Here is a 144,179-nt window from a genome sequence, read left to right on the forward strand (position 1 = left end):
TATCGTGTACAGGGCGATAAACACAATGCACATAATACTTTGCATAGAAATACAGTTATTAGCACGAAACACGCAGTGGACCCCAGGAGGGGCTCAAACCATATACTAAGAAAGTGGCAAAAGAACCACGACTCGGGTCAAGACAGTGTCAAGGGGGTAGAAGTGCCAGGGACCCAAGGAACCACCTCAAGATCAAAAACCTCTATGACAACTCAATTGACCATCCACCAGGTGCCACAGACGGCCCACGCCCCCCAGAAACACCAGCCAGCCCATCATCTCCAACTGGACACCGATCACGGCCGAAGACACTGCCTCAACCATGAAAAGCATGCTCTCGGGCCCCCACTGACCTCTGCCCCCCTCACATCTACACAGAGCCGCGCCTGCCATTACACCCGAACTAAAATGCACCATCAACACCACCTTCAAAACAGGCACCTTCCCAGACGACTGGAAGCGTGCAGAAGTCAGACCCCTGCTCAAGAAGCCCACAGCTGACCCCACTGACCTCAAGCCCTATCAGCCCATCTCGCTCCTTTCCTTCGCTGCCAAAGTTGCAGAGAAAACAGTCAACAGGAAACTGACCTGATTCATTGAAGAGAACGCCGTCCTCGACTCATCCCAATCCAGATTCTGACGCAACCACAGCACAGAGACCACCCTACTTGCGGCCACAGGCAACATCCATACCCTCCTGGACCAAGGATACTCGGCAGCCCTCATCCTACCTGACCTAGCAGCGGCCTTCGACACCGTCTCCCACCTCAAACTAGTTGCCAGACTACACAACGCAGGCATACAAGGAACAGCCCTGGACTGGATCTGATCATTCCTCACCAGAAGAAGCCAAAAGATTAGACTTCCACCCTTCCTCTCCGACCCCACGAAAATCACCTGCGGAGTCCCACAAGGTTCATCACTGAACCCCACCCTCTTCAACATCTACACGGCCCCCCTCAGAGCCATCATCTAACAACATTGCCTCAACATCCTATCCTACGCCGACGACACCCAGCTCATCCTCTCCCTCACCAAAGACCCCACCACTGCCGAACTCACCTTCCAGAAAGGAATGCAAGACGTCGCAGTCTGGATGACCAACAGCTGCCTGAAGCTCAATGCCAAGAAGACAGAAGACTTTGTTCTTGGTACCACCCCTTCTGCATGGGACAGCACCTGGTGGCCGACTGCCCTTGGAAGCCCACCTACGCCTTCAGACCACGCCAAGAACCTCGACATTGTACTCGACTCATCACTCACCATGAACCGACAGGTCAACGCCTTCACTTCCAGCTGCTTCAACACCCTCTGCATCCTCCGCAAGACCTTCAAGTGGATCCCCGAGTCAAGGAAGACAGTCACCCTCGCACTCATCACCAGTAGACTGGACTATGGAAACGCACTCTACGCCGGCATCAACAAGTCCCTACTCCGCAAACTTCAGACAATACAGAACACCGTCGCTAGACTTTTCCTCAGCATCCCCGACACGAACACATCAGCCAACACCTACGATGTTTCCACTGGCTCCCCGTGGAGAAAAGAGTCACTTTCAAAATCCTCACTCACGCCTACAAATGCCTACACAACAACGGACCCTAATACCTCAACGACAGAATCAACTTCCACGTACCCAAAAGAAACCTCCGATCTTCCAACCTCGCACTGGCCGAAACCCTGCACATCCACAGAGCCAGAGCAGGTGGAATATCCTTCTCTCACTTTACAGCCAAGTCCTGGAACGAGCTACCGGCAGACATCAGACGCACCCCCTCCCTGAACACCTTCAGGAAGACCCACTGTACGCAAGTTTCATCAACCTTACAGTGGCCTTCGACAAAGTCTCGAGAGCCACGCTATGGGCAAAAATGCACATTTCCAGCTAAATTGCTGGAGGCCATAATAAACTTGTACTCTCAGATGTGGGTGAAGATCAGGAAAGGAGACGGGCACAGTATAACTAACAAGATCACAACTCTTAATGGACTAAAACAAGGGTGTGTGCTGGTGCCCTGCCTTTTTAACATTTCATCGCTGACCTGGATAAGCACCTTTGGTCAATTCAAGCCGACCCTCCAAAACTTGGCAAAATACCTACACCTAGTCTCCAATACGCGGACAATATCATTCTACTAGCCCAAACACCAGTAGGTTTGCAACTACTAATCACCAAACTAGGAGCTTATATCACCTCGGCTCAATTAACCATCAACCACCAAAAAAATGAAGGTGATGCGCTTTGCCAAACAACTCAATGCAGTCAAAGATCGCAAATTCATCTGGACCTTGGTTAAGCAACTCCTGACCCAGGTGGACTCTTACAAATAACTGGGCTTTCAAATTGACTGCAACCTCAACTTCAAGATTCATCTGGACCAAGGTTGCACGAAAGCCAAACAGCTACAGTTCACTTTCAAAATCTTAAAACACAAGCTCACAGGCTGTTCCACAGTCACTTCCTCAAAGTTATCGCAGCAAAATTCCTTCCCTCCATCTCATATGGCACAGAAATCTTGAACGTCAAAGACGCCACAGGTTTAAACCTAGCACAATCAATCTCTTCAAGAACCTGTTTGCAATCCTCCGCCATATTCCACAAGCCCAAATTTGACTAGGGGGACATTTGCTGATTCGGAGGGGGGAGGAGAGGAGGCCCCCACTGCAGCCGCCACCGCCAGGAGTCACACTCTCGTTGCCTACTGCGCCGCCGCCCCGGGACTACATCTCCCGGCAGCCTCAGCGGCGGCACTGCCTTTTGACACCGGGACAGCGCCAGGAGGCGCCTTAAAGCAGCGCTCCGCTCGGCGGAGCGCGGGGACATTTGCTGATTCGGAGGGGGGAGGAGAGGAGGCCCCCACTGCAGCCGCCACCGCCAGGAGTCACACTCTCGTTGCCTACAGCGCCGCCGCCCCGGGACTACATCTCCCGGCAGCCTCAGCGGCGGCGCTGCCTTTTGACACCGGGACAGCGCCAGGAGGCGCCTTAAAGCAGCGCTCCGCTCGGCGGAGCGCGGGGACATTTGCTGATTCGGAGGGGGGAGGAGAGGAGGCCCCCACTGCAGCCGCCACCGCCAGGAGTCACACTCTCGTTGCCTACAGCGCCGCCGCCCCGGGACTACATCTCTCGGCAGCCTCAGCGGCGGCGCTGCCTTTTGACACCGGGACAGCGCCAGGAGGCGCCTTAAAGCAGCGCTCTGCTCCGCTCCGCGGGACGCCGGGCGAAGCCCGGGCAAAGGGCGGGCCCTCTAAGGCCCTCAGAGGTCCGAGGAGGATGGGACGGGCCACCCCCCTTGGCGTTGCAACCTGTGGCAGTACTTTGTTTGATATATACTCCAAATAATTATTGTTTAGTGTGTCTGTTTCCATCGCAGGTTGCATTATGTCATTTAAGCGGATTAATAAGAAATCTTCTCTAACACCTGACTCAGGACTGGGGACCCTAAACTTCACGGTGACTAATGGACCACTGCCCACTCTTCGTGAAGAAGCTAATGAGCCGCTGCAATTGATAGACATTAGGCAATCTTCCCCATTAAACCATGTTAGCTCACAGAATTTATCCTTTTGGGAGGAAATGAATTCTCTATGTGGCACTAAGTATGCCCTAGTGGCATCCCCATTCCATGTTAAACGCACTAGCAGTTCTTCCCCAATTAGGAAACCATGTCATCTACTTCTACCACCTCTAATAGACAATACCCAAAGTGTTGACTCACCACAGGGAATAAATGACGAAAGGAAGCATGATGAGATTATTGGAAGTGGGAATCATCTAAACACACCAAAATCGTGCGATGGTCCTATAGCGCCAGTCACCAACCCCCCCTTAACTACGGCGGAGAGTGGCACTTATGTAGACCAAGTACTTTTACTTTCTCAGATAGAGTTATTATTTAATTCCATCGTATCACCATTGGTAGGAAAAATCAACGCCCTGGGTGATAGGATAACGGGGATTGAGAGAATTGTTTTAGCCAATCTCAAACCTCCTAATAATGATCAATCTAACGGGGGAAGACCCCTTACGGCCATCTCCATAACAAAAGAGATAAATACTACTATTAATTCCCCTTCCACCCTCAAGAAGGCAATACCCAATGGCTCTGATTTGTCCACCTCAACTAAAGTTCCTTTGTCTACCAATCTAACTAAATACTCCCAAACTTCCCCACAGCTCCTTAAAAAACCTGCAAACCCAGAGCTGCTATTAAACCAGGGTATAATAGGCATATTGCCGCCAGAGAGGACCCAACTCCAAGTAGTTTAGAATCGATACACTTGCCCCCTGAAGCTGCCCCATTTGTTCTTGTTTTATCAGGAACACCTGCACCTTGTCGTGGGAAATTGGAAAGCCGTCAGGAACTTTTAAATAAAGTCATATTCTGGCTTTCCAAAAACAGACCACTTGTACATGATCATGACGGAGGTATCCTGAATGTTAGAAGGGTAGGCTGGCTAGGGTCTCAAACTAAAGATATTAGTGGGGATTTGGTCCTAGTAAAATTTACAGATAGGAACATAGTCCCCCTTTTACGAGCTTACCCACCCCAAAAAAGAGATGGCCCTATATCCGTTTGGGATTTACACGACTTTTATCCAAAGTAAACCATTCATAAATGTTTTTATCTGCCGCCCTGTTGATAAATCAACTTAAGGTTATTTTTAACGTACTGTAAATTTTAAATATGAACATATGTATTGCGGTTTTATGATATTAATGTATACTTTTATGACTCCTCTGTGGAATCGAATAAAGTTATTTGATTTGATTTGATTTGACTAGAATACGGTCTAAGAAACCAGATCCCCGACAGACGAGGTGCACTAGTCAATTTCTATTGGAAGATGAGGGACGCAGAGGACAACACCCCCCACATTACTGCTGGGTAGAGATCGAAAACCAAGCCAGGCTTAATAATTCAATCTTCACAGTTTTGAAGGCTTCTCTCTCTGTACTGAAGCTAGAGGAGGCCTGGCTCACTATCCCTACCTACTCTGGTTTTAAATCCGTGGTCAACAAAGCTATTAAACGGAATTATTCATTAATAGACAAAACAGCTCTAGCAAAAAAATCTCACACCTGGACAGTGATACAGGCATACCAGAGGCTGCAACCTCAACCTTATTTGTTAGATCACTTCCCTCACCAGAAAAAGCAATTTTTCACACTACTGAGGCTTGGGTCATTTCCATCAAAGGACCTAACCCCCAAATGGAAATACATGTGGCAATCAAAGGAATGCGACCTATGCGGAATAGTGGATGAGTCTTTACTGCATCTAATATGTATCTGCCTCTTCCTAGCAGAAACATGAAAAACGGTCCTTCTGGAAGTCTTTAGGAAGGAACAAATAAGAACTTGCAGAGCAGCAGTTTTCCATTGTCTCGGAGGCTCATCACTTCATTTGCCCTGTAGTGCCATAAACTTTTTGAAAATTGCGGCAAAAGAACTGGACAGAATAGAAACTGCCAACCAACTCAAGTAGTTTTAGAACAATCAGCTTCGAAACTCCTCTAGTGTACTGCTTGCATGTTTTAATACTTTTTGACTCGACCGGAACTAACCTCGCATGTAAATTGTAATGCTTGGATCGAACATTATACAAATATTTTTAACTCAGATAGGATCGATAGCATTTTGTTTCTCCATTCTACTTGGCCCATCTTACCCCTATTGATAAATATTAAAGAAGTCTATGAAGGGCTAGTGGACAGTAAAGGGGGTAAGGCTCCGGGGCCCGATGGGGTGCCTATTGATTTATATAATAGCGAAATGGATTTATGGGCCCCGATTTTAGTTAGGATTTTTAATGCCGCTGTAGAAGGCTATTTTCCGCCATCTTGGGGCCAGTCATTAATTATTCCCCTTTTTAAAAAAAGGCTCTAAATCAGAAGCCTGTAATTATCGACCCATATTGTTAATGGATTCGTCCATTAAGGTAATGAGTAGGATTATGTTGAAAAGGCTCGAAACATGGGCCTTAGATAACAAAATCCTCTCACAAGCACAATATGGGTTTAGGAAGGGATTAGGCACTTTGGGACAGTTTGTCAACCTTGACCTTCTTATCAGCAAATATACATTAGCGAAAGGGAGTAATTTGTTTTTATGTTTCGCCGACCTTAGCAGCACCTTTGATCTCATGGACCATTCCATACTGTGGCATATATTACTGGATGCTGGTGCCCCAAAAGAAATTGTATATTTTTTGGCAAGAGTCTACGAGAGACTATCTAGTAAAGTGCGCTATGGGCCCGCAGGTGAAGGTACCCCCCTTTTTAACGTTAAAAGGGGCATCCGACAGGGCTGCGTCCTGGCTCCACTTTTGTTTTCATTATTCATTAACCAAGTTGACGCAACACTGAGACAGATACCCGCCGATGCCCCCCTGATAGATGGCCAGGCTGTCCCAATTGTATTATATGCAGATGATGCGGTTTTACTTTCACGTACCTTCAGCGTCTTATTAATAATTTTATATTGTTTATTAATGGCAGGAAACTTTGAATTAATAAATCCAAGACATTTGCTATGACATGTGGGAAAAAACCATCTAAATCCAGTAAGGCTTTTTTCTTGGAGAGAACAAAAAACGCATTCGCTTAAATCATTTTGCTATCTTGGTGTAACATTCGCAGGAAACGGGAAATGGATATGCGAATATGATAACATACAACACAAAATGAATTGGAATACCAACAGTATTTTCAGATTCTCAGCAAAAGTGGGAGGCCGAAGAGTTAAAGATATGGTGGCCATTTATAATGCCAGGTGTGTATCCTCTGCACTTTATGGTGCAGGAATCTGGGGCCACCACTTTGAAAAGTCACTACAACAAGACGAAAACACCTTTCTTAAACGCTTGTTGTGTTTTCCACCATGGGCCTCTACAGATTTGATACACCAGGAAGTGGGACTTGACTATATCTCAGACTTAGCGGCATTCCGACCTCTTTTACTATGGCACTCTATTTGGTCGAAATAGGAAACCGTACTCACACAACATATTATCAAAGATTGCCTAAAGCTTGACCACTGTTTACGTATCCCTTGGTTAAGTTCTATTCACCACTGGTTTAGTCTTTTGTTTAATTGCAACATCTTTACAGAACCAGAGTATGCAGCCTTAATTGCAAAAAAGGAGCTTAAAGATACCTTTTTAGCCTACAAAAGGGAGACACGAGGAAAATAATTAGGCACCAACCTACCCTTGTATTTTACCAGCAATTAAATCTTAAAGCTGGCTTTCAGGCACATTTGGCTGATGTAACAAAAACCTCTCATCGCTTTGTACTGACATGTTTAAGGCTAGGGATTGTTCATCATCTCGTGGCCTTCCCGATTATGAAAAAAAGTACCAGCTCTGTATGCCCATGCGATAAGATGTCTAAGTAAAGTTGCTGCCATTTTTTAATGTTTTGTAAATTTTATTACTCTTTAAGGAAATTTTATCTGAAAACTTTGTTTTTAAAATATCATGTTCAATCCACTAAAAATGCTATGAGGCTAGTTTCTACTCTGGAAAGCCCGGATGTTTGCTTTTATGTGGCACCTCATATTTTAAAATGCATTGCTGCTAGGAAATCTATTATATTCTCAATCAATCAATCATCAAAATTTGTAGAGCGCGCTACTCACCCGTAAGGGTCTCAAGGCACTGAGGGGGGGTAGCTACTGCTCGAACAACCAGGTCTTGAGTTGTTTCCTGAAGGTCCAGGGTCAGCCGTAGGTGAGTGGGGAGGGAGTTCCATGTCTTGGCTGCCAGGTAGGAGAAGGAGCGTCCTCCGATGGTGGATTTTCAGAATCGTGGGACGGAGGCGAGGGCGAGGCTGGCGGATCGGAGCTGGCGGGTGGTTGTGTAGAATGTGAGGCGGCTGTTGAGGTACTTTGGCCCCGTGTCGTGGAGAGCCTTGTGTGCGTTGGTGAGGAGTTTGAACGTGATCCTCTTGTTGACGGGGAGCCAGTGCAGGTCTTTCAGGTGGGCAGAGATGTGGCTGCGGCAAGGTATGTCCAGGATGAGTCATGCTGAGGTATTCTGAATGCGCTGGAGTCTTTTCTGGAGTTTGGCTGTGGTTCCAGCATAGAGGGTGTTCCCGTAGTCCAGACGGCTGGTGACGAGGGCCTGGGTGACCGTCTTCCTGGTTTCGGTGGGGATCCACCGGAAGATCTTTCGGAGCATGCGCAGGGTGTTGAAGCAGGATGACGAGACGGCATTCACTTGCTTGGTCATCAAGAGGGAGGAGTCCAAGATGAAGCCCAGGTTGCGTGCGTGGTCCGTTGGTTTGGGTGCGATGCCCAGGGCAGGGGGCCACCAGGAGTCGTCCCAGGCAGAGGGAGATGGTCCGAGGATGAGGACTTCCGTCTTGTCTGAGTTCAGTGTTAGACGGCTGATCTTCACCCATTCTGCGACTTCTTTCATTCCTTCTTGGAGGTTGGCTTTGGCGGTGGCGGGGTCGTTGGTGAGGGAGAGGATCAGCTGGGTGTCGTCGGCGTAGGAGATGATGTTGAGGTTGTGTTGGCGAGCGATGGTTGCGAGAGGGCTCATGTAGACGTTGAAGAGTGTGGGGCTGAGTGAGGATCCCTGCGGGACGCCGCAGATGACTTTGGTGGCCGCGGAATGGAATGGGGGGAGGCGGACTCTCTGGGTTCTTCCGGCGAGGAACGAGATGATCCACTCCAGTGCCGCTCCTTGGATTCCGGTGTTGCCGAGGTGCTGAATCAGCGTGCGGTGGCATACGGTGTCGAAGGCTGCTGAGAGGTCTAGGAGGATGAGGGCAGCAGTTTCCCTGTTGTCGAGTAGTGGTCTGATGTCGTCGGTAGCTGCGATGAGGGCGGTCTCGGTGCTGTGGTTTGCTCGGAAGCCGGACTGTGAAGGGTCGAGGGATCCGTTGGTCTCGAGGAAGGCGGAGAGTTGTCTGTTGACGGTCTTCTCGATGACTTTGGCTGTAAAGGGGAGGAGCGAGATGGGGCAGAAGTTCTTGAGGTCCGTGGAGTCCGCTGTGGGTTTCTTCAGGAGGGCGCTCAGCTCGGCATGTTTCCAGCTCTCCGGGAAGGTGGCGGATGCGAAGGAGCTGTTGATGATGTTCCAGAGTTGTGGTGCGATGATGGAGTCGGCTTTGTTGAAGATGTGGTGTGGGCAGGGATCGGAAGGTGAGCCGGATAGGATGGTGTTCATCAGGCGGGTGGTGTCTTCGGTGCTGACAGGGGTCCAGGTCCGGAGGGTGGTGGTGGGGGGCGCTGGTTCGGTGGTAGGGTGCGTGGTCTGTGCGCTGAAGCTGTTGTGTATGTCGGCGATCTTGCGGTGAAAGAACGAGGCGAGTGAGTCGCAGAGATCTTGCGAGGGCGTGATGTCGTTGTTGCAGGCGCTGGGGTTGGAGAGCTCTTTGACGATGTTGAAGAGTTCCTTGCTGTTGTGGGTGTTGTTGTCCAGTCGTTCTTTGAATGATGTCCTCTTGGTGGTGCAGATCATCTGGTGGTGTTTGCGGGTGGCGTTCTTGAGGGCTGTCATGTTTTCTGCTGTCTGGTCGTGGCGCCAGGCTTTCTCGAGGTTGCGGCAGGTTTTCTTGGAGGTTTTGAGGTCGTTGGTGAACCACGAGGCTTTCCTGCTGCCGGGTCTGCTGGGAGGGGTCTTCAGAGGTGCGAGGTCATCGGCGCAGTTGGTGAGCGACTGTGTGAGGTTGCGGGCTGCTTCGTTGCGGTCCGTTGTGTTGGTGGGTGGGTTCTGGCTGAGGGCGGTGGTGAGCTGGTCGACGGTGATCTTGCTCCAGCTTCTACGGGGAACCTGTTGCGGGTGATGGTGGGTCGTGGTTCTCCTGAAGTTGAAGTGGACGCAGCTGTGACCTGTCCAGTGTAGTCCGGTAGAGTGGCTGAAGGAGATGTGCTTGCTGGAGGAGAAGACGGGGTCAAGCGTGTGGTCGGCGTAGTGGGTGGGGGTGTTCACCAGTTGCTTGAGTCCGAGGTTGGCGAGGTTGTCCAGCAGGGCGGTGGTGTTGTAGTCCTTGTTGTTCTCCAGGTGGAAGTTGAGGTCCCCTAGGAGGATGTAGTCTGAGAAGGTCAGGGCGTGTGGACTGACGAAGTCTGCGATGGCTTCACTGAATTGCGTGCGTGGTCCCGGGGGTCTGTAGATGAGGGTGCCTCTGAGGGTGGTCTTGGGGTCGGTGTGTATCTGGAAGTGAAGGTGCTCGGCGGCGGTGAGGGTGTCGTCAGAGTTGGTCGTGATGCTGATGGTGTTCCTGTGGACGATGGTGATGCCTCCTCCGGTCTGGTTGACGCGATCCCTCCGGGTGATCTTGTATCCGTCCGGGATGGCTATGATGATGTCGGGGGCTGAGGAGGCGTATATCCAGGTTTCCGTGAGGAAGGCGACGTCTGGTGATGTTGTGTCGAGCAGGTGGTTGTTGCTGGTGCTCGGCTTAGCGGGTGCGGTGTAGGATCGGAGGCAGGTGAATTGGCAAGCTTGGCAGGTGAAGGGTCTGTGGGTGCGTTTCGAGGTGGCTCGGTAGCAGGCGAGGTTTCGTCTGGCGTTGAGTGAGTGGAGGGTGGTGGTGTCGTAGGTTCGTCGGGGGGGCAGGCATCGTCGGGGGCCAGGGGTCCTGGCGCTGGGCACGGTCCAGGCGTGGACAGGCGCAGACGGGCTTGCCTTTGGCACGCCTTTGGCGTGCAATCGGCGCACCTGCTGCGCGCACGCGTGGGCTCCATATGAGGCAAAGTGGGAGGGATGAGCAGCTGGGAGGCGGGAGCGGGGCAGCCAATGGGGTTTACAGAAGAAAAAGGGGGTGGGGCCATGAGGGAGCAGCGGCGGGGAGCGGGGAGGGGGCACACCAGGGGTTACAGTACTCACAAAGGCACAAAAAAACTATTACAGAATGAGAATGAAGAAGTACAGTCAGTAAAACACACAATGAGGGCAATACACACAATGAGGGCAACAGCGGGGAAGAAGAAACGAGCAGCAGCGGGGGCACCGAGGCCAGGGACGAACCTGTGGCGCTGGGGCAGAGACGCGCGACAGCTGGCGAGCCGTGCGGCATGGGGGGTTCCTCGATCAGGTCACACTCGCCTGCGCCGCGCGGGCTCAATATGAGGCCAAGTGGGAGGGAGGAGCAGCTGGGAGGCGGGAGCGGGGCGGCCAATGGGGTTTACAGAAGAAAAAGGGGGCGGGCTGCGAGGGAGCAGTGGTGGGAAGCGGGGAGCGGGGAGGGGGCACACCAGGGGTTACAGTACTCACAAAGGCACAAAAAAACTATTACAGAATGAGAATGAAGAAGTACAGTCAGTAAAACACACAATGAGGGCAATACACAAGTAAAGTTTGTTTATGATATGATATGGTACAATGAATTTAGTATCCAAGACATTTTGCACTTTTTGCATTATTTGCAAAAAAAGGAAGTCTAGCTGGCACGTGACACTTTATAGCGTAATTTGTACATAATGTACAATGTTAGTACTTGTCACTTTCGGTTATATCTGTACTACATGAATATAATTTACAGAAGGTATCTCATTGCGTAATTTATATATTAGGCAAGACCTAATATACCAGGGTGGTCATTGTCTGTTACGTATATTAGAAGCACTAGCCACTTTACTGCAAAACTTGCACATTTTGCATAAAACACTTTAGCACAAGTCACTTTCTTTTTAGAATGGTGTTGTGTATATATAAAGGATATTTTATATAAATTGTAGTTTTGGATACTGTCATCTTGCGAATTTTTGCACATATGTATAATGCCTATATTGCATAAATAGTTGCCTATGCTAAGTATTACCTACTTTGAGAATGTTACGAGGCTGTGATTATGTATTTGTTATGTTTGCTTATATGGTTGTTATCACAAACCGAATAAAGCTTTTTGAACTGAACTGACTCAAATTACTGCTACTTGTCTTTCGACTATCTTCTTTGTGCCTTTCCATATTTTGAAAGTTTTTAAAATATACATTTCATGTATTCCTTACATTTGGTGGTTTATCCACCCTTTTATGATTTTTTAAATGAAGTCAAATAAAAAAATAAAAGTATATTTGACTTGACACCTTCAGGAAGACCCTCAAGACCTGGCTCTTCTGCTAAACAGATCTGCGGATCCCTCCCTCAGCGCCTTGAGGTCCTCACGGGTGAGTAGCACGCTTACAACTCCCTGATTGATTGATTGAAGATGAGTGAGTAGGAACCCCACAGAGAGCATGTGCAGTGTGGAAACACGACCCTGTGCTCTGTACAAGTCTATGTGTAAGTCGAGGTTGGAATTTTAAAGATTAAGGACCCTTCTAAGTGGACCCTGAAGGAACCCTGTGACAGAAGGTTGGATAGCCACCCCACCTGCGGATACCCTAGTATCCACATTACCTACACCAGGGAAGCCGGCTGCATACATGTGAAGTGGTGTCGGAAACAGCTGTGAGACCCAATGGAGGACGTCAGGAAAGTGCAGCTGCTGTAGAAGGAGAAAGTGTCTGGTGAAATCCAAAGGTGGATTTTAGATGAGAGGTACCTGCAAGCAGAGGAGACAGAGTCTATGTCACTCAGGGGTGACCGGGAGACTTGGAAGACGAATGCCCTCCGATGTTGGATGTTGCAGGATGGGTGACGATGACCTTGACTCTGCGGCTGTGAGGACCAGGTGATGCTGAAGAAGACCAAGACCCATCCACAAGCTGTCCCACGAAGGATGTTGTGTGCTGAGGGGTCGGTGTCTGGCGGGAGCACCAACAAGCCTTGGCAAATGCAACCAATGCAGGAATTAAAGAAGGAGCAAAGTCAGGAGCAGCACGGTCCAGGGGACTCACCACAAGCAGCGGAGTCAGCGGAGTCAGGGCAGGCCCAAAGCAATCAGGTAAGCCCAACAGAAACAATGGTGACCCTCAAAAAGACCCACAGGCCGGAGGCACTGCAGTTGCAAGAGGACCTCAAGCAGCTCACCAAAAGATGCAGGCCACGGTGCACACCATGCGGTGCGGCAGAAGATTCTTGTCACTGGAGGTGCTTGAGGTTTGGGCTACTTGGAGCCTGAAGAATTTCTTGGAAGGAAGCCAACACGCCTTTGCAACTGCAAGTTGATGTGATGCACAGGAGTTTGGGTATTGCAGGTCCCACAAGGAATACTGTCCTCAAACCTAGTAAGAGGGCAGGGCAGGGAAGGCCTCAAGAGCTTGGGAAAACCACCACCTGTGTTGCAGAACCTTTCAGTGTCCGGAGGAGCTCAGGATCAGCAGACCGGTTGACTTAGTTGACGTGTATGCGAATGCAGGGGAGTGACTCCTTCACTCCAAGGGAGATTCCTTCAGGTGTCTTTGATGCCCACAGGCCTTGGAAGGTTCCTGTATGGTGCACAGGCACAGACGATAGAGTAAACTGAAAGGGGAATGAAGCAGAGCCCAAATGAAGTCCAGCGAAATCCAGAGTTCCCAGATGCTAGTAGAAGAAGTGGTGTCAGATCTGAATCTTGTCCCACTACGAATCTAGCCACATGCACCCAGGTAAGTCCTTAAGTACCCTAAGGAGAGGGTTGGGACAATTTAGGGGACCCTCCCAAGGGAGGGCCTGGACATCGGGGAGTTTACTCCCATGTCCAGTTTTGCACCAGAGCGGAAGTCAACAGCTCCCAGGACTGGTTTGAAGTGGTCTATGCATGGGGACACAAAATGTGCCCCTCATGCAGACTGAGTGGCACTGGCAAGTGCACCCACCCGACCTAAAACACTAAATCCTGTCTGGGAGGTGTCCACACCTCCCTGTGACAGGATGCCTATGGAGATATTTCAGTTATATTATAAATAATGATATTCCCAGGATTCTGTATTTCAAGACCAGATTGAGCAATACTTGCTACATTTTGATCTACCTAAGGTGGGGCTCCCTGTGAGAGAGGAACTAGAGGCCCCAATATCTATGTCAGAATTGCAGACAGCACTTGATGACTTGGCGCTTGGGAAAGCAGCTGGGCCGGATAAACTTTCTCTTGAGGTTTACCGAATACTTTTTCCTATTATCAAGGATGATATGTTAGCCACTTTTATAGCTGCTCAGATTGGGAACCCCCCTCCATTGTGGGATGATGCAAATATTGTGGTTTTTAAGAAGAAGGATAAGCCCCCTACACTCCCTGGGTCATATAGACCTATATCATTAATAAATGCAGATGCCAAGATATATTCTAAAATACTCGCAACTCGATTAGTTCAAATTATTCCATCATTGGTATCTCGTCATCAACATGGGTTCCTTCCCGGTAGAAGTACTGTTAACCATTTGCTTAGGGTTATAGCGTTGCTGGACTATGCTTCTGTATTTCATAAAAATATCGGTATAATATTTTTAGATGCGGAAAAAGCTTTTGACCGTTTAGCATGGGCATTTCTTTGGTCTGTAATGTGTAAAATGGGGTTTGGGCCCCAGTTCTTGCTTGCTTTACAGACCATGTACAAGGGACCTAGGGCCAAGATTTGTGCGATGGGGCAAGAATCAGCTTTTGTTTATATTACTTGGGGTACAAGGCAACGATGCCCATGCTCACCGTTATTATTTGCCATCTATATTAAACCATCGTTGCGAATGCTTGAAACTACACAGGGTATACAATCAATGGTTGTGGATGAATATTATGTGCGTGTCTTAGCCTATGCTGATGACATCGCGGTGGTAACATCTGATCCGGAGCAAGCACTACGGGAAATAGAGTATTTGACTCAAGAGTTCGGGAAGTCTTCTGGGTATAAGTTAAATATTTCTAAAACTCAGGTCATCTGCACCGCAGGACTTTGCCCTGATGAACCACGAGTGACGCATGAAGCTAGATATCTGGGGATTAAAATCAGGATGTCGCTCCAGGAGATAGTAACTGTAAATTGGGCGGATATAATAGGATCTGTAAAGAGACAGCTAGAACAGGTGAAATGTCTTCACTTATCGATGGTAGGGCGACAAAATATTTTAAAGATGTGTATATTACCCAGGGTGCTTTATTATTTTCGGATGGTGCCGTTGGAGTTGATACGGGCACAATTAATGCAGTTACAATCTGTTACAGATAGATTTATTTGGGGCTGGAAGAAGGCCTGGAGGGCTTCCAAATATATGACGCTACCACTGTCAAGAGGTGGATAGGGTGTGCCGAACTTTGCTTTTTATTATTTAGTTTGTCTTCTTCAAAATATGAAAATGCTAGTGACTGGGGGAGAGACACTGCCCTTTGAAACCCCGAATATCTACTTGATGTTATCGGGAGTCCAGTCTCGTCAAGTATGGCTTAGATTTGAGGGAGACCTCCGCCTTCTCCTGTGGGACGGCGGCTCCCCCCGCATCGCTCTTCTTGCGCTTACGCAGGGGTGGGACGATGGTGGTATCGCCTTGCCAAATATTAGACTCTACTATTGGGCATCTCAATTGACAGCCACCAACTCTTGGCTATATGGTCTACCAACGAACCCTGCTTTCCATCTTGAACGATACCAGACCAGATACCAGACCGTGAGGGCTACCTTGGGGCCTTATATGGTAAACCTTCCCGCACTCGATACATAGGCCCGATGTCACACACGCTGGCGATCTGGCACCGAGCAAATAGACGTCTTGGTTGGTCTGATGCTCTCACGCTGGCCACTCCGCTCTGGGACTCACATACACTGGGCTCCCTCTGTCACTACCAGGGCTTTGATAAGTGGGACACGATTGGCATTTCCACCCTGGGTGACATGAATCATAAGGGAAAACTGCTGACTTTCGAAGAGCTCCAGAAAAAATATGACCTAGCCCACTCTGAGGCCTTCCGCTACCTCCAAATCAAGCATGCCATACTCACTAATGTCCCTGATCTCTCTTCCCTTCCACAACCCTCACCTCTTGAAGATAGATTATTATCAGAATCCCTTCAGGCCAAGGCGGTCTCCAGCACCTACCGTAAACTCTGCAACAACATGCCTAACACCTGCCAACTCCTAAGAGGCAAATGGCAGGGCGACATCGGGTCCATGGAGGACGCTGCATGGCAGGCGGCACTGATGTCCCCGCGCGAATCGGCTATCAATCACAGATTCAGGCTCATACAATTGAAGATATTGCATAGAACTTATATGTCCGCTCCCCTCTTAGCCAAAATTGGTAGGCGCACAAATGATCTTTGTCTTCCTAATTGTGGGCTTGTTGGTACGTTTTATCATATTATCTGGGACTGCCCAGTGATCCAGGACATTTGGAAGCGAGCGGTCCGTAAGATGTCTGATGCGCTAGGGAAACATATCTCTCTGTCTCCAAAAAGCGGACTCCTTAATGTATGGGACCCCACAGATCTCACTACACTGGAACAACAATGGGCGGCTCTGGGCTTCCTTTTATTGAAACGTGAAATAGCAATGCAATGGGGCTCGCCAAACAAACCGCTCCTGATCAGATGGGTCGCTGCAATGGATACATGTATGTTGTCTGAAAAAACTGTATATAAGATCAGGGGTTGTCCTAAAACTTGGGATAAGAAATGGGGGCACTGGAATGTCTTTAGAGTTGAACTTTGCAGTTCCCCTACAACTGAAATGGCGATGGCCAGGACTGGTCCTCCCCGAACTCGCTCTTGTAATGCACCGCTGTAATACATGCTCTTTATGTCGAATTTTGTACTTAATGATTGTCAACTGATCACTTACTCTGCTTTGTTTAATACATTTTTATTTTTTAGTATGGCTTAGATTTCTGGAACCAAGCTACTACAATAAAACAAGATTCAAAACTGTATCTGCTGCATTTAAAGGGTGGAGATGGATGCGTAAAATTATTTCTCTTGATCGAATTAATTATTATACTCCTTTTGACTCTATAGAATTATTCCCTTCAATATTCTGGGACACTAAGATGAGGACATGGGGAGCCAAAGGGATTCGCTCTCTAGGGGATGTCTTCAATTCTGGGGTTATTGTTTCATTCGCAGAGCTAACTGAAAAATATGTAATTTCCCAGAATCATTTTTTTTAAATATCTACAGCTACGGGATTTTATTTTTAAGCACCGCAGTACTATCGCTATAGTAACTAATGACCTTCTTGAAGCATTGACTAAACGGGCCAAGATTGGGACATTGTATGATATCTTGTTGGCCATGCAGCGAGACGATATAGAGGTTCAAGATTTGAAATGGAGTACTAGATTAGTAATCCTGGCATGTTTGTTCAAGAATCAATTGACATGGCTAGCAAAGTTATCTTGACTGCTAACTTACGGGCTCAACATTATAAAACTTTGTTTATTTTATACCATATACCGGCTAAAATGATGAAGTGGGGTGGTATTTACGATGGGCAATGCTTCAGGTGCCAAACCCCGGTGGCGGACATTGTACATATATTTTTTGATTAATTCTTGTCTCAAGCAACCAGTGTTCAGGTTACGATATCCAGAGAGATGATGTTATTTGGGCTGTGTAAAGATAGAGATACTCTTCACCTTTATTATCCATATAGATTTTTTTTCTTTATGGCCATGTCTGTCGCCCGATTATGTATTGCAACTATGTGGCTGAAATCTGAGGCCCCATCGTATGAAATGTGGCGCGCAAAATTTTATAATGTATTTCATTTAGAATGTAACCTTTACCGTATTAAATCATTGAAGAAAAAACAATTAGGGATCAAGATTTGGCAGCCCATGATACAGCATATGGAGTGCTCGCTCTCTGATTAATGTTCGTGCTATTGTTTTGGTTGTTTCTTGACTATTGTTCAACCATCTTACTTGTAATGTGTGTTTTTTTTTTAATTCTTTCTATTCACAGTACATTGAATATTGTCTTATTTGTGTATGATTTTTTCCTGTTATATATGCTATGAACTGAATAAAAAAAAAAGAATATATCTTCCATTCATCAGCATACTCATAGTCATTATTAAAGCTAGCCAAAGCAGAAAGAAAATTATTCCAGAAACAATCCATAGTTCAATCCATGGTGAAAACCAGATAAGTCTTTTTCAGGAGATGAAAAAAATCTGTTGCTTGTTCTTTGAAAGTTCTTTGTGCTGGTGTCGTTTCAGTTTCGCTGGGATCCTCAGAAAACATATCAAAGTTAATGAAATAGCCAGAGGTAGTTCTGTCAATGGTTGGAATTGCATCAGGATTCGTTAAAATCACTAGAACCAGTTGATCACGTGTTACATTGGTGTAGACAGGTGTATCAGGATGAACTGTTATTTGGGTTTCAAGAGGAATAAGTTCCATAGCATTGCTGCTTAGTCCTTAATTTCTCACTTCTGACTCTTCGAAGGTGATAAGTCTTTCAGTTTGAACCTCTTGGAGAGTATCTAGAGGAGTGCGTCTGCTACTTGGTCGGCGTCAACATGGCCAACTGCTTAGTATCGGCCACATAGTGTGGTTTATGAGGTAAATGGACACAAATCTTTTCTCCTTTTTTTCCAGCAAGGGGCGGCAAAAGTACTGTTCTTGATCCGTGGATGGATAGGACAGGTACTGGTTGTCTGTAAGAAGTCCCCAAATTCCTTCTTATCCGCGATCTTCTCTCTGACTAGATACCCAAGCTTTGGGATCCAGACAGGCCTTGCTGGGATGGCAGGATTTTCCCAAGTGGTGGTTGGCTTTAGGAACACGTTGCTTTGTTTCAATCTTAGTTCATTTAAGTCCTGTAAAACAGCCTAATGATCTTTGATGTCAAAAGGTTTATTTTCCACCACTGTGCCTTTGTAATCCAGATCTGAGACCCAAATTCTTGTCCCAAACAGGACCTCACATGGAGTGACACCCCCTAAAGAACTTCTTGGCAAATTGTTTAATGAGCGTTGGACCCCATAAAGATGTTTGACCCACCCATCACCCGAACCTAATACCCTAGCTGTTATAGACCGCTTTATGTCCTGTTTTTTTCTTTCCACAACAGAATTTCCCTCAGGATGGAATGGAGAGGAGTATCACAATGCTATGCCCAAACTGGCCATGGCTTCTTTGTAAGCTCGAGAGCTAAACGCAGGACACTGGTCAAAATGTAGTGTGCCTATTGCGTATGTGCTGATAAAGACTAGCAAATCTTTCATAACTGTTTGAGCGTCAGCCGAGCGCTGAGGCCACATCCATAGGAACCTTGAACATGAATCCACTGCAACCATGATATATTTATAGTTACCATCCCTTTGCAAGGGACCGCAGTGGTCCAGGTAAACACCCGCTAATGGTTTATCTGAAATTAACAGGGGCGTCTGCGCAGGTCGTTTCACTGTAGAGACTTTCATCTTCTGGCATATTTCACATTCCAAAACATAATTTTTTGTCTGTTTCCTAATGCCGGGCCACCAATATCTTTGTTTAAATAATAATATTATGGCGTAAACACCTACATGGGCAGAGGCTATCCCTTCATGTGCTGCTAGGATTAGTCCTAATCTATGTTCCATGATTGGAATTACCTTATCCCCCACTCCAGGAATTCGAGCAAACGGAACTTTGTTTGCATCAATTATATACGAATATTTGAGTAAAAGCTTTTTAGGTAAGGATGCACCGCTGCCTTTGCTTGAAGCATTGACAGCCAATAATATCTCACTGTCTATTCTCTTTTTTTAACGAGTGATCGCAGCTACGGAATCCGTTTGCACAGCCCCGTTCGCGGCTTCGTCAGCCAATGAATTCCCTGCAACGTGAACGCCATCACGTTGCTGACTCAGCGTGTGTATCACATGAGTGTTTTGTAGTCCGTTTCGCAACTGATCTACTTGTTCCCAAAGCATTTTATGCTTGATTGTGCCACCTTTTGAATCTTTGAAACCATTTTGAAGCCAACTCTGTAAATATTCATTATATGATTGAACACAGTAAAAAGAATCACACACAATAAGTGTGGGAAATTTGCAAACTGTATTTTCAAGTGCTGATTTGAATGCTTGTAGTTCAGTTGTACAATCTCCTAGAGATTGTTTTTTGTGACCATCGATCGGAATTTACCATTGAGCAAACAACCTTTAACGATCATGCATGCTGGACTGTAAGCTTGCTTACTTTCTGTAGCGGGTTGTGCTGATCCGTCAGTATGAATTATAAATTCGTACTGGTCAAGAGACAGAATTTTTGAGGGCAGAGGACATTCATGTTCATAATGCAGGAATGCTTGTGTTTTTAAATAAGGATCAAAAATATATTCAACATCTGTTGCAGCAAGAGAATTAACCCACTGTATCCATCTTGGATGTAAGCTTTTGTATTCGGAATGCTCGCTTTTGTAACTGCCTCTAAGGCTGGTACTGGAGTCACGACTATTATGTGTTTCCCCTGAGCTAAAGCTCTTTCTTTTGCTACAGCGGTTTGAACTGCTGTCAGAATTTTTTCTGTTGATGTAAAGGGCATTTTCGCTTGTGTATACAAATGTGATTTGTATGCAATTGGTACTTTTGCACCTTCATTAAAAGTTAAGTAGGTGAATCCGCATTGACCCGAAATGATTCAGATCACTAAATTGCGTAGGTGTACGCCTGTTTGCAAGTGATTTGTTGCTGACATGTCAGCTTGTAGTGAACGCAGGATATCTGGGTGTTCCTGTGTCCAATTTATGATTTTGAAATCGGGTTTGAATATTTCGTAGAGAGGTATAACCCTTTCTGCGTAATTTAGAATGTAAGTTCTTCCAAAATTTAGGAAACCTAGACTTGACTGTCAGTTTTTCAGCGTTTTTGGAGGTTGGAGCAGCGCACTCTTTTATAAAGGGTTAGCTGCCAGTCTTTTACCTTCACTTGAAAGCTCATATCCTAGGAAAAGGACATTTAGGTGGGCAATTCTTGATTTCTTGAAATTGAATTTGTAGCACTCAGAGGCGAAGCCCAATATAATGGTATTCACCCTGTTCAAGTGCCTATCCAGGTCATCGTCTGTCAGATAGATGTCATCAACATATGACAATGCCTCATCATCATAAATTTGTAGTAACTCTGTTACTCTTGCTGAGAATAATCCCGGTCTGTTTTTGAACCCTTGTGGGAGTCAACAAAAGTTACGGTGGGTCCCCATTATTGTAAAAGCTGTTAAGTACCTACTTTTAGGTGCTATGTTTTGACAAAAGAAACCGTTAGAAATGTCTAATGTGGTTTTATATTTTTTACGCACAATGTTATTCAAGTCAAGTCAAGTCAATAAGTCTTTATTTCAAATTTTCATCATAAAAGACATACTATACAAAAAACCAGCATTACATCCAATTCATACGTAGAAAAGTTGATAGCACAGTATAATAAAAATATAAATATATAGAAATGCTAAAACCAGGATTAAAAAAATTATTAAATGTGCAAAATGGCAAAAGACTTTGACATCACGATGATAATTAAAAAAAAAGACTAAAAAAGAGGTATACTCCAATCAGACCAAACCCCACAAGAGTTACCTCTAACACCAAAGCCAATCGATTATATTATATCCACCACTAAGTTAGGGGCTAATCTTACGCATCCGGAGTATCCATGCCCAGCTCATAAATTTGGCTACACCAACAACCACCAAAGTGGAGGTATCTGATTTCAAGATTCTACTTGCAGCCAATGCAGATCTGGTGCCCAGTACCCGGCAAACAGGTCTTAACCACCGCCGTCTGGGCTGTTGGTACTCCGGACAGACAAAAAGGAAGTGCTCAATCATTTCAACCTGATCCACACAAAATGGACATTTGTCACTACCGATGATGTTCTATCTGCTTGTTAGCCCCCGTAACGGAAGGGTACCTACCCTATATTGGTGATACAGTTTACGGTCTAGAGGTTTCGTTATTGTGTCCCAGTGTTCTTCCAAGTAGGAATCATCCTTAATGACAAGAAAGGCTGCAGTCATAGAACTACCTATCAGGGATTCATGCCTCTTGGCTTTAATTCTGGCCCAGTTTATATCCCTGAAAATCTTTTTGGGTGGAAATACAGCAGTGTCAGGGTTTGCCCATAGCTCCCCATCCCCATATCAGTTAATAATGATTTGATTTCAGTCAACCAAGGGATCATGTGGGCTCCCCCAGTTCCCTTAACTTCAAAAAGAGCCTTGGCATATAAGGAGGGGTATTCATTAATGCTGTGTTTTGGAACAAGTGTTCAAATGTCTGTAATCCAAAACTAGACGATATGTGTTGTCTGGTTTGGATATAGGAAACAAAGGATTGTTCATTGAGAAGGTGCATGTTTCAATCACCCCCTGGTATTCAATAATTCATGCTTTGGGAACAAGTAGATCTAAGGTCTCCCTGACCTGTTTTGTAGCTTCTTGCTTAATTGGATACTGCCTTTGTGCCGTAGGTTGATTTTTTAACTGGATCTTGTGGTGAGGCGAGTCCTCATCCCATCCTACATTATTTTTATATAATGCTGGGGCTTGAGCAACTGCCCTTTTCCTGGCATAAGTATATTTTAAATGTACTGAAACATGGTTGGAGAAGGCTGGCATAATGATGTCTTCGCCATGTGGGCACTCCCTGCCAAATTCTGGTGGCCAGTCCTGTTCTGCTAGATGTATATCATAACCCTTGAAAGTCTCTCCCAAAAGAGTGCTTTCACTTTTCTTGGTATGTCTCCCTCCACCCGGAGTGTTATTTTATATAACATTTGTGAAAAACTAACCCTGATGTCTACAGTCTCTACTTGTATGTACTCATTCAAGTCCACTGTCTCCAGAAGTTACCTCAGGTTCTGGCGAGCTATTGTCACTTCTGATGCACTGTCTGATCTTCAGACCTGCTACCTTCTTCTTAGAGAATTAAGGTTTTGGTTTGTGTTTCTGAACGTGTTGATCATCTTTGGACTTCACGCTTTCTTCTCTTTGATCTGACCATCCTCTTCTTTTGGACGTCTGTGATGATATCGGACAGATACGAGAGGAACTTGTAGCACTATCTTGATACCTGTCAGGTTTTTTTAAATTATCCCTATTCCTGAGGTTATACCTCCTTTCAAAGGGCTCCTTTTGAGGAGAACTACCTCAGGATTCAGAACGTTTCTCTTTTGAATGTTGTTTATTAGTTTCCCACTTCTTTTTAGAAGATGTAGGATTGTGTTTAATAGAGTCCTTTTCAGGAACTCCAGACAGTTGCCGTTTCAAAGATTTTCCACCCAACCTGTCTCTGCCTAATTCTTCATAGGATTTTTCAATTATTCTGGGTAATTCCTGTTGATGTTCTGTTACATCAAATTCCCTTAAGCGTTGGCGGATCGCCACTGATGCTGCCTCCCCTTTAATATTAGATAATATTATTGTTGAGACCTGGTCGAAGTTTTCAGTAATTTCATACCTACATTTAGAGCAGGCTTTGCCCCGTATTCGTTTTGAATTTGATTCAGGACATCGGGTATTACCGCAATAGACGGAACACCATGTGTTTTAGTATAGATTGCAGCAAAGACTGTGCCCCAAGTGGTGCAGTCTTCCAGATGTGGTATGATCGCTATCGGTAAACAGATTGTTCGAATTCTGTGTTTCTCATAAGGGCTAGTATTAGGAAATACTGCTTTGATTTGAGTAATTTTTTGAGCTATCCAGAATGGAATTTGTTCACGTTTTGTGGGTATTTTAGCCATGACTGTGTGTTAAGTCTGTGGAGTAATTTTTAGAGTATTACCTTGTTGAGGGGTTTGATTAGGAAAGGTTAATGGTGGTTGGACTGTAAAAGTCTGCATGACATATTTGATTAATTGTCTGTAATTTTTTATTAACTCCTTTAGTTGAGTAAGTAATTCATCATCTGACATCTCTTCGATGTCAGGATGAGGTGTGTAGCCGGCTAAAATCGGCCATGTTGCTCCTGTTCTACCTAGTGGACCGAGCCTGTTAATGTTTTTTTGACGCTTTAGTGCACCTTTAAACTAGAGATCATGCTCCTGCTATGTGAGTGGAATTTCAATATCCTCGAAAGGAATATATTTCTCAGGTAATTCATCTTCTTTAAAGAAGTGAAACACTTTTGATACTGGATTTGATTCTGGGAATACTATCCATGAATAGAATACCTCTGTCTGAAAAGATTCATGTGCCTCTATCACGAAAACTAGGTGTTAAGCCGTGTTTTATAACTTTTAGAGTGATGGCTCTCCTTATATGTGGATGGATAGGAATCGCATCCTCGTCGGTTTCATTAAAACCTGTATAATTTACAGCGGGATGCAGCTCTCAGCATTATCCCCGAAATTGGACATTGTTTTTTGAAAAATGTAGAACAAGTTTCAAGGAAACAAAGATAATGTGCAATATATTTTGGAACACTGTATCCTTCAACGTTGAACAAACCAAAGAGCTAATACATAGTATTTTCATCCTACTCAGCTATGGCACATATTATCCCTACCCACTCCAGACGTCTTATGGAGTATTATGAGTAGGTGTCTCTGAGAAAAGCACGACTGAGTTACTTCAGTATCTAGCGTTAAATTAGTGCCTTACCAAACCATTGGGGGGCGCCATGTAGTGTAGTTCCTATTTCCCTTATAGGCTCTGCGCATTGGAATAATATACACTATAATTTTCGCACAGGACTTAGGTCAGTATGCCTCTGTCGAGTATATTAAACATAATTACTGTGTGTGCCATCTAACTCAGAGGTCACTATAAACTTCTCGAATAAACAAGAAGGGAGTAGTTTCTGACAATCGCATAAACATGACAACTTTGTTTCCCTGAGAATCGGAACAGTTCTCAGAATCGTTGAAACAATGGATAACAGTTTCACCTAGTCAATCATGCAGGCTTAGTTTCTTCAGAGTTACACAGAAATAGATAAACGGGTATTTCAATAAAAGGATTTATTGAACAGTCTTATTTCTCATGCAAGAGATGTGAACTGTTACAATATCAAGACACTATGCAAGATATAAAATGCACAGCGTGAGCAGTAAGAAGAAATAATACTGCAATAGCATGGTCTTTTAGCTATGACATATATAAACATACATAAATAACACAGGCTAAAATGTGAATACTCAAACGATCCGTTCTCTAACTAGTTCTACCCCAGTGTACCTAACCTAAGTGTAGTACAAGGTAAGAAGTAGGAGCTGTTTTCTATAGTATGGAAAGCTATAGTTGGTATTGCGTTTGTATGCCAAGAGTCCCTCTAGGTTTTAGTCTGCTCCATACCTTAGTATGAGAGAGGTGGGAATCTCTTTACGGATCTCAATCCCGAACACCCCGCGAAGGGAGTCAGGACACTGGAAGCTGGATTCTGTGCAAGCAGGATCACAGTGTCTGGTCAGTGCATCAGGCAGGGACTCAAATTCCTTCCGAACTTGTCGTGGCGAGCCGTATCGAGCTGTGTAGCCGAGCGAAGCTATGCCGAGCCGAGCTGTGCCGTGGTTTGCCATGGTGTGAAGGAAGGTACTTAGGAATGCTAGCATTGACGTAAATTCGGGCAGAGGAAGACGTCATGAATGAACCCCTAGGGTATGGTAGTTCATGCATAATAAATGAGTTCTTGGAGAAATCAATAATCCAAGCAGAGAAAGTATCAATGGCTTAAGGGTCTGGTTTCTAAAAACTCGTTGTTACGTGGGATAGATGGATGTGGGTGACCATGCCTGTATTTGGATAGCATGGCTGATGCCTAAATAAGGACTGGGATACTATGCCTAAATAAGGGAAATGTGAGTTGTGCCTATATAAGGGCATGATTCAGGAAACCTATGTACGGGTATCTAAATCAAAACACAACAGGATGAACAAGCATTCTCCACTGCGGTACATATCATTGTTGCCAACACACCAGAAACGCATGGCCGCACTGTCCAGCTTCAAAAAGAGTTTCTTTTGCCCACAATCCCAGCGCTATCCAGTACCAGATAGAAATATGATCTTAGATATACATGCTCTTGAAATCACATCCACATATGGGGCATTCCTGGCAATTGTTGATAACGCCCACACCTGGGCCTGCGTCATTTTCATTGAGCCTGGACAATTGCTGAGACATATTTCAAATGTCCAACTCTTTGGCAATCCTGAAGAGTACTCGAAAACAGAGATTGTTTATCAAAATCCAATCCCCCTATTGATGACTGTTGAAATGAAAACACCAACTACACCCACCACACCTGATCCTGCATGTGATTCAGACTTAGAAAAAGTACCAAGCTTCCTTTGGATGACCGGACCTAATGATGTAGGCCTCATTCGATCAGCTGCACCATTCAAAGTGAAATTGAAACAGGGCACCATACTCCCCAGAGGGCGCCAGTACACTCTGTCCAAGGAAGCAGAAGAGGGAATTGGACCCACCAAATACGCATTACTAGATCAGGGAGTGATATACCCCTGTGTCTCGCCTTGCAACACCTGTCTGTTTCCGGTGAGGAAAGGTAAGATTAATCAATGGAGGCTGATTTATGACCTGCGTCCATTGAACAACATTGTTATCCCAGAATTCCTAATCGTCCCAGACCCTTCAGTGATCCTTACCAACACCCCACCGGATACGGAATACTTCTTCGTCATTGACCTGACAAATGCCTTTTTTAGTGTCCCATTGCACCCGGACAGTCAGTACCTCTTTGCATTCTCATTTAGAAAGGTCCAGTTTTCATACCGAAGGTTAGCTCAGGGGTACTGGGAGTCCCCCAGTGTCTTTAACAGAGTTGTGAGGGAAGATTTGGCAAACATCCAATGTGACAGCACACTGTTGCAGTATGTCAATGACATATTGCTCTGCAGCACCACTGATCAGCAGTGCAGGAAGGACACCATAGCACTGCTCACAACGCTAGCACTTAGAGGATACAAAGTAGACAAGCAGAAGCTTCAATACTGTCAAAAAGAAGTGCACTACCTTGGACAGTTAATCTCAGCATCAGGCAGAAGAGTTACCCCAGACAGAATAGAAACAATTGCAAATACTCCTGAACCCCAGCCCGTCAAACAGATGCATAAGTTCCTAGGATTAGTGAACTACGTTACACAATGGATCTTTGACTATTCTACAATTACTGCGCCTCTCCTGAAAGCTGGTAAAATGGCCAAAGGCAGACATACTAGGATTGACTGGACATCTGAAATGACTTCAGCCTTTGCACATGTGAAAAATGAGATTACAAAGACACCAGTGCTAGGGTCCCCCGACTACTCCAAAGACTTTTATTTGTTCACTCACTGCAATGGACAGGTTATGACAGCAGTGCTCACCTAAAAGAACCCCATGGGTCACAAACCAATTGCATACTTCAGGGGCATGTTAGACTCTGAAGGGGCATTACCACAGTGAACAAGCGCTAGCTATTTATGGATTACCCGCTGACACTGTACACTGAGCATGCTGTCTTTGCAATAATACAGAAAGCTAAAACCACCCTCACCACTCAAAGAGTGTCAGACTACGAAGTCATACTGTCATTACCATCTCTGAAAGTTGTTAAATGTCACACTGTAAACCCTGCAACATTCCTTGCCCATCCCATTGCTACCACTGATGATGACACTCATGATTGTGCCACAGACTGCCCAGATGAGTCGGGAACAGCAAAAGAGGACCCACTGCCAAGCAGCACAATATACTTTGTTGATGGCTCCTCTACCATTGACCAGGACACAGGAGTCAGGTACACGGGAGCTGAAGTAACAGCACAACAGAATGACTCCTCTGACTCTCTAGACATTGTACAGAAAATAACCTTGCCACCACATAACTCAGCACAGGCAACAGAGCTGGTAGCACTAATTGCAGCCCTACAAATTGGAGCAGATTAACGAATCACAGTATATCCAGGCTCTGCCTATGTCACGATAACAACACACTCCAGCATTTTACGATGGAAAAGACGTGGGTTTCTCAAATCAGACGGCCCACCTGTTATACATAGACAATTGCTAGAAGAACTAATTGATGCACTCACACTGCCAGCTGCGGTAGCTGTGGTAAAATGCACAACGCACACCAATCGCCAAGATTTTGTCTCCGGCGTAATGACCTGGCAGATTGGGCAGCTAAAATGACTACCAGAGGGCCCCCGCCAGTGTGTCACACTCACTGCCACATAGGATGCATGACTACGTATCCCAGAATGCCTGCAGAATGTCTGTCTTCTATCTCTTGTTCCACTCGATGGTTCTCACTTCCTACTTATGCTCCTCCTCTTGAGCTGATCGGTGCTTGTCACCTGTGAATTGTTGCAGCCCCTGTGGATCTGAGGAGAAGCCGTGATTTTTGCCTTTCCTGCACCCCCCCCTGTTTGTTGCCCTTACGGAGTGAACTCATTATTCGCTTGTCTTGGCCGAGGCTGCGGAAATCTTCGGAAACACTGCCACCTTTGGAACTTACTCGAAACGTGCTGAGCGTTTCCGTCTCGTATCCGGTGTGGCAGACCTGCGAGTGCCGCGCTGAGAGCAGTGCGAGCGGACGCGGTTTTGCCTCGTTTGTTTACTGAGTTAACATAGTGACTCAGCACACCTTGTTTTTGGCACACTAGTGATCCTCAACTAGTGTGTGCATATTGTTTGTTCATTGCTCAATGTCCTCACCGAATCTGGAATGGAAAAGGTGTTCTCACTGTAATTGCTGGGTTACCTTGATACAGAGCCGTTGAAAGGCTCGGATGGAATACTTACGAGTTTCGGCATCCCGCTACCAGACATCGTCTCTTTGTTGGATTTTGGCGAGCATTGTTACTAATATCCAGCAAGAACAACAGCAGCAGATAAGTAACTTATTACGCTAAACTTTTGTGATAATCTGATAGCCAGATCAAGAGCTATCCAGACCTTCTGTACCAGAACTATTCTTTTTTCTTTTTTCCTTTGATTTATTTTTTCCTTTTTTGGTGCTTGTGGAATTCAGGATGATTGTGGCAGCCCTACAAAGGGAGTGATTATTTGTATGCAGTATATAGTACACGTTGCTTACTGGGGTAAGGGGGGAAATCTCATACATGTCATTGTGTCTTTTCTGCAGGAAACTGAAAGCAGAATAAGAGGGTCTACTTTCTACTTTGAACCCAGGCTGTAGATGGTTTCTGGCTGCCAGTCCGTTATATTTTATTTCTCCATTTTTTCCCTTTCCCCTTGTGAGGTCCTCTCGGCAGAGCTTATCTATACTACTATTATAAAGGAAGAACTTTGAACCTTGGAGGCGGGTAAACTCGGGAACCACAGCGCCAATCCACACACCCGATACATCGTTGTAATCGTCAGGGTGTGCAGATGGACATAGGCTATATAAACGTAATAAATATACGTTATTTAAAAAATTTACCGAAAAAAAAGTAGTCACTTGGAAGAAGCGCCGGCCGCGATGTGCGTCCCCGACAGGAGGAGCGCGGGGAGGAGCGGTGTCCAGGAGCGCGAGGAGGACCGGTGGACATGGCGCGGGAGGAGCGGTGAGGAGCGGCGGACAGGCGGTGAGGAGCGGCGGACAGGCAGTGAGGAACGGCGGACAGGCGGGGAGGAGCAGTGAGCGGCGGATGAGGTAGGTTATTTATCTATTTATTTAGGAGCGGTGAGCGGCGGAAAAATGAAGCAAAAATGAAAATCGTGAGCAAGAGGAAGCAAACGGAGCACTACAAAAGTGAGCCAAACGGTGCATAACTGGAGGAAAAAGTTACGTGTGCAGGTTACAAAAGCGAACATCGTGAGCAAGAGGAAGCAAATGGAGCATTACAAAAGTGAGCCAAACGGTGCATTACAGGAGGAAAAAGTTACGTGTGCAGGTTACAAAAGCGTAGAAAGTAAACATAGAGGTATAGGAGGAAAAAGTGACGTGTGCAGGTAGCAAAAGGAAGCAAACGGAGCATTAAAAAAGTGAGCCAAACGGTGCATTATAGGAGGAAAAAGTTACGTGTGCAGGTTACAAAAGCGTACATAGAGGTATAATACTGCAATATATGGAGGAAGGCTCCGGGGGACCCACGGACAACGTCGGGGCGGGCGGGGGCCCTGAAGCCTAATTGCTCCCGGACAACGTCGGGACGGGCTGCTACAAAAGCGTACAAAGTAAACATAGAGGTATAATACTGCAATATATGGAGGAAGGCTCCGGGGGTCCCACGGACAACGTCGGGGCAGGCGGGGGCCCTGAAGCCTAATTGCTCCCGGACAACGTCGGGACGGGCTGCTAGTATATATATATTTGGCTCTAGAGAGGTGCCGCATATAGGGAAGGCGAGAACTAGCATCGCTTCTGCTGTATCTGGCTTCAAGGTTAGTCTACTCACCTTGTTTGTGACACAGTGTTATCTCCACCCACAGTACCACTACAGCTCAGTGTGCCCCATCTTACTTGCCCAACCCACCCCATCAGCAGAACAACCAGATACACCAAGTGCAGACAATAACACCCCTGATGTACCACCTCTGGATGTCCCTGATTCAGTACCTCCATACAGCCTTGACAATACACAGCAATATGATTGCATTGCACAATTACACCTTAGAGAGATACAAGAGAGCACTCCACCTGAAGAAAAAGAACTGTGGAAGAAGAGGGGAGTACAGAAGATGCCTCAGATTTCATTCATAGGCAGACACTCACAGGAAAACCTGTCATGTCACATGCCTTATTGCAAGTAGGACTCACTCAATTAAACCTCTCATCACATATCTATCATGATAACATGTCCACAACCTTACAGACTGATTGGTTCATTGCCAATGCCTATGATCAAATACAACTTTTTGTTCATCAATGCCTCATTTGCCAGCAATATTCACCCAATCTTACCATGAAAACAGTTGCATCAATGATACCAAAGCCCAAGATCCCTTCAAAGAACTCTACATTGATTATGTAGACATGATTGACCAGTGCCAAAATTACCGGTACCCCATTGTGGTAGCTTGCCCATTCTCATGATGGATTGAGGCTGGACCTTGTGTCTACTGTGATGCCTAGGCCGCAGCCACCTTTTTACTCTGCGATGCTGTCTCACACTGGGGTTGTCCAGATGCCATTCGCACCGACAACGGCAGCCATTTTTCAAACGCCATTTTTGCCATGCTCACCACCTTGTTAGGGATCAAACATAAATTGACATCACCCTATCACCCACAATGTAACGGCATTTTTTAGCACCTCAATGGCCTACTGAAGAGTAAAATAAGCAAAATAAGCGCCACCATTAGAAAGAAATGGCTCTATTGCCTATCCATTGTCCTGTTTGCACTCAGAAACACTTCCAGCTCTGATCACCACCTCACACCTCACCAACTTGTCACTGGCAGATCAATGAATGTAACGGTCCTTTCCACCAGACCCAAACGAGACTCTGAAAGCTCAGCTGAAATTGTAAAAAGTGAATTGTATAACTATTTATGTGCACTAACCTGTGCCTCGCAGTATCTTTCTACTCAGATATCAAAGCAAGAGTAAAAGAGTCCCCTTTCTGACGAACTGCCACCTATCTGTCCTGGGACAGAGATATTTGTCCGAAAAGCTATTAGGAAGTGGAGGACCCCAAATTCAAAGGTCCATTCACCATCACGACTCCTCCCCCACAGCTGTCCGCATCTCTGCAAGAAAAGCATGGATTCACAACAACCACATCAGGATCAACCCTGCGCCATCCCAGAACTGATCGATGTTGTAGTAGAGGAAGGCAGAATTTTTCCATTGACTATCACAACGGAAAAAGACGGTGATCACATGGTCATTTACAGCTTCAGCCGCAACAGAAGAGCACGCCGCACGGAAATAGATCATGCTAAGTTATGTACATGTATATTAATATTTTTCCTTCTTCTGGGATGCATAATGGCAACTATCAATCTGCTTGCAATGTGCTCCTATCAATGCCCCCAGGACACCTTTGTTATTAAAAAGCCAGGTCGTGCAAATACCACTGGCGCCCCAAGTTGCTGTCTCCCGTGCCGCACAACAGGTCCCGTGCCACATCTCCCCAGACAAGCACCCCTACCAGCATAATGGGTTTTGCCCCCCAAGTACTGCCAGTCTCAATATGTCCCTATCTCCCCTCCACCCTCACCCAGTGACACCACTACAGGATGGGATCGTACTATTGATCCCACAATATACCCACCAGCACCACGTCAACATCCTTACCACCACCACAGAGCCCGTTATTTTGCTATTTCTAACTGCAGAACACAGACCCTCGCCCCCACAGACCTGTGTGGCACAGGACCGGGTACAAGACATTCCAACATCTCGTAGAAATACAGGAGGTCTAGGGCCCATACCAGGCTCAGAGCAGACGATAACCGATCATTGGGTCCACTCCTCCCTATCAGAAAACGTATGGTATAGAGATATGACAGCAGTAGGAAAAGCAGTAACAAATGACCCCTGCTACGTCTGCTCTTACATCCCCCTTGCGGTATGCGCTGACAGATTGATTTTCTCTAGAGAAGTACCACCGCACATTGCCATGTGCCTTCTGCATTTGTATCTCTGCTGCATACAAGGGCAAATTCAGGTCATTTCAGCTGAGATGTGGGTTGTACCTGTGAATACCACAGACTGGGACTGCACTTACACCCTACACACGGATGTCACAGAACCAACAGGCCTTGAGAGGGTAATTGAAGAAATGCGCAGAATAAAAGTAAATAGCATGGATTGGCAAGCACCTGCCATTGGGAGGCGTGGGTACATAACTATATCATCACCCATGGCATCATGTGATTTATCATAACCCCAGGCCCATGCCCATGCCAAATGGGACAATGCTGCGCCTTCGGGCTTGTGTCTACCTTAACAATAAGTGGCAGAGCCCCAGACACATTCATGCAAAGCAGCAGCTTTAGGCCCCTCTTGGGTAGAAGAGACAGACTGGGAAGGAGATATTGACTGGGATGTTGAGGATAACTGTGAACAGATATGGGCTCAGGAAAGCAGGAGGTATACCTGGGGTCGAGGAACAAACTACAAACCTTAGAAAGCATATAAACTAAAAAATCCTCTTCTTTGCTTCTTAGGTAATGGCTCTGTACCTGTCGGACGTAACACTGATTGCAATACCACTATCTTTATATTTGATATGCAGTTCGGCACCTCTGCTTTAATGGACTACTACTGGGCTTGTGGAGAACGCCTCTATCTCCAACTGCCTTCTCAATGGAACGGCCTCTGCTCCTTGGTGACTCTGCATGAAGTGCACCTAGTTGTGCTAGCAACGAATGCCTCTCACATACTTTCGCACCCCATGACTGGTGATGTCACCTTCCTCAACCGCCACCGGCGATCAGCTCAGTACTTTGCAAACAATGCCTTTGATGACATGCCGCAAGAATTCAGCCTCTTCAACGATGCCCAGCTTTTTTTTGGAGGGCTCATTCCACTGTTCCAGACTAAAACAAATGCCCGGTGGATTGAGGGGACACGCTATGAAGTAATGAAGGTCATCAACAGCAATAGGGATGGACTCAATGCTATTAAAGAAGAGCTACGTCCCTTAAGACTTAAGGTACTAGAACATCGCTATGTTCTCAACATGTTGACTGTGAAAGACGGTGGAGTATACCACCGAACAGGAAAATCCTGCTGCACTTTCATACCGGGAACCGATGAGGAGAATGGATCCATCACGAAGGCCATTGAGAAGTAGACCAACTTGGGAAAAAAGATGGCCGAGGAAGGAGGTGCCCCTGCGGACATTTTTCCGGATTGGTTTGATCTTGGCTGGATGCCCTCCTGGCTGTCAGCCATCTTGAAATTGATAATTACGATAGTGGGAATATTTTTGCTTCTGTGTTGCGCCTTTCAGATAGGGAGCTACTGTGTAAAGAGATTCAGCACCAAAATAGGAGGAATGAATTATGCAAACACAGGGACATTCAGGAAGTATGCCAATAGAGGGATATACAACGAAGCAATACATGAGGACCATGCACCAGGAGATGGGGATGGGCTAACTTGAATAGAATTTATCAAAATAACAACCCCAGCTCACTACTGCTGCAGAAGCAAGAAGACACAGATAGCCAGGTGCCTACTGCTCCCCCGCTTCCTCCAGGTAGACCTTTGGCAGGGGTAGACTACACCATAGCTTCTTATGCTACTCTAGTTGACCCAGCGGATGGGGAGTACATTTAGTTGAGAGCACAGATAAAGAGGGAATACCAGTGCCCTTATGTTAATGATGAAGCACCAGCAAAATATGCTGGTAGGAGTTTGTTCAAAAATGAACAAGAGGGGGGAAATGAGACAGGGTCCAGTTTTACCATATAAGAAAGTCTGGCCCATCCTTGCCCTGTCAACCAGACTGGAATTCTTACATAGGCCCTGCCGCCTCATTATGCAGGCCGTTGTTAAATTGACCAGAGTTCTGTACCCATTTTTCTGAAAGCAGCAGGCTCTGAGCCTCTGTGACCTAAAAACTAAAGCAGCTTCCCTCTCTGCGAAGCACCCTGGCCGGCACCCCCACTGTTCTCATGAGGTCAACTTACTCATGTGAAGCCAGTGATCGTTACACCACAAGAGCACAGGCGTTTTGACTGCAAGACAACAAAATGTATGAAAAGAAAGAACTTCTCATGAAGTAGGGAACAGGGAAGTAGGTAATGTGGCAACCAAGGGTGTTGGCCTATCTCTTTGTTTATCATAATATTGCCAATCTCTTGATAGCTCTATGGAACAGAAGACGTGCAATTGAGAGTATGGCACTGACCCCTGACCGGGTGAAGTTCCACATTCTTGTAAATATTTGGTAAATATTTGGCTTATTTCTGTAAAACGTCCGATTCAAGGGTATTAATGACGTCAGTACAACTGACCTGTTCTGCATTTTAATTTCTGCTTTTAGGGGTATAATAATTAAACCCACCATTGGCTCTTCGGACTACCACTCTGTCTGATGCTACAAAAGTCACAGACCGTATGTGTACTCCCCAAGAGCTCTTGATTTTTGTGGTTTTTTTTCTTATAAGATATAATTTAGCCTGTCATATATGATATCTGCCTTTAAATGGTTGCTTTCTTGTTTGAAGTTTAAGACTTGCAAAGCAGTTTTTTCATCACAGCCACAACCTGGTTTGTATGTTAAACTGTTCACTGCATATTGCTTTTTGAAGTGTTTTTCCTGTCAGTGAATTCAAGTTCTTTCTGAAATTCCATTCAAAATCATAGAAATGAGTGCCTTCTGATAAATATGATTATCTGTGAAAACAATGTGACTTTAATCTGCTTCCAGTACTAGTTCATTGAAGCTGAGTCTTCTAATACATTCATTAAACCTTGTTCGGCTTGATTTCTGTGACTCACACGTTTTACTTCCTTCATTCTAGTATGAGCTCCGGCTCAAGTTAAGCTGCCCCAAAAAGCCGCCCTGTAACACAGGTCATATCACTAGTGTCTATTTCCAGGGTATCACAAAAACCACACAAATTAATATTATATAGGCAGGCTCTAATTATGGCACTATATAATTGGCTGCAAATAAAGCAACTTAGATCTGCAAAGGACAGCAGACCTAATGAGATTTGAAAGAAAACAAAAAAAAAAGCAAAAGCAGCTCGTGTGCATTACAAGGACATGTTAAGCTTTAAAAACATATGTTTTTCCTTTGGGAAGACATAAGGGGCAGTAGCCCACTTCCTACTGCCATCGAGGCCATCAACATGAATCCCCAAGACGAAGCTGCACCTTTGAGAATCAGTTACCTGTACCAATCATATGTGATGGGCAGAAATTGATCAAAGTCTTTCAACCGCAGTTGTGTTTACAAACCACTGATACATGCTTTTCAGAATCACCAATAAGAGGGGAACAACCTTTTCACATCTCCTACTATTTGCAAATTAGAAAGGATCGCAAGAGACCTTTCATGAGTCTAAAATAATTTTCTGACCCGTAAAAGGGCTTTTGTACATTGTAAAAAAAGCCTATTTCTAATTGAAAACCCTGTGACTTCGCAAACCACCGGAATTGCTGGCTCAAAGTTTGAATAATAAAAATGCAATGAATAATCTTCTTTCCTTATGATTCAAAAAAATGTTGTTCTAACTTTATCAAGAGGCAAGTTTGAGAAAATGTGCTATTTAGTAGGTACCGATCTCACTTTAGAACTGAATGTATAAAGAGGGCTAACTCTGCAGCCCACATTTTATTAAAAAAGTAGCATCTCTGGATTTGTGGTGCAAACATTTCACAGCGAATCTGTGTGCTCCTTAAACTAACTTCATCTAGGTCTCTGTTTCTTATCCGGTTACTCTAAGCAACACGTGTTTATCGCTTTCGGGTTTCCCTGAAGTGCTTTCACTTTGCATCAAAAAGATGAACACGAGCTAATGTTTTATGAAAATCCATTTATTTGTGAGTACAAAGGGAACATTACACTCGCACAGCCAGCAAAAAGCACTTTTAGACCTAGTACTCAAGGACCCAGAGGACACAAAATGTGCTTTAACAGCAGAGTGCCTATTGTGCACAGTGAAATAAATCCATCACACATTCTCATTTATTCACTCGCCATCTAAAAAGAAGACTTTAATACAAGACTAATGAAGGTCACACGAAGTTGCATCATTTGTGATCAAGGCCTGCCTCGGACTTACATCTTCTTAATGTTCTGTGATTGAGCGTGTTTTTCTGCTACTTCACTCCTTGCTGTAAAAGCATTTGATCACATTTTCCGGGGCTTGGATACCTTCAAAGGTACTGTCGTGTTATTGTATAAAATTGCTCTACTTATCTTCGGAACTGTCCACTGATCAAACGTGCAACCCAGACCTCTTACGGGATAATAGGTTTTCATTTCTTTTTATTTTTGTTCCTTGAAATGCAATATATTAGATAAGAGCTTTATATTACAGTAAGATAAACTGCAGTTTTCTTTCAAGAGAGGCTAACATTAATCAAAAATGTATACATCTTTTAAGTACACCGGAAAGTCATTTGAATATTGAAGAGGGCGGGTCAGCAGATACTCAATATACATTTGAAACGATCCTAGACGGATTTAAAGATGAGAAAAAGCTTCGTTCCATTGTAGTGTAAAGGGCATAGGGCCTCTTGTCAACTTGGGGAAAATGGAATGAAATTCCAACAATTCAACAAGACATAAAAGCTTAAGGCAATTCAGCATTCCAATTTTAAAATATGGCACATTTTCCTTCCCTACAAAATGTATAAAATAGGAATTATACATATGAAATCCGTGAATGAATTAAGGAAGTATTTATAAAAACACATTGCAGTGAAAAAAGAGCAATAAATATGTATTCACGCAGGAAATTAAAGATCGTCCTCCTGGAAATCAATTATCCAGTATGGTTTCTCGGGTCTCCCCTTACTCCTTCCGGCGCCAGCATTACCCTCACAGCAGCCACTCAAATCTTCCTTATCCTATTTTACTCTTCTTTCAAATGCCAGTAAACACTTTGATGACTTCACCACTTTAGTTTTATTCAAAACATTCCTGCCACCCAGTTTCACTGTTTTGTTTAATACTGTCACTATTTTCATAGGTGGAGAAAAATTTGATCAACAGTTTTTGTGAGAAAGTGAAATATTAGCTGGAGTAGACGGTAGTCCAACACAAATATTAATGACACTATCCATTTTAGATCCCCGTAAAGGTTGCAGTGGCTTAATTTAAGGAAATATGTGAAGACTTTTGAAGTACCAACATTTTCAAAAGTCGAAAAAACAACACACCAAAATCCCAATTCCAAAGTAGAGAGTATTTTTTAATGTAGAAAATGACACCAAAATGTCAAAAAATCCAATAAGGCCAACTAGAGGTATGAATTTTTAAAATTCTAAATAACAATAGAAGCAAAAGGCACAGAGTTCCAACTGCAGCCAATTGGTCATGCTAGAATGGGACATGGGTAAGGTTTGAGGCTGACAGCAATAGATCATGAGTCAGATGAGAGACCCAGGTAGGTCCCAGTCAAAAACGTACCTTCATATTTCCACTTTTTCTTGAGATAAGAAGGTAATTGATGAGTGTCAGTGAGGCAAGCTGGATCCAAGTCAGGGTTTAACGATGGTGAGTTGCTAAAATGTGCGGTCACAGCACAGTCATCGATGAAGGTGGAAAAGCTCAGAGTGGGCAAAGTCTAGTGTCCGTGCCCAGGAAGGTTTCAACCTTGATCCGTCTCAGCTTGCCATAGCTCTTGGCGAAGCCCTCTCCGCTGGGATGTAGAAACTTTTCTGCAAGTCAGATGTACTTCAGCAGGGCAAACCAGCAAATTGAGGCCAACTGGCAATTCAACGTCAATGGCTGTTGCTTCCACGGGTGACCCGGTGTCCGTCAGTTCTCCAGGCAGAAAGTTGGCAAAAAGTTTATAAGTTCCGGGTTTTGAAGATTGGACAGGAGGAATACACTCTAACGCCAGCCAAGGGTTCTGTAAGATTCTGTGAAATTCCACAGGCGGTTCAGTTCCTACTTCGTTTTTGACATTCAGTAGTGCGGCAAGTATTCTTGCGCTGGAAACTGCATACGAACGGCACCATGCGGTTCGCATGGGAGCAGCCATTTATTTTTCTGTACTGTGCATGATGCTGTTTAATCTACCCATAATCTTTTCAATCCTCATCCCTCATTTTTCTTTATTGCTTCAGTTTGTGTTTTTGTGTATTTTACATTTGTGCAATTTTTGTGTGTTGTTCGTGAATTTTTGTACTTTTTTTGGTTTTCCCTTTAAGTTTCTAGGTTTTCTTTTTTTCCTTCCGCTATTTCTTCTCTTTCTTCTGACCACCCAGAGCCATGGCAGAGCAGGGCCATGGCATAGCAGCGGCACCAGTGCGTCTACTAACCGCACAACTTGTGGTCATCTGCGCCACCAAGGAGTGCAGCCAGCACCATTTCCTCAGAGGTGGAGGTATATGCATTTGTTTTTTATGTGCAGCGCCACCTCCCAGCATGCTAGCAGCAGGCAGCCGGCCAGGCAGCGAGTATGGCCTGCGGGAGCTTCAGCTGATGTGAGGGAGGGTGCGTCGCTGTGTGGAAGGAGCTCTGGGATCCAGCACACCCAACAGCAGTTGAGGCACTGCTGGATTGATATGCTGGACTGGGAGCAGGACCTGCTCAACCTGCTGGGTGTCGAGGCTGTGGAGATTGGTTAATAATTTATTTGTTGTGTTCTATCTATGCTAATATTTTTTCCCCAAATAACATGCTGCTCACACACAGAGGTAAGGTAGGTCTATGTTACAAATATTCGATCCAGCCATATGAATGGCACTACCTAGTCGTACTTGTTGGTGCTCGCTTGGGCTCATTATTTAAGAAGTCATGCAGACTCCTCTGTCCTGTCACAAAGATTGTGGTAGTAGTAATATCAGTGAATTAGCGTTCTCTGTGACTTTCTTTGTCGCTCATACAGTCTCAAGTAATCTAGTAGGCACTGAAAAAAGGGAGACTGAGTGGCCCCGTCAAAGGGGGGAGGGGGAGGTTGAGCTTGAGATGAGGAGCAAAGACCATTAGTAATTCCAAAATGTAATTTAGGAAATTTGGAATAGAGCTTAGGTTTCGGAAATTAGGAATAGGTCACACTTGTTCTATACGCAATCTGATTTATAAAAGTACATTGTTACTGCATTTGCCTTTCAAAATATTTTTGGGCAGATTTTTTTTTTAATTAAATATTTTTATTAATTTTCAACATTGTCGACAGTACAAGACATTGAAAAATTTAAATATATCTGCTTTGAATTCTATAGTAATCACGGGTACAACCATACAGAGTACAGAGCATTACAATATGATTTAAAGCGTATGTTGGTCATCGGTGTCTGGGTCCAGGGTGGAGCACAAATACCCCCTTGATAGTTAGTTCATTTGTCCCAGATGGAGGACCACTTCCTGGGGCACCCACGGGAGATATATACAGTTTTTCCCTAAACGTGCACCAATCCATGTCGTTTTACCAGGAGATCACCCCGGGTGGTTCCCTCACCCTCCATGACTGTGCAATGTTCCGCTTGGCTATCATCTGGCCCAAAGTAACCCATAATGTATCCCTGCTGTTGAGGTCTTTGGGCTCCCAGACATTGACCAATATTTACAATATCTTTTCTGAGGTACTTGAGGAACACCTTAAAAGTTGCTCTACACTGGCCTCGATTATTACTACCCACCAAACTCTCACCACAGCGTTAAGACCATTTTTGACAAAAACCCCTGGCTGTTAAAATACATCCAGCACTGAGGCGAATCGACCCATCTAATCCATGGTACTCGGATAAATGCAAAGAAGCCAAACAACATCCCCTTTATAGTCTAAAGAGTGGGAAGAAATCCTTGGTGAGAGTAGCAAGGGCTAATTACAAAAAGGTATTGCTGAATGCACAAAAAACTTGGGAAGACTTAAATTGGTCCGACCTATTACAAGCAGTTAAATGGAAGGACTCCGCCTTATTCTGGAAAATAGTAGCTCATGAAAATAAAGATCTTGTCTCCTACACAGAGCACCATGTGGACCCAGCCATTTTATTGATCTTTATGCAGCCCTCACCCTCCTAGAGCAAGATGATCTGTCACTACAGGAGGTCACAATTGATGGAAGGGATGGACAGGTGCTATATTTTAGCCTAGCAGATGCAAAATAAGCAATAGAGGCCATAACATCAGGAAAAGTGCCTGGACTGGACCCCGGGAAATCTGTTAAAGCATCAAAAGGAAGTATGGTACCCTATGTAAATATGCTATGCAATGCAATTGCATCTGGGGCACCCGTCCCTCCATCGTGGAATGAGGTTGAGATAGTACCAATCCACAAAAAAAGGAATTAGTGTGGTCCTGGTAATTATAGGCCAATAAGCCTCGTAGATGAAATTCAAAAAATCTATGCCCGACAAATACTCAGCAGATTTAATGATTGAATCTATGAATATAACATACTATCACCGGTCCAAGGAGGATTCAAGTCTCATGCTCGATCGGGCGTTTAAATTAATGTGCTTGCCTCGGGGGTACATAAAACTTAATCAGGGGCACATTTACATAGCATTTATAGACATGAAGGTGCCTTTTGATTATGTTCCAAGAGAATTACTGCAGTCAACATTAAAGATCCAGGGTGTCCCAGAAGAAATTCTAATTCAGATAATCAGGTTACACCAGAATAACTTTGCCAGGGTGCACTGGGGCCAACAAGGCACTCTCAGAGAACAGATTCCTATAAGAAAAGGAGTAAGACAGATGTGTGATGGCACCAGCCTTGTTCTTACTCTACATTTACGATGTTGTGGATTACCTAAAACAATGTGCCCATGATTCAACTAAGATCTGTGGAAATACTGTTCCTGCCTTACTTTTTGCAGATGATACCATTCTGATTTTTCAGACACCAAAAGGTCTCTAAAATCTACTTGATAACTTTCATATTTATTGTAGGAAAAAGAGATTGGAAATCAATACATGACTGTGAAACCAGCAGGTCTTTCAAGAACAATGTTACAGTGAGGGAAAGAAATTGGAGCATGTCAACAATTATAAATATCTGGGGAGAACTTTAAATTCCAGATTATCATGGGAACTCCATATAAACAAGGCCAAGATGGCCATCATGCAAAATTCTAGACCACTATGGAATAAGTACAATAGATCTGTTTCCAAGGCAGTAACACCAGCCTTGGAAATCTACAGGCCCAAGGCCCAGGCTTCCTCATTCTATGGAGCTGAACTATGGGGTATAGACAATGTGAAATCCCTTGCTATAATATAAAATAAGCTCACGAAAAGCATCTTAGGGATGACAGCTGGAGCAACACTGATTTTAATGTACTTAGACTTGAATATAAAACAGATAGAACATATTGCACCATTAAGATCTATCCTCTACAGAGTAAGAATATGGACCACAGAAGAACTGGGCCACTATCAAGATTGTCTAAAGGAAATATTGGAACTAGATAGGAATCAAACTTTCCCATTGTTGCGATATTTAAAAGCGTGCTTTATAAAACTTGCCCTACCTTCATTCCGGAATGAGCCTCAACCTCTACAAACTAGCTAAAAAAACATCTCACATCAATCTACTGGGAATATGTTGCAAACTTCCAACATTGCAATCCAAACTTAGGTCAACTTACAATTCAATTTCTCATAATAAAACTAGCTGCAACATTTGAAGATTTCCTAGATGAAATTGAGCATTCTTTGGCGAAGATATTGTATATTAAATGTTGCTATGGAATCCTCCAAATCAGATCTTACACCTCAAAATGGAAGACGAATGGAACTTCCCAGACTGAGACTTGCACCCTATGCACTTTAGTTTAGGCAGAAAATATTGCACAGACCCTGTTTTTTCTGTACAGCCTATAATAGGCAAAGGAGTAAATGGATCTGTCCATTATGTAAGAGATGGGGCTATAGGAAATTTGAAGAAGTACTGAGGGTACTTAAAAGTGACATCACCCTACATAATGTTTGCCCTCAGTAGATACTTACTTGCAGTCAGTTTTACACGCACAAAAGCTGGGTTGAAATTTTAGTCTTTTTTTCTTAAAGGGTGGTTCTAGTCATGTTGTGTGCCAGGATGAGTATTTTTAATCTTTTTAAATTCTAGCTCATTTATAAACGGGGGAAGCATACTCTTTTTTATTACAACCATTAGAGTTCTGAGCTGAATCAATCTGTAAATAATTGATTTTACCTACGCACTTTAGCACTTGCACTTTATTCATCAGGCTTTCATGGGACTTTGTAAGGTATGGATATGCAATTGTGTTATGAGAGATGAGCTGTTACTACTTCACACTAGCTAAGTTAAATTAAAACAATCATAACAGGTCAATTGATACAGATATTAAATTCAATTTTAGCTAAACATTTATGTATGAATGTCATCCTCTGGCTTGGTGGACGCTCTTAGGTGTTTGTCTTTGGAAGTGTATTTGTACTAATTTTATGCAATTGGACTTAGGAGGCATGAAGAATATTAGAACAATGAAATAAGGAAGGGATAATTAATTGGATGAAGAAACAAGGGAGCTCTCTGGAGAGGGGTGTGCTCACCTACTTTACTTGTATGAAATGGTTTCATTAAAGCTTTGATTCAAAGCTAGGGATATTTCTGTCAACTCCCTCGATTCACTGTATTTGTTAAGTGAGGAAAATATGTATCCCACTCATCATCAATCATCACCTCCCTGCCCATGGCATTTCGTCAGTGCCACCCATGACCTAACTGCTACATGGTTTAAATCAGCACTGCAGTGTTGGCTGTACAATATACATTTGTTTTAGATAATGTGGCACTTACAAAGTTTTTCATGCATAGCTAAGCAAAAACAAGATGTGTTTCCCTTCCCTCCCAGTGCCCACTCAGTCACATACTAGTAATTCACTCCTTTAGTCTTTCTAAAGTTCTGTTCCAGTCTACCCAAAAAATTGACAAATCCGTTCTTGGCATGTGCAACATTTTCTGCCCAAGTGATTTATATATTTCATGTCTTCCATAACAGATTTAAGCCTATTCAAATGTTTCCCTTTCAACATTTGTCAACTACAGTGACTGACTAAGCCGAAGCTTAGACACAAGATGATGATCAGTGACACCCCACTATTAAGTTTGCTTTCCTTACTGCCAAGAAAATGTATTTGTTGGAAATAATTATAAATTGTGGTGGAGGGAAAGCCAGGTAGTAAAGTGGGACTAAGGTGATCATTACGATGGCCAGCGGACCTGAGTCTGCTGCCATCGTTGTGGTGTTTGGGACCGCCCGCCAGACCATACTGGCGGGCTTATCCAGGACATTTAACATTGCAGATTGTGCTGCTGGCTGCAGCACCGTACACAATGTTAAAATGTGATGCTGTGCATTTCCCTGCACTATGTGGCAGGCACCACACAGTGCCTGCCACTCAGTACAGGGAAATGCAGGGGGGTACCATGGGTATCCCCCCGGTGCAGCAACACCTTCCCCCAAAACAAGGGGGCCCACAACAGAGCCCCAAACCCAATCCCCTCCAGCCTTTCCATGGCGGCATTGCCGCCATGGAAAGCCTGTTTCTTGACAACATCCTAATTTAGTGGACGATCAAGCCTGTTTCTTGACAACATCCTAATTTGGTGGACGGTGCCTGCTAGGCACCGCCACCATTTTATGCACCCTGCACCATCCGCCAGGCAATCGGCAGTAAAGTGGCTGACAGACTTTGCGTCCACCGCGGTACCCATCGCCATCCTAATTGGGCGGTGGGTGAGGGCCTTCTGCCATCCTAATCGGCCCCTAAGTGCCTTCAGTTTTGTGGATGGGATAGTCTGTGACAAACATACCAAATACAATCTATATATCCCATTCCTTAATCCTTTCCATGTACCGCATTGCATCATCTTCCCCACCATCTACTTACGGCAGACAGGATATCCGCATATTAAACATGACGTTGCATCAATATTATTCCTCTGCCTCTTTGGAGTCAAGGTAAAATTGAAAGGCATTTAGGAGAAGAGCAGGGCCATTGGAATTAAAGTAAGATCATTTCTTTACAGCCACCCCAGCTGCAGACTGCGGAGAGTAGTAAAGTACAACAACCACACGCTAGCTAGCATGCCTCCATTAATTTAGCACAAGAATACTTATACTCCATAGTGCATAATGCCTTTTTTGTTGTTTAATATATACTGCAAACTTGACTCAAAGATACCAGAGCACTTTACATGAGTGCCAGTAACATTACCGACAGACACATTCATTCTTGGTAGGCACTGGGAGATTAAGTGATTTGCCCAGAATCACGGGATGTTGAGCGTCCCTGCTGAGATACGAACCCAGTTTCCCAGCTTTGAGGTCGACCGCTCTAGCCGTTAGTCCGCATCCTCTCGCTGCCTTACTGATTAGTGAGAGGCAATTTATTTGTATTTTTTCCACACAAAGTGTCTGTTGAGTTTTTTACTAGCAAATTTTTTAAAAGAAAGAAAATAACAGCTTTTTTTAATTAGTGTGCTGTTTATTCCGCCTTAATTCCTTTCAGCCAGTTAGTGCATTTGCCTTGTATGTGAGGCATGTGTGGGTAAAAAATGTCTGTGACTCTAATCCTTTGAAATTTGAATGGCCCTGGGGGACAAGCAATATACTGCTACTGTGCGACTATATGAGTGCCTTGTATAGAGCATTGTTTACAACTTGTTTTTTTTCTTTCTTGATATACCTACTACTGCTGGTCGACCACTTACTAGGCAGGAGCTGGCAGCCTGGCTGTGGCAACAGAGGTTGGAGGCCATACAGGGTGAATTTCAGCTCCTGGTGGTCATGCAGGAGGAGGCAGCTGACGATTCCCAGGGCCCAAGCCAGTCACCAGTGCCTATATCCTTCTGGCAAGAACAAGGCCAGCACCGCCGGCAGCCACCCATCACACCACCACTTCTATCTCCCATTCCGACCGCATTTTCCAGCACCACGTCTTGAAGAGGCTGGCTCATCTAAAAAGTCAAATGGCACGTATTGAGGTGCCATCAAGAAGCTTCTAACCTGCTTGTAGTACCCTCTTCCTTAGCTCCTTTTTAAATATTTTTTGGGTGGGAGGGATTTGTTGTGGGTGGAGAGGGTGGGAATTAGGATACGAATTGGATCAGGGACTGTTTCTTTAGACTTTTTGTTGGACATTTGAAAATTGGTTGGTGATGGGGAGATTTGTTTAGGGAGAGGGGTAGGCCTGTTGTGGGAGGAGAGGGTTGGTTTACCTATTTATTGTCCAGATGATCTTGAGTGCTGCATGCCTCTGAGCCTTAAGTCTGGAAGACATCATGGAAGCAGCTGAATTGGACCCTGTCATTGCTCAGGTATGCAATGCTGTACAGAGTGGAACATGGAGAGGCTTCTTCTGCCAGCGATTGGGCACCCGAAAACAGACACTCTGACAAAGATGTGGAGGATGCAAAATGAGTTCTGCACCACCTAGGATGGAATCCTATTGCGAGGATCTCGCATTGAAATTCCGAAGGCCCTCAGACAATAGGTCACACAATTGGCGCACAGAGGATATCAGGGTCATAACAAAGATGAAGTCAAGGGTGCAGAAAAAAGTGTGGTTCCCGGGGCTAGAGGAAAAAGTTGAAAAAGGAAGGAAAGGCCAGCACCAGAGATCACGAAGAACCGGGTACCGATCCCTGGTCAAACTAAGCAAGGGCTTTGGAACTTTTACCGAATGAAAGACCACTCTCATTCTTGTGGATGGCTACTCTAAGTATCCTATTGTAGAAGTAATTACCTCCCTAGCATTCATCCACTTGGCTCCTGTTCTGGAGAAGGTGTTTGCAACCTTTGACCTCCTGGCAGAAATCAGGGGTGACAACGAGCCCCCATTCCACGAGCCAAATTAGCTGAGTTCCTCAAGTAGTGAGGTATCCGGCACCACCATATGACCCTGCAGTGGCCGCAGGCTAACACTGACGTGGAAAGCACTTCACATTGTCACTGTCAATCAGGCGAATCCCGAACAACACCACCTATTCCTCAGAAAATATCACAGCACTCCCCACTGCACGACTCAACAAACCCAATGGGCTCTGATATTCAACTGCCACGGAAGGACTTTATCCCCATATACCCATTATGGGCGCCATTGCCTCACGATGTATAGAGAACACAAGCTTGTCACAAGAAGTGCAACACGCAAGCCAGTGTACAATGCCGGGCCAAGCCATGATCACTTCGACCCGGAGACTCCGTCATCATCAATGACCGCCGACCTGGGTAGAATTTCAGGACAGGATATGAGCCTGCAATTTGGACAGTCATTGCTAATGACGGCATCATTGTAACGGCTAGGAAAGGACAAGAAGTATCAAGAAATATTTCATGGTTCAATGAGGTCACACCATCACCACTCTGGCCAGAGTATGAGGAAGGTAACACTGCTGAGATCAGTACTGGGGGTCCAAGCCCAGTAAACACCAACGTAGACCAACAAGGCACTCCGCCGAGTGTCGCTACTGCCACTAAGCCGCTCCTTCTCAGTCAGTCCCACCAATATAGCCTCCTGCCAAACCCTCAACCGGGTTGCATGTTGAGCAAAATAAACTTTATCCTTCCGGACCAAGTTGGAGAGGGATGTGGCAGGTCAGCGGTCCCGCCATTATGATAACCGCCGGATGTAGAGACATGTCATTCTCTGGCCAGGCGTGACCAGGGGGGAGTTAATGAATGGAGTAGACAGCTCGTGGGCTAACACCGATACCGCCACAGTAGTGTCTGGGTGTCTGTTATTTAAGTGTGGCTGTACATGTAGGCCTGAGGCATACTAAGATCCCCACAGGCCTAGACCACCTCATGACAAACAGTAACTTGGTTTTCCCTAATCAATGGATACGTGGCAGCCCATGCGGGGCATCACTGAATGGATGGACTGCAATAATAATATGGCCAATGATATGTGTGAGGTACTGGGATCACCTCATGGTAGAGTCAATTTGGGCAAGGAGTGTCAATTGGGGCATCCGAGCCACGATTAGAACTTAAGAGATCACAAATGTTGATGCTGTACTGAATGGCAATGAAGCCAAACAAAAGAAAAATGTGAAAATCTTCCAGTCCTCGCATTGGCCATGAACCGACCAATGATGGTGGTGGACATACGATGTAATCCAACCAAGTACATTGCAATTGCAAGCATGGCTGAAGGCATCATGCCGAAACACATACGCTGATAATTGTTGTTATTAAATGCTGAATACCCTGCAAGAGATCTGAATATCTATCTTTCCAAAGCTTTTGTGTAATATCTACCCTTGCACACCACTGAAGCACCAGTCTTTGAGTTTGGCGGTTGCATTGTGGAATTTGAAGCGGAATATATATATATATATATATATATATATATATATATATATATATATATATATATATCAACATTCTCACTTTTTACCCATTTAGAAGAGCCATCATGCAGGTAGGTAAAGGAATCTTCGTTTTATTATGCAAGGAAACAGCGCAGTGGAAGAAAACAAAGTCCAAATTCATTCATAAGCCTGACACGTTTCATGCTGCATTAGCATTTCCTCAGAGGCTTCAGTTTCAAACACTGTGTGAGGCACCAGCATCTATTTGTAATCCTTAACACCTGCCTCAGTGGGCGTTGGCTCTCCCATATATATATATTCACTAAAAACAACATAGGTTTCACAATCGTTATAGTTAGGAATTAGCATTTAAAAAACCTTTGAAATTCACTGAAAAAACCATAGGTTTCACACCAGTTATAGTTAGCTGAACATTTTACTCATACAAAACCATTGAAATTCCCACGTTGTAGTTAGTTGGACTCACTATAACTCGCGCGCCCGCAATCCACTGCTGATGATGTCACATATTACATTGAGATTGAGAGAAGGAGTTACTGAAGTGGAGTAAGGAGAGTAACAGAAGGGAAAAGACTGAAGGAGCGAAGGAAGGAAAGAGACAGGAACGGAAGTAAAACAGGAGAGCTGAAAGAAAGTGAGTGTGGCTGAGTTATAGGGAGTGAGCGTGACAGAAGAGGAGTGAGAGACTAAGAGGACGGAGAGAATGAGGCTAACAGAGAGAGAATGAGGGAAGGGGAGTGTAGAAGTAAGAGGACAAAGGGAGTATGAGAAGGAGTTAGTGAAGTGGAGTAAGGAGAGTAACAGAAGGGAAAAGAGTGAAGGAGCGAAGGAAGGGAAGAGAAAGGAAGGGAAGTAAAACAGGAGAGCTGAAAGAAAGTGAGTGTGGGAGTGTGGCTGAGTTATAGGGAGTGAGCGTGACAGAAGAGGAGTGAGAGACTAAGAGGACGGAGAGAATGAGGCTAGCAGAGAGAGAATGAGGGAAGGGGAGTGTAGAAGTAAGAGGACAGAGGGAGTAAGAGAAGGAGTTAGTGAAGTGGAGTGAGGAGAGTAAGGGAAGGGAAAAGAGTGAAGGAGCGAAGGAAGGGAAGAGAGAGGAAGGGAAGTAAAACAGGAGATCTGAAAGAAAGTGAGTGAGGGAGTGCGTCTGAGTTATAGGGAGTGAGCGTGACAGAAGAGGAGTGAGAGACTAAGAGGACGGAGAGAATGAGGCTAACAGAGAGAGAATGAGGGAAGGCAAAAAACAGACCACATATATATAAGCAAGACATAACATTCCTTTTTCATTTCAAAGGCACACCCTGGATCTTGATTGCACAGCTTAGAACCTATTTCTGAAGTAAGAGGCCTAACAGACATGCTGCCTAAGATTCCCTACTAGTACATATGCTAAAGCCTAACTGACTTTAAAAAAGCATGTACTTCCATATTTTTAAAGACATCAACTAAGCAAATTATTCACCCAGATCCATTTAAAATCAAGCTTGACTCACAGTGTGATCTTAGGCACATGACCAGGATGTTACATGTAATCAACCATGTCTGTCTCTGCATGCAGTATGTGTGTTTGTGCTAATACAATCTCACTATCTCTTTTGGCAAAAAACAGACCACATATATATAAGCAAGACATAACATTCCTTTTTCATTTCAAAGGCACACCCTGGATCTTGTTTGCACAGCTTAGAGCCTATTTCTGAAGTAAGAGGCCTAACAGACATGCTGCCTTAGATTCCCTACTACTACATATGCTAAAGCCTAACTGACTTTAACAAAATAAACATGTATTTCCATCACATCAACTAAGCAAAATATTCACCCAGATCCATTTAAATTCAAGCTTGACTCACCATAGTACGCTCCCCGGTACGCTTCCCGGTGCGCATACCGGGCGCTCCCCCCGCGAAAAATAAAACCTTTTTTTTTTTGTTTGCCTAATTCGGCCTCCTAAGACCCCCTCAGAAAACCTAGAGGGTCAAGGAGTGCCTACGATGCCCCCTTATACCCATTCCCAACGTTGTTTGTCCTCCATTTTCTGTCTCAAATCTACCGAAACACAAAATGGAGGACTCCCGTAGCGCTGCCGGTATGCGTACCGGGGCGCGCACCGGGAAGCGCTCCCAAAAAATGTTAAAAGTTAATTTACATAAAAACCACTGGAGACACTTTCACCAAATATAGAATAGCTCATACTACATACCAATCCCTACCATTTTCCCAAATTCGATGGAATTCCATTGAGCCATTTGAGCTGTAGCACTGTCTAAATATCCTGAGGTAAATTACTTCACAAAAACACATCTGAAGTGTTAGAATTGACAACCAATTAAAATGTTACTTTCATTTTCTACTTTTTTTACCTGACATTTGATTGGTTATGTACCTGAATATATATAAAGAAAGAGAGGGAAACACAGCCATTTTGACTACTACTTCCTGGTGTACATTTCAAAAGGATTTTCACTAACAAATTCAACTTCTTTTTAAAGGTAAGTTGTTATTTTGAAAACTGAAGTATATTGTGCACTTTAAGTTAATATGGAAAACTTTTTCTGATAGTTATATACTATCCCTCTGTAATAGTTATAGATTTAGATAGACTTCTCTGTTATAGTTATGGATGGATTTAGGCTTGTCTTGTATAATTATGAATTTACTTAGGTTTCATCACATACACTTTTTTATATTTCTACTTCCAGCCTGATACCATACACTGCCCAAAGATAACTTCACTGTTAAAAAATCAAAACTACCTGTCTGAACTTAAACCCAACAGTGCCCTATCTCTACTGATATATTTATTTATTTATGCAATTTACAGCAACATAATGGAAGGAGATCAAAATAAATGTAATATTTCATTCAAACTTGATCTTCAGGACAACCCAGAGGAAGAGAATAACGATTTAGATTTTTTGGATCAGTCTCTTGATGAAGAGTTTCTGAAATATGTGGAAGAAATGGAATCATGTAATCCAAATGAGGACATTCCCGACGACATAATGTTGGAAGTCTTATTAAATTTTGAAAAATCAGAGCAATAAATTTATATTTAATAATTAAAAATTGTTCCAGACATTATTCTTTTTTATATGTAATCAATGAAATAGTACCAAAATGAATATAATATAATGTGAGACTTATAGTATACTGTGCAACTTTTTTGTTTTACATAGTCATTTTGCTCATAGATACTTCCTTTCTCCCACTATATTATCTCCAAAGTGTATTTGACATCTCTTTTTCATCTCCTGCCTCCATGTTCTTTATGTTTTCCTGACAGACTATGGTATGCATTCCATATACCACAATAACTTCTATAACAACATGCAAATTATCTACAGAGTAAACGGTGTACATTGAATTTAAGACTCTGCATTGGTACCTACATGTTAGTACTTAAATCACCCACACAACACAACAACTCTATTCAGAGATACCCCACCTCTAAGCACTTTAAATTATTATTTTAGTGTTTCACTGAGTTTTCCCCATTTGTGGGGGGGGGGGAGGTGTGTGTGGGGGATGTGCGGGGTGTGTCTGTGAGGTGTGTATGTGTGTGTGTGTGTGTCTGGGGGGGATGAGGTGTATATCTGTGTGGGGTATGTGGGTGTGGGTGGGGATGTGGGTGTGTAAAGTGTGTGTGTGGGTGTCATTCCATATACCACAATAACTTCTATAACAACATGCAAATTATCTACAGAGTAAACGGTGTACATTGAATTTAAGACTCTGCATTGGTACCTACATGTTGGTACTTAAATCACCCACACAACACAACAACTCTATTCAGAGATACCCTACCTCTAAGCACTTTAAATTATTATTTTAGTGTTTCACTGAGTTTTCCCCATGTGTGGGGGTGGGAGAGGTGTGTGTGGGGGATGTGCGGGGTGTGTCTGTGAGGTGTGTATGTGTGTGTGTGTGTGTGTCTGGGGGGGATGAGGTGTATATCTGTGTGGGGTATGTGGGTGTGGGTGTGTAAAATGTGTGTGTGGGTGTGTGGGGTGTTTCGGTGTAGGTGGAAGTGTGGGTGTCTGAGGTGTGTTTGGGGTGTGTGTGTGGGTGTGGGGAGTATGTGTATAGGATGTGTGTGTATGTGTGGGATGTGTGGATGTGTCTGTGAGGTGTGCGTGTGTGTGTGGGGGGAGGTGTGTGGGATGTGTGTGGTGTGTCTGTGAGGTATCTATGTGTGCGTGTGTGTGTGTTGGGGGGTGAGGTGTGTGTGTGTGTCTGGGTGTGTGGGATGTGTGGTTGTGGGTGTGGATGTATAAGGTGTCGGTGTAGGGCTGTGGGGTGTTTGGGTGTGGGTGGAGGTGTGCGTGTGTAAGGTGTGTGTGGGGAGTGTGTGACTGTGGGGGTGTAGGGTTGTGTGCGTGTGGGTGTGTGTGGGACGTACTTGTAGGTACCTAAAACAGCCACAGAACCCAAAAGCTCTTTTCAGAGCTACCCTACCTGTAATCACTCAAAATGATTATTTTACACTATTATTTTCACTATTTTTCACCAAAGTACGCTCCCCGGTACGCTCCCCGGTGCGCATACCGGGCGCTCCCCCCATGAAAATCGGAAAAAAATATATTATTTTTTTACCCGAGGGACCCTTTTATGGCCCCCACATCAAACCTAGGGGGCCAGGGGGGTCTACCCTGCCCCCTTTTCATTATTTTCCCTTTTGTTTTTACCACCTCTTGTGTCTCGATCCTACCGAGACACAAGATGGCGGCCGCTGCGGACTGTTTCGAATGTTTACAGACACCCGAGAGCCAATCAGCTTCCCGTGCGCAGGTCGCGTGGCACGCCCGGAGCGCTCCCCAGTACGCGCACCGGGGCGCGCTTACAGATATATACATTTTTTGAACCTAAATTACTCAAAATCCTCTGGAGCACATATCTTGAGACATAGCAAAGGCACATCGGGCTACCAGTCCCTACAATTTTGCCAAGTTTGGTGAAAATCCATTCAGCCGTTCGAGCTAAAAGTGCGACAGACCGCCCTATGGAAATTAACATGGGGAAAACACGTTTTGGGACCCCCCTTTTATCTCGGCCCCCACTTGACGAATCCCCCCCAAACTTTCAGGGAAGGAGCGGAGCGCCGCGAGGCAAAGTTGCTGAAAATTCAGGCTGATTCCTCAACCGGCGCCAAAGTTATTCCAAATAGAATGTTGCGATTTCCCTATGGAAATCGATCCTAACTATAACTACCTACTGGCGACCGCCAGTAGGTAATAAATATATATATATATATATTCACTGAAAAAACCATAGGTTATAGACCATATATAGTTAGGAATTAGCATTTAAAAAACCTTATTTTACTCACACAAAACCATTGAAATTCCATATATAGTTAGTTGCACTAACTATATATCGCGCACCCGCAATCCACTGCTGATGATGTCACATATTACATCATTCATGACATGGTCAGTGACATCACTGATGACATCACTGATGACATCTCAAATGACATCACTGATGACATCACTGATGACATCATCCAGTGATTTTTTGTTTCTATAAAGTTTAAATATGTCTTACATATTGAAGAATGAGTGGATGTGTAAGTGTCTGGACGAAGGATTTAGTAGGTGCATGACTGACTGTATGAGTGAGTGATTAAATGTGTCTCACTGACTGCATGGGTTAGTGACTAAACTGTCTTAATTTGTGCATCATTATGTCTGTTGTTCTGTAAACTGCTGCATGTGTTGATCAGTAGCTATATGAGTAACTATATGGGTTATTGATTGATTGCCCAAGTATTTGTATGGGAGACTGAGTGTGTGTGTGGCTAGCTGGGAGGTGTGTGACTCTGTGCAGATCAATCTGTACTTGTATCAATGATTGTATAAGAAGGTAAGTATGTGTTAGTATATGTTTGAAAATGTAAGGTGCTCTATGTTTAACTGTATAGACAAGAAAATGGAAGTGTCATTGATTCTTTACAGGACTGACTAGGTGTGTGAGTAACTCCATGGATGAGTGGCAGACTGTGAGTGTCTGTATAGGTGTATGAGTGCATATGATAGTGTTGTAAAGATGAGTGATTGTATGTATGAACGATTGTATGGGTGAATGAGTGAAGGTGTGTGTAGACGTAGCAATCAGTGAGTGCGTATGTAGTAACTAGTATTGGTGTGTCAATGGTTTCAAAAATTATACTCTCTTTTTAACACTGGGTGAAACAGAGGTTATATTAAAATGTGAGGAGATGCATTGTATTGTCACATGAATGATATCATCAGTGATGTGGTCATTGATGTCAAATGAGATGTCATCAGTGATGTCATCAGTGATGTCATTTGAGATGTCATCAGTGATGTCATCAGTGATGTCACTGACCATGTCATGAATGATGTAATATGTGACATCATCAGCAGTGGATTGCGGGTGCGCGATATATAGTTAGTGCAACTAACTATATATGGAATTTCAATGGTTTTGTGTGAGTAAAATAAGGTTTTTTAAATGCTAATTCCTAACTATATATGGTCTATAACCTATGGTTTTTTCAGTGAATTTTCAAGGTTTTGTAAATGCTAATTCCTAACTATATATGGTCTATAACCTATGGTTTTTTCAGTGAATTTCAATGGTTTTTTAATAGCAAATATCATAAGCTGTCGAATGTCAAGTACGTGGTAAGTAAAAACATTTTCGTGTTTATGCACACTGATCTGCTTTGAATACTGCCCCCCACCCCTCATTTCTATTAGGAGTACTCTCTCTTTGCAGATAGTGAAGGGTAGTTAACGCAGCCCTTTGCCCCCTTTGTAATACGTCGTGCCTGCTTCTCTCTCCATTTGATTGATTGTTCTCTTTGGTTCATTCTCTATTTACAAACAAGCACAGAGTCGCAATACTCTGTTTAGTCTTTGCAGATAGCGAAAAATCGTGTAAAAAAACAAAAGGAATCGAGCAAAATCAGTAGGCCACTAATGGGATCTCTTTTTGACCTCGCTAAAATAGAAACATTAGGAACAACCTGTTGAAAATAGCAATGCGTATGTACATAAGCGGCGTTCATTTGTGTTCACAGTACCCCTTGTTGATTGTTTCAATCGAGCATTGAATTGTTCGAAGTTAATTCTCTTAAGGATCTTCTCTACCTGCAAACGAGGAAGAATAGGAATATTCTCTCTCCCTTTGCAGATAGTGAAGGGTAGGTAACGCAAGCCTTTAACACGTCGTACCTATTTCATTCCTCATTGATTGATTGATTGTCCGAACATTGACTGTTTGGGAATTAGTTCTTTTTGGAGGTATTCCCTGTTTGCAAATAAACGTAGGAAAATCTTTGCAAGTAGTGAAAGGGTACGTAATGCGGACCTTTCTCCCCCGTTGTAATCTGTCATGCCTATCTACTCCCCACTGATTGATGCACCTTTTTCACCCGGACCATTTACTAGAGATACGTCATCTGGCCCGACCAGAGAGCACCCCTAGTGAAAAGGACATATGCAATAATAACGAAGTGATCACTGTATCCTGTTAACAGAAACTTTACCATGAAACAACCTGGAAAGAAAAAAATAGGAAAACGAAAATCAGTAGGCCACTGATGAACATGAACTTTTATTAAACAACAAACAAAGAAACGATAACATAACGTAATGATAAAACCTATTAATGTCCTAGAAACAAGAAAACGTTAAAGTATGCCAGTGGTGAGAGACCAGAAAAACAGTCCGAGAAACCAAATCACCCCTCGCTGTCCCAACTCATGCACTCTGAAAGTTCAAAGTTTTGAGGAGTGCTTGTAACATTGTCTGAAGCCTATTTGCAATTGCTTCATCTTCACTATTCTTAAAGTAAGTGGGGGCTGTTGTGATGCGGTGCCACCCTGAACCGCTTGACGGAGGCCCCCGAGGGACGGTGTCATGTCGCGGACTCGGAGGGGGCGCTTGGCTCCGGCCCCCTCCCCAAGTCGTGTTGCCCTGGTGTGGCCTGAGATCGCCCCCGACATAGGTGGCCGGCTCCCGGGGTCAAGCGGAACTTTTTTCCTTTTGGTGACTCTTCCATTCTTCACCTTGTCCCACAATCCGTTTAGCCTAAAGACACGCTGTAGTGGGGCACCCCTTTTCCGTTTCATTTGCCATTCAGCCCGCTTTTGCTACACTGTGCCTCTTCCGCTATTCAGCTGTTTACCGCCCGCTCTTTCGACTACAGCGTCTCGCTCACCATGTACTTGAGTTGCTCCCGCTCTTGCGGTGCAGCGATAGGCGGCTGCCACAGGACTCTCAAAATGGCGGCCATCTCTTCAGATTTGGGCGTGGTCCACTAAAATGGGCCTGCGACACCTTGGAACTCGGACGCTTGTCTGCTAGAGCTTGGGCTCCATTCTCGAAAGCGTCCCCTCATCCTTGAAGATTCTACAAAAGTCTTGGGGGCCCCCGACTCCCGCAGGCTTCTGGTGGGGAGCGCCTAGCATGATTGCTCGTGGAATGGCCACGACGGAGCTACGAAATGGTGGTGCTCTCATGCTAACGCCAGCTTCAGTCTGAAACATCCAGAAACACTGTAGACTACCAATTCGATCAGTTCCGGTAGCGCTCCAACGTGACCCGGTAGAGAAGAACTTGCCCTCCCCTCTTTGACTGATGGTTCTTGTTGCCTGTCCCTTCTGTTGTCATTTAACAGAACTATTTAGCCTGCTGAAAGGGGTTGTGTGCCGTCCGCTGGTTGGTGGAGACATTTTGACTATATTCTGGACCTGCGTTGTCGCGTAATGCGTCATATGACGCGCCGCGTTAGAAAGTTTAATAAATTATTAAACACAATAAACAATCCTTAAAAAATAAAAAAAAATAAAAAATAATCAACAAAACCAACAATCAATTAACAACAGTATTTGAAAAGTCTATCATTCATTTTTCATTGCAGTACGCTGCCCAGAAAGCTTCCCGGTTCCCGGACCGGGCGCTACCCACGCAAAAAAACAAAAAAAACATTTATTTTTTTTGCCCCGCGGGGCCGTTTTAAAGCCTCCACATTAAACCTAGGGGGTCAGGGAGGATCTACTATGCCCCCTTATGGTTATTTGCCCCTTTGTTTTGGCCTCCTCTTGTCTCTCGATCCTACCGAGAGACAAGATGGCGGCCGCTACGGACTTTTTGGAATGTTGACAGACGCCAGAGAACCAATCAGCTTCGCTTCACAAAGCTCCGTTGCGCGAAAAGTACGCGTCCTGGAGCGCTGCCCGGTCCGCTGTTACAGATATATATCTTTTTTTAAACGTTAATTTCTCAAAATCCACTGGAGCACATATATTGAGACCTACAAAAGGCACATCGGGCTACCAGTCCCTACAATTTTGCCAAGTTTCGTGCAAATCTATTCAGCCGTTCGGGCTAAAAGTGAGGCTAACCGCCCTATGGAAAAATCAATGTTAAAAACACGTTTTGGGACCCCCCTTTTTTCTCGGCCCCCCCTTGACGAAACCCCCCCAAATTTTCAGGGGCTGCTCAGAAACAAAATGTGCCATTTTCCTGAAAATTTCAGCCAATTCCGTCCACAAACGCCAAAGTTATTAGACATAGAATTTTCAAAAAACCCATAGGGAAAAAATCCTAACTATATATACCTACTGGCGACCGCCAGTAGGTAATATATATATATATATATATATATATATATATATATATATATATATATTACCTACTGGCGGTCGCCAGTAGGTATATATAGTTAGGATTTTTTCTCTATGGGATTTTTGAAAATTCTATGTCTAATAACTTTGGCGTTTGTGGACGGAATTGGCTGAAATTTTCAGGAAAATGGCACATTTTGTTTCTGAGCAGCCCTTAAATTCAGAATGAAAATTATGTTGCCCTCATCTGAGAAGTGAACTCCATCTCCTTTGTAGATATCTTGCATGTAGTAACGCAAGTTATTGTTGTACAGGGAGCCCATTCCATGGTCTCTCATGTAAGCTGAAACAGATTTGTTTACATGCTTCCTCGATTTCTCAATTTGTGGACAAAATTGGTTCGACCACCTCCATTTCTGTCTTTGGCATATATTTGAATATACCAAGGCAGTCTGAGGAAAAAGTGCCATCAATTGCTCAAAGGTGTCCTTTAAAAGCATTTCCAGACCTACCCCAGTCAAAGTGCCCAAATCATTACCTCCACAGTGCACAATTAACAGGTCAGGTTTTGGAAAATGCATAAAGGTTTTCACCAATGGTATCAATTGGTGACATTTTAATCCTCTGTGGCCAAACCACTTAATTTCCACATCTTGTAAATTGAGGTTAGGTAAATTCCTGTTTTCAGCGTACCTCTAAACCCAATAGATGTAACTATGTCCAACAATCCAGACAGAAAACATGGCGAGAGAAGGTTCTCCTGCAGTCAGATGAAGTGTGGCAATGAAATGGCAGTTGAAAAAATGAGAGTGTAAAATGAAAAAAACTGAGGAGTTTCTGTGTTAATGAAGCAGTAAGAGTGATTGGTGGATTTTGATTGCTGAAAACAGAAAGTTAGGGTGCATGGATGAGTTCGTTGAAAGATGTATTTTGAGTGGCGAAGAAAAAATCATTAAATGAAAGTATGCACTGGATATGCAGGTGCACTGAGAGTTCAGAGTTCAATTGCAAAATTGTTGTGTGAACTTGGAAACACCAGAGGTCTTGCAAGAGGTGGTTGCTATGCACAAAAAACAAAGAGGGCAGAGGGGGGAAGGGTTTTGATTTGAAAAAAAGTGAGGGAAGAGTTTTGATTGGGTGACATGAGAGATATGTGTGAAGAATTACAGCATTTCTGTGCTTTTGATAGCTGCAGACTCTGGAGTGCATACCTTTTGCTCTGTTGAAGACAAATTGGTGTGTTTCTGAGACTGTTTTGAAACTCAAAGTATTTGCTAAGGTGAGAAAAGATTTCTTTAATTTAGATAGAAAATAGTGTGCTTTAAGGAGAAAATTATGAAGAAAGTTGTGTTTTTCAAATGTTGGTTTGTCTCAAGTGTTTTACAAATAGATTTTGTTTCTTTGAGAAATTGTAATTGGAGAAAATGTGAAGTATTAGTACTGACAGGGTTTTTATGTGCATAGGAGCTGTGGAGTGTTTTTAACCCCTTCCACGCTCATGACGAGCTGGGCTCGTCATGAGGTAGCCTCCTCGCACGCTCATGACGAGCCCAGCTCGTCATGAAACATGGGAATGATCAAATCCCAGCACAGGAGGGGAAAATGCATAGCATCGATCTGGTTAAATTATGACTTGTAAATCGTTTTTGAGGAAAAGCAATGGTTTTAATATTTATGACAAGGACATAATGGTGTATGCTTCTTTATAAGGCAATTGACTGTCTCTGATGTTATTTTTCCCATTTTAATGTAAGACCTTTCTCTGTGGAGCAAATTGCTTGTAAATATGCTCCCACCTGTGCATGGCAAATTTAGATTTTGAATGTTTGCGTTACATAGGCATGTTAAAGGTGACCGAAACATGCTGCAAAGGCAATCAAAAAACGCATTCATGTGTCTTAAGGACATTTTAAGTCATTTCCCCATGTGGAGTGTTTTTAAATTATGACTTGAAAATCGTTTTTGGGGAAAATGAATGCTTTTAAAATTTATGACAAGGACATAATGGTGTATGCTTCTTTATAAGGCATTTCAGTGTCTCTGATGTTATTTTTCCAATATTAAATTAAAAGACCTTTCCCCGTGGAGCAAATTCCTTGTAAATATGCTCCCACCTGTGCATGGTAAATTTTGATTTTGACTGTTTGAGTTACATAGCCATGTTAAAAGTGACCCAAAAAAGTTGCAAAGGCTTTAAAAAAACACTTTCATGTGTCTTGAGGACATTTTAAGTCATTTCCCCGTGGGCAGTGTTTTCAAATTATGAGTTGAAAATCGTTTTTGAGGTAAAGGAATGTTTTCAAAATGTATGTGTGCCATATGCCCCCAAATTTCTTTTTCAGGGGTGCAGCAGGGTGTTCTCGAGACACCCCTGCACCCTCGGAAAAATTCGTAATTTGCGATGAGGTAATTGCTAATCGCAAATTGCACCTTCATTCCTATGGGCCTCCTGCTCCATGGAAATGAATGGGTAATTTGTAATTAGCAAATAGCTCATCGCAAACTAGGAATGGTAAAGAATCGCTATTTATTCCTTAAAGTTCGCTATTTAGGAAATGCAAAAAACTTTGATGATACATATGGCGGTTCATCTATAACAAGATAAGAAGCATAGGGATAGATTTATGATGACTGGCGCATCACCAGGGATGTGTTAGTCATCCTGTGCCGCTGTTCCGCCACCTATGGTGTGCTGCATTTACAATGCGGCGCATCATGGGGCAAAAACAGCACAGATGCGTGACGTATCTGTGCCGTAAAGGTGGCGCATTGTTGGAGTTGTATCGCAAGTGTGATGAAGCTCCAGCAAGGCTCAGGGGTGCCCCTGTCGCAGGGTTTCTGTTCTCACACAGAACTGTGCACAGAGGATTGGAACCTCGGCGAATTAGGGTGCCCCAAAACTCACCTTAGTATTCAAAAACCCCTTAGCAAGCTAGGTACAGTGTCACATTGGATATAAGAAACTCTCAATGTTTAGACAATCCAGAATATGAACTTATAGTACCTCAGGATACGTGGAACTCATGAACACTCGGTCGTTATATATTTATTAGAAACCAGAACATGGAGTTAAGAAGAACACATGTGTATTTGAAATGTTTATTTACTAATGCCGTCTTCTCAGGCGTAGTATCTTAGATAATACAAGTACACATATTATCAGTAGCAAAATTACCAGCATAGTTACTAGTACATAAAAAGCGAATGGTGACAGTATGTTAACATGCTGTAAATGAATAAGAGTTAGCAACACTTATAAGGAGCCGCGGGCCGTGGAGGGAGTTACGGTGGGGCAGGGAGGCGGGGAGGGGGAGGGGCAGGGTGGAGAGGGCTCCACCCTGCCCCTCCCCCTCCCCGCCTCCCTGCCCCACCGTAACTCCCTCCACGGCCCGCGGCTGCTTATATCTCACCCTCCCTAATACACATATTATATTATTTGCTAAGAAGGTCTCTTTGTGTTGGTTTAGGGCGTGCCTATACTTTAGTGTCTTAGATTTGAAGGAATCACATCAGCATACACCAGCTCTCTCTTCATGTGAACCGCATCAAGTGTTGTGTATGTGTGTTCGGCAAAGCAATATAAAACCCGCCTCATGCCCAGAATTGGCAGAAGCTGCACTTATGTTATGAGTATGAAGTCGTGGAGATCAGACCTCATAACAATTCTGTATCGTGTTGTTCTTGAAACTTCAGCACTCGTTGTACAGATATAGTTTAACAAGGAAAGCAGATAGTAGAGCAATAACATATTATTCTCATGTAAACCACGATGAACTACTAGGTTGAAAGCTAAAGCAACAACTAAGTGTCGTGTGCAGAAGTTGCAAAAAAGGAAAAATGGCGTTTAAACCGGTAATGAGCCCATGCTAACTTAACACGGTGTAAAGATATCCAGGATCTAGATGACACCTCCCCATGATCCGGAAACGAACTGAATAAGATAATAGAAGTGCCATCTCATGAGAGCAGATTGCAACTTTATATGTGGACGGTCCGCAAGGTAAAACATTAAAAACTAGGAAAATTTAATGCTAAAGAAAAATAAAACAGCCAACTACTTTATCGAGGCTTAAGCCAATAGGCAAGCTAAATAATAAAAACTTGACAAATAAGTCAATGAATTGTCAATGAAGTGCTAGTACTCAGCATATCAAACATGAAAAAGGTCTATGACATAACTGTGTATGCAAAATAAGCTGCAACAGCCTCCAATAGGAAGTCACCGTCTTCATCCGAAAAGAGTTCAGCCATCCAATTTAAAAGCGGAAAAGAACATACGTGCTCTCCCAGCACCGGATCCTCTATCACCATCAGAGGATAGCTTGGTGGGTTTTCAAGAAAGCTCTGTTCCAAGAAAGACTGTGTTGCCGCCAGTAAATTCCAGGGACCAATTAGTCCATGCATCAATGCCACAGCCATAATCCTTTCGCCAGGACAAACCAACTCGTGAGTAATGATAGGACTCATCAGCTGATTAAAGTCGACGTCAGGAGAAACCGGTCCGCAGAGACACAAATCAATGGCCCAATCGAAATCACAGGTCAGGCAGTGAAATACAGGCTGGACACAGGTGAAGTAGGAGAATCGAAAAGATAATCCATATGCCGTGCTTAATATCGCCAACGGCATTGTGCCATAATATTCAAGCATGCGATTGCGGAACAGCGTCAGCAGCTGCAGGGCGGGAGCTTGCACAGGAGGGACATCCATATTTAAAAATGTAAAAAAGCACAAGAGCGTACGCTGCTAATGCAAGTAAAAATGGGAATCCACCAAGCACAGTGGAAAAAATAGAATGAAAGAAAGCAGGGATGACTCCAAAGATTTTCTCAAATGAAGTCACGAGACCACTGGTAACAACTTTAAAAAAATGCGCCAGGCCCTTTGTGGAGGACGCGTTAAAGATAGTCCGAACCATCTTGCTGAAATGGAAAGGCGATTCAGTATTTAAAAGGGTCTGCACCTCTGTACGGGTGTTCGCTATGTGAAGCACGAAAGTTTCACGGGCCGAAGTCAAGGCCACCTCTCTCTGAGACAAAAGAGACCTTATTCTTGCCATGCCGTTGAAATCTGCTCTCAAGGTTGGTATTTGTGGCCAGATTGAAAACTCCCTATGCTCATGTGTGGGAGGAAATAGAACATTTCTGCAGCAAATAACCCGTTCACTTACTGTTACGATAAAAGGAATACTTTTAATTAACCCAGAACAATCTTCATTATTGAGCCTCAAATAACTACCATTTTTCCAACAACTGAACGTGGGGATGATAGCAGGAACTGGCGTGCCTTGCAACACGCAAGCCATATTTGGTCGGTCTTTGTTGCATGAACCGTGTAACTGTATGTGCCTACACATTAGTGAATGATCTGGCGTCTCAGTGCACTCCTCTCCATTCAGATAAACTTCTTGATCATCTTTGAAACATCTGTATGTGTATGGAAGCGACCAGATCTCATGAAGAAAACCACTACCTAAAGGTTCATAACGACCTATTGGTATATATTTCATACAATTTGAAAACTTATATAAAGCAAAAGGCAGCGTTATTAAACCGTGGATAAGGCACGTTGCCAAAGCAGCCAACCTTTTGGATTTATACTGGAAATGTTAAAGGAAGAATTACGGAGTAGGGCCTGTAAATCACTAATGGACAACCGACTAAAATTACTCCAACCATCATATTCCTCTAACTCCGGGATAGTAGGGGTGTTTAATTTTTTAGAAGTAGCCAATCCAAAGCATTTGGTCTGGGAAATTGTTTCATTCACAAACAACATATGATTTGGGATGAGACATGCACGGTGCAAAGCCTCAGTGCCTTGTACCTGCCAGGTTCGTGAACCCCAAACTGATGTAGATCCTGGATATCTTTACACTGTGTTAAGTTAGCATGGGCTCATTACTGGTTTAAACGCCATTTTTCCTTTTTTGCAACTTCTGCACACGACACTTAGTTGTTGCTTTAGCTTTCAGCCTACCTGCGTCAAGATCTATGCCTGCTTCAAGCAGGCGCAGGGTTTTGATGCAGCTTTGTCCTATCTGATTGTAAATGCGGCACACCGTGGGTGGCAGAGCAGCGGTGCACGTTAACTGGTGCATCCCTGGGGATGTGCTAGTTAATATAAATCTGCCCCTTTACATTTAATTATGTGCAGGGGACACAGAGTCGGTGAGGTTTATCCAAGGTTAAGAAGAGATGAGTCCTGGTCAGTGAAAAATTGGACATAGGCTTCACCTCCTCACAGCCGCGGGCCGTGGAGGGAGTTACGGTGGGGCAGAGAGGCGGGGAGGGGCAGGGTGGAGGGACCTAAAAACTGGCATATGGATAATTGCAGGTAAGTACACAATTTAATTATTCAAACGAAATTCGTAGCGCGCACAGCATCGCATTTTGCGATGCAGTGCGCGCTACGAAATTCGTTTGAATAATTAAATTGTGTACTTACCTGCAATTATTCATATGCCAGTTTTTAGGTCCCTCCACCCTGCCCCTTCCCCTTCCCGCCTCCCTGCTCCACCGTAACTCCCTCCACGGCCCGCGGCTGCCTCCTCAGCATCGCTGGACATGGTTAAATAATAGCTGCAAAATGTTACTCTTGTTAAACAATTTTACTATTATAATCTCTGAGATTTGTCTCTTACTCTGCAACATCTCATTGTTGTTATCTTTCTTTAAAGATAAAGACAACATCAACATGAGCGACAATCAGCAATCAGTTGATTTCGACCTCATCATTGAACTCGTAATTGAAACATCAGTGGATGTTGATCCCTTGGATGATTTAAATCCTGAGGATGAAGAAGAACGTGATGAGGATGCAGATTTGTCAGAATTGTATGACATAGGATGGGAAGCTGACGTGCTTGAGCCTATGGAACTATAAACATTTATTTTATAAATTTATAATAAATAAAAAGTAAAAATGTAAACCGTTTAATTTAAAAATAAAGACACCTTCAAAAACAGGTTATGTGTAGTGTCTTCAATAAAATATTAAAATATGGTCATAAAATTAGATCGGATTCATATATAAAACAGCACAGGTAAAATGAATATAAACTCCATTTCTTTTCTGCTATTTCTGTATTCTAAATTTGCCATGTACAAAAAAATCTTCTATGTAAAAATGTTAAGTAGTGTGTTAAGTTTTTGATGACTGTTATTAATTTACTGTTGGGTAATAGTGGTTAATAACATTTTTTATTATATTTTACCACAGATTCAACTGCAGATCATTTCAAGATTTCAGCATGCCAACCAAAGAAAGAGTGAGAAAGGCTGCAAAACGTCAAAGACAGCAGGTGAATGAAAAAAAGCAGCAGTCCTCTAACAAAAAGATTTGTCAAGTCACCAAGAAAGCACCGGGTAAGAGTACAAAAACATTCATAAGAAATATCTGTAGTAAAAAAAATATTACTACAGAAAATGTTTCAGTCCAGAAAAGGAGAAGCAATTCAAACGGTAAGGAAAGGCCAATGAAAAATGTTACTGCTAGAGTAAGAGATAACTCTATGCATGAAAGTAGAAGGAAACAACAGTTTAGGGACATTCGTAAACGCATGTTCCGCAACAGGATAATTGGCAATTTGTTAAAAAATATTAAGAAAGGTCAACAGAAAGTGGTTTTTTATAAGAGAAAAAAAATAGTTGAGAAAGTTATTGATCAGGCATTTGAAATTAAACGTAAGTTATTTATTTTGACAATCAATAGAATTAGGAAGCTAAACAAGGCAATTTATGATTTCAAAAGAAATAGTAGATGGAAGAGAATAGTTAATCGTAGTAATTTTTGTGAAGTTTTTTCTGGAGAATGGGTGCATAGTTCAAGCTCTGAGGCATTTTTTAATGAGGAGAGTTATTTCCAGGATAATGATTTGGTGCATGCAGTTGACACCAGTGGTCGAGCTTATGAAGTGAAAAGATGGTTGTCCAGTTGAAAAAGAAAAACTTGTGACAACAGAGATAGAAGAGGTGTTAGGTAATGAGGTTTTAGGGAGACGTCCTAAGGGTCCTGTGTACACCTGGAAGTGTAGTAGTATTTGCAGTGTACGACAGGATTCCATCAATTTGCTTTGTGATTTTATACGGTCATTTAATAAGAAAAGTTTGAAGCAGAAAATGAAGTTGTTGCAAGAATTAGATCCTTGCAGAGTGAGAGAAGTGATAGGTTTGCATGGTCATTCACTGGCTTGTCTTTCCAGGAGAGTATGCCAGAGTGTTTTTCATCATTTCAGGATGCTAGCAGTGCATCATAATAAAGTGAGGAAATTAGTTAGAATGTTGTATTATGCTAAGAGTCCAGTAATTATGCTTAAACAATTATGCGCTGCTCTTTTGCATGGTTCTGAAATAGATGTGAAGAATATATGTGAAGAAATTGAGTTTTGTTACTTTGGAAGTAAAGAGGAGAATGTTGAAATTGACCAAGAAGAAGAGAGTAATGTGGAAGATAGTGTACAGGTTTCCAGTACAGATAATTTCCAGAGGGAAATTGCGACGTTTGAGGTGAAATCAAGTGAGAGGCCAAATTTCACTTGTGTGTGTTGTCGACGCACTTATTATAAGAATCAGACTAAGTTAGTGGATTTATATGGAAAAAGTGAAAGGGAAAATAATAGTGAATGGAAGGATTTTACAACATACTTGATGGTAGAAAATTGTTTTGATTTGGGATTGGATCAACGTGTGTGTACTTATTGTTGTAACAAATTAAATCAAAACCAGATGCCTGCTAGAGCAGTTCATAATAATCTGGAATTGGTTGAGATTCCTTCTGAATTGAAGGATTTAAATACTTATGAATCTATTTTGATTCAAAGTATCCATCCCTTTCAGGCTATTGTAAGAATGGAGCCAAAGACAGGGAAATTGCCTCCATCAGATTTACAGAGAGGATTAAAGGGAAGAGTTGTTTATTTGCCTCTAGATTTGAAGAAAAACATTAACACAATTGGAGTAGAAAAAGTGGAAGAGGAACCTCTTGTTATCTTAGTTAATGGGGTTCCGACAAAGAATAAGAAAATATGGCAAGATTTAGTAGATGTTAGGAAAGTCAAAAGGGCAACATTGTATTTGAAAAAATATAATAAATACTATAAAAATGTATATGTTGCAGAAGAGGAAGTAAGTGAGGAAGAGGATAGCGATTATATGAACATTATAGTGTTCATCCTTTGCATTCCAAGGAAGTCATGGGGAATGCTATTGAGTTGTTTAAAATGAAACAAGCGAAAGGGAGTCCCATTAGTGTTTGGGAGGAAAGTTTGGAAGCTCGGTGTTTCCCACAGCTTTTTCCAACAGGTCAGGGAGGAAGATATGATGAGCGACCTCATCAAATTCCTGCTTCTGAATACCGGACTTTGCGATTGTATGCAGGAGATCCTAGGTTTCGTTCTTTGGAAAAAGAAGTGCACACCGGGTTTCGTGTATTCTAAAACTGAAAGTGACTTAGACATGTGAACAAATCATTCTGCACTCATATAGTTATTTTTCATACCGTTTTTTTTATTTTATTTTAAGTGATATCTGATTTTGTTTATTTTTGACGTTTTTTTTCCTCTTATTATTTTTAATTATTGCATATATACATATACTTAGTTTGTTTCCAAAAACCGTTTTCCTATACAAATATCTACAAAAATTATCATAAAAATAATTGATTAATTAAAAATAACCACTTAATCGTTATGCAAACTGAATGAAAACGCAGAAATTAATTCCTTCAACGCGTTTCGGCTGTTGCCTTCCTCAGGAAATCTGCTTTGTTCTTTGTAACAGTTAATGTGGCTAAAAAGTGATAAAAAAATATATCTTTAGTATCTCTCATATACATATACGTATTCCACATGTCTTATCCTCTTTTCATTTTATTTAAACATTGCACACTTATTCTATTTATACTTATTACATTAATGCAAACTCCTAAGTAAGCTAAGGGCCATCAACAGCAGAGCACTTCCATATTTACATCTATCTACACATTCTATTTACATATGTCTATACATTTGTTACTTGCATCCTGTACATTATGTACCTTTGTCTTTAAATCCCATTTTCTAACTCATATGAGTTTACACAGTATTCGTTATTGCTTGCAGATGGTCGCTGCTCTTCAGGACTTTTGCCTTGGCCCGGTACATCTAATCTTAAGGAGACTCCCTTGACCTTTGGACTTTCCATAGGAATGAATTAATTTTAATTTTAACTGTAAAGGGGGGCAACAGTTGCTATCGGCATGGGGAGTAGGGTTATTCCCTTGGTTATAGGGCTAGACAGCTTCTTGTTAGCTGTATATTTAATGCTTCTATACGGAATGCGAGGACCCACGTTTCTGTGTGTTTGTTAGAACAGACGGGACTTTGTTACTTTAACGCTCTAATTTATTTTATTTGCTGTGCAAACACATTTTATAGTTGTGACTGTGTCTACTGACTTGCGTTTGTATCTTAGTTATATCTCTCTCATGAACACGATGTGTTAAAATTACCTTTTAACTTCCTAGGTTTCGACAATGCATTCCTTATTTGTTTCATCTCCTGTTTGAAAGCGATCTGTCTGGACTGTCATATGCAGTGAACCACATCTTGAAAAGTGGTATACACATGCAAAACATCTCGGCAAGTGACTTTATGGATAAAGTCAATGTCCAAGACAGTATTTTGGATTCTCACCTGATTAATCTCATGGCGTGTCAGCGTGGTACTAATGAGTACTGGTACCGTCGTCATGGTGATTTAAAATGTATGCTGAGGAACTTAGGAACTGCCACATGGTTCCTCACTCTGAGCTGTGCTGAGTATGGCTGGGAAGACTTACTTGAATTTCTACGAGAGGCAAATGCTAACGTAGATAACATCGAATTCAAGACACCCGGAGAACTGTGCTCTTTGGATCCAGTCAATGTATGTAGGTACTTCAATCATAGATTTGAAGGTGTGATGTCTTTCATCATGAATAAGAAGAATCCACCTCTTGGAGAGGTGTTGGATTTCTTCTGGAGGAAGGAGTACCAAGCAAGAGGTGCTCCTCATATACATATGTTGCTGTGGATCAAGGATGCACCTAAATTTGGAACGGATGCAGAAGACTCAGTGATGAGTTTCATAGAACAGTATTCTACGTGTGCTGTTCCAAACGCAAAGGAGAAAAAAAGCCTTAGAGAAAAAGTTCTACGTTTCCAAAGCCATCGATGTGGAAAGTACTGTCGTCGTAAATTCCGGAACAAAGACAAGTTCTACACCAAATGTCGTTTCGGCTTTCAACGACCGGTGATTTCTAAAGGAAGAGTGAACAGTTTGATGTCTTCGCTGCGACATAATGTGATGAAGAAATCACCTAAAAACACATACAATTTGAAGAGGAACGAAGAGTCTAAGTACATCAACGACTACAACCCGGTGATTTTGTCCATGTGGAATGCTAACATGGATATACAGTTTGTGGCTGATAACTGTATGGCTGTGGCTCGGTATGTGACATCTTACATCACCAAAAAAGAGAAGACAGAATTGAAGGATATGTGGGAGGACATTTCCCATGAAAAGAGCCTCAGCAAGAAGTTGTACAGTTTCAGTCTGAAGATGTTGTCGCATCGAGAAATCGGAGCTTACGAATGTTCTGACCGGTTGTCTTCAGCAAGTCTCTATGCCAAGTCCAGGAGTATCGTTTGGGCGAGTGTTGGTCTTGCTGCAACGCGTAATCGAGTTCTCAAACCTGTGCGGGAAATTGAGTATTTGGCGGAAAAGGAGCCAAACAGTACCGACATTTTGAAGACCAACATGTTGGATACATATTATCCAAATCGAAGCAGTCACCTCGAGAATGTTTGTCTGTATGAGGTTCTGCAAAATTACATATTCAAGAGGAACATCAAAGAAGATACTGAGAAAGGAGTGTATGCTGTAATAGGAAGTGAGGGATGTCTGGTCAAGCAAAGAAAATGCCACTTGATAAACCATCGAAAATTGAGTGGCGAATCTCCTGAAAAAAAGGAGTTTTTCTATTTAGCACTTTTGCAACTTTTTAAGCCTTGGCGTGCAGAAGAGGAACTGCTTGGAGATTTCCTTTGTTACGAAGACTCTTTCAATGCTGCCAAGGAGACCATAGAATGTCCTGCTTTTCCCAAATATGTAGAAATGTTGAATGTGGAAATTGAGCAGGAAGCAACAATTGCAGCCGAGATTGCCAGAGACAGTTCTCAGGACAGTCAGAGTTCTGCTTCATTGAGTCAGGATCCACTAGGAGGACCTGTTATCGAAAATGAAGCTGCCACTGCTATGAATGAAGTGGAAAGAGCCATGGCACATGCTCAGGAAGATGCGGTTAACTTAGAAGAGTTGGAAAGACAACTCAACGTTGAGCAGAGGAAAATATATGACGAACTTACCATGCAAATTGATCATGGATTAAGTCATGACAAGAAAGAGTGCTCATGTACGTCGTTGAAGCCTGTCCGACTGTACGTGAGTGGAGAAGTGGGAACTGGAAAAAGTTTCCTTATTAAAGCAATTTCATGTTATTTGCAGGAAAGGACAGAGTCATCGCTGTCTTGTGTTGTCACCGCTCCAACTGGACTGGCAGCACATAACATTAAAGGGATTACTTTACATCATTTACTGATGCTGCCAGTGGAGCATGACAACAAATTAGAATATCACAAGCTATCTGGAGATGCTTGTTTTGAAGTTTCAAGAGTCTTGAGGAAAATGAAACTTCTTATCATTGACGAAGTAAGCATGGTTTCCAATGTCATGCTTGCCTTTGTGCATTTGAGAATGCAAGAAGTTCTCAAAACAGAGTATGATGTGTTATTTGGTGGCAAACACATCATTGTTTTCAGAGATCTTCTGCAGCTGACACCAGTGAAAGGGCAACCTGTGTTCAAAATGCTCACGCATGAAGATACCAGGAAGTGCTTAGGGAGCATTGGCAACGTCAATATATGGTTAAACTTCAATTATGCTGAACTGCATGAAAATATGCGTCAGGCAAAGGATGAAGTTTACAAGACTATTCTACAAGATGTTAGAATTGGAAAAGTGACCGAGCATGGGAAAGAAGCTTTACATGCACGATTACTGACAAATTTATATCCAGACCAAGATGTTGTGCCTGAGAATATTTTTCAGAAAATTACTGAGAAAAAATCTGGAATATGTTTGATGCCAACTCTTGCAGAATGTGCCAAATTCAACAACAAAATGTTGCATTTAGAAAAGCAAGAGATTGTGAAACTGGAAGCTATTGACAGAGTAGAGCATATGGGATCAACAATTATTTTGTCTGAGAATCTGAAAACAAAATTGGATTCATTAGAAAAGAGTATATCTAAAACTGCAGGTTTTGAAAAGACTCTGAATGTGTGCTTGAACTGCCGTATAATTTTAAGAAGGAATTTACATGTTGAAAGAGGTCTGGTAAATGGATCAATGGGTAATGTTGTTGAATTTGTGAAATACAGAAATAGAGATGGAATTGAATTTTTAAAAATTAAATTTGATGGCATTGAGGAAGTACAGCTAATTGGTCGTTGTTCTGCTAGATTTTTGCTTGTAAAAGACTTATATGTTCGTCGTAAGCAGTTTCCTGTTTGCTTGGCATATGCGGTGACAATCCATAAATCGCAAGGTTTAAGTGTAGACTGTGCATTGGTGAATATTGGCAGTTCTGTGTTCAAGGAGGGTATGGCATATGTGGCATTGTCACGAGTTAGAACTTTATCGGGATTGTACTTGATTGAGTGTGATGTCACAAACATTTGTGCGGATCTAGATTGTGTTAAGGAATACAATAGGTTAAGAAGAGAGTATGCGCCACATTTGCCTCAGTATCCTTTGTTAGAGAAACGTGTGGTAGGCCGGAAACGAAGAAATGTGACCAATACTGGGGAGGTTGTAGCAAAAAGACGAAAAGTCGATGAACCTGAAATTATAAGCAGAAACAAAAAGGATTCTGTTGAAGATGTTGTTGGTTTTCAATTTGAAAACAGTTCTGGTGTCAACTGCTATGCTGATGTAGTGGTTAATGTTTTGTTTTCTCTAGAAAATGTAAAAGAAGAGATTGTGGTCAATTCTGATCAAAGATTTTGCAGTTTGTTAAATTCTGTGTTAGAGAAATGTAGCACTGATAGAACAAACATAGAAAGTGTGTCTGAAATTCGAAATCTGTTAGACAGATGTTCAGGCCAAACACAATTCTCTCAAAATAGTCAGCAAGATTGTCAGGAGTTTTTAATGTATATGCTTGATGTATTGCATGATGAAGGTGTAGATGTAGATCACCTGTTTGGGCTTTCTTATCAATGGCAGCATGACTGCGAGAACTGTAGGGTATCAAGTACTACTAGAGTAGACTCAGAAAGATTTATATATTTAACTTTGCCAGACAGTAAATCAGTCTCTTTTAATAAGCTAGTAAAAGCAGCTGATCACAACATGGAGTGTAGCCAATGTAAATCTGAAATGATGTCCACATTATTTATACGAACATATGGCCAGTATGTCATTTTAATGTTCCAACGATGTAGGCCTGATGGAACAAAATTGACAACTTTAATTAAAAATTTTGTGGCTTCACAGTTGTCAATATCAGGAAGGACTTTTGTAACTGTAGCAATTATATATCATGATGGTCCTTCAATAACATCAGGACATTACACAGCTTATTTAAAGTGTAGAAATGGCTGGTCATTCTGCAATGATTCTGTTTTAATTTTCAAAAAAAAATTGCCGTATGACCTTAAAAACTCTTACCTGGTGTTTTTAAAACCAAAATTTTAGGGAAAGAATCTCGGGATGTGCTCTGAGGAATTTCAAGAAGTTCTAATGGCTCCTACACGATTTGGCCTTGAGGATAAGTGTAGTACAGAGACATAACTTCTTACCATAACACTGGACGTCATGGAGAAATACGTGCACTTTGAATGAGTTCAGAAAAACTGTTCCTTTTCATAAGCTAATTGAAGCAGCCAATCAAAACATGGAGTAGAGGGAATGTAAGTCTGCAATGCTGTCTACTGTTTTACATTGCTTTGTGATTAAAAGTGATGTAGAGAATTAAATAATTGTACTAGTCATAAAGGTAGTGTAAGTCTGCTTCATAGTAAGCAGTATCAGTGTGATAGGAAATGTAGAACATGATTGAGCAAGAAGGGGAAGATATTACTAGTCCAGGATTGTGAAAATGATCTTCAACATTTTAATTGTGAAAGTTGCGGAAATACAACATGACGGGATTGGCTTAAAAGAATTCTAAGAGTTATAAATGGCTCAGACACGATTTGGCCTTGTGGAAACGTGTGGTAGAGAGCGAGAAGTCATTTATTGTATGTAACATGTTTTTGAAAACGATGGAGGTTTTCTTTCAGAAAGTGGCGGGTTGAAAGTAATAACAGCACAACAGAGTGTAAGCTGTTCATAGGACATCCTTCGCCGTCATGGAAAGTAAGTTAACTTTAAGGAGTTCTGAATTCTGATTTGTTATGTTGTATGGGTTTTTTAAACACAATCATTTTGATTGTGTTTTTTTTTCCCCGCTGTTATATGATGAATACCTTCAAGTCACTGTTTTAGTGAAATTTGATACATTCTGAGAACAGCAAAAATAAACCATTTAACATGTATAATTAATTCTGTTCTGTTTGCATTTATGATGTACATGTAGAAATGTGTAGGAGGCATGGAGAAGGTGAGGCTTCTGTAAGTGTCAAAGTTGTTGCATACAGTGCTCATATTCTACGTAGTCTTTTATATTTCATTACTTTCACTGTTTCTGACTGATCTAAAATTTTTTTTTTTAAAAGAACAGTAAGTATAAGGGAAGGAAACAGACAGTTATGTTAAAAGAAAGACAGCTATAGGGAGTAAACTAGGGATACTGTTACCCGCAATCCTCTGCTGATGATGTCACTGACCATGTCATGAATGATGTAATATGTGACATCATCAGCAGTGGATTACGGGTAAAAGTATCTCTAGTTTACTCCCCTATAGCTGTCTTTCTTTTAACATAACTGTCTGTTTCCTTCCCTTATACTTACTGTTCTTTTTTAAAAAAAAATGTTTTGGGTTCGCTCCCGGTTCGCGTACCGGCGAGCGAACTGGGAAGCGAACTAAGAGAAATAGAGGTTGGCACAGTTCCAAATATTGTACCAATTTTTTAATAACGGGGAGGTAGTTCTGAAAAGAACTTTTTTTTATTGTTTTTGTTGTTTTATATTTTTTTATTATTTTTCTGAACATTTTTTTACTTTTTTTGAATTTTTCTGAACGGTTTTATATTTTTTTGGGGGGTTTTTCGGGGGGGGAACGAAAACGATTCATTGTAAAGGGCTCAACAGGAGCAACAAAAAAAAAAAGAATTTATTATTTGGGGCGTTTCGTACAAACTTGCATATGATTGTCAATAGCTCTGTTGATCAGAGTGATGCTACTTTCTCTGTAGCAAATGAATCCACTGCAATGTACGCAGACTTGTTTTACTTCACCAAATCTCATTTGTATATTTGGCACCATCTCCCTGCCCTCTGGTCCCGTTACTTCCGGTACAACAGATCTTCTGGCCATAATAGGGAGATTATCTAGGTCGTTACGAAACTGTGCAGCACTGTAGTTGTTAGAATGCCACCTAGTCATATGGCGATGCATTGTGTAGTTTCCGAAACTGTATTTTTTCTCGGTCCCTCTGGACAGTCTATCTTGACATATAAGGCAAGTTACGTATCTTGCATTTACTTTTTTCTGACCTTTGGGAATTTTAAAAAATTGCCAAATGAAGTTTTCTTTCCGGTGAGACGTCCTGGGCTCCTCAGGCAAAAACTGCCTCTCTTCGTGCTCTTCCTCCTCTTCCTCTTCTTCCTCTTCTTGCTGAATTATAACTTCAGCAGGTGGTCCTCTCTTCCTTGGATGTGGTGGAGGTGGTGGGGAAGCACCAGCTGAAGCTACTAAAGAAGCCATTGCTCACTGGTAACAAAGGGTCTTTCTCTCACAATGATGAAAGTCAGAGTGAGGAAAGAAGGAGGGATTTTCATCATTTGGGAAAAACAATAGTTCTCAACCAATGAAAAGTGTTCATTTTAGATTATATGACCTAGTCTTACATCATTAGGAAACCAAAAGTGAAATGAACCAATGAAAAGTGTTATTACCAAGTCACATGACCTGCTGTGTTTACGTTACGCGCTTTGCGCCGCCTCCCGGTTTGCTTCCAGGAACCTGCGCTTTGCGCCTCGGTTCGCGTACCAGTTCGCTAACGTAGCACGTCATATGACGTATCACGCGAAAACGCGAAACGTCATGAGGAAGGGAGGCGTCACGATGTTGTTTTCTAACGCGGCAGTTGCGGTAAAGGAACGTTTACCGGCTCGCGGTCTATTTCGCGGCATCAAGGTCAGCTAACGGGAAGCTTCCCGATTCGCGAAGCGGGAGCGAAGAAAAAAATATATAAAAATTTTTTTTTTATTAATAAACATATAAAATATATTTTTGGATTTAAAGAAGAATACATTTTACAGCTACAGATATTAGCTGTTAAAAAACCAATGAAATTCACTGAAAAAACCATAGGTTATAGACCATATATAGTTAGGAATTAGCATTTACAAAACCTTGAAAATTCACTGAAAAAACCATAGGTTATAGACCATATATAGTTAGGAATTAGCATTTAGAAAACCTTATTTTACTCACACAAAACCATTGAAATTCCATATATAGTTAGTTGCACTATCGCGCACCCGCAATCCACTGCTGATGATGTCACATATTACATCATTCATGACATGGTCAGTGACATCACTGATGACATCACTGATGACATCTCAAATGACATCACTGATGACATCACTGATGACATCTCAAATGACATCACTGATGACATCATGACACACCAATACCAGTTACTACATACGCACTCACTGATTCCTACGTCTACACACACATTCACTCATTCACCCATACAATCACTCATACATACAGTCACTCATTATTACAACACTATCATATGCACTCATACACCTAGTCAGTCCTGTGAAGAATCAATCACACTTCGATTTCCTCATCTATAGTTAAACACAGAACACCATACTTTTCACACATATACTAACACATACCTACTCTCTTATACAATCACTGATACAAGTACACATTGATATGCACAGAGTCACACACCTCCCAGCCAGCCACACACACACTCAGTCTTCCATACATCCACTCATTCTTCAATATGTAAAACGTATTTAAACTTTACAAAAACACACAGACACTAGATGATGTCATCAGTGATGTCATTTGAGATGTCATCAGTGATGTCATCAGTGATGTCACTGACCATGTCATGAATGATGTAATATGTGACATCATCAGCAGTGGATTGCGGGTGCGCGATATATAGTTAGTGCAACTAACTATATATGGAATTTCAATGGTTTTGTGTGAGTAAAATAAGGTTTTCTAAATGCTAATTCCTAACTATATACGGTCTATAACCTATGGTTTTTTCAGTGAATATATATATATATATATATATATATATATATATATATATATATATATATATATATATTCACTGAAAAAACCATAGGTTATAGACCATATATAGTTAGGAATTAGCATTTACAAAACCTTATTTTACTCACACTAAACCATTGAAATAATTCCATATATAGTTAGTTGCACTAACTATATATCGCGCACCCGCAATCCACTGCTGATGATGTCACATATTACATCATTCATGACATGGTCAGTGACATCACTGATGACATCACTGATGACATCTCAAATGACATCACTGATGACATCACTGATGACATCTCAAATGACATCACTGATGACATCACTGGTTTGACATTACTGATCACATCACTGATGACATCATTCATGTGATAATACGATGAACTTCTTCAGACTCTAATATAACCTTAGATACACTCAGTGTAAACAGACACTCACAGACTGTCACTCATCCATGAAGTTACACACACACCTAGTCAGTCATGCAAAGAGTCAATCACACCTCCATTTTCTCAACTATACAGTTATACACACCTTACTTATTCAAACACATACTAACACATATTTACTCTCTTATACAATCCCGGATACAAGTTCACAATGATCCATACAGCCACTCACACATTCACTGGCTCTTATGCACAGTTATTTATATATGTCAACTCTCACATGAACTGTGTTTTACATATGTACTTACTTTGACATGTATCACTGAGATATCCATTCACTCACCAATACACTCATGCACACAGTCAACCCCCCATACAGCTGTTTCCACATGCACTTTTGAACCCATACATCTAGTGAATCAACTGCTCACACATCTATGCACAGAGTCATACACCTACCAGACACCCACACACACACTCAGTCTCCCATACAAATACATGGGCAACCAATCAATAACCCATATAGTTACTCATATAGCTACTGATCAACACATGCATCAGTTTACAGAACAAAAGATATAATGATGCAGAAATTAAGACAGTTTAGTCACTAACCCATGCACTCAGTGAGACACATTTAATCACTCACTCATACAGTCAGTCATGCACCTACTAAATCCTTCATCCAGACACTTATAAATCCACTCATTCTTCAATATGTAAGACATATTTTAACTTTACAGAAACATACAGTCATTGGATGTTGTCATCAGTGATGTCATCTGTGATGTCATTTGAGATGTCATCAGTGATGTCATCAGTGATGTCATTTGAGATGTCATCAGTGATGTCATCAGTGATTTCACTGACCATGTCATGAATGATGTAATATGTGACATCATCAGCAGTGGATTGCGGGTGCGCGATATATAGTTAGTGCAACTAACTATATATGGAATTTCAATGGTTTAGTGTGAGTAAAATAAGGTTTTGTAAATGCTAATTCCTAACTATATATGGTCTATAACCTATGGTTTTTTCAGTGAATTTTCAAGGTTTTGTAAATGCTAATTCCTAACTATATATGGTGTATAACCTATGTTTTTTTCAGTGAATATATATATATATTCACTGAAAAAACCATAGGTTATACACCATATATAGTTAGGAATTAGCATTTAAAAAACCTTATTTTACTCACACAAAACCATTGAAATTCCATATATAGTTAGTTGTACTAACTATATATCGCGCACCCGCAATCCACTGCTGATCATGTCACATATTACATCATTCATGACATGGTCAGTGACATCACTGATGACATCACTGATGACATCTCAAATGACATCACTGATGACATCACTGATGACGTCATCCAGTGACTGTATAATTCTGTAAAGTTAAAATATGTCTTACATAATGAAGAATGAATGGATGTATAAGTGTCTTGATGAAGGATTTAGTAGGGGCATGGCTGACTGTATGAGTGACTGATTAAATGTGTCTCACTGAGTGCATGGGTTAGTGACTAAACTGTCTTAATTTGTGCATCATTATGTCTGTTGTTCTGTAAACTGCTGCATGTGTTGATCAGTAGCTATATGATTAACTGTATGGGTTATTGATTGGTTGCCCAAGCATTTGTATGGGAGACTGAGTGTGTGTGTGGGTGGCTGGGAGGTGTATGACTCTCTGCATAGATGTGTGAGCAGTTGATTGACTAGATGTATGGGTTCAAAAGTGCATGTGGAAACAGCTGTATGGGCGGTTGACTGTGTGCATGAGTGTATTGGTGAGTGAATGGATATCTCAGTGCTACATGTCAAAGTAAGTACATATGTAAAACACAGTACATGTGAGAGTTGACATATATAAATAACTGTGCATAAGAGCCAGTGAATGTGTGAGTGGCTGTATGGATCATTGTGAACTTGTATCCAGGATTGTATAAGTGAGTAAATATGTTTTAGTATATGTTTGAATAAGTAAGGTGTGTATAACTGTATAGTTGAGGAAATGGAGGTGTGATTGATTCTTTGCATGACTGACTAAGTGTCTGAGTAACTCCATGGATGAGTGACAGTCTATGAGTGTCTGTTTACACTGAGTGTATCTAAGGTTATATTAGAGTCTGAAGAGGTTCATCGTATTATCACATGAATGATGTCATCAGTGATGTGATCAGTAATGTCAAATGAGATGTCATCAGTGATGTCATCAGTGATGTCATTTGAGATGTCATCAGTGATGTCATAAGTGATGTCATTTGAGATGTCATCAGTGATGTCATAAGTGATGTCATTTGAGATGTCATCAGTGATGTCATCAGTGATGTCACTGACCATGTCATGAATGATGTAATATGTGACATGATCAGCAGTGGATTGCGGGTGCGCGATATATAGTTAGTACAACTAACTATATATGGAATTTCAATGGTTTTGTGTGAGTAAAATAAGGTTTTTTAAATGCTAATTCCTAACTATATATGGTCTATAACCTATGGTTTTTTCAGTGAATTTTCAAGGTTTTGTAAATGCTAATTCCTAACTATATATGGTCTATAACCTATGGTTTTTTCAATGAATTTCATTGGTTTTTTAAAAGCTAATATCTATAGCTGTAAAATGTATTCTTCTTTAAATCCAAAAATATATTTTATATGTTTATTAATAATTTTTTTTAATATTTTTTTTGTTTCGCTCCCGGTCCGCGAACCGGGAAGCTTCCCGTTAGCTCAATTTGATTCCGCGATCCGGTCCGCGAACCGGTAAGAAATCAACATAGTGACGGTATCGCGTTGCCGCGTAATGCGTCTTATGACGTACTGCGTTAGCGCACCCGGAAGTGCCCCGGGGCGCGGACCGAGGCGCGAAACGCAACTCCCCGGAAGCGATCCGCGGCGCGAAAGCGCGACGTATCGCGTTGCCGCGAAATGCGTCTTGTGACGTATGGCGTTAGCGCACCCGGAAGTGTCCCGGGGCGCGGACCGAGGCGCGAAGCGCAGCGAACCGGAAGCTAACCGGGGAGCGTTCCGCAGCGCGTAACATGAGCGTTAGAGGTCATGTGACTTGTTAATAAAACTTTTCATTGGTTCGTTTCACTTTTAGTTTCATAATTATGGAAGGCTAGGTCAGGTGACCTAAAAATAACACTTTTCATTGGTTGAGAAGTATTGTTTTTTCCAAATGATGAAAACCCCTCCTTCTTTCCTCACTCTGACTTTCATTATTGTGAGAGGAAGACCTATTTTGCTTCTTGGAAGACCTATTTTGGTTGTGTGAAAATGGCTTCATTGATTGCTGCAGCTGGTGCACCCCCACCACCACCTCCACCTCCTCATGGGAAGAGAGGACCACCTCCCCAGGTGGTTACCAACACTGAGGAGGAAGATGAAGAAATGGATGAGGAGGGAGAACAACCACAATTCCTGGAAGAGTTGCCCCGGGTTTCAAGAAAGAAAGCCAGTTTCATCTGGCAGTTTTTTTCCATCCCTCCTGGCCAAAAAAAGGTCAATGCCAGGTACGCAACATGCCTCATATGCAAGGAACAATTGTCCAGAGGGACGGACAAAAAATACAGTTATGGTAATCACACCATGCATAGGCACATGACGAGGAAACATCCCCTAAATTACAGCCGGGCGGAATTAAGGGATATGATAGACAATTCTAGAGCAACTCCTGTGGCGAGATCAACAACATCGGTTTCTTTAACACCAGAGGAGGCACGGGAAACTGTGCCAAATATCCAACCAAATTTTGGGAATATGATACATTTATGTATGCGCTGTCGTGCATTATTAGCTTGTGGCAACATGAGCATCAATGCACTCAACCTTGCATATGAACACCATGATTGCCCTAACCGCCCCCAGTAATTTTTTTTTGCTCCTGTTGAGCCCTTTTCAACGCCTGTTTTTTGTTGTTTCCCCCCCCCCAAAAAAACCAAAAAATATATAAAATCGTTCAAAAAATACAAAAAAAACAAAAAATGTTCAAAAAATACAAAAAAAATATAAAACAACAAAAATATAAAAAAAAAAGTTCTTTTCAGAACTACCTTCCCTTTCAAAAAAAATTGCTACAATGTTTAGCACTCTGGCAAGCTCTATTTCTTTTGGTTCGCTCCCGGGTTAGCTTCCCGGTACGCGGACCGGGAGCTAACCAAAAAAATTTTTTTTTTTTTTTAAAAGTGTAAGTATAAGGAAAGTAAACAGAGAGTGATGTTAAAAGAAAGACAGCTATAGGGAGTAAAGAAGAGATACTGTTTAATAGATCTATTTACCGAAGAAAAGACAGAAGAGGGTATAATTGTGAAAAACAAAATAGATAACGAAGTGAAAGAAAAACAAGCATTGGCATAGCCAATAGATCTCGCCTTTGGGACCTTCTAAGTATTTAGTTATGCAGCATAATATCCTTGGTGCAGCAACATCAACTGTTGCATGTCTAAACACGTATAAGGTCCCAAAAGCGAGACCTATTGTCTATGCCAATGCTTGTTTCTTAAGTAGAATTGCAATATGTCTGACTCTTCCATGTGAAAAGATCTTATCTTGTGCTCTAAAGATTGCTAAAGTCTCGACAGAGAACAGGCTAGGCTGTAAGTAGGGTAAATTGCGCTTGGTGATCTGTTTGAGGGAGCGTCTGCTTTGCCTGGTGTCTTTGGAGAGCAATTTTGATTGTTATACTGGACAATATAGCCCTAATGTAAATAACATAGGGGCATATTATCAACATAGGCAATAAAAGTTTTGCAGCTTTTATCGGCAGAAATGTGTCGCTAAAGCTGCTTTTGCGGCAGAAAACTGCCGCTAAAGCCGCTTTTGCACCAGTTTTCTGCCAATAAAAAGAGCAATAATTTTATTGGCTGTATTCATAATATGCCATTTAGTGTGCTTCAACTACACAGAGAAAGCATTAAGAACAAATAGTGATACAGTGATCAGTCAAAGACACTAAGAGTAATAGAGATGGAGTGAGTGAACAAGAGTGAGGAACTATGAGAAGAGAGGGACTGAGAAAAAGAGTGGAAGGAGTTGAGTAAGTATGTAATAGAGAAAGGAATGAGGGAAGTAGCAAAGGCAGGAAACTGAGGATTAAAGAAATGAAGCAGTGGAACTAATAGTAGTTCAATGTGATAGAAATGTAACGAAAAGAGTACAAAATATTTACCTTATAATTGTCGTTAAATTACTCACTTTTTGTTTTTATACTTTCAATCTGTGAAAGAGAGAACAAACATTAGAAAAATATAAAAACATGTATTAAAAAATTACAAAAGACAAGGGCAAAGATTGAAGGACAAACAGTTTTTCAACAACTTTGACACTTACAGAAGCTACACAGTCCTAAAGATATACATTTTAAACTAACACTATCTTGATGCAGATGAAGTGAGGCCTATATTAAAACATGGTGCATATTTTGCATTGCTGTTGTTTCAGAAAAGTGTTGCAAGACACTAAAATTTTAAATAATTGCTTCAGGATGCCAATAAGATGTCTACTATCCAGAGTTTTGTTTCAGGTGAGGCCTACTCAGGGTTGCAGATGAAATTTCGAGTTGTTGAAGAGAATAGAGGACATAATACATGTGAAGGTCTACCAATGAAGTGAGTCATGTCCACTGCAATCTTCAACAAAGTCCAAACCTCCTATGTTTCCCTGGACAGACCTAAACTTGATCTGCACAATGTGATTCGTAATGATAGGAAACACAGGTGATGTAATTGAAATACATGCAATTTATTTTGCTCATTTCACAATCACATCACTTGTGTTTCCTTTGCTTAGGTATCTCATTGTGCAGATGTAGTCTAGCATATGAAAGAATACGCAGAAGTGCAGCACTGCATGCAACAACTTTGACACTTACAGAAGCCTCACCTTCTCCATGCCTCCTACACAGTTCTACATATACATCATAAATGCAAACAGTACAGAATTAATTATACATGTTAAATGGTTTATTTTTGCTCTTCTCAGAATGTATCAAAATTCACTAAAAACAGTGACTTGAAGGTATTCATCATGTAACAGCGGGGAAAAAAAAACACAATCAAAATGATTGTGTTTAAAAAACCCATACAACATCAGAAATCAAAATTCAGAACTCCTTAAAGTTAACTTACTTTCCATGACGTCCAAGGATGTCCTATGAACAGCTTACACTCTTTTGTGCTGTTATTACTTTCAGCCCGCCACTTTCTGAAAGAAAATCTCCATCGTTTTTAAAAACACGTTACATGCAATAAATGACTTCTTGCTCTCTACCACAATTTTCCACAAGGCCAAATCTAGTCAGAGCCATTTATAACTCTTGGATTTCTTGTAAGCCAATCCCGTCATTTGGCATTTCCGCAACTTTCAGAATTAAAATGTTGAAGATCATTTTCACAATCCTGGAATAGTAATATCTTCCCCTTCTTGCTCAGTCATGTTCTACTTTTCCTATGACACTGCTACAAGCAGACTTACACTACCTCTATGACTACTACAATTATTTAATTCTCTACATCACTTTTAATCACAAAGCAATGTAAAACAGTAGACAGCATTGCAGACTTACATTCCCTCTACTCCATGTTTTGATTGGCTGCTTCAACTAGTTTATAAAAAGAAACAGTTTTTCTGAACTCATTCAAAGTGCACGTATTTCTCCATAATGTCCAGTCCTATGGTTAGAAGTTATGTCTCTGAACTACACTTATCCTCAAGGCCAAATTGTGTAGGAGCCATTAGAACTTCTTGAAATTCCACAGAGCACATCCCGAGATTATTTCCCTAAAATTTTGGTTTTAAAAACAGCAGGTAAGAGTTTTTAAGGTCATACGGCAATTTTTTTTTGAAAATTAAAACAGAATCATTGCAGAATGACCAGCCATTTCTAGACTTTAAATAAGCTGTGTAATGTCCTGATGTTATTGAAGGGCCGTCATGATATATAATTGCTGCAGTTACAAAAGTCCTTCCTGATATTGACAACTGCGAAGCTACAAAATTTTTAATTAAAGTTGTCAATTTTGTTCCATCAGGCCTACATCGTTGGAACATTAAAATGACATACTGGCCATATGTTCGTATAAATAATGTAGACATCATTTCAGATTTACATTGGCTACACTCCATGTTGTGATCAGCTGCTTTTACTAGCTTATTAAAGGAGACTGATTTACTGTCTGGCAAAGTTAAATATATAAATCTTTCTGAGTCTACACTAGTAGTACTTGATACCATACAGTTCTCGCAGTCATGCTGCCATTGATAAGAAAGCCCAAACAGCTGATCTACATCTACACCTTCAGCATGTAATACATCAAGCATATACATTAAAAACTCCTGACAATCTTGCTGAATATTTTGAGAGAATTGTGTTTGGCCTGAACATCTGTCTAACAGATTTCGAATTTCAGACACACTTTCTATGTTTCTTCTATCAGTGGTACATTTCTCTAACACAGAATTTAACAAACTGCAAAATCTTTGATCAGAATTGACCACAATCTCTTCTTTTACATTTTTTAGAGAAAACAAAACATTAATCACTACATTAGCATAGCAGTTGACACCAGAACTGTTTTCAAACTGAAAACCAACAACATCTTCAACAGAATCCTTTTTGTTTCTGCTTGTAATTTTAGGTTCATTGACTTTTTGTCTTTTTGCTACAACCTCCCCAGTATTGTTCTCATTTCTTCGTTTCCGGCCTACCACACGTTTCTCAAACAAAGGAAACTGAGGCAAATGTGGCGCATACTCTCTTCTTAACCTATTGTATTCCTTAACACAATCTAGATCTGCACAAATGTTTGTGACATCACACTCAATCAAGTACAATCCCGATAAAGTTCTAACTCGTGACAATGCCACATATGCCATACCCTCCTTGAACACAGAACTGCCAATATTCACCAATGCACTGTCTACACTTAAACCTTGCGATTTATGGATTGTCACCGCATATGCCAAGCAAACAGGAAACTGCTTACGGCGAACATATAAGTCTTTTACAAGCAAAAATCTAGCAGAACAACGAGCAATTAGCTGTACTTCCTCAATGCCATCAAATTTAATTTTTTAAAATTCAATTCCATCTCTATTTCTGTATTTCACAAAATCAACAACATTACCCATTGATCCATTTACCAGACCTCTTTCAACATGTAAATTCCTTCTTAAAATTATACGGCAGTTCAAGCACACATTCAGAGTCTTTTCAAAACCTGCAGTTTTAGATATACTCTTCTCTAATGAATCCAATTTTGTTTTCAGATTCTCAGACAAAATAATTGTTGATCCCATATGCTCTACTCTATCAATAGCTTCCAGTTTCACAATCTCTTGCTTTTCTAAATGCAACATTTTGTTGTTAAATTTGGCACATTCTGCAAGAGTTGGCATCAAACATATTCCAGATTTCTTTTCAGTAATTTTCTGAAAAATATTCTCAGGCACAACATCTTGTTCTGGATATAAATTTGACAGTAATCGTGCATGTAAAACTTCTTTGCCATGCTCGGTCACTTTTCCAATTCTAACATCTTGTAGAATAGTCTTGTAAACTTCATCCTTCGCCTGACGCATATTTTCATGCAGTTCAGCATAATTGAAGTTTAACCATATATTGACGTTGCCAATGCTGCCTAGGCACTTCCTGGTATCTTCATGCGTGAGCATTTTGAACACAGGTTGCCCTTTCACTGGTGTCAGCTGCAGAAGATCTCCGAAAACAATGATGTGTTTGCCACCAAATAACACATCATACTCTGTTTTGAGAACTTCTTGCATCCTCAAATGCACAAAGGCAAGCATGACATTGGAAACCATGCTTACTTCGTCAATGATAAGAAGTTTCATTTTCCTCAAGATTCTTGAAACTTCAAAACAAGCATCTCCAGATAGCTTGTGATATTCTAATTTGTTGTCATGCTCCACTGGCAGCATCAGTAAACGATGTAAAGTAATCCCTTTAATATTATGTGCTGCCAGTCCAGTTGGAGCAGTGACAACACAAGACAGCGATGACTCTGTCCTTTCCTGCAAATAGCATGAAATTGCTTTAATGAGGAAACTTTTTCCAGTTCCCGCTTCTCCACTCACGTACAGTCGGACAGGCTTCAACGACGTACATGAGCACTCTTTCTTATCATGACTTAATCCATGATCAATTTGCATGGTAACTTCGTCATATATTTTCCTCTGCTCAACGTTGAGTTGCCTTTCCAACTCTTCTAAGTTAACCGCATCCTCCTGAGCATGTGCCTTGGCTCTTTCCACTTCATTCATAGCAGTGGCAGCTTCATTTTCGATAACAGGTCCTCCTAGTGGATCCTGACTCAATGAAGCAGAACTCTGACTGTCCTGAGAACTGTCTCTGGCAATCTCGGCTGCAATCGTTGCTTCCTGCTCAATTTCCGCATTCAACATTTCTACATATTTTGGAAAAGCAGGACATTCTATGGTCTCCTTGGCGGCATTGAAAGAGTCTTCGTAACAGAGAAAATCTCCAAGCAGTTCCTCTTCTGCACGCCAAGGCTTGAAAAGTTGCAAAAGTGCTAAATAGAAAAACTCCTTTTTTTCAGGAGATTCGCCACTCAATTTTCGATGGTTTACCAAGTGGCATTTTCTTTGCTTGACCAGACATCCCTCACTTCCTATTACAGCATACACTCCTTTCTCAGTATCTTCTTTGATGTTCCTCTTGAATATGTTATTTTGCAGAACCTCATACAGACAAACATTCTCGAGGTGACTGCTTCGATTTGGATAATATGTATCCAACATGTTTGTCTTCAAAATGTCGGTACTGTTTGGCTCCTTTTCCGCCAAATACTCAATTTCCCGCACAGGTTTGAGAACTCGATTACGCGTTGCAGCAAGACCAAGACTCGCCCAAACGATACTCCTGGACTTGGCATAGAGACTTGCTGAAGACAACCGGTCAGAACATTCGTACGCTCCGATTTCTCGATGCGACAACATCTTCAGACTGAAACTGTACAACTTCTTGCTGAGGCTCTTTTCATGGGAAATGTCCTCCCACATATCCTTCAATTCTGTCTTCTCTTTTTTGGTGATGTAAGACGTCACATACCGAGCCACAGCCATACAGTTATCAGCCACAAACTGTATATCCATGTTAGCATTCCACATGGACAAAATCACCGGGTTGTAGTCGTTGATGTACTTGGACTCTTCGTTCCTCTTCAAATTGTAAGTGTTTTTAGGTGATTTCTTCATGACATTGTGTCGCAACGAAGACATCAAACTGTTTACTCTTCCTTTAGAAATCACCGGTCGTGGAAAGCCGAAACGACATTTAGTGTAGAACTTGTCTTTGTTTCGGAATTTACGACGGCAGTACTTTCCACATCGATGGCTTTGGAAACGCAGAACTTTTTCTCTTAGGCTTTTCTTCTCCTTTGCGTTTGGAACAGCACACGTAGAATACTGTTGGATGAAACTCATCACTGAGTCTTCTGGATCCGATCCAAATTTAGGTGCATCCTTGATCCACAGCAACATATGTATATGAGGAGCACCTCTTGCTTGGTACTCCTTTCTCCAGAAGAAATCCAACACCTCTCCAAGAGGTGGATTCTTCTTATTCATGATGAAAGACATCATAGCTTCAAATCTATGATTGAAGTACCTACATACATTGACTGGATCCAAAGAGCACAGTTCTCCGGGTGTCTTGAATTCGATGTTATCTACGTTAGCATTTGCCTCTCGTAGAAATTGAAGTAAGTCTTCCCAGCCATACTCGGCACAGCTCAGAGTGAGGAACCATGTGGGAGTACCTAAGTTCCTCAGCATACATTTTAAATCACCATGACGACGGTACCAGTACTCATTAGTACCACGCTGACACGCCATGAGATTAATCAGGTGAGAATCCAAAATACTATCTTGGACATTGACTTTATCCATAAAATCACTTGCCGAGATGTTTTGCATGTGTATACCACTTTTCAAGATGTGGTTCACTGCATATGACAGTCCAGACAGATCGCTTTCAAACAGGAGATGAAACAAATAAGGAATGCATTGTCGAAACCTAGCATCTCCTGCATACAATCGCAAAGTCCGGTATTCAGAAGCAGGAATTTGATGAGGTCGCTCATCATATCTTCCTCCCTGACCTGTTGGAAAAAGCTGTGGGAAACACCGAGCTTCCAAACTTTCCTCCCAAACACTAATCGGACTCCCTTTGGCTTGTTTCATTTGAAACAACTCAATAGCATTCCCCATGACTTCCTTGGAATGCAAAGGATGAACACTATAATGTTCATATATTTCTTCACTAGTAGAGGGTTCTACTTTCTCAATTTGACCAGCACACAAATCGCTATCCTCTTCCTCACTTACTTCCTCTTCTGCAACATATACATTTTTATAGTATTTATTATTTTTTTTCAAATACAATGTTGCCTTTTTAACTTTCCTAACATCTACTAAATCTTGCCATATTTTCTTATTCTTTGTCGGAACCCCATTAACTAAGATAACCAGAGGTTCCTCTTCCACTTTTTCTACTCCAATTGTGTTAATGTTTTTCTTGAAATCTAGAGGCAAATAAACAACTCTTCCCTTTAATCCTCTCTGTAAATCTGATGGAGGCAATTTCCCTGTCTTTGGCTCCATTCTTACAATAGCCTGAAAGGGATGGATACTTTGAATCAAAATAGATTCATAAGTATTTAAGTCCTTCAATTCAGAAGGAATCTCAACCAATTCCAGATTATTATGAACTGCTCTAGCAGGCATCTGGTTTTGTTTTAATTTGTTACAACAATAAGTACACACACGTTGATCCAATCCCAAATCAAAACAATTTTCTACCATCAAGTATGTTGCAAAATCCTTCCATTCACTATTATTTTCCCTTTCACTTTTTGCATATAAATCCACTAACTTAGTCTGATTCTTATAATAAGTGCGTCGACAACACACACAAGTGAAATTAGGCCTCTCACTTGATTTCACGTCAAACGTCGCAATTTCCCTCTGGAAATTATCTGTACTGGAAACCTGTACACTATCTTCCACATGACCCTCTACTTCTTGCTCAATTTCAACATTCTCCTCTTTACTTCCAAAGTAACAAAACTCAATTTCTTCACATATATTCTTCACATCTATTTCAGAACCATGCAAAAGAGCAGCGCATAATTGTTTCAGCATAATTGCTGGACTCTTAGCATAATACAACATTCTAACTAATTTCCTCACTTTGTTATGATGCACTGCTAGCATCCTGAAATGATGAAAAACACTCTGGCATACTCTCCTGGAAAGACAAGCCAGTGAATGACCATGCAAACCTGTCACTTCTCTTACTCTGCAAGGATCTAATTCTTGCAACAACATCATTTTCTGCTTCAAACTTTTTTTGTTAAATGACCGTACAAAATCACAAAGCAAATTGATGGAATCCTGTCGCACACTGCAAATACTACTACACTTCCAGGTGTACACAGGACCCTTAGCACGTCTTCCTAAAACCTCATTACCTAACACCTCTTCTGCCTCTGTTGTCACAAGTTTTTCTTTTTCAACTGGACAACCATCTTTCACTTCATAAGCACGACCACTGGTGTCAACTGCATGCACCAAATCATTATCCTGGAAATAACTCTCCTCATTAAAAAATGCCTCACAGCTTGAACTATGCATCCATTCTCCAGAAAAAACTTCACAAAAATTACTACGATTAACTATTCTCTTCCATCTACTATTTCTTTTGAAATCAAAAATTGCCTTGTTTAGCTTCCTAATCCTATTGATTATCAAAATAAATAACTTACGTTTAATTTCAAATGCCTGATCAATAACTTTCTCAACTTTTTTTTTTCTCTTATAAAAAACTAGTTTCTGTTGACCTTTCTTAATATTTTTTAACAAATTGCCAATTATCCTGTTGCGGAACATTCGTTTACGAATCTCCCTAAACTGTTGTTTCCTTCTACTATCATGCACAGATTTATCTCTTGCTCTAGCAGTAACATTTTTCATTGTCCTTTTCTTTCCATTTGATTTCCTTCTCGTTTTATGGACTGAAACATTTTCTGTAGTAATATTTTTTTTAATACAAATATTTCTTATGAAATATTTAGAGCTCTTACCCGGTGCTTTCTTCGTGGCTTGAGAAATCTTTTTGTTAGAGGACTGCTGCGTTTTTTTTTCCACCTGCTGTCTTTGACGTTTTGCAGCCTTTATCTGTCTTTGTATTGTAGGCATGGTGAAATCTTGAAATGATCTGCAGTTGAATCTGTGGAAAAATATAATAAAAAGTGTTATTAAACATTATTACCAAACAGTAAATCAGTAACAGTGATCAAAAACTTAACACACTACTTGACATTTTAATTTGAAGATTTTTTAGTCATTGGCAATTTTACAATACAGAAATACCAGAAAAGAAATGACATTTATATTTATGTTACCTATGCTATTTTATATGTGAATCTGATCTAATTTTATGAGCATATTTTAATATTTTATTGAAGACACTACACATAACCTGTTTTTGAAGGTGTCTTTATTTTTAAATTAAACGGTTTACCTTTTTACTTTTTATTGATTATAAATTTTAAAAATAAATGTTTATATTTCCAAAGGCTCAAGCAGGTCAGCTTCCCATCCTATATCATATAATTCGGACAAATCTGCATCCTCATCACGCTCTTCTTCATCCTCAGGATTTAAATCATCCAAAGGATCAACATCCACTGATGTTTCAATTACAAGTTCAATGATGAGGTCAAAATCAACTGATTGCAGATTGTCGCTCATGTTGAGGTTGTCTTTATCTTTAAAGAAAGATAACAACAATTAGATGTTGCAGAGTAAGAGACAAATCTCACAGATTATAATAGTAAAATTGTTTAACAAGATTAACATTTTGCAGCTATTATTTAGCCATGTCCAGCAATGCTGAGCAGGTGATGCCTATGTCTAATTTTCCACTGAACAGGACTCATCTCTTCTTAACCTTGGATAAGCCTCACCGACTCTGTGTCCCCTGCACATACTTAAATGTTAAAGGGCAGATTTATATTAAATGGCACATCCCCAGGCATGCACCAGTTAACGTGCACCACTGCTCTGCCACCCATGGTGTGCCGCATTTACAATCAGATAGGAGAAAGCTGCGTCAAAACCCTGCGCCTGCTTGAAGCTGGCATAGGTCTTGACGCAGCATTGTGGAGATGGGGCACCCCTGAGCCTTGCTGGAGCTGCATCGCACTTGCGATACAACTCCAGCAATGCGCCACCTTTACGGCACAGATGCGTCACGCATCTGTGCCGTTTTTGCCCCATGCTGCGCCGCATTGTAAATGCAGCACACCATGGGTGGCGGAACAGCGGCGCAGGATGACTGTCACATCCCTGGTGATGCCAGTCATCATAAATCTATCCCTAAGCTTCTTATCTTGTTACAGATGAACTGCCATATGTATCATCAAAATATTTTACATTTTCTAAATAGCGAATTTTAAGGAATAAATAGCGATTCTTTACCATTCCTAATTTGCGATGAGCAAATTGCTAATTGCAAGTTACCCATTCATTTCCATGGGCTAGGAGGCTCATAGGAATGAAGGTTTAATTTGCGATTAGCAATTTGCTCATCACAAATTAGGAATTTTTCCAAGGGTGCAGGGGTGTCTCAAGAACACCCTGCTGCACCCCTGAAAAACAAATTTGGGGGCATATGGCACACATACATGCCCTAAGGGCATGTGTTGGCGTCATATGGCACCTTTTGTTTTTTTGAAAGAAAGCTTTTTGAAAAGAATTCACAAATTACCACCAATTTACCACAATAGTTTCCAAATCCTTATTGTCATTTTTTACATAGTTTTTGTTTGATACATTGCATTTAAGTAGTCACAAAATTTGCAAATCCTTCAGTGCAATTGCAAAATAAGGAATAGCAAATTTTGCTACTCCTTATTTTGCATCAAACTTGTTTGATACATACCATTTGTCTAATTAACATTTGCAAAGGCCGAAATTCGTAGAATTTTGATATTTGCAAATGCTAATTAGCTTGATACATATGGCCCCAAGTGAGGCCTGTCTTGCGACATGGTGCATCTTTTGCATCACTGCTGCTTGGGTTTTATGTGGTACGTTTTTTTTACACCATGACATATCTGCCTAAATGCATCAATTTGTAATGTTGTCGCCTCATAGCAAATCTTTTGCACCACCGCTGCATCATAAAAGTGACGCTCAGTGGCACAAAAGAGGCATACACCTATCATAAATCTGTCCCTAGCATTTTAAATGATTAATCCAGGATGACAATAAAGTGTGTCCTATCCAGAGGTTTGTTTAAGGTGAGGCCTACTCAGGATTGCAGATTAAAGTTACGCTTGATGAAGAATACAGAGGAGATAATACATGTAAAGCTCTACCAATGAAGTAAGTGATGTCTACTTAATTGCGCCAGTCACCATAAATGAATCCATAAGCTTCTTATCTTGTTAGACATCAACCGCCATATGTATCATATAACTATTTTGCATTTCCAAAAAAGCGAATTTTAAGGAATAAATAGCGATTCTTTACCATTCCAAATTTGCGATGAGAAAATTGCTAATTGCAAATTACCCATTCATTTCCATGGGCTAGGAGGCTCATATAAATGAAGGTGCAATTTGCGATTAACAATTTGCTCATCACAAATTAGGAATTTATTCCAAAGGTGCAGGGGTGTCTCAAGAACACCCTGCTGCACCCCTAAAAAAGAAATTTGGGGGCATATGGCGCACATAAATTTTAACAACATTCCTTTACCTCAACAACGATTTTCAAATCATAACTTCAAAACACTACACATGGGAAAATTACTTAAATTGTCCTTAAGACACATAAAAGCGTTTTTTGATTGGCTTTCCTGCATGGTAGGGTCACTCTTAACATGGCTATGTAACACAAACATTCAAAATCTAAATTTTCCATGCACATGTGGGAGCATATTTACAAGCAATTTGCGCCACAGAGAAATGTCTTACACTAAAATGAGAAAAATAACATCAGGGACAGTCAATTGCCTTATAAAGAACCGTACACCATTATGTCCTTGTCATGAATTTAAAAACAATTCCTTTTCCCCAAAAACGATTTTCAAATCATAATTTCAAAACACTGCACATGAGAAAATGACTTAAAATGTCATTAAAACACATGAAAGCGTTTTTTGATTGCCTTTCGAGCATGGTTGGGTCACTTTTAACATGGCTATGTAACACAAACATTCAAAATCAAAATTTTCCATGCACATGTGGAAGCATATTTACAAGCAATTTGCGCCACAGAGAAAGGTCTTACACTAAAATGAGAAAAATAACATCAGGGACAGTCAATTGCCTTTTAAAGAAGCATACACCATTATGTCCTTGTCATGAATTTAAAAACAATTCCTTTTCCCCAAAAACGATTTTCAAATCATAATTTCTAAACACTGCACATGGGAAAATGACTTAAAATGTCATTAAAACACATGAAAGCGTTTTTTGATTGGCTTTCCTGCATGGTAGGGTCACTCTTAACATGGCTATGTAACACAAACCTTCGAAATCAAAATTTTCCATACACATGTGAGAGCATATTTACAAGCAATTTGCGCCACATAAATCATAATTTTCTCCTTAAAGCACACTATTCTCTATCTAAATTAAAGAAATATTTTCTCACCTTAGCAAATACTTTGAGTTTGAAAACAGTCTCAGAAACACACCAATTTGTCTTCAGCAGAGCAAAAGGTATGCACTCCAGAGTCTGCAGCTATCAAAAGCACAGAAATGCTGTAATTCTTCACACATATTTCTCATGTCACCCAATCAAAACTCTTCCCTCACTTTTTTTCAAATGAAAACCCTTCCCCCTCTGCCCTTTCTGCCTATTTTCCATAGCAACCACCTCCTGGAATACCTCTGGTGTTTGCAAGTTCACACAACAATGTTGCAATTGAACTCTGAACTCTCAGTGCACCTGCATATCCAGTGCATTCTTTCATTTAATGATTTTTTATTGACCACTCAAAATACATCTTTCAAAGAACACATCTGTGCACCCTAACTTTCTGTTTTCATCAATCAAAATCCACCAATCACGGTTACTGCTTCATGAACACAGAAACTCCACAGTTTTTTTTTTCATTTTACACTCTCATTTTTTCAACTGCCATTTCATTGCCACACTTCATCTGACTGCAGGAGAACCTTCTCTCACCATGTTTTCTGTCTGGATTGTTGGTCATAGTTATATTCACTGGGCTCAAAGGTACGTTGAAAGCAGGAATTTACCTAACCTCAATTTACAAGATGTGGAAATTAAGTGGTTTGGCCACAGAGGATTAAAATGTCACCAATTGATACCATTGGTGAAAACCTTTATGCATTTGCCAAAACCTGACCTGTTAATTGTGCACTGTGGAGGTAATGATTTGGGCACTTTGACTGGGGTAGGTCTAGAAATGCTTTTAAAGGACACCTTTGAGCAATTAATGGCACTTTTTCCTCAGACTGCCTTGGTATATTCAAATATATGCCAAAGACAGAAATGGAGGTGGTCAAACCAATTTTGTCCACAAATTGAGAAGTCGAGGAAGCATGTAAACAAATCTGTTTCAGCTTACATGAGAGACCATGGAATGGGCTCCCTGTACAACAATAACTTGCGTTACTACATGCAAGATATCTACAGAGGAGATGGAGTTCACTTCTCAGATGAGGGCAACAGAGTTTTCACTCTGAATTTAAGAATGTGCATTGGTACCTACTTATAAGTACCTAAATGTACCATAAACCCAAAAGCTCTTCTCAGAGCTACCCTACATCTAATCACTCACAATTATTATTTAACTCTAACATTTTCACTAATTTTCAACAAAATACGCTCCCTGGGGCGCTACCCGGTACGCGTACCGGGAGCTAACCTCGCGAAATTTTTTTTAAAAAATGTTATTTTTTTGCACATATAAGCCTCCTCAGCCACCCTCAGAAAACCTAGGGGGTCAAGATAACTCTACCGTGCCCCCTTCTACCCATTCTGAACATTATTTGCCCTCCATCTTGTATCTTAATTCGACTGAAACACAAAATGGTGGACTCCCGGAACGCTTAAGGTCCGCGAACCGAGGCGCTCAACGGTTCGCGTACCGGGTCGCTCCCTGGGAAGATAAAGAAAATAAAAAATAATCAACAAATCCAACAATCAATTAACATACAGCATTTGAAAAGTCTATCATTCATTTTTCATTGTAGTACGCTCCCCAGAACGCTTCCCGGTTCGCGTACCGGGCGCTACCCACGCAAAAAAACAAAAAAAAAATTTATTTTTTTTTTGCCCCGCGGGGCCCTTTTAAAACCTCCACATTAAACCTAGGGGGTCAGCGAGGATCTACTATTCCCCCTTATGGTTATTTCCCCCTTTGTTTTGGCCTCCTCTTGTCTCTCGATCCTACCGAGAGACAAGATGGCGGCCGCTCCGGACTGTTTAGAATGTTGACAGACACCGGAGAGCCAATCAGCTTCGCTACGCGAAGTTTTGGTACGCTTAAGGTCCGCGAACCGGGGCGCTGCCCGGTCCGCGCTTACAGATATATATCTTTTTTTGAACGTTAATTTCTCAAAATCCACTGCAGCACATATATTGAGACCTACAAAAGGCACATCGGGCTACCAGTCCCTACAATTTAGCCAAGTTTCGTGCAAATCCATTCAGCCGTTCGGGCTAAAAGTGAGGCTAACCGCCCTATGGAAAACTCAATGTTAAAAACACGTTTTGGGACCCCCCTTTTTTCTCGGCCCCCCCTGGACGAACCCCCCCCAAATTTTCAGGGGCTGCTCAGAAACAAAATGTTCCATTTTCCAGAAAATTTCAGCCAATTCCGTCCACAAACGCCAAAGTTATTAGACATAGAATTTTCAAAAATCCCATAGGGAAAAAATCCTAACTATATATACCTACTGGCGACCGCCAGTAGGTAATATATATATATATATATATATATATATATATATATATATATATATATTCCGCAGCATTCTCCTTCCCTCGAAGTAGAGAGGCGGCACACGGGTATAAGAGAAAACCATTTATTTCAACCTGGCATGACGCTTTTCGGATTGCTTCCTTCCTCAGATGCCGGATGTTGAAAATAGTTCCACTGGTGCAAACAGTCTCTGTCTACCACTCAATCACTGAAGTAGTGTTGAGATTATCTGCAAAACATGGCACGGAGTCACCAAAGCTCCCGTTCTTCGGACTGCTTTATGCAGCATGCATTGTTCCAAAATTGCTGGTTTGGTGGTCCGTTTCCTCGGCATGCACTTATTATTCCCATCGTGCAGCCGAGTAGCTTAGTTAGCAGGTTGAGACTTTCGTACTTGTGCAGGGAAAACGGAGTTCACTTCCCTCAATCCCAAGCCTAGCAGTTCCTTCGGCATACAGAGTCGGGGACTTCGATAAGGTAAGGAAGTCCCACCATAAAGTATGATTTGTCCTTGACAACATTGTCTCTGCAGCCTCCGTTGTGCGAGGCGGTCCGTGTACTCCCCCATTAACACCCTTCCGTCAGACGCTTGTTGGGAGTGCCTTCCTCGCGTGTAATGGGACCACGCATTATATAACGCAGCATTCTCCTTCCCTCAAAGTAGAGAGGCGGCACACGGGAATAAGAGAAAACCATTTATTTCAACCTGGCATGACGCGTTTCGTATTGCTTCCTTCCTCAGATGCCGGATGTTGAAAATAGTTCCACTGGTGCAAACAGTCTCTGTCTACCACTCAATCACTGAAGTAGTGTTGAGATTATCTGCAAAACATGGCACGGAGTCACCAAAGCTCCCGTTCTTCGGACTGCTTTATCCAGAATGCATTATATATATATATATCGCAAAAAACTCCTCGCCTCCGCTTTTCCCTCGCAGGATGCCAATGAAGAGCACGGACCACAAAGCTCTTTTAAAAAATACCTTCAATTTATTTTTCTTGCAGCGTACAAACAAAGTAGGTAGCTATGACACGTTACGTCCCTACTAGGGGGACTTGATCACATGACACCAAATTACCTATGACATTCCTTTAAATAGTTACTCACTTTTTTTCATTTTTTTCATTTTTGATACAAGTGTTTTCATTGGTTGTGCAAATACAATGTGATATAAAGTGCAAGAAAGTGCTCGGATCAATCCAGTTATTTAAACTGTCATAAGTGGGGTGACCTCAATCAAATTGTCACAATTTCACAAGCATGATACATGAAATATAAATGTAAAAGGTAACCTACACTAAATAGAAGGAAACCTTAACAGCAAGAAACACACGTGTTTTAAACAGTAATGGCATAAATGCACTGACCCATCGATCATGACTAGAAAAATTCTTGACCTTGTGTTTGCTGGTCAGTAGTTGATCCACCCATGCAAACACGAATAAATAGATCTAAATATTTAAATAAATAAATGAATGCATAAATGCATAGCAACATAGATGTGCATAGTAATCACAAAATCATGTTCAAACATGTAAAGGTATAAATACAACCGGAATAAATAAATAACTGTATATACATCCATTAAATAGTGGGTATCTCCTACCACACATTTAAAATTCATGTTTTTAAAATCAGAGGATATATAAATATATATTTATTCCATGTCACAACCGACATCTTTTAAACAGCAAATCACCAAGCCTACTAGTATTGTGCATAATTTGCGTATGTGTTTCACAATGCTGAGAAAAAAATACATGCTTAGTTTATTGTCTCCTTAAATACATGAATACCCATCGACTGTTTCTAAAAACTGGATATACCTGTGCAAAATAAGTGCATGTGCAAACCACAAATTTTTTCATTTTTTTAAAAGACTATTTTTTCCAAGCAAAAAATACAAAAAGTGCTAAATGTGTATTATAAAAAGTTTAAGATAGTTTAAAAGAGAATGAAGGGAACTAACGGAAAACTGCCATGTTGGGAATACATTCATAAGAACAATTAGTAAGGGTAAAAATTGGATTTCTGGGATTACAATTGAATCAAAGATTTATGCCAGAGCAACTCAGAAAACCTACTAGAATGTATCAGTTCAATCCAATAGAAAGTTCAAATCTGGTCTTGTAGGACTGAAAACCCCAATTATTATAGGCTGGCATGCAGTTACTCAGAACTGTTAAGGCCATTGGGGTGCTTACTGTCAAGACTTAGGATGTAGTGCATCTCTAGCAATCTAAAGCTCCTCTCTCTGTCACCTCCTCGTTTATTCTTAGGGACAGAGACAATTAAAAAATATTTGAGGTCCTTAGGGTTACCGTCATGATGCTCATGGAAATGCCTGGCCACTGGATACGACTGGTCGTGGTTTTTGGTGGCTCTAATGTGTTGGAGTACTCTTTTGTGTCCTGATAAGATGGTGCTACCTATATATCTTAGTCCACACGGGCATTCCAACACATAAACCACATGATCAGTCTTGCAATTAAGTGATTTGGTAATTTCTCTATTGGGTCCCCCAAATGGTGTAGAGAATTCCGTGGTATTGACTCCATGTTGATAGGCTTTACACACTTTACACTTGTAAAACCCCTTCCTTTGCGCAAGCCAAGAGCCCTTGACTTGTGGTCCACACGGGTCACTATCCATGAGAACATTTTTTATAGTTCCTCCCCTTCTGTAAGTAATCATAGGATTCTTAGGAACAGTCATACTAATAATGGGGTCCTGCTTAATGAAATGCCAATTTCTTTTGATTATCTTTCTCACGGCTAGGTGTTCTTTATTGTAATCCAAAATGAATCTAAACGTGTTAGATGCCTCATTTTTGGTACTGGGAATCTTTTGGACTGAAAAGAGCGTTTCCCTATCCACCAGGTTACATTTGGTAAAGGCCTTTTTAAGACATAGGTTACTGCAGCCTCTTTCCCTGAACCTTGAAATACACTCGCCTTGCGCTATATGCAGTGTCTTGTTGTTGCTACCGATTCTTTTTATGCACAAAAGCTCGCCGTAGGGAATACTTTGTATTAGGTGTGTGGAGTGAGCACTGCTGGCGCGGAGAATCGCATTTCCCGCAGTGGGCTTGCGATGTAATTTAGTTTCCAACCTCCCTTGGTCTATATAAATTTCAACATCCAAGAATGCAACTGAAATTTGACTTGTAGTGGCCGTGAAATTGAGATATAGATTGTTCTGATTCAATTTGATAAACTCATTAGCCTCACATTCACTACCATTCCAGACCAAGAAAAGGTCGTCAATATACCGCCACCAACTTTTCACATGCTTGGTCATTGTGTCAGAGTGTTTTGCCATGAGGACCTGCTCCTCCCACCAGCCCATGTGTAAACACGCGTAGCTGGGGGAGAAGCTGGCCCCCATGGCTACACCGCTCAGTTGTTGATACATGACATCCTGAAACATAAATATGTTATTGGTAAGGCACAATTCGACCATATTGACCAGCATTTTGCTGTGCTCCTCATACTGAGGCCCTTTCCTTGCCAAGTAATATTTTATAGCCCGTAGTCCGTCGCTATGTTTAAAAGATGTATATAATGCTGTTACATCTAAAGCAATCAAAAGATATTCGTTGTTCCATTGAAAGTCTTTCATTTTTGTCAAGAAATCAGCTGTGTCCTTCGTGTATGAGGCAAGATTGTAAACAAACTCTTGTAGGAAAAAATACACATAGATCGATATATTCTCAAAGATGCTATTCCTGGCCGATATAATCGGCCTTCCTGGTGGGTTTATTCTGTCCTTGTGCACTTTGGGAATTAAGTACAAAATTGGGATAATTGGATTAGGATTCCACAGGTACTTAAATTCATCACTTGTTAGCATACCCTTTTCACGCCATGCCATTAGTTTCATCCGAAATGCTGCATGTGTTGTGTTCCATGACACTGTGTTGCTTTTGCCATAACAGGATTCATCACTGAGTTGTTTTGTTCCTTCTTTTAGATAATCTTTTCTTCTCCAAAGGACAACATTTCCGCCCTTATCTGTATTTTGCACTACAATTTCTTTATTGTTTTTGATCTTCGTCATTAGTTGATGGTACTGTAATGCTTTTTTTGTTTTTATTTCGTTTATTTCCTAGTGTTGCCTTGTTAGTAGCTTTATTGAGATTTTTTAGATCAGTGATGACCTGTTCCTGGAACATATCAATGTTGTCTTTAAGCATGAGGGGGTAGAACTTCGAGGGTGGTTTAAATGGTGTTGCACATTGTGTCCTTGGATGAATTTGAGTGGCTGTGGAAATTTCACCAGGTTGACTAGGTTCTTGCATCATTTCAAATAAACTTTCCTCCAACTCTTGTGAATTTGGATTGTAAATGGAACTTGTATCCTGTGTTTGTGGGATTTGTATGTTAATAATAGCTGATGTCTCTCCACTTGGTCCTTTTTTCGCCTGAGCATTGAATTTTCAAAACTTAAGTTTTATTACATTTTTGTATACGTCAACTCTTGATTTTGTATAGTTAAACGTGCTTTCTGGGCAAAAGGAGAGACCTAAAGCCAACAGTTGGGTTTGCGCAGCATTGAGAGTCATATCAGATAAGTTAATAACAGTTTTAGTACTGCTTTCCCTGACATCAATTGATGCTACTTTTTCCAATATTTGCACTGTTGTTTTTTCTGTTGCTGTTTTTTGTTGTACACTCCTTCTTCTGCTGGCCTTTCTTCTCTCCCCCTTTCTTTTGTTCCTCCTCTGCTTTCGCCAGTTTGTGGTTTTCTCGGTCTCAGCGACTGGAGGCGATCCCAGCATAAAAAATCAACCTCCTCAGTGAGAGAGTGCCGGCGCCATTTGGTTTGCTTAACTGTGCTCCTTGTATCTGCCTCAGATCCGCTTTCTACTGCTAAGCTGTCTTCAGATGCTGATGTCAGTTCAGAAAGTTGGTTTTCGCTCACCGCCCCATGCCTAGATGGCCTTATTGTCTGCCTTCAATGCATCAAACTTACGAGCAAATTTAAAAATTCCTCCTTACTCGTAATCACAACAATCACGGTGGAATTTATATGTTTTTCATTCTCTGAAGACATCCTCTTCTTTCTTAAGGCATTTTTTCATGTCAGTTTTAAGTTTGGCAATTTCCTCCTGTTGTTCCATTGAGTCTAATTCCTTATTGAGGTTTTCAATATCCTCAGCCAGTTTGGTGCAATCTTTTTTCGGATATTTAACCAAGATGAAGAGTAATTTGCGAGAGGAGTCCAGATTCGTTTCTGCCCATTCGCGCATCATTTCGCGATCAGGCGCTTCGTAGCTTGGGGCGATAAGAATTCTTAAGCCACGAGGTACACGTCCCACTTCAATGTAACAATGCAAGGACTTTGCCTCCCACCAGCTCTTCTGCTCTGTTCTCATGAGCTTTTCTAATTGTTTGCACTTAAATTTAATCCCAGTATTAGTATTGGTGGCTGCTGGTTTATGGGTAATGAAGTCCTTATCTGGCACCACTTTATCACTAACCATGGCAGCCGCCGCTTCCTCCCTTTCTTTCCTGGCGTCTGCTGCCGACATTATGTTTGTACTGTGTGTAACAATAATTCCACTAGGTGAAGGTTACTGGCGGAGTAGGGGCTCGATAAAGAAGACTTCAAACAGCCCAACTAGCCGTTTTGTGCCTCAAACTCCCCCAGCACGTTTATACCCTACACCCAACACTGAGCCTTGATTCAAGGGTAAACCGGTAGGATTTTTCTCCCTTCAGCGCACCGATTACACGCAAGTCGCGTCCTCCGACACGTCTCCCGCTTACCTCCGTGCTTCCGCCGGGTTTGGAATCTCCAGTCATATCCCTCTACTGCTCCATTGGGGGTCTCGTTTGCTGTGAATCCTTCCGGATTTTACCTTGCCGCTCGTTGCCAAGCAGGAACTCCTTTGCAGCAGGTGAGCCTGTTGTGTAGAGGGGTCCGTGGAAAGACAGGAGGAGTCAAAACCTGTCTTCTTAAATCGCAGAAAACTCCTCGCCTCTGTTTTTCCCTCGCAGGATGCCAATGAAGAGCACGGACCACAAAGCTCTTGAAATACCTTCAATTTATTTTTCTTACAGCCTACAAACAAAGTAGATAGCTATGACGTGTTTTGTCCCTACTAGGGGGACTTGATCACATGACGCCAAACTACCTATGACATTCCTTTAAATAGTTACTCACTTTCTTTCTTTTTTTCATTTTTGATACAAGTGTTTTCATTGGTTGTGCAAATACCATGTGATATAAAGTGCAAGAAAGTGCTCGGATCAATCCAGTTGTTTAAACTGTCATAAGTGAGGGGACCTTAATCAAATTGTCACAATTTCACAAGTATGATACATGAATTATAAATGTAAAAGGTAACCTACACTAAATAGAAGGAAACCGTAACAGCAAGAAACACACTTGTTTTAAACAGTAATGGCATAAATGCACTGACCCATCGATCATGACTAGAACAATTCTTGACCTTGTGTTTGCAGGTCAGTAGTCGGTCCATCCATGCAAACATGAATAAATAGATCTAAATATTTAAATAAATAAATAAATGCATAAATGCATAGCAACATAGATGTGCATAGTAATCACAAAATTATTTTAAAACATATATATATATATGTAATTTGTTAAGGGAATTCTTTTATTTATTTATAACTCCATCCACAGATATGTTTGAGGTTAGGATAAAACATATGTATTCCCAAGTTATAATTAACTCCACAAAAAATAACTTGCACACCTGCCTTGAAAATCTTGACTCATGTAGCAAAAAAGTGTCAAAACCTGTCTTCTTAAATCGCAGAAAACTCCTCGCCTCTGTTTTTCCCTCGCAGGATGCCAATGAAGAGCACGGACCACAAAGCTCTTGAAATACCTTCAATTTATTTTTCTTACAGCCTACAAACAAAGTAGATAGCTATGACGTGTTTTGTCCCTACTAGGGGGACTTGATCACATGACGCCAAACTACCTATGACATTCCTTTAAATAGTTACTCACTTTCTTTCTTTTTTTCATTTTTGATACAAGTGTTTTCATTGGTTGTGCAAATACCATGTGATATAAAGTGCAAGAAAGTGCTCGGATCAATCCAGTTGTTTAAACTGTCATAAGTGAGGGGACCTTAATCAAATTGTCACAATTTCACAAGTATGATACATGAATTATAAATGTAAAAGGTAACCTACACTAAATAGAAGGAAACCGTAACAGCAAGAAACACACTTGTTTTAAACAGTAATGGCATAAATGCACTGACCCATCGATCATGACTAGAACAATTCTTGACCTTGTGTTTGCAGGTCAGTAGTCGGTCCATCCATGCAAACATGAATAAATAGATCTAAATATTTAAATAAATAAATAAATGCATAAATGCATAGCAACATAGATGTGCATAGTAATCACAAAATTATTTTAAAACATATATATATATATGTAATTTGTTAAGGGAATTCTTTTATTTATTTATAACTCCATCCACAGATATGTTTGAGGTTAGGATAAAACATATGTATTCCCAAGTTATAATTAACTCCACAAAAAATAACTTGCACACCTGCCTTGAAAATCTTGACTCATGTAGCAAAAAAGTGATCAAACGAGTGGCATCACATTTTATACACAGACATTCACACAGGTGCACAGACGCATCTAAAAACTTACACAAGCATTCACAAATTGCTTGTTTGCATATTTGGATGATTTTATATCACATAAAAGGTGGGATTAAGACACAGACAAAGGGTTTTATTTCTGAGAAACAATATACTTCTTCTGAAACGTGGATTTTAACCAAGGGCAGGCCTAATCTCAGCTTTTTCATGACTCACAGCAAGATATAACAAGTTCATTGCATAACACCATTTGAGATCCATCAACTACGCAAGAAGAGTTAAACGAATGGCACTATGAGGCAGAATTTCTTACACAGCTCTGGAAAGAAAGCAATATACAGATGAACAAAAGAAGCATAATAAAAATACATAAAATCTAGGACAATCCTGTGGAAGCTAAGGAATAGCAAAGGCATTTAGTAAACTAAGGCCCTCATTTGGAGCTGCTTGGCATTCAGGTTCCGGCCAGCATCTCCACCTATGAATGCATACATTACTGGAAAAAGGCCTTCTTGAAGAGAATAAAATGGGGACTGTGGCACAGATATACCATACTTTCAAGCAACAGAACACAGCAAGTCATCTTGCTGATCTGCTTTGCATGAAAGGGAAAGGTCAGGATTGTGCCGTATTTAATATTATGAGGACCAATCCTGTCCTTTCCCTTCAGTGCGCACAATGTGCTGCATGGCACCAACGCAGGTCCTTTTGTGCCATGGTGCAAGGGTGCCTGCGTTCTACGCAGGATCGTTTTTGTGCAGGAAGGAGTACCTTCTTGCACAAATACAATCCACAGAGGTATTCTCCACTTTCTATGTGTGCTTCAGAAAGCATTGTAGGTAGAAAGAGGGAAAACAAGGAGAAATAAAGGTATTCCTTCCCATTACACCTTCCCTGGGGAGGCAGATCATTTTGACGTATGCCCATGTGTACCACTAGTGGCAAATCTCGGATTGTCCCAAAATCAATGGTTGGATGCATTGGAACACCCACACTTCACCCATTGAATGCCCTAGTGGGGCATAGTAAGAGAAGGCAGCAAATTGCTCTGAGCTGTGTTAATGCATGTTTATCAAGCCATGCAAGGTGACCTTGCGTGGCTTGATGAATCTGACTTTAGTGTTGCATCACCCTTGGCCCCCTTGTGAGGTGCAAGAGTGAAGCGACACTATGATAAATATGGGCTTAGGTCTTTTACGGCAGATACATTTGTGATCCTGGAATCATTTCTACTGAGTTCTACTCGGAAAATGTCAGTGGACCTGTCTATGATTTTATCAGGCGTAGAAATGCGCCTGGTAAAACCATCCCCGGTCTGCCTGCACACATCAAATTTGAGTGCAAAAACACAGAGCCACTCAGAATTGATCAAAGAGGTATCCTCATCAGGATACCTCTCTGACCGACTTGTGATGAGGGTCTAATTATAGTTCAACAACCTTAATGTGATGTGGATCATGTACAATGAACAACAAGTACTGAGAAGTTTATTAAGATGCTTACAACAGAATAAGCGGTTTAGAATAAAAAAATAAATCAGCTTTTCAGGAGCCTGTAGCTATAATTTATAATGAGTCCTATAAGCATGCCACGCCTTTTCAAATTGGGATACTTTGTATCTCCTTTTTTAATGAAGGGACTCCATTATGTAAAGGTGTTGACTGTACTTAAACATTTAATAAAGTTATGTGGGCAAGGATGATGTCTAATGACAGACAACAGCCAATCTGGCTGCCCCTAGCAACGACCTCACTACAGAATATAAGGATTTCCCTCCACCATGATAGGAGTCACTTTGTAGAAAAAACACAGCCAGTTAAGTAGAAGAGAGAGACTAGTTGTGGCCCTTATTCAACGTAGCACTTCCTCCCGATATGTTTGACTAATCTTTAGCATCACCAAACTTGGAAGAAGGAGCCCACTTCCTCACAGTTCCACCAACAACAATTAAATAAACTCCCATACATTTTTAAAAGGCTGTCAGTTGCTATTTATTCTATAACATGAAGGAAAACTTGACTGTTCGCACCACTGTTGAATAGTGGGTAACCTGACCGAAGGTTACCATCAGACTTGCTCTCTGATACCAGAACCAATGAAGTAATCACATGTGGCTTCAAGTTGTAAAGATCCAGCTCTAGGGGGAGTGCAACAATTCCTCAAGATCAGTCCCTAACTACCCTGCTCTGCAACATATTAGCTCCACAAGAGTGACCATGATAGGTGACATGCTGGTATTTTCATTACCTTTCCAGCAATGCCCACTGAGATAAGGTCAAATTTGAAAGGTGCTCAGGATAAAGCATACTCTCTGGCTTGGGGAACCTGGCAGCTAGCTAACAAGCCAGCCGGGAGTTCTCTACTGTGGGATCGATAGAGTGTGCATGATGGTACAGGATTAGAATAGAGACTTTCTGGGAGTCACCTTGATGTTGGGGGAGGCTGGCAAAGAAAGTGGATGGAATTGCTCTGACTCAGGGAGCATCACCCTGTGGAGAGGACTGACATCTGGTCTCTGTAAGGACCAGCAAGCCTCAACATGGATCTCCCTTTCGTAACACTAGCCAGGGCCAGCACAGATTGGTGGCTGCTTGCAGCCTAACAGAGAGATTCAGTGCTGGCATCCACAACATCAAATAAGCCAGCAAATCTGCCTAAACACTCTATGCTCCTGACATGGGGGAGGGGGGGCTGTGTGAGGCAATAATGAGGACCCAACAGCGCAGCTTTCTAAACTGAAGAAAATCAAAGGGAAAAGGTCAGTGTGTTGTGGGGCAGTAGGAGGGGATAGGTACTCCCTGAGACATTCTAAAATCAGCTCAATGACATTAGCAGGTGCGGAAAGAGCCTCAAGGAAACAGTAGATGGATGGTGATATGGTCTTGTCCTCTTCTTCCCCAACTGCAATTACAGGAACTCTTGTAGGCAAAAATATGGGTACACTGAACTCTCAAGGCTTGGCTTTGACCTTTTCAGTACCTCCCTCATTTGAAGATAAAGAAAAGGCAAGGCTAATAACGGGGGCAACTGGGCCGGACTGACTACTGGGCGTTTTTGAATGCTGCCGAGCTGGGAGCTGATTTTACTGCAGTGGGGGCTGATTTTGTTGATGGAGACCTGTGTGTGCGTTGAAATAAACAAAGCAAAACCCTTCAACGAAATCGGCCCCCATCTCAACAGCATTCCAAAACACACGGTAACCAGTCCGACCCTGGGGAGCAAGAACTAAAATCCCTCCCTCTCTGGGAGGTAAAGACAGTAAAAGAGGCAAGTAAACCCCTCTTTTCCCCTCAACCCCCAAGCAGGCACCACACAAAAGGTCAGACTCATGGAGACAGAGGTGAAGGGATTACCAAAGACTGTTAGAATATAGGCGCCTAAAGAAAGGGTTCTTACAAAAAATAGATTCCAGGCCTTAACAGAGAGAAACCCCAAACAAGACAGGAGAGCACAAGGACAACTGCAATCACAACTACAACCTCATAACATACAGGGAGGTACACTTAACCCTACAGAACAGGTTGGGCTTGAGAGACTCCTAAGAGAGCTAACTGAAGAGGTCAGGATCAAATTTGTGAGAAAAACAGGCAAATATACAAGAGAGCAAAGCACTGAGAATGGGTGAGAAAGAAGTATGGCCAAACATGGCCCAATTCCTGTCCACCGTGGTGCGACGCGAACCACCATCAAAGTGCGCCCGCCAACGCGGCAGTGTGAGCCAATAGAGACTCACCGCCGTGCGCAATGACGTCCCGTCCGCTGTACAAATCAGGATGCCCCATACAGCCAGTCGCACCGCATAAGAGAAACCGCCCAACTAGAGATGGCAGAAGCGCGACAGCAGAACGCAAAACGAGAGTCCCAGTCCCTTCCATTCGGTCCTGACCGCAATGGATCCAGCTCTACACATCTTCCCGGTGCTGTACCTGATACATTACCAGCAACCCATGGCCCGTCACGGATACCGCCGCAGGTGCCCAAACACGCATTTCAGCACACAGCCACAACACACAACTCATGGACTGATATAGGGTTCCTGTCCACACCAGACACCCTGGTGGGGACAGGAACAAATCCACAAGTGTACCCACACATGTCCTACCTGTCTCCAAGTCACCCCTCCACATCCAGGTCACCCATCTACTGCGATCATGAAGTAAGGTCCCGGTCACGTCACCTCAGCGGTGAAGACGCGTGAAAACATGCACACAATGCAGAAGGCAGGGCCAGCGCCAGGCATGGGCAATGCACAAAGACCACAGGGCCACATCTCCACCCTCCATTCATTAGGCACTCCCCAACATGAAGGGACATTCCATGTGCCCCACCTGTGCACCCCCATGCACAATAACCAGCCAGGTGAACCCACGCCCTGCACCACACACCAAACAACTAGGGAGACATCCACAGCAGGTGTGGCTGCAGAGGAACACACAGCACAGAAGCACAGGGCCAGGGCAACCCACTCACCACAACAACACCACACGCATGGCAAGAAAACTGAGTCCAAGCACAAAATAAACACACACGGAGATAATGAACAATCACTCCACTGGACACACAGCCTGCCAAGTCACACAGACAGACCCCACACTGACACACAGTCACATATACAGACCACATGCCATCAGCAATGGAGTAAAACATATAGGAAAGCCAAAGTGAGGTACACACAAATGGAAGGCCAATGAGCCAACCACCAAGCATGTGTACATCACATGCAAGAGAAGGAGCATATAACAACACCCTCAGCCCATCAAATCACACATGGCTGGCACTGTGAGTGAAGTCAAACCACAGTCACCTCAGTGCAACAACTCGGAGAGATAGCAAGGCAATCTAGTATAGGCGCAGGGGTGAAAGGAAGGGTATAAAGTCAAACAGTGAACAGCCACACATCTGTAACCAACTACTTGACAGGTGTATGTCAGCAGCACAACACACAGGGCCCATTGCAACACTCCATAACTGTCAAACAAGTATGAACATTCACACATACCCCCCTCACACCTGCAGCACACAACACCAGTGTCAAACACACAGAAGGGTACCAATAATGCCCAGTCAATACACTTACAAACAGTCACACTCCCTGGGGGTGGGGGGGATCCACAAACATCACACACACACACAGGAAAGCCTGAACCAATGTGTGCACACAAAAAAACCAGCCAAACACATAACTCAATAAAAACACACACGGAACCACAATAAGACCAGGCATGATCTGTGCAGCAAAGCTGTGGAAAGGCAATGGGAGCACAGACACAACAGGAGTACACAACCTCATCAGTCAGGAACAATACACAGACAACATACCACAACACAGACAAGAAGTGCATCAACGCAAAACAATCATGGACACACACCACCCATCAAGTCAACATGGTGTCATAGTGTACCACATGCATGCACATGCACAAGAATGACAAGAGAAAGCTCAAATATGAGAGGAGGAAACACCAAGGGCGCACAAAACACAACCACAGGAACTAGAATAGACCTAAGTTCATGTGACAGACACATAAGTAAGGCACAACACACTGGCAACACACATCTGAATGAAACACACCAACAAAACACACACACTGACATGCAAATAGAACACCACACACAGAGCACCTGTCAACTGCAAGAGACAACACAGCCCAAACACTGCACACAGCCACATCAGACACACAACAGATGCACTTGCCAAGAAATCACATAGCAAACACAGCAGTACATCACGGGATGCACACCAGGCAAGGACAAGGCAACATACACTCACAGCACTGCATGCACACCAAGCAGGTGTGTGTACAACAAACATACCAGTTCCACACAGATATGAGTGACACACCATTAACACCCACAACAACAATCAAAACAGCACACAGACAACACCACACCCAGGAAGTTAAGCAGTCCTTCAGCAAACACACATACAGCTAACCTTACACCCACAGATGCACAAGTGTGGGACCCCAAAGTGGACAATACATGATCAGAGGAAACAAGCCATTGGCAATGTTGAAGTGGCATATAGTGCATGTATCACAGTAAACCATACACAAACAGATAACGTTTTATTTAGAAAGAACACTGACAAGGCAGCCAACAGGAGTAACTTTTGTTATTCACATATGAGACAGATCGGCACCAAAAGTATACAAAAGCAAGGCCAGTGGCTAGGACAATGTACAAGCAAGGGGCAAACAGCAGTGAACATCAAGGACAGAGGACAGACCAAGGTGCAGATGAGGTACATGTGATCTTGCACAGACAAGGGCCAAACAGCAGTGAACAACAAGGACAGTGGCCAGGACAAAGTGCAGCTGAGGTACATGGGATCCTGCACAGGTAAGGGGCAAACAGCAGGGAACAACAACACCCGTGGCCAGTTCAAGGTGCAGAGTTTGTCCATGAGAAGCTGCACAGGTAAGGGGCAAACAGCAGGAAACAACAAGGCCAGTGGCCAATTCAAGGTGCAGAGTAGTAACATAAGATCCTGCACAGGGAATGTGTGTGACTGTACCCTGCCATGGTCAGCAACACAGTCAGGGTGGTAACAAGGGGCAGTACAGGCACCGCTGTGGGCAGTCAGGTGTATGAGGGGGACTTCCACTCAGACTTGGCTGTCGGTTGGACTGGGAGGTGGCTGTGTGTCGGGGACAGTTGGAGGTCTGGCCCAGGGAGAGAGAGCACCAGCTGAGGCAGGGGCATCTGTGGCCTGTGAAGCTGGAGGGCTGCTTGGACCAGGTGGTGTAGTGGCACGTGGAGGTGGAGTCATGCTGCTGTGAGACACAGTGTGGGTGGCAGAATGTTGAGGGGTGCCTTTCTACTTCTTAGGGATTCGAAAAGGCTTCCCTGTCTTAGGATTAATGGAAAGTAGTGTGGACATAACAGGCACATTCACCACCAAAGCTGCATCAGGTGCACACAGTGGCCCTTCCTCTGGGGACATGCTGGATCCAGCAGGACGCTTGGCCTGGCCTTGCATATGCCCCTCCGTCCCATGTTTACCAGGTTTACCCCCTACAGTGCCCTCCTTTCCCTGCTTCAAATGACTTTGGATGGGAGTTTAGGTTGTGGGTGAATCTGCCTTGGAGCTCTTCTTATGTGTACCCTTAGCAGGCACCAACTTCTCAGCAGGCATGGAAACTGTCTGCTTGTCTTTGCGAGATGCTTTTGGGACAGGAGAGTCCTGGGCAGTGGATGCCTCTGAGGCATGTTACTCTGAGGCCTGCTTCTTGCCTTTGTGGCCCTTGGTGTCACCTGACGGACTCTTGTCTTTGCGCTCTGAGGTGGTTTTAGTTTTCTGTGGGGATGGTGTCTGTGCCCTGGACCTCTTGGGCTGCTGCTGCTGTGTGCTGTGTGTGCTGTATCTTGCCCTTAAGGTCTGTGGTGTGTGGTCACTATCGTCAGATGTGGCCACCAGCAGGGGGTGGACAAAGGGACTGGAGCTGGACTCTGAGATTGTGCCAGTTGAATGGCTGCCGTCACAGCGTAGGACAAAGACTGGACAGTATGGTACAGCCCACTCACGTCTGAATGAATGCCCTCCTTGAAAGCAACCACCTGCTGTGTCATATGTGAATGCTCACCAATAGTGTCACCCTTGGGTAATGAAGTCCTGAGCATAGTGCTGAACTGGAGATGATGTACAATTAGGAGTCAGACACAATTCCATCACTACCCTCTTTACGATAACCCCAGCTAAGGCCACTGATTAGCCTGTGAAGAACATCAGGGACCCACACAGCCATTCACACAAGTAATCACTGCCCTGACTCCTGCATTACCAACTTGCTGCATCACTGTATGGCTGACAAGGCAATACATGTCCCTCCAATCTTGATGTGGAGGCAGGTAGACATGTGAAATTGGCAACACACCCCTTTCCCCAGGACACAGCATGCTAGGCACTGCATGACACAACCCCACACTCTCCGGCACATACTGTAGCAGTTCAACTTCTTGTGTGCCCCCCACTGCACTCTCACTCCCACTCTGGAAGACCTACCATGACATTTGGAGCACCATATAGCCTTGGATACTGGGTGAGCCCCTCGTCCACTAGGACCTCCAGCTCCTTGCTGGTGAAGGGACTGGCACAGATCTTCTCAGTCCTCAACATCACTGTGGCCAGGAGACAGCAGCAGCAGCAGTTGGTGGTGAGGGGTCTCAGGCAGCAGGCTCTGGAGACAGGAGCAGCAGCAGTTGGTGGTGACTGGTCTCAGGCAGCAGGCTCTGGAGACAGGAGCAGCAGCAGGTGACGGTGAGGGGTCTCTGGCAGCAGGCTCTGGAGACAGGAGCATCAGCAGCTCTGTGAGCTGGGGAAATGTGAGGCTCTTTCCCACACATACATCGCCCCCTGGGGTCATTTCAGTGGTTCTAAGCTGCTGAAATTGGTGTTCCAGGTCAGCCTTTCCCAAATGCATCCAATGACTGGCTCCGCAGTGGCGGAGCACGCCTACTGCGATTTTCAAAATTGCATTAGGGTACCGCAATTGCGGTTCCCATTGGCTGTAATGGCATGGTCCATGGCGGTGACACACCGCACGGGTCAGGTGAGTGCTACCACGGTGGTGCATCTTTCAAATGCATCCAATGACTGGCTGTAATGGCATGGTCCATGGCGGTGACACACCGCTGGTGCCAGGCAGTAGTTACCACGATTTGGGTGCCATACATTGATATGGCTGAGCGGGATTTGGGTGGCAGAGCATGCCAACCACCATTTGAGATTGTGTGTATGCCTATCACTACCACGATTGTGTGTTGGGCATTGGTGGTGACACACCGCTGGTGCCAGGCAGAAGTTACTGCGATGTGGGTGCCATACATTGATATGGGTGACCGGGATTTGGGTGGCGGAGCATGCTAACCGCCATTTGAGATTGCAATTGTGTGTTGGGCATTGGTGGTGACATACAGCTGGTCCCACGCGGTAGTTACCGCAATTTGGGTGCCATACATTGATATGGGTGACCGGTATTTGGGTGGCGGAGTGTACAAACTGCCATTTGAGATTGTGTATATGCCTATCACTATGACGATTGTGTGTTGGGCATTGGTGGTGACACTCCGCTGGTGCCGGGCAGAAGTTACTGCGATTTGGGTGCCATACATTGATATGGGTGACCGGGATTTGGGTGGCGGAGCATGCTAACCGCCATTTGAGATTGTGTATATGCCTATCACAGCCACAATAGTGTGTTGGGCATTGGTGGTGACACACCGCTTGTCCAAGGCGGTAGCTATCATAATTTGGGTGCAATACATTGCTATGGGTGACCTGGATTTGGGTGGCGGAGCACTTTGATAGCACCTATGGACACATCATGATGTTTCAATGGCCAATGGGCAGTTATCAACAGTACACAGTGGCCACATGATTAATGGCACATCATTGTGCACACAATGTAACATTTACCCCACTGATGACTGTACATGCCATGTTTGTGTATGGGATTTTGGACATTTGGATGTACTCCCTCACATGTCACTTGTGATATTGATGTGCATGTACACAGAACGGTGGTGTGCTGTACTCTCCAATGTGTACACATGTCAATGTGTGAAAGTGCTGGGGAAATCACAGTGAAGTCTGTCTTAGTGAACAATGTGCAGATTTAACGTCTACTTTTCTTGGCTCATGCACATACTTGTCAATAAACGCACATTCTTGGGTTATTGTGTTGTTGTTGTGTGCCATGATCAACTTATGCCTGAAGATGTTGCAGGTACAGCTGCTAGTTATGAGACAGTCGTGTTGCTGTTGCACACATATGCTGTATAAAATACTCTCAGGACTGCTCATGCTAGATGGGGCCATTTCTCTTTGTGCATTCTCATAGTCGATGTTGTTTCGGAGGTACTTGCTGTGTGAAAGGGGACAAGTGTACGAGCAGTGTAGCTGAAGGTGTCCCTACATGTAAGCTGGTCTGTAACTCAGATGTGATGACAGTCATTGTTGGCGTAGTGTCAGTCAAAATGTAAGATGTTGTACACATCTCATGGTGTATTGCATTGACATGTGTCCACTTTCATCTCAACTAGGAGGAGACCAAATCTGCATCGTCCCTTCACAGTGCTGGCAGACATGGAGAATGAGGAGGTCATCCTGAAATTCCGTCTGGATGGAGCCACCCTACAAAACCTATGTGCTGTGTTGGAGCCCCACCTGCAGCCTCGCAGAGCATATCCAACTGCTTTCACCCCAACGTATAAGGTGTTGGCGTCCCTGCATTTTTTTGCCACTGGATCAATCCAGCACACGGTGTCCAGCGCAGGTGGGATGTTGCAACCTATGTTCAGCATGGTGCTGCATGATGGCCTGTCCGCTATGATGATCTACAAGGACATATATCTCCATTTCCCTGGGGGGCATGAATTGGCTGCTGTGAAGGGAGATTTTTATGCCCTTGAACACATCCCCCATGCTGTTGGTGCCATTTATTGCACCCATGTGGGGCTTGTTCCACCCCAGGCACGTGAGCAAATCTACAGGAATCGTAAATATTTCCAATTCATAAATGTGCAAGTGGTGTGCCAGGCGGATATGATCATCTCGCACGTGTGTGCCAAATATCCAGCCTCAGCCCATGACTCACACTTCCTGCGTAACAGCCTTGTACCCCAGCTGATGGCTAATCTGCTTCCAGAGCGTGCATGGATTGTGGGTCAGTATGCATGGTCAAAAGCATGCTGTGAGTGGGACATGGTGCCCTCTGCCACAGTAACATTACAAGGTTTCCCTGTTTTTCTCACACCTAGGTGACTCTGCATATTCCAACCGTCCTTGGTTCCTGAACCCACTGAGGAATCCCAGGACACCAGCTGAAGTCCGTTACAATGATGCCCATGGGAGGACACGTCGTGTGGTGGAGCATACTTTTGGTCTCCCGAAGTCACGATATTGCTGCCTGGACAAGACCAGCGGTACACTGAAGTACTCTCCTAGGAAGGTGTGTCAGATTGTACTGGCATGCTGCATGCTCCACAACCTTGCCATTCGCAAGGAGATCCCCCTGCTCCTGGATACTGATGAGCAGCCAAGGCCCCAGCCTGCAAACCAACCTGTGTCCAGTGACGAGGATAGTGGAGAGGAGGAAGGTGTCGACCTGAGTCAACAGCTCATCACCTGTTACTTCACTTGTATGTGTGTGACGTTGTACAATGGACTCATTGTGTGGTGATGTTGCTGTTGTTGTCAAGGTGTATGTGAGCTTTGTGACTGCAGACAGTTGTTGACTCAGTGGTGGCTGAGAATGTTTCCAGGACAGGGTATTTTGGTACATTTACAGGATGTGTATGTTGGCACCGTTGCTCATTGTGATGTGGGCATGATGGATTAGTTTGATGGTAAGTGTTGTGTGATGTCTGTGATGCCACACCCAGACAAGTGAATGTTGTTTTTGTTGTGTTTTCCTAGGTCCCTTCAGCCTCTCCTTGCCTACATACATTCAATGCTCCTGGTACATTGTAATCATGGTAGAGACGGCACATCCTGGAATAAACACAGAGCAGAGACAACAACACGTATGTAAGGAGTATTTATTTACAATGGTGACATGTGAGGGGGACATTTACATTGAGGTGATTAGTGAAGCAGTGAGTTGACAGTTATGGTAAATGAGAAAATCAAGTAGTCACCACATTGATGTGGTGACCAAGTCCAACAGACAGATGCCATTCACAAGGCAGAGTGGGTAAGGACAGTCCAATAAAGTCAATGCAGTATTGAAGAGGGTTGCCATCATTGCTGGTTCTGTGACTGGCGTTTGGCAGGTGCTTTGCCATGGGATACTCCCTGGGATTTCTTAGGACGGCCCCTTCATCGTTTGGTGGGGGGCCTTTGCTGCGGGCCTGTGGGGTCTGAGGCTCATCCCTCTCTGTGGCCGCAGGGGAGGATGTTGAACTGTCATCCTGCAGCCCACCAGAGGGAGGTGGAAGTGTTGGTTGTGGCGCAGGCCTGGCTCTCAGTACCGCCACTAGCTGCCCCAAGAGGTCCACAATTTGGCCCATGCGAGTGTCCATGAATCTCATCAGCAGAAGGAGCTTGCATGAATCTTCCTCAGTCCCGCCCCTTCGTCCCTGGGCCTGTTCATAGGCTCCAAGGACTCTGGTGATGTTGTTCAGGGCTCTGATCCCAGTATCAGGTTGTCTTTGTTGTAACCTTGCCCTCCCACCTGCCCTGCTGCCACGAACCTCTTGCCTCACCACTGTAGGCACCCGTATCCTCTCCTTGCCCTCCTCAGTTGGTGGTGTGGAGTGGTCATCCTCTGGGACAGGGAGGGTGTTGCAGGCATCACTGGTGGTGGTGGGGTTGGTGGTAGATGCACAGGCTGTTACAGCAGGGGTCTGCGGATGAGGTGGTATTGCTGCAGATGTGGTGGGGGGACGATGTCCACTGGCACACCAGATGGGCCGGCATCAAGCTCCACGTCCTCAGAATCCCGAAAGTCAACATCCAAGAGTCCATGATTCCGGGGGGGGGGGAGACTGGCTCTGCAGGTTGCTGGTGTTGTCCTCTGCAGTCAGTTCTTGGTCACCTGTGGGACAGAGGGGAAATGGTCATTGAGGTACACCCCTCAAGCTTGGTGTTAGATATATCTTATTCACAGGTTATACACCACACAGTTTACTAGTTTGCACATTGTTTGTAAGCACACTACTGTGCATCCTGACATGATGTTGCAGTACATGCATTACTTGTCCATGGTGTGACGTGTCAAGAAATACCATGCGCCATATGTATATTTTATGGTTACAGAGGACAGGTTGTCATCTACCGACTAGGGCCATGATGACTTTATGTGAAGCATCTTTGTTGATTACTCTACCTGGCAGATGTTACATCTGAGCATGGACTGCCCATTGTTATCTCATGCATTCCTTTGTCATGTCATGTGCAAATCTCCATTTGTACTACAGCCCATGCTTGCTTTGTTTTCATATTGTTTTTGCTGCTCTGCCCCCATGGCACTTTCACATGGCATTCAGTGCTGTGCATGATTGTGCACACACTTTCTTCAACATGGGAATTATTGAGTAACACTCTGGTTGCTGTGACAGTTAAATTCGCTTATCTGTCTGCACACTGTAAGTAGCAATTGGATCTGTGTGAAGTTTTGTGGGATGTGAGGGCCGGTGTTGTAATATGGCACCATGCTTTTTGGGAGGAATGGCTGGGTGCATGCAATGGCTACTTACCTGTTCTGCTTTCACATTTGGGTGGGATTTGTAAAACATCTCTGTGTGTGTGTGGTAGTGGGCTCCATCCTGCTGGGGGGGACAAGAGAGCATAAGATGGCTGCCTACCTGTTAGTTTGTAGTGAGCAGTGCAATGGCTGCCACATGTATCAGGGTGGGAGCTAGTGTTCCATCTTGATGGGCTGGGGAACAAGGGGACATGGTGGGAGTAGTAGTGCAGGCCTCCCAGCCACAAACCGAACAACCTTGGTAACTGGCTACCTACCTGTTAGTTTGTTTTTAGTGATACAATGGCTGCCACATGCATCTGGGTGGGAGGGAGTGCTCCATCTTGATGGGCTGGGGAACAAGGGGGCATGGTGGGAGTAGTGATGCAGGCCTCCCAGCCACAAACAGAACAACCTTGGTAAATGGCTCGTACAATTTTTTGTAGTGATACAATGGCTTCCAAATGCATATGCGGGGAATGTTACATCCTGCTCAGGTGTGTGACAGGGGGCCTGGTGGGAGTTGTTGTGCAGGCCTCCCAGCCCCACACAGCCCTCCCAGGGAAGATGGCTACCTACTTGTTAGGTGAGAGTGAACCATACAATGGCTGACACATGTTTATTTGGGTGGGGAGTGCTCCATCCTGTTCAGGGGTGGGACAGGGGGGCCTGTTGGGAGCTGTAGTGCTAGCCTGACACACATCCCTGTTAAGATAGCTACCTACCTGTAAGTTTGGTTGGTGAGATACAATGGCTTCCAAATGCTTCGGGGGGAGTGCTACACCCTGCTCAGGGTGTGACAGGGGGCCTGTTGACAGTTGTTGTACAGGCCTCACAGCCCCAAACAGCCCTCCCATGGAAGATGGCTACCTGCCTGTTAGTTGAGGATGAATCATACAATGGCTGCCAACTGCTTCTGGGTTGGTGTGGAGTGCTCCAGCCTGCTCAGGGGTGGGACAGGGGCATGGTGGGAATTGTAGTGCTGGTTGCCTGGACACATACAACCCTGTAAATGTTGGCTATCTTTGTGGTGATTCAGATGTAGTGAATGTTACATCTGTTGGACATGTGTTGGGTTTTGTGGTGCATTTGGATATACTTCGGCCTTTGAGATGTGGCTTTGTAGTTGTCCTGGACAGTACATAGCTGTGTAATGGTCTACATTTGTTTGTACTTACCAGCCTGCACTCCCTCGGCTATTCCTGTGAGACTCTCTGGATGTAGTATGGCAAGCACCTGCTCCTCCCATGCAGTGAATGTTTTGGGTGCAATGGGAGGGCCACCGCCAGTCCTCTGAGCCAGCTCTCGGTTCTTGCTTCTCTTCTGTTTGACAACCCTCTTCAAGTCATGCCACTCTTCATGATTTCCTTTTTTGATCACGGGGTGGTCCCTACTGCATTGACCTTATTGACTATTCTTGCCCACATTTGTGCTCTTGGTGTCTGTTGGACCAGGATACCAAACACTTGTGGTTCTACTCTGATTGTCTCATCTACCATGACTGTCAACTCGCTCTCTGTGAATTTGAGCATTTTCTGTGTTGCCATGGTGTGTGATGTGCAAAGGGGTTATAGGTGCAGGGGTATCAGTGGTGGGGGGTGTGGTGATGTGTATGGTGTGTGATATACAGGGGAGTTAGAGGTGTAGGTGTGAAAGTGGTGGTGGTGCTGTGCGTGGTGTGAGTAGTGATGGTGTGTTGATTTGCCTCTCCTTTGTGCTCTGGTGTTGGGCCCTTCAGTTATGGAGCATTGCAAAGGATTGTGGTCAGGGAAGGGGCTGGTTTTATACTCAGCTATGTTGGTGTGTCGAAATGGGGTTTTGCTGTCAGGTGTGTAGTGTGGGTTGTCCTGGGATTTGTATTTTTGTAGTTACCTTGTGGTTGTGTCATTGGGGTGTGTTGGGTGTTTTTGGGGGCATGGTTAGTTTGCTGTGTGCACTTTGTGGCCTTTTTGTCAGTTTTTTATGTCGACCAAAATATTTGTCACGGAGCGTCTGCAGCAGTGGCTATGCTGCAGTTCTTCCGCCGGCTCTCATACACACTTATTATTCATCACTGTTTGTGACCGCGGCAGTCGGAAACAGCGGAGCATACTGCAGTCACATCGGGAATATCCTAATTTTCCGTGCGGTGTCTCCGCTATCATGGCGGCGGTTTGGTGATGTTCTGCCGCAAATACGACCGCCTCAGACGGATTTTAGCCTTCTCTGCTCACTACGGGCGTTTTTTCGTTGCCTCATTCCGCCGCGTTCCGATTTTTTGGGCGGCTGATCCTAATTGTACTGCCGGTTTTTCCGCAGCACAGGCAGACTGTTGATTTCCGCTACCATGGCACTCGGGGTGGCTTTCCGACCGCCATACTAATGGGTCCCATAGCAAGAAATGAGAGACTTTAGAGAACAACGTGAGACATAATAACCTGAGAATATTAAATATCCTGGAAGGGGTCGAAGGTCACATAAGAGTGGGCGGAACTCACTAAGTTGCCCTCCAGGGAGTTCTGTGGAGTCACCTAAAAACTCTGTGCAATTCCACTGAGTTCTGTGACTGGTGGAATTCCTTCTAAATAAAATAAAACACTGTCTAAATTAAATATTTTCATCATTTTATAATGCAGAGCCTTTTCTATCTATCCACTAGATGGTGGTTACAACCATGCAAAAGTATTGTGCATTGAGAAACATGTCATCTCTTTCACGAGCGCTTCATTATTTCATTTGCATATGTTTGCACTTTGCATGGGATGCGATGATGAAGCAGGGTTTATGTAGCTAGTAAGGATTTTCATCACTCATAGATCAGGCAAGAAGTAAGAACCCAATAACCATATGAGATTGTGACCTCTTCAGTATAGGTGTAGGCTGAAAATAAAAGCTACACTGCCAAAATAACAATGTAAAAAACACCCTAAACTTAAACAGGTAAGTACAAACATATTGAAAAAAAATATATTGATGTAAAAAGTATAGTTGTACAAAATATCGAATTATATATATATATATAAAATTAAATGATAAATAATAAATATGTTAAATAATAGAATTAATATTAAAAAATACAGTAATTTAATATACATTTTAAAAATAATAAATACACAAATTAAAAAAGTTAAACACACATACATAATAATTGATATATATACTTTAAAACAATTATTAAACTATGAATTTTAATGTATTTCATAATTTTAAAATGATATAAAAATTTACAAATATACATATATATATATATATATATATATATATATATATATATATATATATATATATATATATATATATATTCACTGAAAAAACCATAGGTTATAGACATATATAGTTAGGAATTAGCATTTAAAAAACCTTATTTTACTCACACAAAACCATTGAAATTCCATATATAGTTAGTTGCACTAACTATATATCGCGCACCCGCAATCCACTGCTGATGATGTCACATATTACATCATTCATGACATGGTCAGTGACATCACTGATGACATCACTGATGACATCTCAAATGACATCACTGATGACATCACTGATGACATCATCCAGTGACTGTGTGTTTCTGTAAAGTTTAAATATGTTTTACATATTGAAGAATGAGTAGATGTATAAGTGTCTGGACGAAGGATTTAGTAGGTGCATGACTGAATGTATGAGTGAGTGATTAAATGTGTCTCACTGAGTGCATGGGTTAGTGACTAAACTGTCTTAATTTGTGCATCATTATGTCTGTTGTTCTGTAAACTGCTGCATGTGTTGATCAGTAGCTATATGATTAACTATATGGGTTATTGATTGATTATCCAAGTATTTGTATGGGAGACTGAGTGTGTGTGTGGCTGGCTGGGAGGTGTGTGACTCTGTGCAGATCAATGTGTACTTGTATCAATGATTGTATAAGAAAGTAAGTATGTGTTAGTATATGTTTGAAAATGTAAGGTGCTCTATGTTTAACTGTATAGACAAGAAAATGGAAGTGTGATTGATTCTTTACAGGACTGACTAGGTGTGTGAGTAACTCCATGGATGAGTGGCAGAGTGTGAGTGTCTGTATAGGTGTATGAGTGCATATGATAGTGTTGTAAAGATGAGTGATTGTATGTATGAATGATTGTATGGGTGAATGAGTGAATGTGTGTGTAGACGTAGGAATCAGTGAGTGCGTATGTAGTAACTAGTATTGGTGTGTCAATGGTTTCAAAAATTATACTCTGTATTTAACACTGCGTGAAACAGAGGTTATATTAAAATGTGAGGAGATGCATTGTATTGTCACATGAATGATATCATCAGTGATGTGGTCATTGATGTCAAATGAGATGTCATCAGTGATGTCATCAGTGATGTCATTTGAGATGTCATCAGTGATGTCATCAGTGATGTCACTGACCATGTCATGAATGATGTAATATGTGACATCATCAGCAGTGGATTGCGGGTGCGCGATATATAGTTAGTGCAACTAACTATATATGGAATTTCAATGGTTTTGTGTGAGTAAAATAAGGTTTTTTAAATGCTAATTCCTAACTATATATGGTCTATAACCTATGGTTTTTTCAGTGAATTTTCAAGGTTTTGTAAATGCTAATTCCTAACTATATATGGTCTATAACCTATGGTTTTTTCAGTGAATTTCAATGGTTTTTTAATAGCAAATATCATAAGCTGTCGAATGTCAAGTACGTGGTAAGTGAAAACATTTTCGTGTTTATGCACACTGATCTGCTTTGAATGGTGCCCCCCCCCCTCATTTCTATTAGGAGTACTCTCTCTTTGCAGATAGTGAAAGGTAGTTAACGCAGGCCTTTGCCCCCGTTGTAATCCTTCGTGCCTGCTTCTCTCTCCATTTGATTGATTGTTATCCAAGTATTTACTATTTTAGAATTAGTTCTCTTTGGTTCATTCTCTATTTACAAACAAACACAGAGTCGCAATACTCTGTTTAGTCTTTGCAGATAACGAAAAATCGTGTAAAAAAAAAGAAAAAGAATCGAGTAAAATCAGTAGGCCACTAATGGGATCTCTTTTTGACCTCGCTAAAATAGAAACATTAGGAACAACCCCTCATAACAAATACAAAACTAGTGAGATGAACTGAACTCCACACAATGATGGCTGCAAAACAGCTCGGCTCCGCCACCCACCCCGCCCAAAATAACGATAAAGAGCGGCTGCCATGATTGGTTGCGGAATGGCCACAACGGAGCTACGAAATGGTGGTGCTCTCATGCTAACCCCAGCTTCAGTCTGAAACATCCAGAAACACTGTAGACTACCAATTCGATCAGTTCCGGTAGCGCCCCAATGTAACCCGGTAGACAAGAACTAGCCCTCCCCTCTTTGACTGATGGTTCTTGTTGCCTGTCCCTTCTGTTGTCATTTAACAGAACTATTTAGCCTGCTGAAAGGGGTTGTGTTTCGACCGCTGGTTGGTGGAGACATTTTGACTATATTCTGGACCTGCGTTGTCGCGTAATGCGTCATATGACGCGCCGCGTTAGCGCATCCGGAAGTCATCCGGGGCGCGCAGCGCGTAACGTAAGCATAACAAGTCATGTGACTTGTTAATAAAACTTTTCATTGGTTCATTTTACTTTTCTTATTCTAATGATGAAAGCCTTGGTCATATCACCTAAAAATTACGCTTTTAATTACTTCCGAACATTATTTTTTCTTAAATATATGTTATAATGTTCCAGGCTAATGTACTTTCCCGGAAATTTTACAACTGTCCTGCAAGTAAAATATATTCTTTTTTCGAGAAAAAGAGCGTTTCTTCATCCCATGACGGAGCCGTTGAGCAAAAGAGGGTCGACCTGCTGTCTTAGTCGCCGATACGCCTGAATATGAGATTCTTATCGATCACTTTATGTTGCAGGAATAGAAAACACAACAGCCCTTGACCATTTATCTTTACTGCGTTCCTTCGTATTATACCTTTTACCCTTCATGTAATTGGTCTGCTTTATTTCACTTGCCTTTTAATGATTCTAAAACAGTGACTATTATTAAAAACTTTACCAATGTATATACTACTACCATGTTTTCTTTTAAAAACCTTTATTGTGAAAATTTCATTATACAAATACGAGCCTATAACCACGTGGGCCTGCCACGCAGCAAACTGTAATCGTATATGATGAATAGACATTTACACTGTAGAGGAACGTAACGGGCGGGCCATTAGGTTGCAAGAACTAAGGTGTGTAACAGTTACGGAATCGGTGGACGTACATTTTATAATTAAAATACGACAGGGCCAGTTACAATAAAATTATCTAGATATACATTTGCGGGCAAGTACCATGGGTGACGTTAATTCGAATTTTCAACAGTACAGTAATCAATAACACATCAGAACTTAATATCAATAGGGATGTCGAAATATTCAATCAATTCTCGTCCCCGCCCGCCATGTGCTTCAAAACTGCATACGTATCTCGTGATTTCAAGGTTCTGCAACCAGTACACAACAAGGAGTTACGAGTCCCATTTATTCCGGCGCCATTTTGGGCGAGGACGGGCAGGTCCAGGATATAGTCAAAATGTCTCTACCAACCATCGACTATGATGATGTTCATATGCTGTATTTATTAGAGTAACACTCATCTGTCCACATGAAATTAATTTACCACAATCTAAACATGTCATTTTAATCTTTCCAAAGTTCTTCTAAATATTTGGGACCGTTTCCCTTGCCTCTGAAGCTCTCAGTGCCACTTCTTTGATGAATGTACTAGCAGGTCAGGGGTTCTCCTCCAAATCTCTCTTTTATGCAGCACTATAATTAATTGGTGCCACCTCTCCATATGACGATGCATGGTATAGTTACCACAACTATATTTTTTTTCGGTTCCTCTGGAGAGTTCATCGTGGCAGATGAAGCGTGTAACGTACCGGGCATTTACCTTTTTTTGCATGTACAGGAAAGGAAAAAAAAATCGAGCGTCCGAGTTCTAAGGTGTCCCAGGGCCATTTTAGTGGACCAGGCCCAAATCCAAAGAACAGGCCGCCATTTTGAGAGTCCTCTTGCAGCCGCCTGTCGCTATAGCATCAAGAGCAGCCGAAACTCAGCTGAATGGCAACTGAAACGGTAAATGGGCGCCCCACTACATTTCAGCATTGTAGGATGACCACACCAGTGTAGCAACTTGCTAGACATCACCTCGGTGCCATCCGGATCTCTGCGCCCCACTGCGGATGAAGTGCCTCTCAACTATGAAACCACCACGGTGACATCCGGATCTTGGCGCGTTGTGCTGCCTTCGGCCTATTCGCACATCGGTCCGCTACTGACGCCATCTCACAGGCTAATGGGGTGACCCACGCCGAGTTTCAGCATTGTAGGATGACCACACCAACTTGCTAGACATCACCTCGGTGGTATCTTCCATACAGAAAATATTGTTACGCTGCCTTTGGCCCCATTCGCACATCAGTCCGCAACTTAGACATCACCTCGATGCCATCCGGATCTTGGCATCTCAGCGCCTTGTGGTGTCAGTCAGAAAATATTGTTGCGCTGCCTTTGGCCCCATTCGCACATCAGTCCGCTACTGACACCATCTCACAGGCCAATAGGGCGCCCCACGCCGACTTTTACCATTGTACGATGGCCACACCAGTGGCACAACTTGCTAGACATCACCTCGGTGCCATCCGAATCTTGGCATCTCAACGCCTAGTGGTATCTTCCATACAGAAAATCTTGTTACGCTACCTTTGGCCCCATTTGCACATCGGTCCGCAACTTAGACATCACCTCGGTGCCATCCGGATCTTGGCATCTCAGCGCCTTGTGGTGTATTCTCTTCAGAAAATATTGTTGAGCTGCCTTTGGCCCCATTCGCACATCGGTCCGCAACTTACACATCACCTCGGTGCCATCCGGATCTTGGCATCTCAGCGCCTTGTGGTGTCTTCTACTCCGAAAATATAGTAGAAAATATTGTTGCGCTGCCTTTGGCCCCATTCACACATCAGTCCGCTACTGACACCATCTCACAGGCCAACAGGGCGCCCCACGCCGACTTTTACCATTGTACGATGGCCACACCAGTGCCACAACTTGCTAGACACCACCTCGGTGCCATCCGGATCTTGGCATCTCAGCGCCTTGTGGTGTCTTCAAATCAGAAAATATTGTTGCGCTGCCTTTGGCCCCATTCGCACATCGGTCCGCTACTGACGCCATCTCACAGGCCAACGGGGCGCCCCACGCCGACTTTCAGCATTGTAGGATGGCCACACCAGTGCGGCAACTTACTAGACACCACCTCGGTGCCATCCAGATCTTGGCGCGTTGTGCTGCCTTCGGCCTATTCGCACATCGGTCCGCTACTGACGCAAACTCACAGGCCAACGGGGCGCCCCACGCCGACTTTCAGCATTGTTGGATGGCCACACCAGTGCGGCAACTTACTAGACACCACCTCGGTGCCATCCGGATCTTGACGCGTAGTGAAGCTGCAGCAGCTGCAAATAAGCTTCAGACAGTGTTACAACCGCTGCTCAGAACTCTCAACTATGACACCACCTCGGTGCCATCCGGATCTTGGCGCGTTGTGCTGCCTTCGGCCTATTCGCACATCGGTCCGCTACTGACGCAAACTCACAAGCCAACGAGGCGCCCCACGCCGACTTTCAGCATTGTAGGATGGCCACACCAGTGCTGCAACTTGCTGGACACCACCTCGGTGCCATCCGGATCTTGGCGCGTTGTGTTGCCTTCGGCCTATTCGCACATCGGTCCGCTACTGACGCCGCCTCACGTGCCAACGTATTTTCTCCTAATTTTACACCCTATGCCGCATAACAGGTCATGTGACTTGTTTATAAAACTTTTCATTGGTTCATTTTACTTTTGGTTTCCTAATGATGGAAGGCTTGATCATGTGACCTAAAAACAACACTTTTCATAGGATGAAAACTTTTTTTTTTCCCCAAACGATGAAAGCCCCACCTTGTTTCTGGATGTTTCAGACTGAAGCTGGCGTCAGCATGAAAGCACCACCATCTCGTAGCTCAGTCGTGGTCATTCCGCGAGCAATCATGGCAGCCGCTCCCCACCAGAAGCCTGCAGGAGTCGGAGCCCCCAAAACTTTTGATGAATTCTCAAGGCGGAGGGGACGCTTTCGAGAATGAGGTCCAAGACCTAGCAGACAAGCGTCCGATTTCCAAGGTGTCCCAGGGCCATTTCAGTGGACCAGGCCCAAAAAGGAAACAGCCTGCCGCCATTTTGAGAGTCCTGTGACAGCCGCCTATCGCTGCACCGCAAGAGTGGGCGCAACTCAGCTGAATTGCGGCTTTTGACACAGTGGACCAAAAACGGACAGAATGGCAACTGAAACGGTAAAGGGGCGCCCCACTACAACAGACGAGACTCCACCTGGAGAGGCCCGTTCACGCCGCCTCCCCCGGGGCGCTCCACGCCGTTATTCGGAGCAGCATTGTAGGATACCAAAACCAGTGCGGCAACTTACTGGACATCACCTTGGTGCCATCGTTCTGCTGCCTTGGAACTATTCGCGCAACAGTTTGCTACTGATGACCCACCCCCCGCGATGCCCCATGCCGTTATTTGCTGGGTGGCAACTTACTAGACATCACTTTCGTGTCATCTAGATTTCGGCGCGTTCTGCTGCCTTGGAACTATTCGCACAACAGTTTGCTACTGATGACCCACCCCCCGCGACGCCCCACGCCGGAAATCTGGACGTTGTGCTGCGTTGGGACTATTCGCACAGCCGACCGCTACTTCGTTGTTTTTCCCTAAAAATGTTTATATGTTATTACTATTTTTGTTTTCTTGTATATATTTATAAATTATTAAAGTTTTATAATCTTACTACTTTGTCGGAGTGCTATATATTTTTAATGTGACACATAATTGTAAAAACTTTGATGTACAAAGAGTCATCCCTGGAATCTTCCGCTTCAGGCTCGGTCCCCTCCCCAATCACAATACAGGATGGTTTTCAGATAATAGCAACGCTTCTGCTGTGACGGATCTCATCAAGTGTGGGCCTTGATCTACTATAACTCCTTTGAAGAGGGGTGATTCTTTACAGCTGTGGCCATAAACTACATCTGCAGGGCTAGCTGATACCCTAGGACCAGCCTGGACAATCGGACACAGAGGAAAAGGAGTGTCAGAGGGTGCGGTAGTGAATAGGGCGAAAGGGAGGTGTCGGGCGGGCACAGGGTGTGATTCTCAGGGAACAGCAGCGCAGATGGGGGAGGTTTATTACCCATGCATAAGACAGAGAGCGGGGGTGACCACTGCCTGGGGGAGATGCTTGCGAGGGTGGGGAGCCATGCTAAGGATCGACAGCGTGCACAGAGTGGGTCTGGTCAAGGCATATAAAATGGCTGCCGTGCACGACAAAAGTGTGGCATTTGAAAAAAGACAAGATGGCGCAGACAATGTTTTTCAACACTTCCTGATTTCCTTCGAATCGAACGTTAACAGACGTTGGGGCATATTACCAAAGTTAAGCGATATTTATCCCTAACGATGCTTAGCAACGATTTTTTTACCGTCAGAAATTATCGCAGATAAACCTTGCTATTATCAAGGTTTATCGGAAATACGATAAAAAACGACCGCAATGCATTAATATCGCTGAAAACTCAGCGATATTCATGCATTACCGAGCTAATGCTCTTAGCCATGTTATCCACCTCCCATTGGATAACATGGCTAAGAACTGCTCAGGGCAGGTGGTAGCTTTTAGAGATATTCGCCCTTATCTCGAATATTTCCAAAAGTTGATAATAGGAGATAGCGATGTTAGCGACTGTTTCCAGTCGCTAACATCTTGGCATGCCCACTTTGCATGTCATTAGTGATAAATATCACTCACATGCAAAGTGGGGCCCAAGATGGTCGCTATCTTCTACTAGCCGTCGCTAACTGGTGTTAGCAACAGCTAGGTAATACACATATAATTTTATCTCCGCGAAGCGGAGCGCTGTTACAGATATATATCTTGTTTCTGAACGTTAATTTCTCAAAATGCACTGAAGCACATATATTGAGACCTAGCAAAGGCACATCGGGCTACCAGTCCCTACAATTTTGCCAAGTTTCGTGCAAATCCATTCAGCTGTTCGATCCTACCGAGAGACAAGATGGCGGCCGCTACGGACTGTTTGGAATGTTTACAGACACCGGAGAGCCAATCAGCTTCGCTTCGCAAAGCTCCGTAACGCGAAAAGTACGCGAAGCGGTGCGCTGTTACAGATATATACCTTTTTTTGAACGTTAATTTCTCAAAATCCACTGGAGCACATATATTGAGATCTAGCAAAGGCACATCGGGCTACCAGTCCCTACAATTTTGCCAAGTTTCGTGCAAATCCATTCAGCTGTTCGATTATTATTATTTTTATTTTTTTTTGCCCCGCGGGGCCCTTTTAAAACCTCCACATCAAACCTAGGGGGTGAGCGACAATGTACTATGCCCCCTTATGGTCATTTGCCCCTTCGCTTTGGCCTCCTCTTGTCTCTCGATCCTACCGAGAGACAAGATGGCGGCCGCTACGGACTGTTTGGAATGTTGACAGACGCCGGAGAACCAATCAGCTTCGCTTCACAAAGCTCCGTTGCGCGAAAAGTCCGCGAACCAGAGCGCTGCCCGGTCCGCTGTTACAGATATATATCTTTTTTTAAACGTTAATTTCTCAAAATCCACTGGAACACATATATTGAGACCTACAAAAGGCACATCGGGCTACCAGTCCCTACAATTTTGCCAAGTTTCGTGCAAATCCATTCAGCCGTTCGGGCTAAAAGTGAGGCCAACCGCCCTATGGAAATTAACATGGGAAAAACGCGTTTTGGGACCCCCCTTTTTTCTCGGCCCCCCCTTGACGAACCCCCCCCCAAATTTTCAAGGGCTGCTCAGAAACAAAATGTGCCATTTTCCTGAAAATTTCAGCCAATTCCGTCGACAAACGCCAAAGTTATTAGACATAGAATTTTCAAAAAACCCATAGAGAAAAAATCCTAACTATATATACCTACTGGCGACCGCCAGTAGGTAATATATATATATATATATATATATATATATATATTTAAGCTCCCTCGTTTGCACCCACTTCACGCACTCAAGGACGGGTGCTTCTGCGGACGGTGCCTTCCGCAATAGATTACAGCTCTCACTTATCTCGTTTTTCGAAGAAAAGAGGAAGCACTCTCAGGAGCGGGTTCAAAGCTTTATTACAAAACCCACAGCGACCAGACGCGTTTCGGCGTGTTGCCTTTATCGATGGTAAAATGCGCTTCTGAGGCGGCCATTTTTATTTCCCGTTCCCACGTGATAATTAACATAAAGAAAGGACATTTCAATGTAAATTATCTCATGACAGGCGAACACAACATTGCATTTCATCCCGCTTAATCGTACACGTACCATGTGATTATCACAAAATTACGTTACAATAGATACAGCCCAGAATGGGCTTTCGACCAGGCGCACTTTCCATAGTTACTGTCCTTCTATCAAGCCCTGGATGGGCTCTATCTGTATGGAATTCATTTATATCTCAACCAGAGATGTGCCCACATACACATATATACAACATATAATCACATTTCCTAAGACGTTCAGTTACAATTATCATCTACAGACATTGATCAATGCTTTACCCAGAGCCCTACTGTATTTACCGCTTTCCCAGGTGTCCTGCTAGTTCTTCATGGGTATTAAGACCGTCCGGGTGTTTAGTTTGTAGGTCGATGATGTAGGGAGATTCTAGTCTTCGCAACGTCATTAGCCTATCGCCTCCCCTTGGGTGTATTGGAACATGGTCCAGTATGTAAAACCTTAACTTTTCCCTATCACTTTGGTGCTTCAACTGGAAGTGACGGGCTACTGGATAGGTCATATCACAGTTCTTTATGACCCTACAATGTTCAAGAACTCGTTTTTTGGTCTCATTGATGGTACTTCCGATATACTGAAGTTCGCAAGGACATACCAAACAGTATACCGTATACGGTGTGCTACAGGTTAGGAATTTCTTGATCTTTTTGGGATTTGTCATACCTGGAACTTTGTATGAGGATACTTTCTTGCTATTGGAGCACGCCTTGCATTTACCACAGGGAAATAAACCATTTAGGTTCATTGATAGTTGAGCCGAGGACTTTTTCCCTTGATAACTGCTCGTGAGCGTATCCCTCAATAATCGTGCCTTTCTGAAAGTCAGTAAGGGTTGTGGAGGGATGTCCAGACCTATCACTGGATCCAATTTTAATAGGTTCCAGTTTTTCCTAAAAATTTGCTTCAATCTCCCTGCGTCATCTGAGAAGGTTGTAATCATTCTGAATTTCCCATTTTCAGAACGCCTACTCCTCTCTTCAAATAGTTGTTCTCGGGGTGTTTTATTAACACTAGTCAAGGCTTCCTGCAAGACGTGATCCTCATAGCCTCTTGCTCTAAACCTGCTGATGCATTCCTGTGAATTCCTCTGGTAGTATGTCTCTCTCGTGTTATTCCTCTTTATCCTTAGGAGTTCTCCAAAAGGAATGCTCCTTATCAATTTGGGCGGGTGACTACTTTGTGCGTGTAGTATGGAATTGCCCGCTGTGGGCTTGCGATACAGTTTGGTATGGACATCACCATCAGTTACACATACCTCCAGGTCTAAAAAATGTACTGAGGAGGTACTCATTTCGGCAGTGAAATGTAAATGTACGGTGTTATCATTCAGTCTGTCTACATATTGCATTTCTGTTTCAATAGACCTCCTCCAAATCACAAACAGGTCGTCTATGTAACGATGCCAGGTAACAATGTTTTGGGTCCAGTTGTGGTTGGTTTCCGCCCAGGCCACCTGCTCCTCCCACCAGCCAACGAATAAATTCGCGTAGCTGGGGGCGAAGCAGGTGCCCATCGCGGTTCCAGAGACCAGGCGATAGTACTGCCCTTGGTACAAAAAGATGTTATTATTCAGACTAAATTCCAGCAATTCTAAGACCATCTCATTATGAATAGTGAATTTCACCGGTCTGTTTTGCAGGAAGTACTTTACTGCCTCAATGCCATCTGTGTGTGCGATGCACGTATATAAGCTTGTGATGTCCATAACTATCATTAGATCGCCCTCTCGCCAATGCATGGCATCAACAGTTTTGACAAAGTCTCTCGTATCTTTTACATAGGACCTCAATGTCATTACAAATTCTGAGAGAAAATGGTCAATGTAAATGGAAATGTGTTCTAAAAGACTCGACTGTGAGGAGACAATCGGTCTCCCTGGTGGTTCTAGTGCGTTCTTGTGCACCTTAGGCAGGTGATAAAAACATGGTGCAATTGGATTCAAAATCCTCAGAAATAAATATTCTTCTGTTACAATCATGCCCTTTTCGTACCACTTTTTGAGTAACACATGACAGTTGTTAATGCTATTGAGGTACACACTTTTATTAGTTTTCTCATATGACAATTCATCTGATAATTGTCTGAGGGCTTCCTTATCGTAGACCTCATAGGTTTGAATCACCACATTGCCTCCCTTGTCTGAGGGCTTATATACAATCGTGTTATCCTTTTTTAACCCTTCCAGAGCCTGTATTTGTTAATAAGTAATGTTGTGTCTCTTAGGTTTCCTCTGTTTTTCTTGTCTCATTTGCATAAGTTCTTTTGTGACCACATCTGCAAAAGTATCAATGATGTCATTCGGCATTTGCGGTTGGAAAGTTGATATTGGTTTGAACGTGGTTAGAACACTTTCTTGTTCCACCCCCACTATTCCTGTATTCACCTGTTGTTCGGTGTCTGTATAGTTCTCTTTACTCAACTCTTCAGGGTCATGGCCCACCAAAAAGTCTGTTGCTACGAAAGATTCTTTGAGAGTCTTATCTCTTTTGGGCTTCATTTTAAAACACTTATGCAACTTGAGCTTCCTTATGAACTTAAATAAGTCAATACGAGTCTGGGTGTACTCCAAATTCTTCTGAGGGCAAAAAGAGAACCCCAGTTTTAGCACTTTTTCTTCCACTGGGGATAATGATCGTGAGGTTAAGTTAATAATGGTTAGATTCTCACCTTCGTTCTCTCCTTCACCATTTACCTGCGTTTGTAGAGCTTCTTCGTGCTCCTGGTTACAGGTGGAGATTGCCGACCTTTTCCTGCCGAATCCGCCCCTCCTCGTTGGCCTCCCCTTCTTTGGTCTGGTGGTTTGCCCCGGGATTTCTGAAAAGATTGCCACACTACACGGAACTCGTTCTGAAAAGGGAAGTTTGGGACTGTGCTTCCTTGGCCATCCACATTTTCCTCTTACGATAATTCCGGAGTAGTTACCTCCGATTCAGATGTTGCGGATTGCACTGTCACATGTTGTTTGGCCTTTTCCTGTAGTGCCTTGCGCGGGGCATCGTATCTCTTTGCAAAGGTGATTATCCTGCCTTGCGCGTAGTCACGTTCATCGCGCTCGAATTTCTCTTGCTTCCTCACTCTAATTTTGCCTTCATAACTCTTCAGGCGCTTGATCATTTGTTCTCTCAATTCTTGCTGTCTCGTTTTGTTGTCATCTTTAGAGATTTCTGTCTCCAAATCGTCGATATCTTTTTTAGTTTTTTCATGGTCGCTCCATGCAAATTTAATGAGAATTAATAACATCCCCTTACAGGAGTGCGCTATAAATTCCGCCCATTCTTCAAGCAGTTTCGGGTCTGGATTTTCATAAGCCGGAATAGTGTAAATGCGGAGGCCTCGCGGCACTCTACTAACCTCCACATAATTCTGCAGGGAAGTGCCCTCCCACCACTTGCGAATTTCGCGTTCGTTCAGACTTTCCAGTGGCGTGAACTGGGTTGTCAGCGTGGTTGCGATCCGATCTTCTCTTTGTGTGCTGGGCACACTCGTAGTTTGTTTTTTCTTAAAGACTTCAAGCGCCGCCTCACAACGCTCCGAGTTACTGCACATCGTAACTCTCTCGTGCTCCTTGATGAGTACGCTGGAAATCTGGAAACCCTCCGGATTTCAGCCCCTTTTGTCCAACCGTCCCGGTATTTAGAATTCACATGGTCATTGCAGTTTTTCGGGTGGCGGTGCGCGAGGTCATATATTCAAGCTCCCTTGTTTGCACCCACTTCACGCACTCAAGGACGGGTGCTTCCGCGGACGGTGCCTTCCGCAATAGATTACAGCTCTCACTTATCTCGTTTTTCGAAGAAAAGAGGAAGCACTCTCAGGAGCGGGTTCAAAGTTTTATTACAAAACCCACAGCGACCAGACGCGTTTCGGCGTGTTGCCTTTATCGATGGTAAAATGCGCGTCTGAGGCGGCCATTTTTATTTCCTGTTCCCACGTGATAATTAACATAAAGAAAGGACATTTCAATGTAAAGTGTAAGCGCCATCTTAGCATGGTCAATTCATACATTACTATGAGGCAGTTCCACAATATCTCATGACAGGCGAACACAACATTGCATTTCATCCCGCTTAATCGTACACGTACCATGTGATTATCACAAAATTACGTTACAATAGATACCGCCCAGAATGGGCTTTCGACCAGGCGCACTTTCCATAGTTACTGTCCTTCTTAGTTCCATAGTTACTGTCTGTAGATGATAATTGTAACTGAACTGTCTTAGGAAATGTGATTATATGTTGTATATATGTGTATGTGGGCACATCTCTGGTTGAGATATAAATGAATTCCATACAGATAGAGCCCATCCAGGGCTTGATAGAAGGACAGTAACTATGGAAAGTGCGCCTGGTCGAAAGCCCATTCTGGGCGGTATCTATTGAAACGTAATTTTGTGATAATCACATGGTACGTGTACGATTAAGCGGGATGAAATGCAATGTTGTGTTCTCCTGTCATGAGATAATGTGGAACTACCTCATAGTAATGTATGAATTGACCATGCTAAGATGGCGCTTACACTTTACAATGAAATGTCCTTTCTTTATGTTAATTATCACGTGGGAACGGGAAATAAAAATGGCCACCTCAGACGCGCATTTTACCATCGATAAAGGCAACACGCCGAAACGCGTCTGGTCGCTGTGGGTTTTGTAATAAAGCTTTGAACCTTCTCCTGAGAGTGCTTCCTCTTTTCATCGAAAAACGAGATAAGTGAGAGCTGTAATCTATTGCGGAAGGCACCGTCCGCGGAAGCACCTGTCCTTGAGTGCGTGAAGTGGGTGCAAACGAGGGAGCTTGAATATATGACCTCGCGCGCCGCCGCCCGAAAAACTGCAATGACCATGTGAATTCTAAATAACGGGACGGTTGGACGAAAGGGGCTGAAATCCGGAGGGTTTCCAGATTTCCAGCGTACTCATCAAGGAGCACGAGAGAGTTACGATGTGCAGTAACTCGGAGCATTGTGAGGCGGCGCTTGAAGTCTTTAAGAAAAAACAAACTACGAGTGTGCCCAGCACACAAAGAGAAGATCGGATCGCAACCACGCTGACAACCCAGTTCACGGCACTGGAAAGGCTGAACGAACGCGAAATTCGCAAGTGGTGGGAGGGCACTTCCCTGCAGAATTATGTGGAGGTTAGTAGAGTGCCGCGAGGCCTCCGCATTTACACTATTCCGGCTTATGAAAATCCGGACCCGAAACTGCTTGAAGAATGGGCGGAATTTATAGCGCACTCCTGTAAGGGGATGTTATTAATTCTCATTAAATTTGCATGGAGCGACCATGAAAAAACTAAAAAAGATATCGACGATTTGGAGACAGAAATCGCTAAAGATGACAACAAAACGAGACAGCAAGAATTGAGAGAACAAATGATCAAGCGCGTGAAGAGTTATGAAGGCAAAATTAGAGCGAGGAAGCAAGAGAAATTTGAGCGTGATGAACGTGACTACGCGCAAGGCAGGATAATCACCTTTGCAAAGAGATACGATGCCCCGCGCAAGGCACTACAGGAAAAGGCCAAACAACATGTGACAGTGCAATCCGCAACATCTGAATCGGAGGTAACAACTCCGGAATTATCGGAAGAGGAAAATGTGGATGGCCAAGGAAGCACAGACCCAAACTTCCCTATTCAGAACGAGTTCCGTGTAGTGCGGCAATCTTTTCAGAAATCCCGGGGCAAACCACCAGACCAAAGAAGCGGAGGCCAACGAGGAGGGGCGGCTTCGGCAGGAAAAGGTCGGCAATCTCCACCTGTAACCAGGAGCACGAAGAAGCTCTACAAACGCAGGTAAATGGTGAAGGAGAGAACGAAGGTGAGAATCTAACCATTATTAACTTAACCTCACGATCATTATCCCCAGTGGAAGAAAAAGTGCTAAAACTGGGGTTCTCTTTTTGCCCTCAGAAGAATTTGGAGTACACCCAGACTCGTATTGACTTATTTAAGTTCATAAGGAAGCTCAAGTTGCATAAGTTTTTTTAAATGAAGCCCAAAAGAGATAAGACTCACAAAGAATCTTTCGTAGCAACAGACTTTTTGGTGGGCCATGACCTGGCAGGTATGCAAATACTTGAAGAGTTGAGTAATGAGAACTATACAGACACGGAACAACAGGTGAATACAGGAATAGTGGGGGTGGAACAAGAAAGTGTTCTAACCACGTTCAAACCAATATCAACTTTCCAACCGCAAATGCCGAATGACATCATTGATACTTTTGCAGATGTGGTCACAAAAGAACTTATGCAAATGAGACAAGAAAAACTGAGGAAACCTGGTGATTCAAACCTATGAGGTCTACGATAAGGAAGCCCTCAGACAATTATCAGATGAATTGTCATATGAGAAAACTAATAAAAGTGTGCACCTCAATAGCATTAACAACTGTCATGTGTTACTCAAAAAGTGGTACGAAAAGGGCATGATTGTAACAGAAGAATATTTATTTCTGAGGATTTTGAATCCAATTGCACCATGTTTTTATCACCTGCCTAAGGTGCACGAGAATGCACTAGAACCACCAGGGAGACCGATTGTCTCCTCACAGTTGAGTCTTTTAGAACACATTTCCATTTACATTGACCATTTTCTCTCAGAATGTGTAATGACATTGAGGTCCTATGTAAAAGATACGAGAGACTTTGTCAAAACTGTTGATGCCATGCATTGGCGAGAGGGCAATCTAATGATAGTTATGGACATCACAAGCTTATATACGTGCATCGCACACACAGATGGCATTGAGGCAGTAAAGTACTTCCTGCAAAACAGACCGGTGAAATTCACTATTCATAATGAGATGGTCTTAGAATTGCTGGAATTTAGTCTGAATAATAACATCTTTTTGTACCAAGGGCAGTACTATCGCCAGGTCTCTGGAACCGCGATGGGCACCTGCTTCGCCCCCAGCTACGCGAATTTATTCGTTGGCTGGTGGAAGGAGCAGGTGGCCTGGGCGGAAACCAACCACAACTGGACCCAAAACATTGTTACCTGGCATCGTTACATAGACGGCGTGTTTGTGATTTGGAGGGGGTCTATTGAAACAGCAATGCAATATGTAGACAGACTGAATGATAACACCGTATATTTACATTTCACTGCCGAAATGAGTACCTCCTCAGTACATTTTTTAGACCTGGAGGTATGTGTAACTGATGGTGATGTCCATACCAAACTGTATCGCAAGCCCACAGCGGGCAATTCCATACTACACGCACAAAGTAGTCACCCGCCCAAATTGATAAGGAGCATTCCTTTTGGAGAACTCCTAAGGATAAAGAGGAATAACACGAGAGAGGCAGACTACCAGAGGAATGCACAGGAATGCATCAGCAGGTTTAGAGCAAGAGGCTATGAGGATCACGTCTTGCAGGAAGCCTTGACTAGGGTTAATAAAACACCCCGAGAACAACTATTTGAAGAGAGGAGTAGGCGTTCTGAAAATGGGAAATTCAGAATGATTACAACCTTCTCAGATGACGCAGGGAGATTGAAGCAAATTTTTAAGAAAAACTGGAACCTATTAAAATTGGATTCAGTGATAGGTCTGGACATCCCTCCACAACCCTTACTGACTTTCAGAAAGGCACGATCATTGAGGGATACGCCCACGAGCAGTTATCAAGGGAAAAAGTCCTCGGCTCAACTATCAACGAACCTAAATGGTTTCTTTCCCTGCGGTAAATGCAAGGCGTGCTCCAATAGCAAGAAAGTATCCTCATACAAAGTTCCAGGTATGGCAAATCCCAAAAAGATCAAGAAATTCCTAACCTGTAGCACACCGTATACGGTATACTGTTTGGTATGTCCTTGCGAACTTCAGTATATCGGAAGTACCATCAATGAGACCAAAAAACGAGTTTTTGAACATTGTAGGGCCATAAAAAACTGTGATATGACCTATCCAGTAGCCCGTCACTTCCAGTTGAAGCACCAAAGTGATAGGGAAAAGTTAAGGTTTTACATACTGGACCATGTTCCAATACACCCAAGGGGAGGCGATAGGCTAATGACGTTGCGAAGACTAGAATCTCGCTACATCATCGACCTACAAACTAAACACCCGGACGGTCTTAATACCCATGAAGAACTAGCAGTACACCTGGGAAAGCGGTAAATACAGTAGGGCTCTGGGTAAAGCATTGATCAATGTCTGTAGATGATAATTGTAACTGAACTGTCTTAGGAAATGTGATTATATGTTGTATATATGTGTATGTGGGCACATCTCTGGTTGAGATATAAATGAATTCCATACAGATAGAGCCCATCCAGGGCTTGATAGAAGGACAGTAACTATGGAAAGTGCGCCTGGTCGAAAGCCCATTCTGGGCGGTATCTATTGTATCGTAATTTTGTGATAATCACATGGTACGTGTACGATTAAGCGGGATGAAATGCAATGTTGTGTTCGCCTGTCATGAGATAATGTGGAACTACCTCATAGTAATGTATGAATTGACCATGCTAAGATGGCGCTTACACTTTACATTGAAATGTCCTTTCTTTATGTTAATTATCACGTGGGAACGGGAAATAAAAATGGCCGCCTCAGACGCGCATTTTACCATCGATAAAGGCAACACGTCGAAACGCGTCTGGTCGCTGTGGGTTTTGTAATAAAGCTTTGAACCCGCTCCTGAGAGTGATTCCTCTTTTCTACGAAAAACAAGATAAGTGAGAGCTGTAATATATTACCTACTGGCGGTCGCCAGTAGGTATATATAGTTAGGATTTTTTCTCTATGGGATTTTTGAAAATTCTATGTCTAATAACTTTGGCGTTTGTGGACGGAATTTGCTGAAATTTTCCGGAAAATGGCACATTTTCTTTCTGAGCAGCCCCTGAAAATTTGGGGGGGGTTCGTCAAGGGGGGGCCGAGAAAAAAGGGGGGTCCCAAAACGTGTTTTTAACATTGAGTTTTCCATAGGGCGGTTGGCCTCACTTTTAGCCCGAACGGCTGAATGGATTTGCACGAAACTTGGCAAAATTGTAGGGACTGGTAGCCCGATGTGCCTTTTGTAGGTCTCAATATATGTGCTTCAGTGGATTTTGAGAAATTAACGTTCAAAAAAAGATATATATCTGTAACAGCGGACCGGGCAGCGCTCCGGTTCGCGGACTTTACGCGGTACGGAGCTTTGTGAAGCGAAGCTGATTGGTTCTCTGGCGTCTGTAAACATTCCAAACAGTCCGTAGCGGCCGCCATCTTGTCTCTCGGTAGGATCGAGAGACAAGCGGAGGCCAAACCGAAGGGGCAAATGACCATAAGGAGGCATAGTAGATCCTCCCTGACCCTCTAGGTTTGATGTGGAGGTTTTAAAAGGGCCCCGCGGGGCAATAAAAAAAAAATAATAATAATGGAACGGCTGAATGGATTTGCACGAAACTTGGCAAAATTGTAGGGACTGGTAGCCCGATGTGCCTTTGCTAGGTCTCAATATATGTGCTCCAGTGGATTTTGAGAAATTAATGTTCAAAAAAAGATATATATCTATAACAGCGCTCCGCTTCGCGTACTTTTCGCGTTACGGAGCTTTGCGAAGCTGATTGGTTCTTCGGCGTCTGTAAACATTCCAAACAGTCCGTAGCGGCCGCCATCTTGTCTCTCGGTAGGATCGAGAGACAAGAGGAGGCCAAAGCGAAGGGGCAAATGACCATAAGGGGGCATAGTAGATCCTCCCTGACCCCCTAGGTTTGATGTGGAGGCTTTAAAAGGGTCTAGCAGGGCAAAAAAAAAAAAAATCGTTTTTTTTGTTTTTTTGCGTGGAGTGCGCCCGGTTTGCGAACCGGGAAGCGTTCTGGGGAGCGTACTTTCTTGAAAATTAGTGAAAAAAGTTAGAGTAAAATAATAATTGTGAGTGATCAGATGTAGGGTAGCTCTGAGAAGAGCTTTTGGGTTTATGGTACATTTAGGTACTTATAAGTAGGTACCAATGCACAGTCTTAAATTCAGAGTGAAAATTCTGTTGCCCTCATCTGAGAAGTGAACTCCATCTCCTCTGTAGATATCTTGCATGTAGTAACGCAAGTTATTGTTGTACAGGGAGCCCATTCCATGGTCTCTCATGTAAGCTGAAACAGATTTGTTTACATGCTTCCTCGATTTTTCAATTTGTGGACAAAATTGGTTTGACCACCTCCATTTTTGTCTTTGGCATATATTTGAATATACCAAGGCAGTCTGAGGAAAAAGTGCCATCAATTGCTCAAAGGTGTCCTTTAAAAGCATTTCCAGACCTACCCCAGTCAAAGTGCCCAAATCATTACCTCCACAGTGCACAATTAACAGGTCAGGTTTTGGCAAATGCATAAAGGTTTTCACCAATGGTATCAATTGGTGACATTTTAATCCTCTGTGGCCAAACCACTTAATTTCCACATCTTGTAAATTGAGGTTAGGTAAATTCCTGTTTTCAGCGTACCTCTGAGCCCAATAGATGTAACTATGTCCAACAATCCAGACAGAAAACATGGCGAGAGAAGGTTCTCCTGCAGTCAGATGAAGTGTGGCAATGAAATGGCAGTTGAAAAAATGAGAGTGTAAAATGAAAAAAACTGAGGAGTTTCTGTGTTAATGAAGCAGTAAGAGTGATTGGTGGATTTTGATTGCTGAAAACAGAAAGTTAGGGTGCATGGATGAGTTCGTTGAAAGATGTATTTTGAGTGGCGAAGAAAAAATCATTAAATGAAAGATTGCACTGGATATGCAGGTGCACTGAGAGTTCAGAGTTCAATTGCAACATTGTTGTGTGAACTTGGAAACACCAGAGGTCTTGCAAGAGGTGGTTGCTATGCAGAAAAAGCAGAGAGGGGGCAGAGGGGGGAAGGGTTTTGATTTGAAAAAAAGTGAGGGAAGAGTTTTGATTGGGTGACATGAGAGATATGTGTGAAGAATTACAGCATTTCTGTGCTTTTGATAGCTGCAGACTCTGGAGTGCATACCTTTTGCTCTGCTGAAGACAAATTGGTGTGTTTCTGAGACTGTTTTGAAACTCAAAGTATTTGCTAAGGTGAGAAAAGATTTCTTTAATTTAGATAGAAAATAGTGTGCTTTAAGGAGAAAATTATGAAGAAAGTTGTGTTTTTCAAATGTTGCTTTGTCTCAAGTGTTTTACAAATAGATTTTGTTTCTTTGAGAAATTGTAATTGGAGAAAATGTGAAGTATTAGTACTGACAGGGTTTTTATGTGCATAGGAGCTGTGGAGTGTTTTCAAATTATGACTTGTAAATCGTTTTTGAGGAAAAGCAATGGTTTTAATATTGATGACAAGGACATAATGGTGTCTGCTTCTTTATAAGGTAATTGAGAGTCTCTGATGTTATTTTTCCCATTTCAATGTAAGAAGTTTGTCTGTGGAGCAAATTGCTTGTAAATATGCTCCCACCTGTGCATGGCAAATTTAGATTTTGAATGTTTGCGTTACATAGGCATGTTAAAGGTGACTGAAACATGCTGCAAAGGCAATCAAAAAACGCTTTTATGTGTCTTAAGGACATTTTAAGTCATTTCCCCATGTGCAGTGTTTTCAAATTATGAGTTGAAAATCGTTTTTGAGGTAAAGGAATGTTTTCAAAATTTATGTGCGCCATATGCCCCCAAATTTCTTTTTCAGGGGTGCAGCAGGGTGTTCTTGAGACACCCCTGCACCCTCGGAAAAATTCGTAATTTGCGATGAGGTAATTGCTAATCGCAAATTGCACCTTCATTCCTATGGGCCTCCTGCTGCATGGAAATGAATGGGTAATTTGTAATTAGCAAATAGCTCATCGCAAACTAGGAATGGTAAAGAATCGCTATTTATACCTTAAAGTTCGCTATTTAGGAAATGCAAAAAACTTTGATGATACATATGGCGGTTCATCTCTAACAAGATAAGAAGCATAGGGATAGATTTATGATGACTGGCGCATCACCAGGGATGTGTTAGTCATTCTGTGCCGCTGTTCCGCCACCTATGGTGTGCTGCATTTACAATGCGGCGCATCATGGGACAAAAACAGCACAGATGCGTGACATATCTGTGCCGTAAAGGTGGCGCATTGCTGGAGTTGTATCGCAAGTGTGATGAAGCTCCAGCAAGGCTCAGGGGTGCCCCTGTCTCAGGGTTTCTGTTCTCACACAGAACTGTGGACAGAGGATTGGAACCTCGGCGAATTAGGGTGTCCCAAAACTCACCTTAGTAATCAAAAACCCCTTAGCAAGCTAGGTACAGTGTCACATTGGATATAACAAACTCTCAATGTTTAGACAATCCAGAATATGAACTTATAGTACCTCAGGATACGTGGAACTCATGAACACTCGGTCGTTATATATTTCTTAGAAACCAGAACATGGAGTTAAGAAGAACACATGTGTATTTGAAATGTTTATTTACTAATGCCGTCTTCTCAGGCGTAGTATCTTAGATAATACAAGTACACATATTATCAGTAGCAAAATTACCAGCATAGTTACTAGTACATAAAAAGCGAATGGTGACAGTATGTTAACATGCTGTAAATGAATAAGAGTTAGCAACACTTATAAGCAGCCGCGGGCCGTGGAGGGAGTTACGGTGGGGCAGGGAGGCGGGGAGGGGGAGGGGCAAGGTGGAGAGGGCTCCACCCTGCCCCTCCCCCTCCCCGCCTCCCTGCCCCACCGTAACTCCCTCCACGGCCCGCGGCTGCTTATATCTCACCCTCCCTAATACACATATTATATTATTTGCTAAGAAGGTCTCTTTGTGTTGGTTTAGGGCGTGCCCATACTTTAGTGTCTTAGATTTGAAGGAATCACATCAGCATACACCAGCTCTCTCTTCATGTGAACCGCATCAAGTGTTGTGTATGTGTGTTCGGCAAAGCAATATAAAACCCGCCTCATGCCCAGAATTGGCAGAAGCTGCACTTATGTTATGAGTATGAAGTCGTGGAGATCAGACCTCATAACAATTCTGTATCGTGTTGTTCTTGAAACTTCAGCACTCGCTGTACAGATATAGTTTAACAAGTAAAGCAGATAGTAGAGCAATAACATATTATTCTCATGTAAATCACGATGAACTATTAGGTTGAAAGCTAAAGCAACAACTAAGTGTCGTGTGCAGAAGTTGCAAAAAAGGAAAAATGGCGTTTAAACCGGTAATGAGCCCATGCTAACTTAACACGGTGTAAAGATATCCAGGATCTAGATGACACCTCCCCATGATCCGGAAACGAACTGAATAAGATAATAGAAGTGCCATCTCATGAGAGCAGATTGCAACTTTATATGTGGACGGTCCGCAAGGTAAAACATTAAAAACTAGGAAAATTTAATGCTAAAGAAAAATAAAACAGCCAACTACTTTATCGAGGCTTAAGCCAATAGGCAAGCTAAATAATAAAAACTTGACAAATAAGTCAATGAAATGCTAGTACTCAGCATATCAAACATGAAAAAGGTCTATGACATAACTGTGTATGCAAAATAAGCTGCAACAGCCTCTAATAGGAAGTCACCGTCTTCATCCGAAAAGAGTTCAGCCATCCAATTTAAAAGCGGAAAAGAACATACGTGCTCTCCCAGCACCGGATCCTCTATCACCATCAGAGGACAGCTCGGTGGGTTTTCAAGAAAGCTCTGTTCCAAGAAAGACTGTGTTGCCGCCAGTAAATTCCAGGGACCAATTAGTCCATGCATCAATGCCACAGCCATAATCCTTTCGCCAGGACAAACCAACTCGTGAGTAATGATAGGACTCATCAGCTGATTAAAGTCGACGTCAGGAGAAACCGGTCCGCAGAGACACAAATCAATGGCCCAATCGAAATCACAGGTCAGGCAGTGAAATACAGGCTGGACACAGGTGAAGTAGGAGAATCGAAAAGGTAATCCATATGCCGTGCTTAATATCGCCAACGGCATTGTGCCATAATATTCAAGCATGCGATTGCGGAACAGCGTCAGCAGCTGCAGGGCGGGAGCTTGCACAGGAGGGACATCCATATTTAAAAATGTAAAAAAGCACAAGAGCGTCCGCTGGTAATGCAAGTAAAAATAGGAATCCACCAAGCACAGTGGATAAAATAGAATGAAAGAAAGCAGGGATGACTCCAAAGATTTTCTCAAATGAAGTCACGAGACCACTGGTAACAACTTTAAAAAAGTGCGCCAGGCCCTTTGTGGAGGACGCGTTAAAGATAGTCCGAAACAATGTCGCTGAAATGCAAAGGCGAATCAGTATTTAAAAGGGTCTGCACCTCTGTACGGGTGTTCGCTATGTGAAGCACGAATGTTTCACGGGCCGAACTCAAGGCCACCTCTCTCTGAGACAAAAGAGCTCTTATTCTTGTCATGCCGTTGAAATCTGCTCCCAAGGTTGGTATTTGTGGCCAGATTGAAAACTCCCTATGTTCATGTGTGGGAGGAAATAGAACATTTCTGCAGCAAATAACCCGTTCACTTACTGTTACGATAAAAGGAATACTTTTAATTAACCCAGAACAATCTTCATTATTGAGCATCAAATAACTACCATTTTCCAACAACTTGAACGTGGGGATGATAGCAGGAACTGGCGTGCCTTGCAACACGCAAGCCATATTTGGTCGGTGTTTGTTGCATGAACCATGTAACTGTATGTGCCTATACATTAGTGAATGATCTGGTGTCTTAGTGCATTCCTCTCCATTCAGATAAACTTCTTGATCATCTTTGAAACATCTGTATGTGTATGGAAGCGACCAGACCTCATGAAGAAAACCACTACCTAAAGGTTCATAACGACCTATTGGTATATATTTCATACAATTTGAAAACTTATATAAAGCAAAAGGCAGCGTTATTAAACCGTGGATAAGGCACGTTGCCAAAGCAGCCAACCTTTTGGATTTATACTGGAAATGTTAAAGGAAGAATTACGGAGTAGGGCCTGTAAATCTTTAATGGACAACCGAGTAAAATTACTCCAACCATCATATTCCTCTAACTCCGGGATAGTAGGGGTGTTTAATTTTTTAGAAGTAGCCAATCCAAAGCATTTGGTCTGGGAAATTGTTTCATTCACAAACAACATATGATTTGGGATGAGACATGCACGGTGCAAAGCCTCAGTGCCTTGTACCTGCCAGGTTCGTGAACCCCAAACTGATGTAGATCCTGGATATCTTTACACTGTGTTAAGTTAGCATGGGCTCATTACTGGTTTAAACGCCATTTTTCCTTTTTTGCAACTTCTGTACACGACACTTAGTTGTTGCTTTAGCTTTCAGCCTACCTGCGTCAAGATCTATGCCTGCTTCAAGCAGGCGCAGGGTTTTGATGCAGCTTTGTCCTATCTGATTGTAAATGCGGCACACCGTGGGTGGCAGAGCAGCGGTGCACGTTAACTGGTGCATCCCTGGGGATGTGCTAGTTAATATAAATCTGCCCCTTTACATTTAATTATGTGCAGGGGACACAGAGTCGGTGAGGTTTATCCAAGGTTAAGAAGAGATGAGTCCTGTTCAGTGAAAAATTGGAGATAGGCTTCACCTCCTCTCAGCATCGTTGGACATGGTTAAATAATAGCTGCAAAATGTTACTCTTGTTAAACAATTTTACTATTATAATCTCTGAGATTTGTCTCTTACTCTGCAACATCTCATTGTTGTTATCTTTCTTTAAAGATAAAGACAACATCAACATGAGCGACAATCAGCAATCAGTTGATTTCGACCTCATCATTGAACTCGTAATTGAAACATCAGTGGATGTTGATCCCTTGGATGATTTCAATCCTGAGGATGAAGAAGAACGTGATGAGGATGCAGATTTGTCAGAATTGTATGACATAGGATGGGAAGCTGACGTGCTTGAGCCTATGGAACTATAAAC

Source organism: Lissotriton helveticus, chromosome 3_1 (assembly GCF_964261635.1).
Source record: "Lissotriton helveticus chromosome 3_1, aLisHel1.1, whole genome shotgun sequence".
Taxonomy (NCBI): Eukaryota; Metazoa; Chordata; class Amphibia; order Caudata; family Salamandridae; genus Lissotriton; species Lissotriton helveticus.